Raw genomic sequence first — 144,179 nt, 5'->3', positions numbered from 1 at the left:
GGATTTAACATAATGCATAATATTTGAGTAATAAAATTTCTAGATTATGCGCTAATGGATATGTCAAGGTTGAGTTCTTTCAAAATATAAAACAAGTTCTTATGAATAGTTATTGCATTTCTTTTTTAATGAATTAGCGACATAATTATTGTAGTATTCACCTTATCTTAGTGTTGGAGAAAGGGCCCGTGTTTAACGGAGAAATTAGTAATGTTCATATTTGTATAAATTATAAAATAATGTGGTGTAATGTTGCCTTTTAAAGAAACCTTTATTTTTTTTCAAATGGGTATCAAAAATATTTTAAATTTATTCTAGTTTTCGATTATCGTCTAGCTACAGTTGATTCTATGAGTGATTTGTATAAATATGGTTATGTAAACAGCCTTGACTGACTTCTACCTATTCTTCTTACATTGGCTAACCTTGAGTTGACTTAGCCTTGGCCTACTGTATTCCGCATCTTACGAGGGTACCATCTTCGAGATGAACTTTGGCGGTCAAAATAGGAAAGTGCTATGCTAAATGAGTATTTACACATGCTTCTAGAAGAATGTTCTAATATTTTAACAGTTTGGTTTCATTATTACAAGAGCCTGCAGCTTAACATCTATCTTATATGTTCGGATGTATAAAGATGGAAATTTCTATAGATTTATTTGTTTCGCTTGGTGGCAACCATGCCTTTTTTATCAAGTTCCGAAAATAAAGTAATAAATTTAAAAAAATTACGTCGCATTTTTTCGAGTGCTAAGGAGACAAGATCTTTTTATGGATTTGGTACACTGATATTTTACAATCTGGATTAAAACATAATACTTTTTACCCCACAGGAACATATCTACACACGAACAAAGCCGCGGGCAGGAGCTAGTTTTTACAATAATACAGCTGTTGTTTAATATCTATATACAAAGAAATTCGTTACACACGCTTTGCTTTGACAGCCATTGTGTAATAGGTCATCGAACCTGTTTCTTTTAGCTTGTTTGAAATACCTACAGAACATCCTGTCTACAAAAAAATATAATTATTTATATTTAGCTTAGCAACAACGCCGATGGCATTTAAAAAGTATAGTAAGTACTTAGATAAAATATTACGTTGGTGTAAAAATCTTGAAGCGTTTAAAGAATTTTTCTTCTATGGTTAATTACAATTTCACGGCAATTCGTTGCTGTTTCAAATACCTGTAAAGCGGTTTGAACCGGTTCAGTAGTAAAGAAAATTTTGTATGTGAGTGCTAAGTAAGTCGTTTCGACTCATTTCGTCATTTTCTAGTGGTCATAGAATTTAACCGTCTGTCTTGAAGGTTAACCTGATCCGTGACATTTGTTTTATTTTTATTCATCTTGCTTCTATTTTTTATTATTCTGTTCATGATCTTTTCGAGTAATTCGTGTTTTTTTCTTCATTTTAGTTTAGATGAAATTCGTCTGCAAGGCGTTAACGTCATTGGATATAAAAAATAAAAATATTCTCAATTTTTTGTCTAAAAAATGTCTTAGCTTAGGTTTTTCAAAGTCCTTTCAATCAGTTACTTTCTCTTTGCTGTCGCAAATAAAAAGTTGATTATTATGACCTCTGTTAAGATAAAAATAACTATGATTTGAATTGAAATAAATTTAGTTAGTAACAATAAATCCATTATTAGTTCAAGAGTTAGTAGTATTTAAATAGCTCTACAAACATAGACGGGCTTAAATCCGTACTAGGCTGAAATATGAAAGTTTGAATAATATTCGGAACATAGAAAAGGCTTGTTGATATAACATACATTAAGCCTACATTATACAATTAATATTATAATGTATCTCATCGCTGAAACAATGTTTGTTAATTTCGAATCTCGGATCATTGGCTTAATTCAATCGGCCGCTTATCTTCACCGGCACGAAAGGTAAACAGACGGGAAAGGAACTTTAGACCCACAAAACAGATAATTACGAAGCTCATTGAGAATCTTAATATACATTAATGAAGGTTTCTGTATTTCAAAAACAATTATTTATAAATCCGTGTGGCAGCTTTTTACAATGTATACTTTTTTATTTGTACATTTTTAAAGTCACGAGTTTGACTTTTTGAGAGTGCTTCTTAAAATATATTCGTTTTGTCTATGTTTGGTGCAGATTCTGCAAAAACTCTTTTAGAAATATTGCCGTCAATATTACATTGCTCGTACGTTTGTTAAAAAATACATTGGCATTATTATCTACATATTTAATGTATCTCATTACATAATATATATGGACTCGTAGCAAAAAGTTTCTGAAATAATTCTTAGAGGCACTGCTACTGAATCGATAAACTTCTCTTTATTGCTTGAATTCTATTTATATTTTTTGAGTTAAAGCCACGAGAGAATAGAACCCTATGATTACTTTTTTCGTAGAAAGACGATATGTAACATTTTATTCAGACTTCAGTGTAAATGTTTAATTCATGAGAATGTAAAACTGCGCAAGTGATTTTATTTAAAAAACTTTTCTATCGAGTTTGTCATTTACTTAACTATAAATCAAATCATTGATTTATTTAGATCGAATAAACTCTGCTACTGTGGTTGCTATCAATGTAATATAATCTCCCAAGTACATCGTTATTTTTAGATCTTTCTGTATATACCAAGAATAAAAAGCAGATCGCATTATTTATTCACGAAACCACTGACACAAAGAAAACTTAAACATGTTGTCATTCTCAGCTCCTAAAACCTAAACAAAAATTTCTTTTTATTTTTGTAAAAAAGAAACACAAATTGTATTCCTAGAAAGTAGTTACTAGTTGATCATGAGACCTTTCATAATAAAATAATCATCATTGGAAAATGTACGATTAGTGCCAAGTTATCTTACTCATTTCAATTATTTAGTCATAGACATTCGACGAATATACCAATCTTACCTTGCCAAATATAATCGAGAGTAAAAGCCCAATATAATTATATATTATACTTGTATCTGTCTACATTGAAGCAAGTGAATTTTTGTCACAATAACAATATAAAAATGTCTTTAGATTGTTGTTTTTTTAACCTTTACGAAAACAAAGAGTATTATTGCGATTGCTGCAACACAGCAACAGACATTTAAAGACCGATATGTATACGATGACGTATTATTATTCATTTTTACACAGGTTAGGACTCAAGGTATAAGCTCTTCCTTATTCCGAGAATACGACAGCCCTGTAATATGACAGTAATGGGTCCAATATATTTTGACAATTTTTTTTCCTAAATAGTTTTATCAATTAATTTAAAAATAATTCTTATTTTAATTAATTTTAATTTAGTTTGGGTGTCAATTATTCTATTTAAGTGTAAATTTAGAAGTATATAAGTATGTTTATCAGTTATTTGGTTACCATAGTACAAGCTCTACTTTGTTTGGAATCAAATAACCCTGTGTGAGTTTTCCAACAATATTTATTTATATTTCTCAATTGATAGCTACAATAAGTTGGAAGTCTCCATTCATAAAAATACGCTTTTAATGAAACAGTTTTTAGGTATGTGCGATCAGTAAATATACTACTATCAGTAATGTAATTAATTGCAGTACCAGCATACTATCGAAACATTCGCTTGTGAAACAAAGAAAATACCAAAGTAGGAATGTATTGTTACCAAAATACGATCAATTAGATGAATGATAAAATATTTGGCAATGTGGTCGCCTCAAGACATGAGAGTGGAGTTTAGCCAAAAGTGCTTAGTAATAAATTCGTCTTCCTGTTATGTCGAACCGATATAGTGTAATCTGTATCACTTGGAAGAGAATGAAAGCAACCTTTGATCTTAGAACAACGATAGAATAGACTATGTGGCACGAAATGATAATGAGGCGTAGTAGCATTTGGCAGATATGTATGTGCAATTGTACATACCTATTTGAATTCAGATATAAATAAGTATTATCTAATATTAGTTTCCTTTTCATTTGTCATATCGTTTGTGACTAAGTATTACTACATTGCTGAATCACAATTAAATTAATACTATCCACAGTTACTTTACAAAGCCAATAATACAGTAAATTTTTCTAGAACTAGCACTTGAAGACTATTTTTAAACTATTACTGTCCCACTGTTGAGAAATGGATTTTTCCCGTAATGAGGGACGGGTTAGGCCTTAAAAACTATAAGTAGTAAATTATTGCATAACAAAAGAACTACCTGAACTAAAGTTTCAACACAATTCTAAGCAAAACTGTGTAGTAGTTTAGAAAGAGTGACTTGGAGAACAACACGTTGTAATAAACAAAGTGTTCACAACTCTGCGTTAATTCTGAGCCCTTATTTAGGGCCAGGTCGCTACATTAACGTCACCTACGCAACTTTATGTACAAATATAGTCCCTACTTGGTTCTTTAAGACTATGCATCTAAACAGAATTCGTGGGTCGTACCGGTATAAGTTTTCCTAATAAATTTTGTTATTTAGTAGTCGGAAACGATGGAAAATATATAAAAAAACATAGATTTTTTTTGCTAATACGTAGATAAAGACGGCCTGTTAAATTTTAACTCTAAAAATAACAAGCATGGGATAAAAATTCGCAGCTTGTGCCACTGGATGTATTAACGTGTTAAAAGTAAATCGAAATAAAATATGTATTGTCGATGAATTAGTTACATGTGTTTGATTACGAACGAAATCACAATCATACAATATGCAAGAGATACGATTTAAAACGAGAAAAGTTTTACTAGCAATTTTCAGCATCGGGACATTTCCCGTAAACCATACCATTAGTGAAGGGGTCGAACTAACTTCGATAGAATATTTACAATGGATCATTAGGCACTCCGAGCTACTGATTACTTGATGTTTGATTAAAGATTAGTAACGCTTGTGAAACTCTATATTGTTAATACATAAGTTTGAATTACGAGTGTATTTGGGACGTGGAACAAATTGAGGGTACGGACAATTTAAATTGGTGTTGAATTGTTTAAAACATTTGTATAGGATATAATGTAGGTCGTGTATTGAATGTAATGGAAACGATACGATTGGATCATGGTGACGCAAACGTATCTCTGAAATATAGACTAGGTAGTTTATAAAATAAAAATTTAAACTGTTGAATGTCTTTGGAAATGATATTTTTATATAAGTTTATATGCTTAAGGGGTAATTTGTGTTTCTATAAATAGGTAGATTAATTATTGTGGTGAGACTATGGTGTTAGTATACTTATTCAATGGAATACAAGAATATGCGAATCGAAATAAATAGAAACTCTAAGCTAAAATGTCGTAAATACATAGTAAAGTTAATGAGAAAAATACTTATACGAAATAATATCAAAGGTATGATATTTCGTATAGTGTAATGTGTTATTGTGATATATGATAATTACATGCTCTAAATGCCGAATAAATGTGAGAACTAAAGATTTTATTTATGTTATGCTTTGCCTAATGTACATTTAGTTGAGCGTATCATTATACAAAGAAGTAAATAATGGAATGCCAATTTTACGGTAATTAATTGCAAAATGAATTTGCTTTGCATTTTTTTGTTACTGCATAAAATTAAGACGTACTTTAAATTATTATTGAATTGTTTAAAATACACAGATTATATCGGCAAAGTCTAGATAAACGGTCAGGTGCGTAGTACACGTAACCGGCAGTCCTGTATGACAATATGTATGGATGTGATTAGCCGTGTACTGACTGACCGAGCAGCCTCGCGAGGCAATATCTACGTCTCTTTTCTTTCAGATCGAAACAAGCAGGACCGAGATATTGCCTGGCGAGGCTGCTTGGTCAGTCAGTACGCGGCTATTGACTCAAGAGAAGTTTGTAAGGATCGTACCAACTGGCGTTATTTGGTCTCTGCCTACCTCTATGGGAAAAAGTCGCGATGTTATGTATGTAAATATGTTTAAAGTAAATATGTGTGGTGTTGATCGTTGTTGACATATAGAGTAATCTTGAAACCGATACACGGTTTTATTTATTCACTGCGATTGTAAAGCTAACGGGTCATTAACTGAAAAGCATATAAACTTATCTTTTGTACAAAGAAGCGTTGATTATACTTGTTATGTATATAAAAATATATTTAAAATAAGCAGTTTTATTCTGATATATCAACTCATGTAATGTACTCAGTATGTCTTTGTTTTTCTCGACAAATACACATACAATGCCCAAACGAAAAAAAGAAACTATTATACCTCAACGACAAGACATAAAAAAGACATTTTTAAGAATAGAAGGCATTGTAGTTAAACTTTACAATGCAGTGCAACTTAATTCACTTATTTTGCATCTGCAATTGCATATTCATACATGTTGACCGTGACTTTCGACATTAAGAACTGAAACACAATTTTTATTCGTACTCGCGTCACGTTATTCTTTCATTAACAATAATTTACATGGCAGACCAATTACTTTGGTCGTGAGTGTATGACATGATGTTAGCATACAATTATCAAACTCGGTCAGTATAAACACATTACGTCATGTTCATATATTTAATTTTATTTATTACACACAGTATCGCGGTTTTCATAATGGGTGTTATGAAAAGCACTTGAAACCTTAATTTCTATTTTTGTATACTAAATATTCACTTTTTTGTTATTTATAAACGGTTATTATAAACCTAAAGCAGCTGTTAGCGACCAGTTACTGAAACTAAAGTAAATATGACTCTAACGCAACTAGATTTCTGATTAACATAAAGCACGTAAATATTTTTTTAATTTTGGGTTTTTGCAGTGACTATGTGACTTACACCAAATATTTAAATGTTTATATGCAAACATACACAATAACAAGCCTTTTTCCCTTAGTGGTAACGCCATTATTATTTTTTTCAAAGGTAAAAATTATCTATCGTTTTAAAAACCCCTTCAAATCATTCGTTATGTATTCTGCATTGACGCCTTGATGATAAGTATTTTTTAAAGGTAGTCAATGTAGTCATACATAATCTATAGAAAATTAATCAAAGTACTTCAACACATGACAGGTTGTTTTAATGTGATAGTTAAGGTCGTATGGCGTTTGTGAGGTTAAGGACGTTATGCAATGCCTCACGTAATGCATCTACTATGCACTGCTGAGACCTTCGCTGTTTATCTTAAGTACTTGTACTTAGTTTATCTTATTTTTGTTTGAATTTGCTACTAAATTGTGAATCTATTATTAACGCTTACTAATTTTGTTACTGAAGATTCTGCAATCTTACGTAGTGGCGAGTTGACGACTTAGAAAATCTAGTTCCAAAAAATAGAGTAAATGTCTATGAAGGCGGTTAATATAATATTAAATTTAAAAAAACAGAGGTAGTGATTATACGGACGGTTACAGTACTTGCTACTCGCACACAAAAAAATGGGAACGAAATGCATTTTACAAATACTGACTGCACAATGCATATAAAATATTTCTTAATTCAAAGTAATTGTTTACTCGTTATAATTACAAAATATATTTAGGGTAAGTAAAAATCTAGATTTATTTAAATAAGAATTACTGCAATACATTTTTTTCCAAGTACTTGTATGTGCAAATGAATTCTTGGAATACAACTGCAACTTGAACGACTGCCTCTGTGGCGCGGCCGATACGACAAAATGCTATTGAATATATTTATTCTTACTGAAGAGAAGGCCGAAATTTGGGACGGGACTATGACTGTAAATATTCATATACTTGCCTACACTTCAGGCATAACATGATTTATTTATGTATGTATAGTACAGCTAAAATGCTTCTGCAAACACATTAGGTACTAAAGGTGTTTCTAATTGTCATTGTATTATTAGTTTCTCATACAACCATTCATACACATGTAGACAAGAGAAATCGACAGCGATCGGCTTTGATTAAACTGTAACACCGTCTGTCTGTCTGTAAAGACAATAGTGTGATATTAATCTAGATCTAAAACAAGTCTAATCTAGATAAAAGAGTCAAGATCGACAGGATATATCTTAATTAGTACCGGAAAACAAATAGACAATTAAGTATATTGCTCTAAGCGAATTGAGATGGACAGTAATGTATGCAAAGATATATAGACGGCTATTGGTAGTTGTTTTAAATGATAATTACTTTGTCAATAATTGCTTAATATGAGCGAATAGTGTAGTGTAATCAACTGCGGATCACAAGGCCTTAGGTATGATTCCTAGGTCTGGAAATGTACTGTTGGTATTTTCTAATTTAAGTAGCCGGAGTTCGATAACATGCCTGGTAAATAGCAATAAAAATGGGAATGACATGAATGGCGAAATATGGGAGTATTTCGTACACCTCTGTCTACACCTTCGAGTATAACAGGCGTGATATTATGTATATAGGAATATAACCTTCGCCAAAATAAGAGATCGGTGCAAGCGCCTTTTTTTGTCCCAAGTAAGGAACAAAACTGGATTTTATGCATTCGTTTTTTAAGACAAAATGAAATCCACTGCTAAGATCTCTTATAATCGTGTTTAGGTATTTCGTAACGATTATAAAAATTGTCGACTGCTGTCGATTTTTATTTATAATGTTTAAATAATAAGCTTAGTGAAAAACCAGAAGAATGATGCTTGGGTCAACGTTAGCGGTCAAATGTGCATCCGCAGCGGGTTTTTACGACATTTTTCAATTGTGATAAATGAGATGACGCTTTTTTCGACCAGACTGACCATTATATGCCTGAATGTTTAAATAAATGAACATCTATCACTTTAGATTTTAACACATTATTAGATGAGATTATTGTTAGATCTTCGTGAGAGTGACTTTATGAACTATAATTATTATGTCTTATGAACGTGTTAAATATGACGCCGAAGATTTCTTTGTCCCAAAAATTTGCTATTTTATCAAATTAACAAGTCCCATCTTAACATGGATCACATGGATGTTTTCTAAATATAGCGATGATAAAAACGAGTCAGGAAAAAGTAATTAAATATGTTTGTGAGTAATAAAGACGAATGTTTATATACGATATATACATGTTAAGGAGCCGGCCGAAAGTTCATTGTCCTGAATCGAAAGAAGCCATGTTTGAAACATTCACACGATTGAATTTGAACACTCTTTGTGGATTGCTTTAAATATCTTATACATTTTTCATATTTATATCTTATTATTATTTTAAAAATACTTATTAAAAGCTAATTTAAACTATATACACAAAAGAAAAACACAAAATGAAATATGTAGATTGATATTTTTTATTTATTTTATGGCTCTTTTAAACACAATGATAATAGTTTTAGTTCTTTGTACATTTTAGGCGTAGAATCATCTTATGTTTTGGAATAAGTCATTAACCTACTGTATTCATTATCTTGTACTATATTTCTGTAAGCACTTAATATATTCGTATCAGGTTAACATAGTGCAGAGCCTATTATGGCTATAACTGTAAATTAAGGATAAGCCCTGTACTCAAACGCGTCGTTTGTAGTATAATGAGCGGATATTATGCTTTAAAATGAATTCTTATTTATTATCTACTGCCAATGAACACCAATATCTATTGCTTGAGGTAAAATGATTTAAAAACTGCTGTATTCCCACGTATTAGTTACTGATACGGAATTAATATGATCGACTGACTCATTGTTGTGTATATTGTCACGAACTCACACCAACTCGTAATTGAAAGTCATGATCGATGCGCTTAAATCGTTTATTTTTAGAACGCATATTGATTTCAAACGTTAACAGATGAACTCATGAAGCAAACGTAAATAATGTCAAGAACAACAAACAAATCGATTTTACCTTGAAAATATCACCCGTGAATGAGGAATATGCGTTAGCAAACGTTTCCAAACCGGTGTAGAATTGCAACAGCCATGTTCAGAAATAAATAATAATAATTTACATTGAAATTTACCTTGTTGTATCACTATTTTTAGAAGCTATGATTCCGATAAACATAAACATTTATTACACTACACATATTTTATAAGATTCAAACACAAAACACGTACTTCTAAGTCAATAGACAACTCATAAATGAATACAGAACTCATGTATATCTTCACACAAAGCGGATTAAGCTGCTGCCGGTAAAAAAACTACCATACGTCACACAAACTGGTTATAACGACGTGTCGTTACGGACGATAATTCCATGTTTCTTTGTTTTGAAACCAACTTTGTGAGTCAGCACTATATTAGAAGGAAATCATTATTATGCATCTTATAAACATATTTTTTGCACGAATAAGGAACACAGCCACTAACCGAAGTCGGAGCCAGCGAAGGTAGTATTCCCGGCGCTACGGTCGTGCACGTGCTTATCTCATTTCACTGTCACTTTTAACGGGAGCACTATTCTTTATGTTGTGCGGTCCAACTGTTCGTGCGGCGTTTGCGCGTCGTCAATGTTGGCGCGCGGAGCTCGGCGCCCAGCGCTCGCGCATGCAACCAAAGGTTTCGACATCAGCGAGAGGGGAAGCCGACCGGTGGCATTCTACCTCTCCTTCCCACATATGGAGACGTCTGTGAGCGCGCGAGACGCTGCATCGGCTGCAGAAATGCCTCGCAGCCGCAACTGGACGACCTTCGAGACCTACCATTATTGCTAATAAGCTCGTCTTTTGCAATCGTTTGCCATGATTTTTCATTTCGGTTTACTTTAAGATGAAATATTTATGAGGGACGCAGCTGGCTCATATTCGGGTCAGACTACCCTTCAGTATAGATGCCATTAATAAAGGATTATCGCTCTAATATTAATTTAATCCCAAACCCATTTCCGTGATATAATAGCAAACCATTCAATGTCTTGTTTGAAGATAACAGAATTAGGATTCGTTTTAATTCAGGGGATAAAACCGTTTCTTTGCACGAGATTTAACACTTTGAATAGGTAAATAGATAACAAGTGCGATGAACAGGTAGGTATATTTCTGACAATGTTGGTAAATTTGCTTTTAATGAGTATATTACGTACCAACCATGAACTAAGCAATAATTCAAATTGCTGACCAATGCTGCGTATACATTTCCGCTGTGATTTTTATCCACAAAATCTAATAACACGTTTTAAAACTACACTGATTATTCATATGTAAATTCAAGAAGTATACATACATATCTCAACTAGACTTCCAATTTAAAATCCTTTTATCGTACCATAAGATGTTTTTTAAACCAGTACATGATCTACGTCTATTTGCTAAACGTCCGTACACTAACAATATTAATTTAAAACTTCCACTTTTTTATATAGATTGCGAGTATTCAGTATATGAGTTCAAGTAAAAGAGGGCACCCAGAAGCACCATATGGCGTTCAGTACACGCATAATACAAAAGGTACCTGTTTGCAAACAGTGAAAAATGTTATCAACTTGGTCATTGTCGTTTACATAAGACGAACCGGCTTCAATTGAGGTTATGTCTTCGATTATAAGTACATTAGCGATATGCACACGCATGCATGAAAACCAGACTTATGTAAATATGGTAACCACAAAGAATATTACCACATTGAAGATCATCAAGAAAAAAATATATTAGATACCTATGTACTCTCATTTAAGATCCACGTCATAAAAAAGATACCAAACTTTACCAAAGGCTAGGCGATATAAGATTGTTAAAACTCTCTTTTAGCTAAGAGTTCTTCATCTTCTCTGGAGCTTTACTTGGAAATCCTTGTAAATACAAGTTTTCTACCATAATCGACCTGCCAAGACTGCCATCCTGCAGTTTTCATTATAACAGAGCTAAACTCAAACTTGATGGTTTGGCCATGCAGTGGTCTTTTTAGTCTGTTCCAATAAGGAACCTTTCCAGTGCCTTGGTTTTTAAAAATACAAGAGCCTCGTCTTCGTCCAGAATCCGGCCACATCCGTTTATCTCAACGCTATATCCTACTCCGCTCCCTAAATGTAGTTCTTGCGTCTCTGCACTCCATAAATATAAGTTTACGATTGTGAAAACCTCGTATAAATTGGTACATTATGGAGATTAAGTGACTTAGACCAGATAAACTGGTTACCCACTCGTACTAAGGTCGTGTGAAGGGATATGGCAGAGGCAAACTATGCTTGCATCCGTTCCTTTATAGCATTGTAAAAAGATATGCCTTCACTGCCTAATATCATTGAAGGGCTCTTCAAAGGGCTTGCTTTTCACAAATTGCCGTCGAAGTTTAGATGAAACTGCAGTCTGTTAAGAATTTTCTTAAATCTTAAAATGGGACCGTATCTTGAAATAATTTTAAACCAAGTTTTTTACTATCAACACACCATATTTTTATTAAGATAAAGATGGCATAGCGAGCTAAAAATAGATTGTCAACTATCTCAGACATTAACAGTAATTAGGTTAAGTAGAGAAAATAATAATATTAGCTTCTCACAAGACCCAAAATAACTAGAAATATTTGTGTAATACAAAATTCCTTCAGGTAATAACAGGCCTACTAAAATATGTATATTTATTTATACATAACATACAACAAGTTGATATTACTTTCAAAGATCTCGCGAGTTTTATAACATATCGGACCATGGTTGGGTAACACGGCAGGCCTTGAACAGATTTAAACAGTAACAAGCTAATAGTGGGTTATTATACGGCGTAGTATGTAGGCATGTATAGTTTGGTCAACCAATGTTCATTCATAAAGCGTTTCAGCAATCGATCTATTAATACGAAATGCTTTTCATATTTGGACAACCGTTTTGTTCATTGGCGATATTCCAACTCCGGGATTTTCTATTAATTGCGTACAAATATAAGTATAAATATTTCAAATACTGACTTATTAGTATGGAAACTTAAATAAATATCCTGTACGGCATAGCGTTTGTTTCTATAAATTTTGATTGACCTAATTTTAGTCATATCTATTTTATTAATGAAACTAAAAAAAAGTGAGATAATGAGATAAAGACTATGATCAAAATTGCTATGCCAATATTGCCAAAGCCCTCTAGTTCGTTGTGTCACTAAGTACCATATGCGGCAAGTCCGATACATAAAAACAAAAGCCAATATTACCGGCAAGGACAGTTACGGTAACGACTTCTTGCTCCAACCAGAAGTGTGTCAAAACGACCCAAAAACGTAAAAATGTAACTCAAGTAAACGATATCTTACATCATCCAAAGGTATTCTTCGTTGCTCTTGCTTGTTTGCCTCTGCAGACCCCCGAACTGGTTACCTGCAATGACAAATTTGAAGTTATATCATGTAAAAAATGTTCTTACAATGAACAGTTGGCCCAGATTACTTAACCACTGATAGTGCTATGTTGGGACTCTGATAGCAGAGTTATTAGTGCGCAATAACGGTTAATTAGTAGCGCTATCTATGGAATAATGTGTTTTAAATTCTGCTTTTAAAACTTGAAATGAATACACGAATAATTGACTCGTGTTTACATTATATTAAAATGCAAATAGTCTTTAGTTATTCTTAATTTAAATTCTCAATTGAGTACGTTTGTAATTAAGTATACGAAAACGCAAAACTTGTAAACATAATTTAATTGATTTCAAGTGAAGTACACGACTGAACGACTTAACGGAATGATTGCTGTGCAAGTAATTGCTTAATGCATTGCGCAGCGTGAAATACTCGGCAAAAAACAGTAACGGGAATGTCTTGAATGTTTACACACAATGGATTTCGTACTACAACGAGTGAGTGAGACAACACTATTGTCTAATTCACGGGACAATTCGGGACTAGCTACCTGACCGGGGCCACGTAGTCAGTTCTCTAAACATTATGCTCGAATAGACTGTCCCAGATTGTCCCCTGTTTTGAATGTTTATGCAAATGTATTAAATTCATTTCCTATATTATAACGAACTGATGATAACTCCGGCTGTACAAACGTGGAACAATGAGCCGGTAGTTTTGAAATAACTTTTACGGAGTCTCATGGTCGATGTTGTTAAAAACCTGATGCTTATGGACGGGGAAGTACATTGACTTGTTATGATAATATCGATGATGTTGATCATAAAGTACTGAAAACACTGATACATTGCCAATTGCACTAATTTATCGGTGAACGATTAGTGAGATTAGGCAATAATGCGGTGTGTTCATGCAAAGGGAACAGTTTCGATACAAGCTGAAAATACTACACGAACTATTGACGCAGGTCAATTCATAGAAAGCATTCGATGTGGCAACTGAATAAGCCATAGTATATAGCCCTTCTGAATAGGCATAGGATTGAATCACTCTGTCACAATCTTGGGTGTGAAATACGACTCTACAAATCTATACCTTCGTACTACCTAATATTATAAATGCGAAATATTGTCCGTCTATTCAGAGTGTTACCACGCCAGTCGACAGTAAAAATCTATTATGAAGATTGTTGAACACCTATGGTCGTGCTACAGGCAATTGTTTTTACAAAAAATTATACCGAACGGGTTAAAAAGGGACATTACTTTTAACATCGAGCGGAACCGCGTGGGTCTGCTAGTATTGACGCAATTCATTAATCTTGTATGTGTTTTTTTCTAGCATTTTCTATTGACCAAAATTGTGAGCGCGTATTGCAGTAAGGTGTATTCAATGCCAGATGTTATAAATACGTTGGGTTCCAGAAACATCGCGACGTAAAAACTGTACGGTATACTAAAAACTCTTCATTGGCTCTTTCACACTGTTATTTTTGTACGCTTGATCTATTGTGGAATAGAACTTGTTTGTTTATTTTGATATTAGCTCACGACTCTCGTGGCACATTAGTTATGACCTCAGTAGAAACATGGCATTGAATTTTTATGATTATTCGTTTAAGTTACACTTTATCAATGTTTATTTCGGTTAACTGCGTAGTTAAATTGGTGATTGATACAACTGCTAAAGGAAATAGTTTGAATATTCCTGCTTACAACTCGGCATTGAATCATAAGGATATGTCTGAATTTTATTCGATTCGGACTCGTGCCAAGGTCTGACTTTAAACAATTTTAAGCCGCAGTTAGGTATAAAGATGCTTGTAGTCAATTATAATTTTGCCTGTTAACCTCTCGATACACTATGAACTTGCAGAATTTGCCAGTTTTTATAAACAAGCGATTAAATACAGATAAACTCATTAGTTTCGAACCAAGAAAACATTAACGAAACGGGTTCATACGCGGAAACAAACTATTTTGTGGTTGCCTGAATATAAAGTATTTGAATATATTACGTCATTGGCAACTGGTCTTGACAAAGAACATCTATTGCATTCGCAAGTCATTTATCTAAAATAATTTAGAAAAGCTATACATAGTATAAAAGGTCTTATGTACATGTTGAATAATGACTAAATTGGTTTAAAATTGAGGCTCGTATATGAAAATCGGTGTGACATTGGCTCGAAGGCGTGCCAAGGTTTGATGTATGGAATACCATGATGACGTCACAACACATGACATTACCACACGCTTACAATACAAGGATAAAAATAACAAGGTTTTTGTAACATATTGCTCTTTGTTTGACGCATGTTTTTGTTTTCAAACGGATTAACTTTGAGTTCGGAGCAACTGAATTTTAATATAACTACTTATCCCCAGCTCATTGTTGAAACTGCTGAAAACATAATGACTCGTCAGCCCTAGAAAAATATGACTTACTCTATCTTTTATTGGGGTCCAAAATAACCCAAAAGATTATATTTGTTAAAAAAAATCAAGTTAAGTATCATCGACATTGCTGTTTAAAATAATGCAGTTAACGAGATTTTAATGCATAATTCGTGTAACTAAATAATGTGTTCATTGAATAATTGATTAGTAACTACTATATTACTTTACCTACTTAAATATGAGCAAAGCAATTTAAAATGTTAAAAATGCATAGTTCTACTAAGCATTTTTAACTTAAGTATTTACAGATTCATGTAAAAAAATCTACTTGCGATGCCTTGAGTACCAAGTCTTTACTTAACAGGTTTCAAAACCTGATTCTTTAACTCTGCATTCATAATATTTCAAGGCTTAACTACAATTAACGGCAAGACAATAACAATAAATAATAATTTATTATCTTAATTAGATAACAATGGGTTTTCTTTTACCATAATTCCTTGGTATGTCTAGGCTGTTTGAGCTCTACGTTCAAATCTACATAAAGTTGTCAAACCGGCCGACCGGTTTACATTCTCTTCCATATTAACCTTACTTTTATATGCATCATGCATAGACGTGACGCGCGTCAGATGCGGGGGCTTGTCGACACACATCACAAAACATGCCTTTTATAATCACATTTTCGAGAATCCAAACATCTGCTAATGAATAATAAGTAAAAAAATGAATGTTAATATAAAGCTTTGTTTTTGTGTTTTCAGCATTTATTTTGTTCTCGATTTACTAAATTATAAAGTCGACACGTGTCAATTATTATTATTGTCTATCTGTTTTATTTCTTAAATTAATTTTATGTAATATTATGTTATTTCTTACCTTGCTGACTGTTTTGAGAACTTGTAGAACTCACACTGGTTTCACTTTCGGTACGATTTCTTGTTGTAAACAAACTCCACGGATTGTAGATAGAGCCCTGAGATGTATTTCGAGTTTTAGACGAGTCTTTGTTAGCTGAATCCATGTTTAAATTCGATTTTAAACGAAGAGAGAATATTTAATATTAAAATACTAGTTTTAGTGATAATGTGTTAAATGTTGTAGCGCGCGCGCAGACCGATAATACAATATGATATGACACGGTAACAAACTAAACAGAGAACGCGGAGCCGGCGCAACGCCCAACTTTGTTTTGGTCCGATCGTTCACGAACGTCGCCGGAAACACCCGACTCTATATTTGTTGTGTTATGGTGAACTTTGTTCAATAAATATAATCGAGTAAATTACTGTTCGTGCAGCACAAATTACTTGTGCGTCATCGCTATATTCAATGTTTGTATCAATTATTTATGTTTTTGTATATACCTAGTTAGACTAAACGTTTAATATGATAATATGAAGTATCAAAAAAATTATAGCAACAATTCCCTACTCGTTGGCACTAGTCTGCAGATACAGTTTAACGACATTAATGATAATGTTAAGAAACTTTTTACAAAAATATAGATAACCTCAATCTTAAAATAAAAAAAAATGAATAAACACTAAAAATTAAAACCATCAAACTTGGACGTCAAACTTTAGTAATCAAATCATTGCAGTTATATCAATACTTGAGTATAATATAATATTAATTTTATAAAAATATATCACAATGAAGATACCATACTTAGTGAGTTTGAATGCGCGGGAGGCTTATGCCACGTCTACTGTGATGAAGACGTCGACTGGGGAGGCTACTCGGAAGATACTAGCCGAGGACTTCGAATGGGATGATGATGTGACACCAGCGCCTCTCACGTACTTCGCTGCCTTGGCTTTATCGAGGATATTCCATAGGTTGAACCCCCTCAAGCTTGTCCTTCAGAAAGACATAGATATGCTCATGGATCTGTTCCCAGCTGATATTCCTCTGAAGTACAGTGTTCCTTATATTAAGGTGGGTTCTGGAACAAAGCAAAAAAAAAGCTAGAAATAGGTTGCTTTATCATTACATTTTAAAACTTTTGTCTGGTCATCTAAAGAAAGTTCATTTAATTTATATTTGTCTAAGTATCTATTGAACCTACTTCTTCGTGTTACTATTAAGCTATGAAGAATATTGGAGAAGAATAAAAAAATATAATTTTAGTTCCAAAAAGTAATTTGTAACTCTAAAGTAAGTAGTTGCAATCTCATTTTGTAGGATGAACAATATTGGAAGAGGTCTTTCTACACAAAGTTCCCATCTAGGAAAGAGATGGGAGTAAGCTATTGGAAAGGCAAGTTTCTATCAGCGACGCTCCAGGATTACTTGGAGTTTTGTAATCCTGATGTTTTTAGAGAAGACCAAGCCGTGGAACTGGCTGTCTTGGTAAATATAAAATATGATCATCATTATCTCTATCATTGTGAGCCTATATCGTTCCACTGCTGGACAAAAACCTCCCCTATAGCTTTCTTGCTTAAATATTTCTGACTTCGTGTATATTTTTTGTAAGACTTAAAAAAAATAACGTTGATATATGTAAATTTCTTTTATCTGTAAAGGTGAGCCCGTATATTTATGAATTGGGTCTCAATCAAATGCAAATGGTACGGCAGCCTACACCGCCTGTACCCACACCAGACATCGTACAAGACACTTGCGAATTTAGTGTCCCGAAACTTTACGACCACTTACCCTTAGAACCAGTGCTGACCAGATTGTACAACCTTCAAGAAATATCACTGGTATTTGGCGTAAACAACTTAGCGGATAAGTACTTGACTCGATATTTCGAATTCACTATGGCTGATTGCGAGTCGCTTTGCAAAGGGCTAGAACATTTGGCTCATTTGAGAGTATTTCGCATCAATAGAAGCAACCTGGATTGCTCTAAAGTCAAGCTTATTCTGCAAAATCTTGTGAAGAAAGAGTGCATTGAAGAGTTAGATTTTAATCATTGCAAGATTGGCAATTATGGAATGAAGGCTCTTGGTGGTTTTATTTCTATTCATAACAATGTCAAAGTTGTGAGGATAGCAAATAATAGGTTCAAAGAAGTAGGAATACAGGGCATTGCATACGCTTTACAAATGAAACCAGCTGCGCCTATCGAACTATTGGGTATGTTATCCCCTGATACTTACTATTACTTACGACACTTACGTCGTACGAGAATATAATGTTGAAACAATAAATTATCCATCAAATAAATGTTACAGATTTCAGTTTAAATCCGATGTCTTTAGAGTGTGCAACTATGTTCGCGGCTGCCTTCGTCAGATGCAAGGAGAAGCCACAAACTTTGATCGTTAATTCCTGCGGTTTCAGCGGAGCATCCGCGGAGAAGGTACGCTTATCTTTTCTTTATTACTATTTAATAACAGTATGCCTTTGATATCGAGTTATCGTTGTTACGGCAGATAAAGGCAACGATATGAATGCTATCGTTTTTATTTTATTATGCGTATTAAAAGTAGCTGCATAATTGATACAGTATCGACGCGTAAAGAAATTTCGGATTTTATGAGTGCGGCACCTGACTTTTTATTGCTTGTTTAGATGGCGGGGATCCTAAGCTTGAACCGAGGTTTGACGAGATTAGATATGGCTGCTAACGATCTGTCAGGGGAAGCCGAGGAGACCCTCATTCGTGCACTTGAACAGAATAGGAAGGTGCAAACTATTGATTTACGGAGGACTAGTACGTAACTACCATTATTTTTACTATATAGCTACGAATGGATATTTTCTCAAGATTTTTTTAGAGTGTGGTCATACGAACTTATTAGCACCAGGTTGAAAACATTCTAACAAGTTTCCATGTCACCATTTTATTCCTAGCCACTAAATTCAACAACTAACTCCTATGCCTAATTCACCACCAATCACCAAGTTTGCTTGCAGACAACATAAACTATTGACTGCATTGTAAATTCAAACTCTATCAAAACCGTTACAACAAAGCAAGAGGTGGCAGTTGTATCAAAACCGCTTAAATAAAGCAGCACTCATCAAAAAGAGTAGAACATTTCCTAACACATCTTTATATTTGTTTAGATATCTCAGATGCGGCTAGAGCGAAAGTGGATGAGCTTTTACTGCGCAACAAGAACTTGATAGGCCAAGAGATGGAGCCGAGCGATGAGATACCTCCTCTGTACCTCAACGAACCAGAATACCTCATCTGGGAGTATAATCCTAATAACCCAGATTATATCAAAGGAAGATATCCAGAAAGGAAGCCCGAAGTCTAGACGTTTTGTAAATATTATATTTTTAGTTTAGTTTTTTTACTTATGTATTTTATAATTTGTGTTGTATAATATATGCTGCTGCGTGTGATTGTATGAGTAATAGCTGTCATGAAGGACTTATGAAGTCAAAATAAACAATGTAACTGTGACGTCCATACATCAATTTTCAATTCACGGCAGCCTGATTCGTTTCATAATAAACTTCAGTTGGATTGTTGTTTTTTTATTTTATTTCATCATCTGGTAAGGTTCAACCTAGTCTTGTTGTATAAAGTTGCCTGAAAGGCCTTTGACATGGCTTAACGACTTCATCTTAATTTACAACAATCAGGTCCGATTCGTCTGGCAACTTTGAGATTGCCGAAAACACAAAGAGTCACTATTAAAGAAAAAATAAAAAAGAACCAGGACAAATTTTAGCGTGCCCTCCGAAGCACGGAGACGTTTAGTTCAAATACCACTTAGCGGCAACCCATCTATGGAATGACGGCGCCAAGGGTTGCTAGTGAACCCATAGACTGTTTACCGACCGGTGGTTACCACAACTGGCTATGAGCGCCTCCAACATTTTACATATTATAAGTCAATCAGCAATAATTATTTGTTTGTCTAGATATTTATTAGTTATCGGCGATATAATGAATGGATTCCTAAAATGTAGTAAAAATAATCAGCATAATACCAGTATTATGTTCAGTTTGTTTTGTTTTTTATTTTATATCTCTACAATTACTATTAACTGGAACTTGACCTCTATATGACCCTGATAACATTCGGCACTATCTCATACCTACTTCTTTAGATAAATAAGTTTGTAATACCTAATAATGCCAATTTACTAAATGTTGATTTTATAGAGGCTGTAAATCACACGACAAATTCGCAATAACTTTAGTTTTATGCTCTATTTTTTATCCTTATTATGTCATTTTTATTAATTTGCCTTTATTATGATTGATTAAAATGATTTTCAAATGGTGTAAATATGTCATTTAAATTTATTAGGCCTTTTGCGAAACAATTCGTCTTACGCTGGGAGCAATTTACTTTAAAAGAAGTAAATCTGTACTATCTATACTAATATTATAAAGCTGAAGAGTTTGTTTGTTTGTTTGTTTGAACGCGCTAATCTCGGGAACTACTGGTCCGATTTGAAAAATTATTTCAGTGTTAGATAGCCCATTTATCGAGGATATAGGCTATATATCATCACGCTACGACCAATAGGAGCAGAAAAACAGTGAAAAATGTTATAAAAACGGGGAAAATTATGATTATCTTAAGTGATGCAAGCGAAGTTGCGCGGGTCAGCTAGTCAACAATATGTATCGTTTTCATAGTTTTATTTAGATCCTTCGATCGACCACGGGAAACACATTTCTTCGTTATTCTATACAAAGGCATTAAAATATGATTATTTATTATTACACTTTTGCATTAAACTGAACTAACCAGCGTTTGACAGCATTGGGAACTTTCTAATAGCGGTCTTCTAATCAACAAATACCTTTTCACTTCCCTCCAGGTCCAGTACAAAAGGCAGTCGATTCCACGCAGTGCCACCTACCGCCAGGTCATTGTTTCTCGTTAACTTGTAAACTATGTTATAAGTTTGACCTAAAGCTCATTTATGTGTGCAATGTTTGCGAAATCACCTCCAACGGCTTCAACATCGTTACCAACAATTGTTCTCTCTGATTGTATCGTTTGTTATGTACTAGTTTATTTTATATGCTACTGTTTTGTTAGAATTCTCGAATATAAAAAATAATAGCAAAACTTGATCTCTTATGTGATAAAACACGTATTTTTCTGTGTCGAATCGAAACTTTTATTTGTTACATAGAAGTATTCAGATGAAAATATTAAACGTATGATTTTTGTCTTCATTACAGGGTAGGTATTATAGACTTGACCTATGTTTAAGATCAATAATTGAACGAGCTTCCTAATCAATGGGTTCAAAAATAAACATTTCTTATTCTTCGTTTCATAGAATATATACACATCTTTCTAAATTAAGACACTGAAAGCTCTAATAAAGCTATCATCATTCCCCCTTAGTCCAATTGGCACCAATTAATGTTAGCGATCAAGTTTCGTACAGCTTCGTTCAAAACAATCATCGTCTGGCCTCTGCTGTTCAATCCTTCACAAATATGTTCCCATCGGCTAACGGAAAACCGACCACGCTTCTGAAAGGAAACCCTAAATCCATTGAAGAACACTCTAGATCTAGACAATAGAGCAGCTAGCTATTATACGTCCAGTGATTGGCTTTCCCCTATATGGGACCGTAGATTAAAATCTTTTCAAAGTTCCAGAACGTTTCCAGAACGACCTTTTAACCATAAAATGTATGGCCGTTTAGTCTTGAGCATTACTACCTTCTCCCTGTTTTTGTTTTAGTGCATTTCGATACAATGAGCTTGGGTTGTATAATAATAATTGAAAAGAGAGGAGAGCAATAGCTGGAGCAAGCAATCTTTAGTTCTTGCTGTGTACTCGTATACGGAAATAGGCGTATTTTTAGTCAAAAACAAGAAAAAATCATTTTCTGGATCGCAGGTACGTAATTTGTAGATCTCTCTGAATAGAGACACTGCTTGATTAAGTCTTCTTCTTCTTCTTATCGTATGATTAGTGGTCAATCTAGTGTCAAAGTTGTTCAAGCCGCCCGAAGGCCTTTGACGTGGCTTTTCGACTGTTATCTTGATGAAGTAAAACGCTGTATGATTACGGAGCATAGGATACTGTTAACCGTGATTCTGTGGTCTTCATAAAGACCCATCCTCGAGAACGTTACTGTACAGCTATGAGAGAAGGCTTAATATCTATTATAGAATATCTAATGAGGACATACTGAAAGTATGAATCCTTGGCCTAAAAGCCACTTGTCCAATTATATTTAATCAACCCATTGTTCTCGAGTACTATTGTATTAGGCTTTGTAACATGCAATATTGTTTATCATTATGTAAGTCGTCTTCTTTTTTTAATTACTAGTTGTTACTTGTTTAAATTGAAATAAAGAGACCGTTGTCAGCCTGCGACCATGACCTTTCAAGTTACTTTAACTTAAAAGTTAAAGTACTCTGTGAGGGTAACATGCGCCGAAACGTCGAGCGAACGTATTTTTTTTTATATAAAAGGAAAATGGCCAATAAAACCCTTAATTTTAATATAATCGTAGTCACTTTTTGTGGCCTGTTGAAGGATGAGTTGTTGCATTAGGTATCCTATAAAATGGTTTTATGCTCTATGTTGTGTACGCCTCATAAGCCTGAGATCCACACAACTAAGCAATGTGGTTATGTTTAACCTTCTATTGCAGTAATAAAAACATTTAATGCTCTAAAAATACATATATTTTTTTATTTCCGCAGCTGCTGCGCAAAGGTGAGTGAGGTTATTGCCATTTCCGAAGCACTTAGAAAAAGCAGTGCAATTAAAAATGACATGACAATAATTGCAAAAAAAAACCTTTGTAAAAAAATTAGCCTTTGTAACGAAACGAACCAGTGTATCGTGAAATTAATAGCATTTAAAAACAAAGAACACCAGTTTCGCGTATAAAAATATATTTTTAATTCTAATTTGGCTTTTTTTTAATCATCATCATTGCCTATAACAAGGATTTTGAACCAGCCAGTAGCTGCTGGTGTGTAAATTTTTTTTACATATGTTTTTTTTTTATATTTATCTTTTCAGTCTTACAAAAATAGTGGATTATTCTTACCGGTTTTACTCGTAATCTTAGACGTGACAAAATTAAAGTTAACTTTACTTCTGGCTTCAATTTTAGTTGACACGCAAATTAACTTAACTTTTAAGCTTACGGTTTTAACTTAAATTGACTTGCGTAACGTGAATATTATTTACTAAGTAAATGGCAGTAAAATTTATTCGCAATCTCAATTCTATAAATACAATATCAGTTATGGGTATATATTTATATTATTAGCTTATTCCACAGTTTAATTTAAGTAAATGTATCGATTTCTATTGCATTATCAAAAAATAACGGCCCACACTTTGTGTGGTAGGCTCAAGACTTGATTCTTACCCTTCCTCATTCGGGGAGATCCTGTCCAGAAATGGGATAGTCATGGGTTAAAAAATCTTTACGGATTACTAAAACACGTTTTTGGCATCGATTTAAACTGCAATGGCTAGCAACCGGTGCGTAATACTGTTCAATATGTATTCGGACGTAATGGTTCGAGTTATTAAAGTAACTTAGAGAGTATGCCCTACTATTACAAATGGGATTGAAAAACATTTTATCGAATATAAAGTATGATTTGACAAGCTGACTTTCCTATATCTTTATAAGGATTTATATTAGTATTGGAACTTTGCCCAAATTGAATAGCGAGATGCAAGCCCGTCACCCACGCTCAGCATCACGGTTGTCTGAGCGATGTGACATCCATCTCTTTGCAGACTCATACGAATGGGATTTCATTCCATGCTTCACTTGTTGCGGTATATTTACTTATTGATATTGACTGTTTTTGCCTCAAAGGTGATAGTGTTCCAGCGAATTTTATTATTTTCATAATATTTACTTGCATTGAGTCATAAGTTTAATAACATAAAAACATTCTTGCGAAATTCACTAGTAGCTAAGGCGCTTAACACACTGCCCCGCACCACGCAGCGTAGCGCGTCAATGCGTGTTCGAACGTTGCATGTAAGTATCTCCGTTGGTATGGAAAACACGCACAGTCTAACACACAGAAAATGCATCCACGCGCGTTCATGCGGATCACGCGCATACACGCGGAGAAACATGCACCCCCGCGCGTAGGTGCGGGGCGAGACGCAAGGTATGGCACACCGAATCCCGCAGTGCCGCGCGTGATTTTTATCAAGACTATCGTGATGCTCAGTACTGCACGACCACCACAGAGAACGGCGAATAAATGAGAGCCGCCGTGCGTGAATCTACAAAACACACCTACGCGCGTGAGTGCGCAAAAAACCCGCACGATGATGCAGATCTGCACTCCCGCAGGAACGCGCGTAGGTGCGTCGACACGCAATATGCAGCATGATGCGGGGCAGTGTGTTAATCGCCTAAGTTTTTTTGCATACATTTATAGCTCCCCGGTTTTGAAGTACATTTAGCGGCAGTTTATCTATTGAATAGGGGGCTAGTAGTTTAACACATCGCACTGTGGAAGCAAAGGCTCGTTTTGTCTTGAAAATTTCTCAGACATCAAACCATAGCTTAACTTAGACTTAGCTACAACACATGAGTACATATGTGGCTACAATCACATCGCAATTGCTAGATTTTTACTGCGTAACTTAGACTGTCAGCTTAAAAAAAATCATATTCTATCTCCAGCTAGCTTTCAAAACTGTATCTGGCATACTATTGTGAGCCCCCAGCTAAAGTAATTTTACAAAACTGCGTATAAAATAAAATAAAAAGGTACCAACAAGTCTGTGATAGTGTAAAGCCAACAGATAGTGTGGGAATATGAGAGCCGAGATAACCTCCAGTTGTTTTGTGTTGTGTTATCAGCTATTAAATTATTATTACTTGAAATGATAAGTGTATTTGTGGCACGTGGTCTCGCCAGTTATTCATAGCTCATTTGTACTTAGGAGGTTATTTTCATTTTAATCATGAAGTATTTGATGTGTAGGTTACAAGCCATAGAAACGGCTATCATCGTTTGAGTGAAAATACAATTCATATACTTTTATTTTAACCTTATTCCAAGGGTTTGTAAATATTTATCTAAAAAGAGAATAAAAAATCACAATTTCTTGCTTCCACAAAAACTATTTACAAATAAAATAGGATTATATACCTAGTTACTCAAAAATTATTCCGCGGAGAGCGCAACAAACAGACAGTTTAACTAAAGCTTAAGTTTACGGTTCATGCTTAATACATAGTTTGTTACTGTAGGTACATATAAAGAAATTATCAGTTGCAATACAGCAATAAAACATTTCTGAACTCTGCAAGGTCAATAATAACACGACTACTCATGCCGTTTAATTAGAAAATTAGTTTCAGTTTCAGATCTCATAAATAAGTGTAATTAATGTATCTTAGAGCACTCATAATAGATTAATTGCTGCTATAAATATACATTTGCAACCAATAAAGATAATAGTTATGGCTTAGAACAATCTAGAATGAACAAGTAAGGCAACAAAGATAGAAAGCAATTACTGAGAGAGAAAAATATCCACTCTCACTGGATTTAGATCTATTCTAATATTATACAGCTGATGAATTTGTTTGTTTGTTTGAACGCGCTAATCTACTAGGGAACTACTGTGTTGAGTAAACCATTTATCGAGGAAGGTTTTAGACCATGTAACATCACGCTACGGCTATTAGGAGCGGAGTAGCAACGAAAAATGTTACAAAAACGGGAAAAATTATGACCTATTTATGTGACGCAAGCAAAGTTGCGTGGGTCAGCTAGTGTTATTATAAGGTAGGAAAAAGATTTAAAATTATTTATTTTTAATAATTTGCTGTGTTTAAAATCACCCTTGTTTTGTTACAGAGAAGCGTGCAAGTCGGTTTTAATTTACACAAAATTCAACATGTGTGCCAGTCCCATGTCTGAAGAGGAAATTGCTATTTCCTTTCATAAATCAATTTAGGCTGTGCCAGTCATGAACCGAGTATACTAATATCAATATTATACCTAGCAAACTAACTCTATTTATTACTCTGTATCCAAACCAGGAACTACTAAAGTAAGCGCTAATCTATGGAACTAATATGTTTCTAAAATTCACATGTTCACAAAATCTCACTAATATCTGTTTAAATCCTAAAGTTTTTTGGGCGTATGAATGCATAAGATAGTTATTACTTTTATTAATAACTTTTAAACTCTCGCATTGCATGTTTAATATATAATAGGATACGGGAATTAACGCGAACACGCATTTTACCTTCAAATGTCTAACTTTTCGGCGCAGGTTGCATTTTTATTAATGTCTAGCCTTTCTTATCTTATTACCTTTTCATATTGTACTTGTTTCGGGAGTACATACCTATTATTATACTAAAATTGGAACGATACCTTTTTACATTAAGAAATCTATCCCCATGGACGAAATTTCGAACAGTTATTTATAAAGTATGAAAAAGTAAAAGATAGCAGCTAAAACGTAGTTCAAGTGAGCATTGTTCTATTAGAAAATCGATTGAAAAAGTGGCTATCTGACACGGCTATCTATCGTCGAGGGGCATTGAGTGCCGCTTTGTGGCGGCTGCCCGAGATCACTGCCACTAATAATACCACTGACCCCCGCCTGATGGCATTATGAATTTTTATTTTGATTGATATGTGACGCGTGTGAGCATCTGTGATCGATTTTTGATGTTTTAGTTTAAAGGTCAATCAAACTAAAGTATGATTATTGACTAACTTTAATTTTTCAATTCAATTTCTATGATGCAATTAAGCAGGTTTTTTCCGATATCTTGCTTTTTAGCAATCAACATTATTTGAACGTTCACCTAAAGTATGTTTTTAACATTTTAAATAACTAGATTAACACAGTGCAAAGAGAAGTAGTAATCGTAGAGCAAAAGCCAGTAAACCTGATCAAAAGTTTGCCGTATTTATCAATCAATCTTTTGTCAGACAAACCTGCATCGGCTTTCAATAATATTAAACAAAATCTGCTCTTGCAATAACACAAAACCGATAGCTATAGTTAAGCCGTATCATGTGAAACAAAAACAGCTGAAATCAATACTTTCACGTGATTAGTCGATTCGTACAGTTGAAACAAGGCTTGTTGTGCCGCTTAATCAGTGTAATCGATTGATCTCTAATTAAGCGGCGCGTTCCCCATGTTAGTCCCTTTCTAAATCAAAGACTGGTGTATTTTTAGACTGCTTTTTGCAAACAAATAAATAAAACTCTAAATGATAAACTGGTTTACCAGAATTGAATGACTAATCAAGAGGTTTCTTATGAATGTTTTATCGGAATTCTGTACTGTAGGACTTAAAAACAAATGTAGCAGATAGTGAACAACATTCATTCATAATACGCCTAATTTCCATGTAAAAATAGGAAAATCAATCTAAAGTTACAAAAGGATTTCATCCCTGCCTGCATTCTTCTTCTCCAGAACAGAAGAGCGATACTCTATCAGAAATTTTATATGAAAATCTGATCAGCGACTCTAGCGGGCGCCGAAGGAACTACTGTTGCAGTACATTTTAAATACTCGATACTCGATAGCATCGACTATAGAAAATTGCGCTTCTGACTTATTGCAACTGATATTGTTGTAGAAATCATCAGTATGCTTGCTTATCTTGAGGGATAAATGTGAACAATAAGACGGACTTTTCTGCCCCTACCTGTAGCAAAGTTAAGGATAATGTTTGATAAGTGTAAACATAGAGTTTTATCAGTACTCGTATCTTTATCTCTCGCCGTCTAATCTTCACGTCTGTCTGTCGTACAATAGCCACTTACCTAATACTGATTAGAGATAAGCTTTGTTTTTGTGTAAGTAGGGCGAATAGTGACTGTTGGCTATCAATATAATTTATACATAAACTCTTTGATCGCGATCACAAGGTTGTAAACGTGACTTTGTCTTCGAGATGATATGGAAACTGGGTGAACAACGTGAGTTTCATGTTGCTATTTGTAATGCGATTTCGTTTGGTGTTTTTATATCATTATACCTACATATATACATGAATTAAAAGACCTAGCCCTGAAATTATGCGTTAAGTTTGCACAATCAAATTTAATATCACCTTGTTTTATACATACATTAAATCACGCCTCTTTCTGGAATAAGCCGAGACATAAGAATACCTTGTACTGATACTGTCAAAAATATAATAGCAGTGATGCACAACATAAACCCTAAACAAACAATAATACTTTGCAATATAATATAATTGATCGACTATATAAAAAAACTAGCAGCCAACCTTCTGGGTAGATATGATATTTATAACTTTTTATTACTTGAAGAGGGCTTCGTACACAACGAGTGAGCGATTATGTAGTCCACAATAATAATTAAAAGCATAAAAATTATGGCGTAATGCTAGGTAAGTTTCTATTCTATAAATAGTCAAAAGTTATTGTGTAGCGTGACTTATGATCTTCATAAAAGTACCCAAGTCTATTTTTACTTACTTTTACACGTAACAAAGTTTGTTCATAAGTGTTCTATTTTTGTCCCCACAAAGAAAACTAGTGTAAGTACCTACTGTAACAAGTTTGGATTCACCTAATCCCTTTTATCACGCGACTCTGGAAACGTTAGGCTTTCGCTTTAATTCAAAATCTTGGTTCTATAGACATAGCAAAGATTACTATATTAAGGTATTAAGGAAAGTACAACAAAGCGTTTATTCGCGTTGTTCGACGTACATATGAGTGTGTACGTAACGTGTTATTAAAAATTCTGTGCGATGGCTCCAAACTTCGAACAAGAAAATATGAAAACGCTTATAACCGCATCGCTATAGTCCAACAACTTAGTATAGAGCCGTGTCTACTAAGTTCGTAGGAAGCGGAGGTTACGTAAATTAAGAATTTAGAACTTTATTCATCCGCAAACATAATTGCTATAGTTACTATTTTATATACATCAAAATTTCTATTATATTGTAGTTACATCGTGAATTCTAAGGCTCTTTACCAAGTTATCAGACTATAGGAAGATTTGAAAGCATGTATATGCAAATATGAGGTGCTTCGTTCAATGTTACGCTCTCGACCTTTTTCTCTTGTTTAGTGGCTACGTTAAGATGTCAGCTCTAGGAAAGTTTCAAATGATATGAAACTTTCCTGGAGCTAACAGAGGTGTCAGTAGCTGGAAATTCCTAGCATAGCTATGTGCTAAGATTGTTTTAAAAGGTAATTTGATCGCTTCACGAGATATTTTAGTCTCATGTTAAACTGTTCATTAAAACTATCTTAGCTTCACGTCACGGCCGCAAACTGCGTTCTGAAGCATCATGATCAGTATAAAACCGATAGATAACCACATCAAACATTGTTTTAGATAGTTATCCGTTTGATTTCCTATTATGCAGCCTTAAATGTAAATTAAGCGGGCTTCATTACAGTTTCCTACCTAACAGTACCCTTAAGCAAGTATTTTGTATGTAAATACTCGAATTTTAAATTACTTAAAGCCGAAGTCCTTTGTCACTGGTAAATAACGTATTATATTCTTCAAATAAAATTTCCAAATGGCAAGTAATCCATCCAATACGAGTAATTCATTGTATTTTAGGTTATGTGGAGCGCGAGCCAGCTGCGCCTATTCTTATATTACGAGCAATGTTCGACGGTAGCGATTCAATGCTCCTGAGATTTAATCGCCTCTGATTGCGCGAGTGTAACAATCAACTCGTGCTTAGGCATCCGATTTTATGAATAGAATTTTCTGTGTCACATCTACAAGATTTTTAATATATTTTATATGAATTTGATGTGTCATGAGATCTACGTGACGTAATTCCTTATTGGTTTCGTAAGAACTTGTAAGTATAGCAATTCTACCGAATTGTGCGAACAAAATTTTGTAATTGAGTAACTTTACGATATCGATTGATACAACATTGTAAAGTATGGGGTGAAATTGTACAAAAGGGTTAAAATCTATGTGGTTTTTCATAAAACGCACCTGCGTCGCGGTGCCTGTTGGCAACTTCCTGGTGAATCCATCCAATTTTTTGGTACAATTTATTTTATTTTCTTTTTCAAATGTTTGTAGTCATACTTCAAATTCGATAGCAACTACTCTGTTTGGTTAACTTTGCACCTCTTTCTATTTTACATCTACCAGTACATTTTGTAGAAAAATAATGCAAACACGTCCATTTAAACAATAATAATTTATACTAATAATCAAACATCGTTTGTTAAAATACACCAGTCTTTCATTAGTACAAAATTGAACCAATAGTTTAGTAAAATTGTTAATGTTTTGATAAATTTGCATTGTGAATAATCAGCCGAACATGTTCATATTTCTGAACACGTTTAAAACTACGTTAAATAGAGCTCTATGCAGTTGGAAAATGAGGGTATTTGATATAATAATGTGGGTATCAACTCATTCATGCAAAACATGTTCGAGAGTGGTTAGTCCAACGTATTTATACTATATAGTTATAGTTTTGCATAAATAGATTAATCGACTTGGTATTACATAGATCTTACAACTTTTTACGGCAGAGAGACTGAGCTGCGAGACTTGGGGTTTTTTAAAGGATGTTTTTGATGGCATTTACTATATCCTGTTATAGTTTTGGATAAAATAGATACCTACAGAGTACAGTATGTGTTGAAGTTAATGCTATACTATGAAAATAAAATTTTGATAAGGATTTGTGTAAATTAAGGAAGCACCCGACTGACTGTCTGAATGCATACGTATTATTTTGTTAGACAAGATATGAGACATAATAATAGTATTGAAACAGCTCAGAGAACAAATCTTCAGGCTCATTGCTAAGGATTCTCTCAGATTAAGATTGACGTACTCGAAAACTTAATAATGATAGTTGGGAACTGAAAACTTACCGACTCACAACTTATTAATATTTCTCAACGAATTCCGACATGAATTAATTTATAATGACGATTGGAAAGTTTTTGATAGACAATAACAGGGAGCCTTCGCCACTGATAGGCAGACATTGGTTTGATGCTCTATTACTTGGAACTATTGTACTAAATTTAACGAGCTGTTTTTTAAATGAAATTCGTGCCATAGCCCACGCAATTATAAAGATTACTTGCATTATGGATTTCACGTTACACAGTACCCCAGTAAAGCCCGAAGGCTTTGTTAAGAGTGTGTTTAATCTATGAAAGATTGAACTAAGGATTGCCAATGGCAAGCCGGTGGCATTGGCCACTGGGCTATCGCTATCCCCTTTAAAGGAAAAATAAACTGCTCTGTAATTAAAGCCCGGGTCTCCACCAGACGATTTTTTGCTTGTTTGATTAATTAGCGTAATTATCCAGGGAACCATAGGGGATATATCTTTTAATTGTTATGGGGGTAGAGGAAGATTCCCCTTGAAAGCTATTAGGAAGTTGTAGGTATTTTATTAAACTATTATGTTTCCGACCCAACTTAGTATTTTATGTCGTAAACTTTAATCGTAAACAATGGCTGTTTTGCGTCTTACCTTGCGGGAAATTCATTTCGTTTAGTGAAAAAAAGTAATTAATCTAGACAGGTATCTTGATTCTGATGCTGGTCAAAAACCTTTGCGATCGAGGTAATTGATTAATTAACGTGCTCTAGATAATATTCTGTGAATAACAGTTTCCAAAGATAATAGAAACCGTTTTTGAAACGAATTAATTCAAACACAGTTTGTGATACCTAATTAGGTATCTCTTTAAAGTCGTAACGCTGTCTAAAATCCGTCGACTAAACAGCCTGGCGGCCGAAAATTATGCCTCGCCTTTGTGAGAATTCTACTAACTACCAAGAACATTTACATAAAATAACTATTTGATATGATTATAATCTTAGTGTGCCGATGTTTATCAGAATTACGAGGTACCTTACCTACCCTCTCTCAACACTTTATTTACTCGCGAATATTTAAATAAATTGTAAAGGTTCTCTTTTTCAATATTTCGTTTTATTGCGATAAGCACTGCATGCGAGGCCGATGTCCTCATTGACATTGGCACAAACCCGCGGCGTATTGTTCGAATTTTAATAAAGTCAAAATGTTCTTTCATTACAATTCCACAGTTAAATAATAAGAAAGGAATTAATTTTACCTTAATCTAAATATTTGCCACAGCCAATGAACAGCTATTCTAATAAATTATTGAGGGCCGAAAGATTCCATTAAAATCTTATTTTATAAAATTTCGTCCGTTCACCCTCTCACTCGACAGCCGGTATTTTCCTCTTTTGTAGGCTCTGAAAAAGTTCATTTCGCTTTGTTTTTATTAGGTTTTTATTATATCGACTACAAACAAAAGCTAACATCTGTGTTGTTCGTTGTTTGGAATATTAACACAAAAAGCTTTACGCAAAACGCCTAAAATATTTGCTCTCGCAGCATGCCAATAATTTTAATTGGCATTTCTGATACTAATTAACAATTGTTTGCTGATATAACTCAATATTTATTGTTATAGAATATCGTCATGAAACAAACGGCAATCTACAGTATTAATAACTACTTTAAAAGCTAATCAAAAAAATACAATGGTCGTGATTGCTTACTAGAGCGTGTCAGAGCCATTTTGTTACGGAGAGAAAATTTTAATTAATTCACATAAACCTCCCGAAATGTTATAACACCAAAACTTATAATCGTGACTGACTTAACTTTGGCTAACAGAAGCTTAAGCCACCAGCAACGACTTAGGGAACACTTTGAACAACTTTGTCAAAAAATCTTTCAGCCTATTAAAGTATCAACGTGTTTTGGGCGGTCGAAAGTTGCTGAAACTCGGAGGCTCGTGATCAGTTTGTCCTTGAATGTATTTTAGTACCTGGTGTGCATTGCAGCTGTGACGTAATATGACGTTATTATGAAACTGGAAGGCTGGTGCTTCTCAAAGATGTACTAAAGATGTAGAGTAACGACTATACGTTTTAACGTCGAAGATTCCTTATACATATATTGACTATACACAATGTTACAGAAACCATGCAAGGATAATTCAATATCTTATTCATAAAGATGCTGATTTTAGAAGTGTATTAATAAGAAACCATTTTGTTTTCTTAGTCTGTGTGAGTGTTTTACAACAAAGCAAAATACACTGCCCTTCCAAAAATAAATTATATACCTAAGGCACAATTTTTTCTAATCACAATTTGCAAGTGCTTAGCGGTCATGAATATGAATATCTTGGAAAACATAAATATTGATCTTAAAAACTTCTCGGAAAGTCATCACAACTTCTCCTTGTATAATGAGCAACATTTTTATAAAATTATATTCACGTGCTGAAGAGTGTAATTGCAAATCAAAAGTTATAATAACTTCATATTGACTTGACAACTTTGTTACAGCACCGTTTTCATTGCGAAGATTTTAATACATTTATGTAACGCGATAACATCTCTATTAAAAGCGAAACGTGAGGGGATTTGGGAAAAATAAATACAAATTTGTATAATGTAAACTAATCGTGTATGTAATATGTGGGTGTTAATGTATCTATAAAGTATGTTTTTTACAAGTATATAAGTATGTTTATCAGTTATTTGCTTACCATAGTACAAGCTCTGCTTAGTTTGGAATCAAATGACCGTGTGTGAGTTGTCCAATAATATTTATTTTTTTATGTATTTAGTTTAGACTCGCCTTTTTCCATTTCATTTCTCAGTACACGTGCTCTTATTTATTATTTAAATATTCTTTTTTTAAGATAATGTTTTCTATTCTTTGATTCGGCCTTCAATCTTTGAGCCGGCGGTTATTGGAAAGTCTTTCACATGGGAAATCAATTCACACTTGGCTTGCCTCTTCGACGTTCTATTCCACCGCGTCAATCATCAACAAAGCTTTATCCAGCATTAACATTGTTCTAGAATATTCTATTGTGGAGAACCACTTACGACATAGCAACGAAATATACAGGTGGAATGAAACGAATATAATAGCTGTCAGAAGTAACATGTGAAATATCACGGCGCTCGCACTCTCAGTGGTTGTAATCTATTCAATCGGTAATAGTTCTTTATTGTGTATACATTTTCACCCTCTATCATACTGAGTGATAGCCGCACTACATTGCTACATTTATCTTAGCCATAATGACGTGGTCTATTATTTTTTTGCTGACAGGTATGAATAAATGGTGCGTTGAGTCTGTCTGCTCCCTGCGATCCAAGATAGATAGTGTCATCAAACTGTCTGGAGTGAAAAATAAACTTTCATTAAGGTGTGAATTACACTATTTTACGTCTTAAAATACTTATCTTTATTGTATACGAAATCTATTGCATATAAATTTACGTTAAAGTTAGTTTACTTCGGTATTTAACACTTTAATGTTCTCTTTAAAAGAATGATTAGATCTTTAATTTACTAATACGATGTTTAGGGATTTTTAAGTATTTCGTCACTGGTCATAGAACCCTAAAGCACATTCGTAAAGTTTGTAATTGCCTTTTAAAAAGTATAAGTTTCCATTCAATCGTTAACTCAGAAATTTAAAAAAAATCTTTTAATGGCGTGCTTTAAGTTTAATCTTTTCATTGAATATAAACTTATAAATAAAATATGTATCTGCAAAAACAAACGCTCAATAATCCACTTGAAACGACCGTATTATCTTAACGGGGTTTCATCTGTCACCGGTTACAGTCGCGATCGAAACGTGGATTCATCAAGACTAACAGACGTGCATTCATCAATATGATTGACATTCGATTTAAGTAAACCTTACCTTTAAATTCAATGTTTCTGTCATTATATGCAGTATGCTGACGAAATGATGACTCTTCGGCTTACGGATAAGTGCCGGATTGCCAATCCATGAGTTAAAGTGACCATCTAATATATAAAATTCTCGCGTCACAGTTTTCGTTACCATACTCCTCCGAAACGGCTTGACCGATTCTCATGAAATTTTGTGAGCATATTGAGTAGGTCTGAGAATCGGCCAACATCTTTTTTATATGGCAGAACAACGTCTGCCGGGTCAGCTAGTTGCTGTATAAAAACAATAGTCAAAGTCCTTAAGATAAAGCATACAATAGATTATAATAATCATTATTTTTGGTAATCTATGATTTTATTTTAATTAAGTCGTTTCACACTTCACAGTAATAGGCATTCGCACAAACTCTCACGTTTAATAGAAACAGGATCCACCAGTGTTAAGGAATGATGAAAACATCATAAACAAACGAATATTATTGGGCATATAACTTTATTTGAAAAGATGATCCCGCCAGACGTTTAGAGATATCACACAATTTGGCTATAAAAAGGTGGAAACGCTTCTATAACAAGATCGAAGTCTACTTGCAATGATAATATAACTTACAGCATACTTAGGTACATACATAATATCACCCCTGTTTTACCAGACGGTGTAGGCAGAGGAATAAAAAATATATGTTTCGCTGTAAACAATGTTAGTGTCATGTAATATGGGTCGAGTCAAGTGGTCGATGGTTCGAACCCATTAATGACATTCCGAAGTTATGTGAATATTAGAAATAATTATCACTTACTCTAACAGGAAACAACATTTTTTGAGGGCATGCAAGGTCAACCTGCACTTGACCAGCGCAGTGGACTCAAGGCTTACCCCTCCCACGTTCGGAAGGAGACCCTTGCCCAGTAGGACAGGAATGATGTAAATACTTCGACCGAATCGAATTCGAATCGAACCCGAGACCTCATGATACACTAGCAACTGCGCCATAAAGGCAGTCGACATAATACCGATGATTTTCAAACCAATACGCTTGCATTGAATGAACCGCTACCGATATTGCGACCTTTTGTTACCCAAGTTTGTATTGCTTTGCACAACTATAGATTATTTTCAATCTTCAGAAGTACGATGGGTTAAAGATTGTCTATAGCGCATTGTAGTTTCATTTGTAAGCCTTTTGTATGGGGTTGTGCAGTTCCAAGTGCAAACGGAAAGCGGGAATAATATGCGGGAGCAATGACATACGTATGTCAAACTAAATAAATATGTACTTTCGTAAAGAACACGTGTCTTTCGTCCTTATTGCGAAGGTCCCTTTTAGATAAAGTATAGGTATTTCAGTTGAATATTAAATGAAAATAAATTATATCTAGCAATTTGATTGATATGAAGTATAAAATATAAGCTTCAATATCATACCGAAAATGTAGGTACTTAGGTACTATCTTCTACTAGATAGGAGTCTTGTCTATAATAACAATATATTTCTTAGATAACTTCCAAAACACTGAGTGCCTCACACTCTAGTATTCAAATCAGTTTCATCATTGAATTTACGTAGCACCATTATCGTAATTTTACCTCCTTTGAATCAGATCGACAGTAAAGAGTACCTATACATTTTATTACCATTGCTAATCAAAGGGAAATACAGCCAAGATATTTATCGTAAGTATCAAGACTTTACGCTCTTTATCACGGCAATAAGGTTTTCTCATTTTCCGTTAGTACCAAGTACGTATTCCCAACCAATAATGCTGACGACACCCTCGTTTAGTACTTGACAGTAAAAAGGTACTCTAAGTCAAACCAAGGTCTAGAATAAATATACCTTATTTGACGGTGCGTATCGCAATGGCTGTATTTGCGACGTGAAAACATTCTTGAAGGAAGTACGAGTAAAAGCTGGGACACGCAACAGACTACTCTACGCTAGATTTTAGTTTTACATAGGTAATAGAAACAAAAAGTGCTAGTATTCTAAAAGGTTAATTGTTTTTTGCCGACTGTATATTATCAATTTGAAATCAAAAAATTTTTATTAACCTAGAAAAATAGCGACAGGTTTCTTTAGAAACATACCCATCCAAAAATAAAATTCAGTCCTACGAAGCAATTTTTAAATAACCGTCCATAACATCTTGCGAATGAAGGGGGTGTATCTGTCAAAGTAAACACATTCCATTTACTTGTACAATTTGTTGCTTGTAACATATTCAATGTTCACAATTCATGCAAGTTACGGTCACAGTCGCAGAGCTGATCCCCGAAGTAATAAAACGAACGCAACTATGTACCCTGTATTTTACGCGACGCACGAGCCGGTTTTTTTGCTGATACGCTAAGATACTACGGCCATAGGGAATTTATACAGCAAGATGGTAAAAGATACGATTATTGTTGAAAAAGGCAACGTTGAGGGCGTGACAATTTTTAGTAGGTATCGTATGGTGTCAATAGCAGGACGCTAGACTCTCTCGGAACCATAATTTAATTATTTTGCACAGCGCTCTTCGTTATGGCATGAGACTATATCCAGATGTTTGGAAATATTTGTAAAATACATGATGTTAACGTACCAATGGACAGTCAAGCGATAGCTCTCATTAAAATATCAATCGTCATCAATTATCAATCCTCCTTACCACTGTTGTGGTTCAAAACTTACCGATATAATCAATAATATTATAAAATCATGTAAAATTCCTTGTCTAAAATGGACTGATCCTATTTAGCATTACGATTAAAGAATTTTATTCTTCTTAATCTAATCTTAGTCATAGCCGATTAGCTTAACGAAGCTGTTTTAAGGCTACTCTCATTATTTGCATTAAAAAATGTGTGATATTCCACAACAGTATTCAAAATAAAAGCCATCTTAATGTTACTCTATCCACACTGTAACCGATGTCGAAGACTCTCGCAGTGAAAAAGGTTTGTCCCCAGACGACAGTCAATTGTACGGCTGGTTTACGTAGAATGCCGACTTTAAGCACTAAACATTTATCGACTGTTGAAAAAGTAAGTAAGACGTTCTTTGTTTTTGTGATAATTTACTTTTTATTAAGCAATTTAAAAGGTATTTTGGACTGTCAAAACTTAGTACATTAAACAGCTGGTAGGTAGTTTAAGATTGTAAAAAGGTCTGTCCAAGTTTTGTCATTATTCTCGTTAATGTTTGTGAGGACAGTTCAGTTATGTGTGCATTATAAAATATTGTTTTAACTCGTTACGCTTCGAGTATTCACTCTGAAGTCTGAACCAGTATTCTTTGTTAACATAACCCTAAATACTTTTAAACTCATAAATGGATAAAGTTATTAAAACGTAAAGCAGCTGAATAAACTAATCAAATCTTCAATAAGATCATGTTAGTAAAGTTCGTAAATCTCCCATTAACTTGTCCTAATTTTTACATTATTGATCGGTGAAGAAGCCGCCCTAATCTCACATATTTGCTCACAAAACACAATGCAAGATTAAAGCGGTTCTTTGATGGTGTACCCGCTTCCGCTCTTTAATTAAACCGAACTGTTGTAGCGCAATGCACACATGACTTACTTTTAATCTAAATCTATGTTTTCACAATAGTAGGTATGGAGTGTATGAAAACATAATTTTCCTTTAGCCGTAATATGTATAGCTAATCCATTTTCTGATCTTAATCTATACTTCTATAGTTATATTATAAAGCTGAAGAGTTTGTTTGTTTGTTTGTTTGAACGCGCTAATCTCAAGATCTACTGGTCCGATTTGAAAAAATCTTTCAGTGTTAGATAGCCCATTTATCGAGGAAGGCTATAGGCTATATAACATCACGCTAGAGCCATAAGGAGCGGAGTAGCAACGAAAAATTTTACAAAAACGGGGAAAATTATGACCCATTCTCTCTTATATGGCGCAAGCGAAGTTGCGCGGGTCAGTTAGTTCATAATAAAATGTACCTGTGCGCATACTTAAAATGAAGACATTTTACGGTTATCAAAGTTACCACTACCATAAGTGCAGTTACAGGAAAACTATCTCATTAATGAAGCAAGCTTGGGTACAATCACACAGATACTCTTACACTCTTTAGTCTATTTCTAGATGCTATAAAGATACAAAGTACATAACAATCGAAGCAAAATTACTAAATATAACTGAGCTGAAGGAAATGATATTAAGCTGTAGGATTTTGTAGCAAATGTCGCTAGTCACTCAAGGGCTCTCAACTACCGGAGATGACACTGTCAATATTATGCTTCCTACTTTCGTATCAAACATATTTCTTAAATAAGTAGGAACAAGTTGGGTAAACTGGGAAATGCCCAAAATATCAAATGTTCACATTACGACAATATAGTACCTAAGCTTGAAAATTGTTTTCTGGTTAATTTAACATCTTTGTAAAAACGATACTAGTCGTAGAAAATAGAAATGTAATTTTCTTTTGAATATCTGGTATTTAATACCAGTAACTAAGAATATCTTAGTTACTGGTATTAAATACCAGTAACTAAGATATTCTATTAGCAATAGATACCTTTTGGATGAGTTTACCAAAAGCTCACCGTAACGTTTTCGTTTATTGTTTTTCTTTAGCGTTGAACATTTTGCTTGTGGCGAAAAATAATAGAGGCGAAGTAGAGACATGGTTATTTCCTGCGAAGAGTGCGGTGTGGTAACGGTATTTTATTCGAAAAATAGGTAAGAAAGTATTTTTTCATTCATACATTTTCGGATAGGTATGAAAGTGGGACATCGGGAGTTTTCGCGAGCTTCATTGTTGTGCCAAGTGTCGTGGTGTCGAGCGTTTATTCTCTAAAGTGTATGCGTTGGGAATTTTCTTGATGTTGTTCGAATACATTAGAATGTTTACTTTATCCCGTTGCTGTGATAAAATCTGAGAGATTTTTTTAATAACCCATTTCTGTCCCACTACAGGGCAAGGTTCTCCTCGCAAACGAGGAGGAGGGGTTAGGCCTTGAGTCCACCACGCTGGCCAAGTGCGGGTTGGGGACTTTGCATGCTCTCAATAAATGTATTAAACAAAGTTTTTGGCGTGCAAGGTTTCCTCACGATGTTTTCCGTCACCGTTAGAGCAAGTGATAATTATTTCTAATACACACATAACTTCGAAAAGTCATTGGTGTGTTGCCTTGGGTTCGAACCTACAACCACTTGCGTGGGAGGAACTTTGATTTCTTAATTAATCTTTTTTTATATGACCATATTATCAAGCGATCGATGGAATCTATTTTAAGTCTAGTACAAATTGAACTATAAATGAAATAATTTTCTTCGAAGACTCTTGAATTCAAGCAGAATTACCGCAGCTATTACGATTTGATTGCTTGCGAATTCTAGATAAATGCTAACACACACTGAATAATGCGAACTCGTTGAATATAGACATTAGTTTTCTTTGTTATAAATAACGACATTGTAAATCTGGTGAAGAAATTGACTTACGATCGTTACAATTTCATCTACAAACGCATTACATATTTAAAAAAAAAACACGAAACCATAAATTATTCTGTTTAGTCTTATAATATTATCAAATCTTTCAACGGTTTCAAGCTAGTAAATATGGAAGCGAAACAAGGGATTGACGAAATTACCGGTTCTGCCGTGTCTAGACGATTTAAATCACATCACAATACCTCAAATACCTAGCATCCGTCACATCGAGGCAATTTCGTATTCCACACATACGCGAACACGGAACGGATAGTGCATTTCCTCGCCAAGAAAACCTTCATTTAGGAATAAAATATTGCGTTAATTTTACCTACATGTAAAGATGATAATCCAAGTGATATCGAAAAGCATGGTTCATTCTTAAAACCGAGATTTGTGCAAACATACAAAAAGTACAGATACAGATTTAAAATATGTTTTGTACCTATCAGATAAAAGTATATCGGTCTAAATTATAGAATTGGACCCACGACACATGGTAGGCTAACGCAGTTGTTAATATAATCATGACCTCAACGAATATGCCACACGCATACTTTAGAATGATGTAGGCTTACAAAAAATAGACTGATATAAAAAATAAACTGTAAATCATTGCTATCTCCTCGCCTTTACACTTTAAAATATTTTTGTAGGCACCGCGTAATATTATAATGTATTGAATTATTCAAAGCTATCTTGAATTTTTATCGTCTTATTAAGATGCCCTTGTCAGCTAGTGAGGTTAACTGGAAATTGCCCAACCAAGGGATATTATTATTGACGGTGCGTCGCGTGGCGTCGATCAATCTTCTTGAAATATTAACTACGTTTGAACTTGGCTACTTCGCACTTGCGGTTTGATTGTCAACTCCAATTTGTATTGTTTGTTACGTTAAACAAGGTGAACAGATGGTTGGAACAACAAAGATTGTGATATGGTTTAACTATATAATGGCGGTATTTAAACGTGTCACACGTCACATCAATATGAAGTGATGCATGGCGGTACTTTAACCGCAGATATAATCAATTTTGTAAAAGATGTTCTTTCTAACCCCCTACACAAATAAAATAATAAACACAGAAACTTCAATTGTTTTCACGATTTCAAAACAAACTTACGTTTTTATACTGTGCTACACGGTATTTCTGCTTCATGCGGAAGATGTTATGAATATTTTAGACAATAGTTACTTATGTGCATATTCCCTTAGGCCTTAGACTTACAATTATCATGAAACTTTACTGTTTATTTTTATCTTATTTTAGTTTTCTCTTACTATTTATAGAGACCGCTAGATCATTTATAAGATTTAAGACTTGTCTTTATTGACAGCGTTACATACTATTTCATTATGATTTATTAAAAATAGACAACCGTGAAAGTTATATGGATAATTTTTTGTAGAAACAAATAAATAAAATATTAAAGCCCAGTTGTATCACTTCCAAATAACAGATTCTATCAAATATTTCACCAGATATGAAATTTTGTTTTCATGCTTTTACTGTCACTTTACCTTGCAGAGAGGTTATCTGACGATTCTTAAACTGTAATAACTGGCCGTAACTCTTTATTCTGGAACATAAAATAATTACATATGAATCAAAGTGGAGGTTTTAAAAATCTAATGGAAAATATACATATATACATACATAACGTCCGAAGGAATGTCAGTGAATGTACTTTCAGGTCTCGACGCCAACACAAAGCTTGTGGCCTTGCAATTGTACTAGGGTTAGTGATGTGCAACCACGTTGTCGATTAATTAATTTAAAATTCCGAAATGTGTTTGAATCATTTCACATAGTTTGTTACAAGCGTAATATTTTGGTGTCTATAATATTAACACTGAATTATGGTCACATTCACAACTTCTAAATAAGAAACAGATAGCGTATCAGGAAGAATTTTGACAGTTATTTTCATGCTGACATGCATTTGTTATCAGTAAAACTGGCACTGAATTATAATTACTTAAAACCTTTAACTTTACGAACGGTGTTTCGTGAGTAATTTATATAGCATGTAAAATTTTATGATTTTAGAAGTAAAAACAGATAAAGGTAGCTGGAATGGAACATCAAGATTCTTTAAGATATCTTTTTGTATTATTAAACAAAATTAAACCGATATGCACTCCCGTCACTAGAGCTCGAACATACGCCGCGGCTGTGTTGTGACGTGGGCGGTTGGCACGTTTGTTCCAGTCCCTAACTACCAGACTAGCACTATACAGGCGTCTGGTGCAGGCTTGAAACGAACACCACTATTTTATGCCTACGCATTACCTCGTGGGAATGAAAAGGTGACATACAACCAAAAACAATGAGAGACATTTCTAAAGAAATGCAACCGCAGCTGCGCAGTTTTCGGGTGAAACTTGCTGTGACAGTCTTATGAATGCTCTTGCATTTTAGCTTCCCATTTTGCGTTTTTCAAGGTTATTTTGCCACTTTTTGTTTATATGTGTCATGGTTTTGGTAGTTAATCTTCTTTCTATTTTGGAATAGTTATCGATAGAATTTCCAAAAAATCCTATTGATTTGTTAAAACTAGTACTACCTATAGGAACAATAAACAGATTGCATAAATTCAAACGTGTATCGTTCCGGCCGTATAGGCTCACAAACCAACCACCGTGAAAATGTACCCTTAATCAATTTATGGTTTGTAAACAAACCAGAAACGTGTGTGTTTAACATGTTTTACAAAATTACTTGGTGTCCGCGGCGGCTCGAGTAACCCACAATGATTAATGGCGTCCTAACTGCGCTTACATCGCGATTTTGCACATAAAATTGTAAGGAAATTGCGAACAAATTGAACAATATTTGGCTAAGCCCTCGTAAGCAATCTTGGTAACGTTCTGCGAACGAATCTACTTAGTAATGTAATACAGTACTTACATTTGTTTTGAAACCTTCATTATGGTACTTCTCAGGAGGTTTTTGTAACAGATTTCAGATGTTTGTATTAAGTAATTCGTCATCTGAAGTATGTGTGTGAGTAAGACATAATAAATTACTGCAAAACATATATTAAGTTATGAGGAATTTGTGTTGAAACCAACTCAGACAAGAGCCATAACTTAGACAATTCGCCTGCTGCCGCCTGGCCCTTATAATTCATCACGTTTGCAAATGACAGACAGTATTTCGCCCAATCTATCACTGATTTTAATGAAATTTCACGGGAAATGCTCTCAAAGGTGGACTGCAGTCCCGCCAAACTTTTGAAATCGTTAGCAATTTATCCCTCGTATAACTTTTAACTAACTGTAACGAAATTGGGAAAAATATGTAACTGGAGTTTGTTTGTTGGGATGAGGCGGGGACACGTGAGTAGAACGTGCAATAGAACACCAAAACCGGTGGATTGTCATGACAGATAATAAATAGTACAAGTGAATACTGATATTATTTTGTTCGATATAAAATGTATTATTCATTTTTATCACATGCTTAGATAGAAATGGGAGTTACAGATTTAAAAGCTTAAGTATCGCTAAAGTTAATAAAATCCTCTGTACTCATAAAAAAAGGCTTCCGATCGCTACAAAATATATTTTAGTACATAAAAAACCCCAAAAAATTGTCTCTACTCGATACACGTTTCCGTTACTGTGTCATTTGAAGGGCTAGACGAACATCGCAAAGCCAGCAAATCAAAATTGATTTATTCCCAGGTAGGCACTGTCGCCGCGGGGTATACTCAGTGGGAGGTACAACCGTTTCAAGGAACAGAATATTACCTTCTAATTCATTGTATCAGTCAACAAAATGTACTGTTATACATCTCCTGGTTCATATGTTTTACAAGTAATTAGCTGGGTGGGTGTTAATTATTGTAGAAAATGTATAGTCTACGTATTCAATGATCTGTTAGCTTTTACCTGCTGTTGCATGTGCGAGGTTTATTTTGTGAAAAGAAGAACTCAGTATGTCTTTTTTGGGCTCTTTGTTTGTCACCATCTACTTGAAAGACTTCATGCGTTCACTATACATCTATAAACCCTCGAATCCTTATAATATTATAAGGTTTTAACCTATTTGCTAGATAAAATTGCAGCAAATGTATAAAAACAATAGTCAAAATTATGTCTAATAAGCTTCTAATCTTATACATATACAGAAGTGAAATCCGGTCTAAGTATTATAATAATACTACAAGTATTATAATAATAAATAAGCAGTATATAGCAGCAGTAATAAAAAACAAACTACTGTGGAAATATGCCTAGCGAATAATTGCTCAAACAATAACATTTAGAACATAAGTACTTATTATTATTAATTTTAAGCATTTCCTTTCTCTCGGCCTGGAGCTGTGAAGTGTAGTTATTTATAACAAAGCCTCCCAAGATTATGTTCAAAGATAAAAGTAGTCATTCTGCTTATATTTATTATATAATTCAGCGAATAACAATGAAATAGGTCAGACGTATACAATAAGCGTTGCTTTCAGTGACCATTTTACAAATTGAATTGAAAACAAAATGACTCGTCTAGAAAATTGAGTTACCGTGAGGAAATATTATAAGAAAATGAAAGTGAAGCAAACACTTCTTTGAAAACGAGCTTTATTTGTAAAACCTTTTAAGAATTAGGTTAAAATGTGTGCTGCCGAATATCAGATAACAACTAATAAATAAGATCTAAAACTTCTATTCATCTATAAAATCTAAATTATAAGTGCAACCACATGGTATCTTCTGTCGAACTAATTATATGACGTACCTAATTATAATCTTGTTAAAATACCAACACAAACGTCAGGAATACTTACTGTAAAATTACTTCAATTACTTACCTAGTTTTTCTTATCAAGAAGGTAAACTAAAGTTACTCAATACAATTAACTACCAAAGTACCGAAATACCTAAAACGAAGTCTATTTCAATAAAATCTTATTGATGTCAAGTTCCTTCCAATGATTGTCTCGCTCACTAAACGTCTAAAGTCCGCTAATTACTGTAATTAAGAACCATAATATCCAGATTGCGAACCGTTTCATTTCATACAAATTCCATGCCGGCACAAGTTAAGACACCCTTGTTAGTTTCAAGTGATTCGAATTGGGTCGATAGGGTTTACAATATGGCCTTGGCCTCCAGTAAAAGACAATGGTGTGATGTGCAAACGTACATCTAGAATCTCTCCCGCCAACGTTTGGTTTACATTTACCAGCCTAAAACGGTGTAAACAAACAACGTATTGCCTCCCCAAGAACCCAGTTTCAACTGAGTAACTAATCGTATATCGTCTTCAACTTAGTTCAATATCAGTTTATTAATATTGGATCTAGAACTAATATCATTACGTAAAGGTCTCTGTTAGAGGAATAGATACATTTCAAATTAACTTTTTATTGTTTTGATACTCAGTCCCGTCTCTGTATATTGTTTTATCGAAAAAGAAAGTATTCACTAGGAAAGTTTGAAGAAAGTCCGCTACAAAAGTTACGAGGGTGTGAAAGTTTTGAGGATAAAGCGACCCTTTGGCTATAAAATAAATATGACTTGAAAAATGTGTCGTTATAATTTGTTGCGCAATCTTTGATCCCGAGGAAGGGTGGGCCATCGCCAGCGTGAAAGAAAGACGAAAGTTGAAAAGTTAGTAGGTGGAGTTATGACAAAAGAAATTATGAGTTTTGCGGCGGTGAAATGTGGCAATATACGATCTTACCATATAGTTTATATACTAACTATAACTATAATTTCTTAATGTATTTAGGTACTTACCTGCTTAAGGTTTCAATGTTTACGTTCAGTGTGCGTTAATCTGTGTTTACAGCAAACAGGTGCGTGACAGATTTTACATACGAACGGTTTTGTCATTAACAGTACACGGGGCATATTCATTGAAGTATGGGATGCGTACGATCCAATTAACCCCGCCCCAAATCACACTTGCCATTATACTACATGAATCACGATTCTCATTAGAAAGGTCTGATTAATCTTTGCTCTGAACATTTGTCGTTTTTAGACCAACAAATTGAAAAAAAAAACAGAAAAGTGACGTTTCCCAGAATCCCTTTCAGTAATGGAATAACGCGAAAAAAGGAACCTTATTGTGAAAAAAGCAACGTGAGCTTGTATTTATTTAATGTAAGTAAAATTCTTGACCTCCTAATGTAATTTGTTCAAATATTAAGAGGGTTTTTATGTAGAAACCTTTAGAGTATTTATAAATAGAAATAAGTGGTGATTATAAGACTCTTGTGACATACGATTCTAATTGGTGGCTAAGTGAGTGGGATAATTGTACTTTAGAAACAGAAATTACGCCTACGAGTCAACGCTACAGTTGCTCTGACTGTGTTTTTGTATTACAATATTCTTTAGAAAAACATAATACAGAAATAAAAAAATAGTGTAGATACTTAAAAGGTGTTTGATCCAGAAGCACACTTAGGTATGCTAATAATACGATGTTAATTTGTATTCGGGGTTACCGTTTATTAATATTAAAAAGAAAGTATTTTGTTTCACAAACTTTATTCTTATTTTGTACAGTATAATCAATGCTTATAATTAACAACTCTTCTTAACTTTACTATGATATTTACAATTTTAACTCAATTTGTAACAACCTTGAGCTTATTCTATTTTATATTATTGTATCCATATATTTTGTACCTAACTATCATTCTAAAAGTATCAAGAAGTTAAAAGATTTGGCTTCGTGAAGGAAGAATTCGATTATATCAGAGACAGTTTGACTTTTCATCTGTAACTAGTCGTTGCTAAAGTATAATTACATGTTCAGAAAGTTTTAAAACATTCAATCCACATTTTTATTCCTATTGATAACAAGCATATATCTATCACATCTAAGTATCATGCTGCAATATATTGCAATAACATCTTAATTGACATTATCAAATATTTGGCACAAATAATTTGTCTAATACAAATATAATGTGAAGGAAATACGGATCGACTCTGCTTTTGATGGTTACGGAAAGATGATTGCAATTGAAGGGATGAATGTCGAAACAAAATTCAGATGAAAGGAAAACAAATCAACAAACTCTGGAAGTTTCTCGCAATTTACAATATACAACCGAGATTTGTTCACTGTGTAAGATGATTAAACCTGTGAAATAATGACAAATATAACTTCTTATACAGTTTCTGAGAGCTAGAGTAGACTACTAGCTTTATCTAACTCATATAATAATAATCTCTACAGAAAGCCACTCAAATAATCCGGCCACAATGTTCGGTGATTTAGGGCATCTTACAGTACAGCTGGCAATTTGTCATCACAGCGATTATTTCTGTGTGTGGCGTAAAGCGGCACCAAGTCATTCTAAGGGCAAAGGGCTCGACGCTATATATTATTGGTAGGGCGTGGTATATGGGTCCTTGTTCCTTTCTTAAGAACTTTTTCAGTGACAAATAATGTAACGGAAAAAGTAATAAAACGTTAAGAAAAATGAGTCGCATCCACAAATTTTTCGCATATTAGAACAGCACAACATTTCATGCCAATAACTACAAAAAACTGAAATACTATTCACACATTCCAGTTAGTCATTTTCGTCAAATACTCATGTATTTTCATATTACAAAACATACTTAAACCTAAGTAACTTCCATACGTATTAACGCGCGATTCCGTAGGCCACCAGCATGCACACTAAGAATGAAAGCAAACAGTGCCAAGGCCTTCACTTCAAGAGTAGAACTGTAGCTCATATAAATATAACGTGTGATGTTACTAAAGCCACAGTCACGGTAAACATGACTGCTTCTATCTCAAAGCAGTAGGTGCCGTCTGTTTAATCAAAAAGAGGCTCATTCAAACTTCTCGCTATCAGTCATAGCCCGAGGCGACTGCGGCTACATTGTGCGTCTCATACACAACTTCACAAACAACTGCTTATCTATATTTTATTCATTATTCATTTCCAACGACGTCTATCACACTAGAAACTGTATTTATAAATATCATTCCATATTCACCAGTCACTAACTAGCCCCTAGTGTGATCAGAACAGAAGACATCTTTATTACAGAAATGTATTTAGGTATTATATCGAGGTGCAGCGGCGCACTATAGTTTGGCACAATTTTTATTTATTGACACGTAATTATTCGTTGGCAGAAGACTTTGTTCCAAGTAATCCTAGATTTGCGTTGCCTCTAAATGGGTGGTTTGAGAGGCGTGTTACCGACGTGAAGGTTGTTGAGCTGTGGCAGCAAGATGGCCGCCGTTGATATAGCGGTGACGAGCACGAACACCGCCAGCAGAGCGCGGTCCGCCACCACCGCCACCTGAGAAATATATCCGTTCAAATATACGAACATCACATAAAATGTCCCTGAAAAATGGAACTAATATAAGAGTAAGGGAACTTCTAAATTATTGTTCAACCTTACAGAGGGTAGTTTTCCTGTAAGACATTTTTCAATTTCCTATTGAATTCCTTTTCCTTGTGGTCGTTATTTTCATAATAATAATAAGTCACTCGCAAATTATAAAGGTAGAATTGTTCATTTAGAAACGGCGAAGTTTCAAACAAAATGAAACAGATAAGACTGTAAGCTTGGTTGTAAATCCTATTAGAGCGAAGCATCACAACAAATGCCACGGAATATTTAAGTATCAAAAGTAAACGGGCGATTGGAATTAGATTACATTTTGTGCTTTTCAAAGACTTAAAATTATTGATGACTTTGACCATTTACTAATTTATAAATATCACGAAATTAGACATATTCCGTGGAAAAAATATTAATCGTAACGTCTTTTGTTAAGTTTTACATAAATATTATAAATTCTGATTCTTACGATAATACTTCAGAAACACGATACAAATACATTTTAGAAAATTCACCTTAAAATGTTACTTAATCTATGAATAAAACGCAATACACAACGCAAGAACGAAATTGTATATTCCGAGAACGTTCTAAGAAAACATATTTAATATTGAATACAAACACTAAAGCATGTGCTGCTCTATTCGCATGTAAATCCGCCAACATATTAAAGGCACGCAACAAATAACGCTCAGTTATCCCCCAGCTATGCTCGCGAGAGGGGACCGTGTCGACTATTATTAAAATATGAATATGTATTTTTGGTATTTCAATATTAGATTTATAAATGTAATATGACAAGTAAAGTATTATTTGAATTGGATGGAAGCAGGTGGTTAATCCAGTCTGTTGAGCAATTGCAAATATTAATAAAGAAAAGTTGTTCATCTGTCTAATTTTGTAGAGATAAAACGCGCTAGACTAGTAACTTGTACAAAATTGAACATAAGTAATGTTCGGAAACTTAAATTATCTTCACCTGAATAGTCACAATGAACTATCAAAAAAATTTATGAAGTTAATTAAACCAGATCACAGGTATAGTTTAACAAAGCAGTGGCTTTGATAACAGTGCATGTATTTCCTGAGTTGCAAATATCCTCGCTATTATCCAACAAACATCTCTCCAATTGCTCAATCATCAGCCATATTAGTACAATAAATACTAATATCAATAATGGTCTATGAAATGACGTACAATCATAATAAATCGTGTCTGCGATATCTTTACCCAGTGAGCAGAACAAACGCGATATCAACCTAATATGAGGCTCGTATTGAAATTATCATCATATTCTATAAACGAGGTAATATTTCCAGTGCCTATTCCTTTATATGTTTTCTTATTTGTTATGACAATCAAAAGAAAATATGAGACGATTATTGATAACATAAATTACTTTGAATATACTGTATGAAAGTCTATGTTCCAAGTTTATTTATTACTAGATTGAACTTGAATCAGCATCGGCTATTCTGATACTACTTTATGTTTTCGTACTTCAATATAATAGGTTCTGCTGTTTATCCCTGTCTAAAGTATCAATATGGTAGGGTCATTGTAAAGTTTTTTTTTTCAAAATAATTCCCAATCCATACTTAATATTATAAATGCGAAAGTAACTCTGTCTGTCTGTCTCTCTGTCTGTCTGTCTGTCTGTCTGCTACTCAATCACGTCTAAACTACTGAACCAATTTGCATGAAATTTGCCATGGAGATATTTTGATACCCGAGAAAGGACATAGGCTACTTTTTACCCCGGGAAAATGACGCATTTCCCGGGAAAATTCAGAAAATTCAACGAAGTCGCGAAATATCAATATTATAATGACATTGAATTAACAAAATTCCGTTGCCATGGCAACTGTTTTAATGGCGGATATGCCTTAGCGCGACTTCGTTGTACTAAGAGATATAAATAATTTTGAGAATATTTTTCGTGAAAAAAAAAGCATATTTTATATCATCACGCTACGACCAATGGGAGCAGAGTACCTAACAGTAAAAAGTGTTACAAAAACATGGAAAATTCTGACCCATTCTCTCTTATGTGACGCAAGCGAAGTTGCGCGGGTCAGCTAGTAAAATATAAAAACTGGCTACTAAAAACTAATTAGCAATGCTGTGACTAAAAACGTAAAAATATTTTCAATTATTGTAAATTGTGCTTGCTTTAATAAAAAATATATGTTATTATTGTTTATTGAACTTTGTCGTAGATACTTTCCGACGTTTGTTCTTTAAAAATAATTTATTTCTACCAAACAATCATGCTAAACAAAAAATATATCAAATCCCATTATATTAGACATAGTTAAGTTTGAAAACACTCACTAAAATTAAGTAGTTACGTAGTTAAATCCAGTCTATATCCACATACTCGGTGTAAATTAAATCATGTCACGTCAAGGGTTTCATCAAACATTGGACTTTGCAATAACTTTCGATTCGTCAACATTAGTCTATTGGGAAAGTATATTAAATTATGTTAAAACGTTCGCGCACTTAAAACTTCTAACGTTATGGCGTTACGCACGATTCTGCGACATTCCGAGGAAAAATACGCGATTGATATTTTGCACGCAATTTGCCATTCAGATTTTTATGGTAATACGAAAATGAATGAAAATATTGAATGTATGGAAATTGGTAAACTTCTAGGTACGAAGATTTGCGACTGACGCAACCTCGTACCTTCCATTCAAAGCTTTTATAATAACTTCAGAGAATAACGATTAAAATCTCCATTTATTTGTATTAGGCACTGCTTTCATGTGTTTCAATTAAAACGCTCTCAGTAAAAAAATATAATTAATATGTGTTTGTTTTTCTCAATGTTTCATCCCCGTAGTCGGATTGGGTTCTATATTTTTTATATAACACAAAAAGAGATCATATACCACGTACTGTGTAACGGTGTATTATATTAAAAGATGGTATGTGTCTTTTGACCTTTAACTGAATCAGTGTATCACTGAACATAGTATGTTGCATCCCACGCCATCACATTATGAACATGTTTCGCAAAATGTCATCTGTTTCTGAACTTCTACAACGTTGTCCAAGTGAAACAGGCATGGCATCCGCAAATACGACAGTGCCCATTGTTGGAGCAACTATTTAAACTATTACACATTCGCGTAGACATGTACTACCAACTGTCACTTCGTACATTCTTGATAATAATATCTATTACGTATTAAGGTAGCAGCACACACAGATAATAAGAAGCAGATGAAAGTTTGTTGTATTTTTCCTCGGTTGCAAATAGGCTTCAATCTAATATTGGCTTAAGGTAGATCTAAGTCTCCGCTACATAGGTTCAAATGCTAAACCAGAAAACGCCTGCAGTAGTGCAATTCTCTGCCATTATCGACTATCGACAACCGGATAGCTATCGACAATTATTTTATGAAAACTTGATCAGCGCCCGTATCCGATGACTGAGGAACCAATCTTAAATGTCAAATCCTCGGTACTTAACGCTAAACCGTCAAAGAGCAGATGACAAAGTGAGGCGATCACAATATTACGTTAATGATAAAAGTGCGTTGCAGTATGACATTTCACGTAAAGAATAACAAATGGCTAAAGGAGATGCGGTGATGATCCATTTACGCATTATATTGTGTGCTACGACCCTTAAAGTAATATATTCGTGTAATTTAATATCGTTATTGCTGGAATATGTGTTGGCTTCTCCGCTGTATGGTCCATAGAGATATCAAAAGCATTTACTTGTACGGTGATAAATCTATGTGCGCATTATGCCCAGGTCTTTCAAGCTAGGACGTTAGGCCGCCCTATTTACTTAGCGCCTATTATGTTAACCAAATTAGTTAGGTTAGTTTAGGTTTGTACTATGATGTGTTGATTAACTTTACCTGAGAAGGTAATTGAAATGGTAAAACTAGGTGACTGAATAACTTATGTGTTTGTCATAAAGCATTTAACCTTTATTCTCGCCTGTGATAAAGATAGTACAGATTCTACCAAGACATGAATAGCAAATTAGTTATCGCCGAATAATCAAATAATGGTGTTGACCGTAAGATAAATTTGCTATTATTGGCCTAAACGTCAAGAAAATAAAACAATATGATCTTTATAATTTGCGTCATGAAAGTTGAGAAATTATAATACATCTATGGTTGCATTATAAAACGAATTTGTATGGTATAACTTTTTCCTGAATAATAAACTAAGTTATCTCTACAAAGAGAGATCACGTTCATTCAGTATTGTTTAAACCGACACCACTAATAGGCAAAATTGCCACACGACCGACACAAAGCGAAATATCTCTACCAAAATATATTTAATTTGTTGCGTACGAATAATATATGTGGACATTTTATGAAGCTTATGGTGAATTTCATTGTATTTTATTTTATGAGATATAGAGCTATCTTGATTTTACGAATTATATTTTCATTTAGAGATAGCTAACAGATAGAGAGATAAAGAAATATTTGACATTAATGTTGAATGTATGTTGATAAATCACTAACGGTTAACGGTAAAACGTGATTAGCTACACGCTAGCTACCAGAACATGGCCAATATATATCATTGTCCCCTAATACATGGGATATTCAATGTAAACGAGGATACGCCAATGTATTTCATTCATCTATGATTTCACCTTGAGATATAAGCTTGATATTTATGTACTTACATACAATAACGTAGACAAACATGACGTTTATTAAACCAGTAGGTGGAAATGCATACATATTTTTCACTAGCTGACCCGTGCGGCTCCGATCGCGTGAATTTCGTACTGTTGCTTATTCGTTTGAGCACGCGAATTGCGAAGCACTCGATACACATAAAAATGCTAACAACTCTTTTGTCATCTAATGGTTATATACGAAAGGGACCCGAAGGGCACACAATGTGACACAGGCTCAGGCAGGCCTGATTTCCTGTGGTTACCTTCTTTTCCGCTCTCGTCTGTATCCGTACCAGTTTACAGTGTAAAATATAATACCTTATTATAGACTGACCATTGCTTACCCGTCTGGATTCAGAATATTATAATAGGTACAGACAGACCTATCTGCGCCGGAGCTCTTCACACGCGTAATAATGTTTACTTGCGATGATACGTCCGAAACCGCGTAACCCGTAATTATTTTTTATATATCATCCGTTGTTTATTTTTTAAAACTTACCACGTAGTCTGTTTCATAGCTATACAATTTATTTCCTTAATGCAACTAATTAATTTGGTTATGTGTTTCGAACAACAACGACATCTGTTAGTTGCGGCGAACAACAAACGAAATTACTCGGTTGCCATCTAGGATATCCCGACCGCACCGGACCCACGTAAACCAACATTTTTGTGTAATATATCATACAACATTTATGTTTAAAAATCTTATAAATGTATAGCATGTTTCAAAGGTATTTTTTTACAATAAAGCCATCAAAACAAATTAATTAGAAAAAACATGCTTTGTTGCGAGCTATAACGCCATCTATTGGTTGGTGCGAACAACAGGTATCGATACGGCAGGCGCCGCGTTAACTTTATGCGAATGTTGTGAAATGGATTGTAACGCCATCTATGGCCTCTATAGGGAAACGCAGGTTCAAACGATTTCTACGTATATTTTTCAATTTTCTAAATTTTTTTGAAATTTTATGCTATAAAAAGTATCCTAGAAACTGCTCCACTACTTAATCTATGCATATACCAAATTTCAGTGCATTCTATCCGGTAGTTTTTACGTGATAGCGTCACATACAGACGGAGGACAGACAGACAGACAGACAGAAAAGAAAATTATAAATTGCAGATTCGGTATCAGTATCCGTTACTAAACATCCCCCATTGGTTTTTTTTTAAATATATTCAATGTACAGAATTGACCTCTCTACAGATTTATTATAAGTATAGATTAAATTTTGTAACATTAAATAATATGTTTGGGTTTAAAATAAACAAGGTGATATTTACTGTTTTCAAAATATCCCTCCGTTTCCAAGTTAAACCGATTTCAAGATCAGAATAGATTCCGATACTACAATCCTCTTAAGTCGTTGGAATGGTCTCGATCTTCGAAAGCTCTGCATTTTGGATCGAAGCTGAAGAAATAAACTATTCTATGGAATTTAAAACATTTTAATATATTCGTCTAGGTTGTTTGAACATAAATTCAATTTCAACATAATCTTAGTTTTAAGCTATAACAACGAACCTAATTTATGACGTGTCTTCATAACCATATCTCGCAATCCCGATAGGTTATTGAAACCGACAGTCAGTAGCTACGAATCAAATGTAATCGGTGTTAACTTTGACAATCGCTTATTGAATGTATCAGAGAAGGCCGACAACAAAAACCGACTAGCTGTCGACAAATTTTATAAAATAATAACTGTACCTCGATTCTCTAGTACTATCGACTACCGACAACCGGCTAGCTATCGACATTTGACATTTAGAATGTACTGCCAAAATGTTTCCTACGACACCCGTCAGAGGCGCTGATCAGATTTTCATACAAAATTTCTCGATGACAGTTCGGTTGTCGGTAGTCGATAGTAGTAGAGAATCGGGGCACTGATCAGCGTTTCTAGCGGGCGCTTTAGGAACTATTTTTAAGGACATTTTAAACGTCAAACTCTCAATACCTGATAGAACCGACTGTAGAAAATTGCGCTATTTCAGTAATTAGCAATTATAATAAAGTAAAGTATTAATTAACTTTAATAATTTCGATTATTCCATAGTTCCATACATTAAAGTTTGTACTTAATTGCCAATCTGATGCAGAATGTGCAAAAAGTTACAATTTATTACTAGTAAAAAAGTTTATTTCCCATTCGTTCTGCAAGCCGAAAATGTAATAAAATAATTGGCAATATAAATCATATTATTTAAATGGCGTTGCATTATTTCACTTCAGAAATTCACGACTATTAAAAATAAGTTGGAATCACGAACTCGCATTAATTATAACGGTTTTATGAATGTATAAAATCACTATCAAATCACCTGAGAGGCTATCAGTTAATCGCAATAAATATTTATTCGAGAAAAGAAGAAATGTCTCAACTGTATCAAGGTTTCAATGTTAGAGTCAGCTTCCAGTCTCGTCGGATGCAACTGAAAGTATTTTACATGGAGCCCATATCTACAGCCCAGTTATCTTACTCGATATCCTTCGGTAAGACTGGATGTCAGACTTTCAAGCTCCTAACTTCTAGTAATGACTGTCTTCGAAAATGACAACACAATATAACATGCCTTCCAAAACACAGAGGAGCCCGATTTGCATAATATGGTTACCAATCCGATGACCAACTTCAGCAAGCGTAGCTTAACCTGAGCGGTGCGATTGTTGCGATTTAGCCACGAGCTCTTCTAGTTCAAAAAGCCAATAACAGTGGGTAATTCATATAGTAACATCATGTAACTGACACAATAATTCTCGCCCATGATCCTGTAGAGGTGAAACAACGTAAACGGAACGTAACCACAACACAGGGGGATACAAAACTATGTAACTAGTAATTTTGGTTCGCTTTCATTTCACCTGCCGTGCGGTATACTGGCTACTGTTAAAACCGACTGGAACTAATAATTTTGTGGTTTACACCTTCGGAACAAGTGTATGATGATAACATTTTGGGTTTACTATTCGATAACCACTAGGCTCAACACTGTTTTTTCTCAAAATGATGGACCTTAGGTCAAATCAGCAATGTATATATTAGAGGCTAGTTCTCAACTGAGATACACAATACGCATGCTGTTTTTTTAGAAAAATGATTTAATTATATTGTAGTAGCAATTAATGAACTACGTATTTGTTTAATAATTAGCCCCGCAGTTTCTTTTGACTTCGGCGGTAATACTATTATATATTTTCAAAATCAAGTTAGCCTATTCAAACAAAGAAACGAAAAGTTCATCACTTCGTCAACTTTATCATGTTAGTATAGATGTGACATAACTGTATCATCTATGTGTACGAACACCTGATAAAGCTTCAAATTGAATTTCAATTTTAATTGATGTGAAATTATAATATTGTATAAGACATTTGCATGCCAACAATGGTGCGGCATGTTGATACTTTAATTGATAAAACAACTATTTTATAAGAATATTTTCTGTAAACCACACATGTTAAAGCAAATAAATATATCTTTATCTGCAACGAGTGAAAGTTCCAACTGTCATAAGGCTCAGTGAATTCATGTCCTATTTTAATTAATTAAAATTACAAACGTTTCCATCGTATTCATTCGAGCTGTCTAACTTAGACGCTTTAGTGCTATTGGATGAATTACTATCTCAATTTTGATGTCATATAGTTTTGCATTAATGAGAGATTGAGAATATATTATTGCAGTAGATTTTAAATGTTGGTAGATATGTATGTACGTAACTAAAGAATTGATGTGTATCCAATTAATTGTACGCAATATAAATTGAATGCAAATCGTTGTTAGCTCAGATAATTGGAACAATGGAAACAAATAAAATACAAATACATAACATACAGACGCAGACAGAATTAAATAGCAATGTTTATGTTTTCCCAACAATACCTATGGTCTTCATATAAAAATTATCAAGATTTGGTTTCCGAAAATTCGTAGCTTTAGTAGATTAGTAGTAGCAGTACCACTAAAAGAAAAATATCTTAACCTTTGTGAATTTAATAAAAATATAATACAATTGTAATTTGTTTTTTTGTTTGTTTGGTTAAACAAGCTAATATCAAGAACTACTGGTGCGATTTAAAAACATAAACGGGGAAAATTATGACCTTTCTCTTTTATTTGACGCAAGAGAAGTTACACAGGTCAGGTAGTCAACATATGAAATTCAAAAGAAAGCTGTACTAATTCGTTGTTTTTTCCTCACCTGTTTCCACTCAAGGTTAGCCCGCTCGGTTCGTTCGTTGGCGGCGACCCTCTGCTCGTGTCTGGCGGCGGCCTCGCGCAGCGTGCACCCACAGCACGTGCACCGCGAACAGGCGCTCCCGCACACCGCCTCGCCGCCCGCGACCGCGCCGCCACCGCCCGCGTTCATCGTGCCCGAGTTTGTGGTGGTGCCACCTGCTAACAATGAGAAAGTAATTTATTGGTAAAGCGTAAAGCAGGATCCTAAGCTGCTAGAGTTGTATTAGGTATGTACAGCTTCGGAAATGTTTTGCAGCTTTTCTCTATTGTTATATTACCTTTTCCTATTTCTACGTGTATCAGAAGTCGTCTCACTTTCTCGTCTAATAACATCTTGAAAATACGATCAAACGAACTTGTTCTTTTGTCGTTATGCTTAACATCAGAAGTCTAAAGCAAAAGTTTTGATTATGCTATATTATGAATGAAATAGCTGAATACTTATATCCCAACTTCATCCGCTTTCAATTATCGTCTATTAATATAGGTAAAACCAGTTGAATTAAAAGCACGAAAGCCAACCATCTGATGGCAGCGGTTTAGTGAGGCGTTTTACGAGAGGTTTAATTCAGGCTTTGCCGTTGCATGTCTCTTAACACGGCTCATTTGAGCTGACGACACAAAGAGCTCAACTTAACAGACTAGTACCGACGTGATAAAACTAGAACGATGTTAATACACCGTTTTACTGTTTCCTAAACATGAACATAAACATTCACGAATGAGGTCACTTTGCTAGCAAATGAATCACAAAATAAGTATAAAGTTTTACAGTTTAATATAAAAAGTTTGTATGTTAGGTACAAATGCCATTATTTTTATTAGACGGCTCCTTATAGTAGAAATTCGTTTAAAGTTGGTCAACTTACTCTTATTAAATACACCCAGAGAAATTTGCTCTGTATTTCATAGTTTGGTGAATTTACCTTGTGTATAATAGTTTTGTGGAAATTCATAACGAGGTACAAGTAGGAGCAGAGTAAGTATTTAGTCCTTTCCTTGCCTAAAAATATCTGATATACCTACACAAGATCAGAAAAGTATCCTAATTTTCCACGCGGATAGCTTGCGAAACCCGATACAATCATGTTCAGTGGTTAGGATGCCCACTCCAACCTTTATAAAGGACATTATTAGTAAAAGCCTAACCTTCAGGTATCTTAGGCCTAATACACACCGCAGTCTAATTATTCAAGGAGCCACAGGTAAATGTATTTGTAGGTAACATCTCAGTAGGAACATAAATCTACTGTCCAATGTCCCGTGGTTGCGGCGAAGTCCGCCCACAATCATTTGTTGTACTTGTCAATTGGCGAGGGTTATATTAGCCCGACGATTACGGGATGACGTGGTGATTTATAGACTCACGGCTGCTCTAGACATTAATTAATACGCGTATACCTATTTGACAGAATGCTGGCTATAAAAGCTGAACAATGATTTATTAGAATTTATGAAATATTATTTAGATCGAATATTGACATTTATGAGAAGCAAATCTATACTAATATTATAAAGCTGAAGAGTTTGTTTGTTTGTTCGAACGCGCTAATCTCAGGAACTACTGTCCGATTTGAAAATTTATTTATCGTTAAATAGCCCATTTATCGAGGAAGGCTATAGGCTATATATCATCACGCTGCGACCAATAGGAGCAGAGTACCTACCAGTAAAAAATGTTACAAAAACAGGGAAAAATGTTACCCATTCTCTCTTATGTAACACAAGCGAAGTTGCGCGGGTCAGCTAGTTTATGAAATATAACATTTAGATCGAATATTGACACATGATGTTGTCGTTTACGTGAAAGTAAGTGCTTTAGCATGACATTTGTGTGTCAACTCTCGTGAGGCGCAAGAATTTTATTTTGCGTTTATCAGCTTTTTACGACTCATCTCGTCTGTTTATTACTCTCACACCTGTGTAATTGAACCTAAAAATCGTAAAATTTAGTATCTGAATAAATGTTATGTCAAGGTCGAATACCTGTACGCAATATTGTAATCAATCGTATACTGTCAAACCCTTTTTTGATAAAGTAAAAATAATTGAGAATGTAATATCTAATTGATGTTATTGATGAATTGCCTTTCGCAGGTGTAGTTTGTTTTTGTAAATTACTTTTTGTTTGACCAAATTCTAGATGGCCTTATTTTTTGTAACAAGCTTCGTGAAAAGTTATCAATAATCCGCCTCTGTGGTGTCTGAGGTAGAGTTTTTTAACGTTAAAATAGTGGGAAGACTTTCTACTTCGTCTAGGTTCATTTATCTCAGCGATGCTGTCTTCCTGTCAGATACAAGTCCCTCTGCGTTATCATCATTCAAAGATATAATCTTAATTTTATATTACTAAATAAAAAAAAACATGCTTACAAAAAAAGTACACATTTCGCTTCATAAAAAAGTGATTTAAAAGTAATGATAATTAATTAATCATTTATACAGGTAAAAGCTATACCGTATGAATAGAAATCAATTAGGCTTCCGAAAACACGTTCTCTCAAATAGTTATTCAGTCTCAGATTAACTGAAAAACATTGCTCAAAGTCTAGTATAAAAACGTAGCGGGTCTTGAAAAATATCCTCAGTCTATCCTGAGGTTTAGCTGCGATTGAGTTTTAGCGATAAAACCTAGTACCAATTTATTATATGATAGGCATGTAGCTAAGTGCCCGCAGCCCATTAATCGAGACCTATTGGCAGTTTCGTTAATTTCACGGAGGTAGTTTGTTAGGAAACGCCGTACAAGTTTTAGTTTATTTCGAACGCCCTGAAAGAGTAATAGCCACGCTCCAGTTTCTAGACAAGTGTTTCTGACATTTTTGTTTATTTACCAGCTTTAAACAAACAGTAAGTGCACTTATGCCCGGTTCCTGAGTACATAAGGCGGTAGTTTATCTATTCAATACCGTTTTTTTAACGCTATTGAATAGATAAACTACCGCTAAATGCACCTTATAAACCGGGGGCTAATAAGTGTGGCATTAGTGCCGTGGGATTTATTAATATAGAACTGTAGCGCGATTCTGTACAGTCGGTACTATCGAGTACCGAGAGTTTGACATCAATGAATGAGCTGTCATAAAAGTGCTGCAAAAAAGTTCCTACGGTGCCTGGTAGACACGCTGATCAGATTTTTATACATTTTCTGTTACTAATCTATACTAATATTATAAAGCAAAAGAGTTTGTCTGAACGCGCTAATCCCAGAAACTACTGTTTCGAATTGAAACTTATTATTGTGTTGAATAGACCATTTATCAAGGAAGGCTTTAGGCTATATAACATCACGCTACGGTCGTATAAATATGATTTTTAGCATTACTACGTTCGTTGTTACAAAGTAATACGTTTCAAGATAAGTCCACAGACAAATAAAGCGCGGGAGTTAGTTTTATTCTCCGCGGCGATTATTATAACGTTTTTACTCGCATTAGTGTATGAGATCCTAAGGGGACAGTAACCCAAGATAAAAGTTTGTGCTCAGATAAATTATGCCTCAAGAAAAAATATTCCATATGAAATATATTCCATTCCTATGGGACAGATAAAATATTGTTTTAGTATTACATTGAATCTGTCGCCGAAACATGGATATTTAATAAATCTGATGTCAGATCAACAGTATGACTATTTTATTCGTAAAAGTTATTAATACTAAATTGACAAATATAGTATTTTTGGGATATTTGACCCTCGCTGGAATAATTATTGAATTAAGTACACATGTATATGATAGACATTTTGTTGTAAAGAAAGGTATATATCACACACTCTATATCAATGGAGAACAGTTTGGAATTAATAAAACAGAATAGCAAACCCCGCACCCAAGATAAAACCAAAAGATTGTTTAACTAATGTAAAGCAATAAAGTTATATTAGATTATAATGTTTAAACCTCGAACCGTTTACGAAACATGAAACAATACTTATAAGTAACAGCTGGTGGTAATATTAAGTAGATTGAACTAAGAACAAGAAGAAAAACATTTACACGTGCGAATATTAATACACGAACGGAAGCAATTCTGTTTGGATTATGTAGCGCGTGGCACGTGGCGTGTGCGAACTAAGGAAATGAATATACCGCGGAACGTGTGCTTCATAACTATTACTTATATCAACAACGGGCTTTAAGGGCGAAGAAAAGTTTCTTTATGTTACCGGCATTTAATTGAATTTTAAATGATATAGCAAAATTTAAAAAATAAATTCGTGTATACATGTTTTAGAGACAATTGTATTTGTCACATCAACTATTTGTCGATATTACGATGTTAAAATCTTAAGGGATCATTAACTTATGAGTATACAGATATACGTCCTATTAAAAGTAAGAATAGAAAGGCTGGACTCGGGAATTTATCAAACACTTAATCTCATGACAAATTATACTACTTCTACTAAAGAACAAGTGTAATGCCTGGTTCTCAATATTTCAGTAGGCATATCTTCATACCAAAGTACAAACTTAGCATTTTGCATAGAATATCATTATGTGGTTTCTTCATTCTTACCGAGATGATTGTGGTTGTGACGCGCAAAGCGTGGTGAAGCGGGCGTGAGCTGGGCTCCGTCGCAGCGCACCTCGGCTTTCAACCGGGAGCCTGTTCGGGGGTTCACTTGCACCCCTCCTGCTGTCACCGTGCCGCCGTCACCCTGGGAACAACAGACATGTTGAAAAATGTCATTGCAATAACTTAATATGCAAATAAAAAACACTTGAAGCGAGACGATAGACGCTATGAAGTAAAAAGAGCTAAAATTCTCTCATTTACTGCCTTTTTTAGAACATTCTCAGAAAATACCAACTGCAAAAACGCTATTTTGGGTCGTGAGCGCGTCACATATTATGATACCCACTGCATAACAGTGCGGGTCAGCGGCGTAGTAAAACGATGTCAGACGCCTAACATTTCCCGCGCTTACCATTCTCACGGCCCGTAAGCGCTGTAATAAAACCAGCCGCAGACACCACGTAGCTACATTCGTAGCCTTTATGCGTAGCTTGATCTCGTATCTTGGACGTAGCAAATGTAGAACGGAGGAGCATATTATGTTTTTGTAATATTTACAAAAACGTGTAAACATAAAAGTATGTCACAGTCTCGTGGCCGGTTCTTGCTTTTGCTAGGTAGTATTGTTATTTATAAAAAGCAATCAATAACATAGAATTTCCATAATAATAATTCTTCGCACCAAAATGAGAAATCGTTTATATCCGTCTGCGAGAAAAGGGTTATGTTGTTGATCGTATTTTTAATGAAAGCGGAAATTCGAAGAGTATTCGTGCAAAAAGAAATGCTACGTTTTAATATAAAAATAATTTGAATGTAAAAAAATAATTTGAATAGCTCATAACCAAGTGGCTACCGCACAGATTAATTAACCGCTTTCCTCTTGAAAAAATTGCCGGCTGTCTACGACCTCGCCTATTTTATAATTTTAAATCTACCATTCCTTATTTCTTTTACATTTTTCTCCTTTTTGTAATCTTCAATTTAAACTCGGCTGGCAGCGGTATTTGAAATATTACATTTATAGCAATTTATTTTAACTCAAACTAGGAAAAATGGAAACTAATTATATACAAAAATGTTATGGCTAATAGACGAATTAAGTTTCTCCGGTCAGAGAAATAATCACCCATTATTATCGACCGAATTATCGAATCTACCGATATTTTTATACAGAATCAAAGCTAACCTTCATAGGATGTAACACTTTTCTAAGAATTACTTTATTCGTTAAGAGGCACCTACTCCCGTCATAACGTGAACCAAGTATTTCGCAGAAAACTTACAAAACAAAAGAATTGTGTTGAATCAACGTTAATATTAAAGTGCTGTTGGAGTATTTGCTCAGACTATTGTTGAAATGATTCTAGATTATTGTTTCCAAGTATTTTGATTTTGATCGAATATTTCTTGACTGTTTCAACACCAGTAACTACCAATTGACGAGCGTATTACTCAAAAAAAATAGAAGACCTAGAATAACACATAGGCTACTTTTTATCCCGGAGTTTCCGAGGGATCGCGATATACCCGGGAAGGGTTTCCACGCTTACAAAGTCGTGGGCGGCCTCTAGTCTTTTAATAAAATAACATATTTTTTTCGACTCTGAATTACAACTAAAGATTTGTAAGTTACAAGAGATCTTGTGTATTTTCTTACCCATCAGATAAACAGCGATACACAATCGGACAATCTCTATTCGGAAATTTCCTCTTAATGATATTAGTATACTGTCACATCAACAGGAAAATGGATTACAATGAGTAGGTATGAGTAAAAGTATTAAAATCTATATGTCTGTGTATAGATTTCAATACTTTCACATTTCAATCCGCATTTTCCGCGAGTCAATAGAACAAATATTTCATTACAAATTAGACGTAAAAGTAAATTTACAACTTTAGATTTTTTATTAGGATTTTAAAAGCGATAGGTGTGTTTTGTTTTTGAGTACGAAATGTACAAACAGTCATTTAATACATGCTCTGTGCCGCGATTAATGTTCTACCTGGTTATTCTAGTTTATAACAAACGTTATTATTCAAAGGCCGATTAAATAACAGTAAGTTTTTGCTTTTTCAACGTACAATTTTATCCGATTATAATAAAGCTATTATGAAAACGTCGATCGTTAAATAAACACCTGCCTCATTATATTTGCACAAATTATATTTATAAGACCCTAAAGGTTTATGGAAATTTATGTATCTCATTAACATACTTTGCGTTCGTGTAATATAATTTAAAATCACATAAGCATTTGTATATTCGAAGCTTATATAAACGAGAAAATCGGCTTTGACACCAGACTTATGAAAAACTTTTAATGGTCAGGAGTTCGCGACAGAAAATTAGCCAATCAAAGTCCAAACTTCAAGATGATTTATTTTTAATTTCAAGTTTTGAACTCATTTCCATAATTTTACCACAACATTATAATTGGCTTATTTATTTTCTTAATACGTCGTTAATCATGGGTTCTATTTCAATTATAGCAGGTGACACATTTAATACCAAACTATAAATTACAAAAGTTAGCTTTTTCTAAGTTCCGATTTAACCTTCAATAATTTATCGTATATAAATCTGTCTAACTTTCAAAATTATAAATTAGGCAATCAGTAATTGGTTGGAACGCAATTTCAATAATTAATTATCCTGAATACGTTGCTAGTATAACCTTTAGAAATCCTTGAAGTTGGAGATCAAATTTTTTTTTTTTTGTTGTCCCCACGAGGGTAAAACCGCCCCGTGAGGGAGTTTATTGCGATCAGACGCGAATAAACACTTCTGCTATTTGATACAGAGGAGATCAAATGTTTGAGAATAGATTGTCACAACACATTTCTAGGCATCAGAGTTGAAAAGAGAACTTAGTCAAACCGTGAGATAACTCTCAAGGGACAATTGTTGCGTGAAATATATCATATCTAGGCGGTATTGTGGTCCCGAGAGATCGTTTACAATAGTGATACACGATGTGGAAAATGTATGTAAAGGATCGACGCTAAAGGCCCCCGCTAGGGATTAGTACGACAAAATAGGTATTTTTTGCACTCGCTACCCAACTAATGCGTGTCAGATCTCATGTCGCAACTTAAAGTTTGACAAGCTTATTTAATATATTGTTTGTAGAATACAAGTCGCGCCATCGCAGTCTTGTAAAATATGCCTTGAACAAAATTTTAAAAACTCGGCAGCCAAATACAAAATTGCCAAAAGATCACGTAAACGTTTGCTTTTTTGTGGAACTGTTCTTTAAGTTATGCAAAGCCCTTAACCTGCTGGCTTGGCTAGCGTGGTCGAATAGGATGAATCCTATTCTGAGGGTGAAAAAGTGATAGGATGATTTTAAATGTGAAATGTCAACAAGTTCTAAGAGTTATAATAAATATTGTTACCTTTGGTGCGTCAGTATCGAAGTTGATGAAGAGCAGGCGCGCGAGGCGCTGCAGCACGAGCTCGCGCAACATCGCCGGCACCGGCTGCCCTCTCACTCCTCTATGAGCAACACCACACGTTCACACAACACGTACATTTAGCATTCAATACACCAATAAAACTCAGCGTAAATAATCAAATATTGCTTAATATTGAAGCTTTGGTGCATAATGCTTTTGAACGTACGAAATTCTTTAGCCTTCTGCTTGGTCTAAATGTTTGCGCGAACAAAGTGCATTCCAAATTGCTTTATACAAGACTGACACGGTATTTAGAAAACAATGACATTCTTTGCTATTCGTATTCTTATTTTATTACTAGACAATATTCTAGAAGCAAGTAGCCTTAACATACTATTTGTTTTTCAAATATCGAAAAAGAAGAATAAAATAGCAATATTGTCAGTTTATTCTACCTTAAAAGATAAAATGGTCTTGAAACTTCTAAATCGATTATATTTTTGAAATGCTATTATCAAAAGGCCAAAAACATCTCAACATTCTTAATATTTTATTTTTGAAATAAAACAAGCAACGTCTAGTTTGAAGTAAATATTTAATTTTAGCAGCGGCGCCACTTACAACGAGGTGCTTTAATTAATTGATTCGCTTAATGGACACTCGGTGCAAATGCGAAATTTTTCATTTTCAAATTGATATTGTGGCTGTTTTGCAAATTAATAACATTACTCATCATCGGATAATATTGCATTAACTGCCACAAGTCAAATAGATTTAAACTTATTATCGCATTTCATTTTACTAGTAATTAATTGGCATGCCTATTGCTTTATAATAAACTGCACAAACAATTACTTATCATAAATTATGGAATAATGTAGTTATAAATTATTTGTTTAATTAACAACAACAATGAGTTTCAAACGAAAAACATTTTTAAACGAATTACAATCACGTTTTTAGCATCTAATTGTTTGTTATTGACTACATATTCTTCAAAATAAAGTTGTTGAGGAGTAACTTTGCCATAGTAGATTACAAAAGAGTAACTGCAAGGTAAATCATAGTTTACTCTTATAAATACCAAAATATTTAAAGAAAGGGATGAATAAAACTCGCCTGTAAGATATGTTGAGCGTGACGACTGACAGTGACGCCGAGAATGACACTAGACACGTACTTACTCCATAATATAAACCTGCGAACAAACGAACATATGAATAAATGTTCTATAACACGTCTGCGAGAATGCGTGAACGATTGTATTCAGATTTGTCTGACATGTAAGCTCTAGAATTAGGCTTCATAAAAAACAAATGAAGAGTAGGAGTGAGTATTCTTATTACAAGTATTCCCACGCAAAGGGCTCCGTACCATATTTATAAAACGGCAAAAAATCCAATTTGTTGTATGGGGGTCTAGCTTAAATATTTACTTGATTCTATTTTTATTTGTATTTGTTTTTATAACAGCATCAGAAAAACTTAATCCGTCAAAATTTCAACTGTGAAACTATCACGGTTCTTGAGATATACCTGGTGATAGACAGGCACATAGCGAAGTATCAGTAATAGGGTTCTATTTTTACCTCACGGTATATAATAATGATTCCAGAAAGAAAATAATGATTCCAGCCAATTGTCGATCTAATAACGAAATAATCATTCAATGAGTTTTCCTAAGAGCTAACAAACAGTAAAATATATTTAGGTCTTCACTAGGCACTCGTTGCTTTTAATTGTTTTCTGTTTACTTAACCAACTTTGAAGGCAAGACTACTTGTTATTTCTTAAATTACTACCTACTTTAAACAATTAATTGGTACAAGGTTTTCGATAATTGCTAACAAACAGTGCGACGAAATCTTAACTTCATAACAGTTACTATAGTCTTCAGTAGCGCGAATCTATACCAATATCAACTATCGACAACCGGCTAGCTGTCGAAAATTTTTGTAAAAAATCTGATCAGCGCTTCTGGCGGGTGCCGTAAGAACGACTTTTGCAGCACATTTAAAATGTCAACCTCTCGAAACTCGATATTAGTCTGTAGAAAATCGCGTTACAGCAAAAGAACAAAAGCCTGCGACCACGGCTACTGTAAACTGCGCCGGGACATCAGGCATTCCAAGGAAAAGCGTGTTCGCGTTAATTCCCATATTCTATTATATAATAAAATATAAAGATAAGTACTTACTAATTAAGGGTGTTTTTTCCGTAGGTGGTAGCGTGTCTCGTATAGTCATCAAGAAGACAGTCATAGACAGAAGTGCACTTATGCCGAGCGTCACCTTTTCACCTGACTCCGACGGCACGTAGAACACGAGGAGCGCTAGCGGAAAATAAAAAACTAGTTAATTTAGTCCACACTAGCTTTTGCCTGGGGCTCTGCCCGTTTCATCACCTATAGTGGTGAACATGGCCCTATGATCTTTCCGGAGATAGCACTGCCAAATTTTATTAAACTTGGTTTAAATTTTAATGTAAAAATGAAACAATTCCTCGACTTTCTACCACCATCGACATTCCACCACTGGTAAGCTAGTGAAAAATTTTGTATTGAAACTTCTAACGGATGCCGTAGGAACTAATTTACATTTTATAATGTGACACATTCGATATTCGATAGAACACTGTTCATGACACGTTCATTATGCCGTCATCGTCACATGCACTACTTACGTCTTTTGTTTTTATTTTACGCTTTTCTCCCAGCAGTTTATTTTAGGCAAGCGAAGTTCAACCGTACAAACACATTTTCATATTATATAATATTAGTAAGAATCCGTGCTAAAGTGCTCATACAATGTGGCATCTGAATGTATAATAACAATTAAGGTACACAAAGGCTGAATACATCTCGTAAATGTGATCGTATTAAAGTAAGCATCTTATTTGTGTATGCTTATTGTGTTAAAGCGTCTGATTATCTTGGATATATGCCCGCGCATTATGTCCATCATCATCTTTATATAATATTTATATTACTCTATATAATGTTATGTTAATAAAGCGTCGTTGAGATATCTGAAAGCCTCCCAACAGTGGATGGTAATAATATTATGGCTATCACAAAAAATCTTATAGTTAATGTTAGAGGTTAAATGGGGCTCACTAATCTCCTAAATCTAGGACTTTTTGTACATTTGTTGGCACAATCATAGTTTTAGTTAAATTTATAAGTCCTTAGATAAGTATAACGAACAAGCGTTTAAAACAAATGTTAATACGTACTTATAAATTCCTAATGGTATACAAGTTGTCTATACTCATTTGCTAAAGCGATCTAAGTTTTATTGTGAGAAAAGATTATTGGTATAGGCTCTCTATATCGGTAATTCTTTCCAGCAGCAATCTGGACCGTTGAAGTATGGCTTCAGTTATTCTAAACTTACCTATCCCATTGATGAGTAAACACGGCAGAATAAGATTGAAGACATAAAACATGGGTCTTCTCCTCAACTTGATGATGTATGTGATGTCAGGATAGGGCTCCACGCAGCAGGAGTAGTACTGGTCGTGGCGGATCGCCTCGAAGCTCACCAGGTCGAACTCGCCGTTCGTCTGGTAATTCGTTGTGTCACCTTCGTCGAATTGTTTCTTCAAATCCAACTAGAAAAAAATACAATATAAATAAAACAATAAAACTTTTACTTCCCCTACGCTGGATGGGTCGCGTACAACAGTCTAGCGTAACGTCTCGTCGGTGACTTATTACATAGAAAATCTTCCGCGCACGTCAGCGTTGCAGTGTCTCATACGGCCGACGTACGAGATGTCGGAGAAGTCGGCATTTTTCATTATCATAGTATAGCTCTGTTTGATGAAGAACTAGCTATTTGGCCGAATGCGTGCCTTTACTCGCTTGTAATAATTATTATCACAGAAGAACCTAGATAATGTATTCGGCATTTAGTGAAATATTTTTTCAGACTCGTTAAGTTACTTAGCGTGTTCGAACAAACAATATATTCAGTTTATTATATTAGTATAGATTACATTACTACACACTGCTGTTTTCAAGACGATCCTCATAAATATAATCTAATATGAAAATGTATTGTATTTTGAATAATAGTAAATAACGATCTCAAACATAAGTAATGAGATTTTTATGTAAGGTCGTGTAATAATTTGAAAAGGATTGCGATTTTCTTTATGAAGAAAGCTGGAGTATGTAGTAAAAATGCTTCTTAGAACCTCGTGAATAGTTGGATCGAAGACAGTGAATGAAAGCCGATTTTAAAACGAGATAGGATCACAATTTAAAAGTCAAATAACATGAACCTGTGAGGCTTCAAATTTTCGTACAATAGGTAGACATTTTTATGGCTTTAAATCGTTTTTCACGTCAAATTTCGTCATAAAATTGATCCGATATCTAATAATGTTACTCATTTTATGTTTATAGTGTGAACATTTTCAAGAATTAACATTGTTAGTGAAGTGTGTAATGTTAGCGAGCCGTCACCTTTAATCTTCATAAAGTAGGTTAAGCCAAGTTGAAAGTCAAATTTTGAGATGCTTTTTGATCTCGTTTATGTTCGTAATTTGTAAGATAAATGCCAAGTGCTTATAAATAGGAGTTAAATTGTATGAGAATAGCTAAAGGATAAATAAATAATGATTTTCCAGATCAATTTACCGTCTTATCTGCTACTGTTAGTTTATTTTGGAAAATAATAGACACCAGTCGAGACCTACCTTTAGGTAGACTGAAAGGTTGAAAGGATTTTTTTATTTTCTATAAAAAAATGTAATATTAATCAATGTCATACGCTCCATTCCAGAATCGCGCGTAGATTAATGCACACGCATTCATAAAACTCAGGTATGTCATATAAAATTCTTAGCGATTTTACCCTTTGCCCTTTAAATTGAAATATGCGAGGGAGTCCACATATGTCACGCAGAATACATTCACTAGAGATGCCGGCGAAGGTTTGTGAACCATAAAAACGTTTATGAAACGTGTAACGGGACTGGGAGCAAGACTTTAAAACTGCACACGTTTATCTCACGGAAGTCCCTAATGCCTTGTTCCGGTTTGGTTTAATGCTGTTAGATTAAAGTCACGACTTAATGTAGAGCATTAAATTATTGATTTATTTGCTGTATGAAGTTATAGCAAAAGTTACAGATAGGACAATGTGAGTACCTGATTGACATCAGCGTTGAGTTGCGCGACATTTCCCGGGCACAGAATTCTGGTCAACTAAGCCCCACCTACGCCTATTTTTATAAAACACTAGCTGACCCGCGCAACTTCGCTTGCGTCACATAAGAGAGAATGGGTGAGAATTTTCCACGTTTTTTTAACACTTTTTTACTGTTACTCTGCTCCTATTGGTCGTAGCGTGATGATATAAAATATGCTTTTATTTCACGAAAAATATTCTTAAAATTATTTATATCTCTTAATATAACAAAGTCGCGCTAAGGCATAATAATATCCGCCATTAAAGCAGTTGCCATGACAACGGAATTTTGTTAATTTAATGTCATTACTGTCACCTGATTTTTCCCGGGAAATGCGTCATTTTCCCGGGGTAAAAAGTAGCCTATGTCCTTTTTCGGGTATCAAAATATCTCCATACCAAATTTCATGCAAATTGGTTCAGTAGTTTAGGCGTGATTGAGTAGCAGACAGACAGACAGACAGACAGACAGAGTTACTTTCGCATTTATATATTAGTATGGATGTTTACAAAATAATATATTGGAGAAGGTAGTTCCTTTATATTGCAGATAATTTTATCTCGGATCTGTTACACGGAGTCTAGCTTCTATTATATTCAACGGATCAAAGATGGTCGTGATTCAAACTTATTTTATCAGCTTTTACTGCGAGTGAGGCATCAAACCGAACGAAACATAAAACTTTGGTATCAAAATAACTATATTTTAAGCAATTCATTATAAAACTCGTAAAATAAAAAAAATATATAGAAAATCCATCTTTTTATTTATACTAGTAATAAAATCGGCTTAAAGAAATTTTGTTTTAAAACCAATATACGATAAGCTGGGATTCGGAATAAAAGTATTAAAAGCATATTAATGTACTCATCTCGTTTCACATTACTGTTATGCTTTCGTTTGAGCATAACAGAAATAAAGCATAACTTAATTACTGTGTATAATAAAGAGTGTGTACTTTTTGGTTTTTAAATGTTGAATACCTGTGAAAAATGTAGTAGGTAATATGCGGGCAGCGGCTCCATTGTATTCAAAGGGCTCTCTTCGCCGCGCCTCGGGCTTTCAGATTAAGTACAATGACATTCTTTGTAATTTTTGCAGTAAACGCCCTTCACGTAAGACTTTTTCTAACCACAAAAAAGAATCGTAAACCCGCTGACATCGGCGTAAATTACCGAATTGCTATTTTCATTTGAAATCTGTTCGCTTCACAAAATATTCCGTCCTTCGAGACCGTAAATTAAAATGCGATGGCTAAAGTTTGCCTGAGGTCATCCTCGTGTTGATTCGATTTACTTTCGCTTTTCTTAACGTCTTTATACTTATTTTGAGCACGGGATATAATTATATTGTATGGTTTTAATTTGTTTACAGTTTCGTAAATTTATCTTTGTATTTTGGTAAACAAAGAAATATTTATTGCTAAAGCGCATTAACATTACAAGACTCAACTAAATGCGACCATGAAAACTGGTTCACAAACATCCGGTTATATGCATTTTCCACCCTTAATGAAATCTAACAAACGATAAATATTACAAACGACTTCAAACGAATTCTTTTCGAAACGCCTTAAATAAACAATGTTGAATACATAATAAATAGAGTTAGGCTCCGAATTTGCGTTGGGAGAAGTTTCTGAAACCCTCTAGATACAGGGGTGTCTACATTTCAAATGAGTTACTAATTCGCCGACACTCATAACTTTGTACAAAGTTTTGGGTAATATATAATTTTACACGTTTGGAAATAACTGGCAACAATGCTTTCGAATTGATTTGAACGTTCGTCTAATGATACAGACGCTGTTCCAATAACATCGGAATAATTTTCCCGAAGTATGTAGTTTGTCTGATTAAAAAGCGTGAAAGTCAAAGTTTTTATCGACGTTGAAAGTACAAACTTGATCTTAAACCAAAAGTTTAAAACTGAATAGATGTAATCACGGTTTTAGACACATAAAACTAAGGATTAAAATAAAGATATCCAGCTTGAAATAGTTCGAAGAAATTGTAACACTCAGTGCTAGTAATCAAACGATCGCAAATGATTTCAATCTCCTTCATCCACTCACAAGAGATAAGACTAAAGAACAGTTCAATGTTTAAAAGATTTTAAACAAATTCTTCTTCTCAAATAAAAGAAATAACAAAACAGTCTACTGGTCATGTTAGCGGTACTCTTTGAATAGAACATATTATTATATTATCATATTATGTTTACCGCACAAAAGGTACACGAGCACGACACCTTTGCGCATGAATTGAGTCTAATATTTTTATCGACACGAATGGGCAGTTGCATCGAGGCGCTATGTAGCATGAAATCAGTTGTGAAAAAACTTAATGTACACGTGTTTTTCATACACAAACAGAACTTAATATGTTTTCTTAACTTAACTTTTGGACTTTAATGTTGATAAGTGTAGTATTCATATTTTGATTATATAAACCTAAGAATGAGCAGGAGTACTGTCTTGTTCATAGACGTTGTGATTACTCCAATTAATTCCAGAGTGTTTTGTCATTTTCAATCAATTTTGAAACTACTTATCAGTGAAAAATAATAAAATATATAATCAGAGCTTGGCGTGCAACTTTATTAATAAGACAAAAGGTAGATATCAATAATTATTTTATTTGTGTAAATGCTGTTGTTGGTCGTCCTCCATATTTTACATATAAACTATACCCTTTTGTGACTTAAACACTTGCCAAAAACACAAGCAGTAAATATCATTGCTGTTTATTTTTCTAGCAATATTTATTAAACAGCATGAAACAATCGTTTACGCATACTAACAACGCAAGGAGGAAAGGAAGCACTAAATAAGTGCTTACTGCGCAAATGGCTGCAAAAGAAAAACAAGTTTTCATGCAGTTAATATATAGTTATTACTTTAAACGCAACATGCCAACATACTGTTTCCTGTTATGTTATGTTCATGAAGCAAATAGTTTGTAAAGATCGCTGAAATAAATTATCATTTTTTCGTCTGATATTTGAAAAATATTAAGTAAACGGAACTATTGACAGAAAAATAGCTTTGTTTTTGAGTCCGAAAAATAAAACGTAACTACAAGTTATTATTTTTAACGTAATTTTTCTGTAAGCGGCGACCGTCGTAAAATACTTAATCTTGCTTTATTTTATTTTTATAAATGAATCAATTGTACCAAATTATTTATTCTTTCTTCTGTATTTAAAATGTTGCTACTTTTTTATTACAATTGTTATGAATGTAAATATTAATCATAAAGACTGAATAATAAGACGCAATTTAGTTTAAAAAACTTTACATATCAAAAGTAGGTCAGCTCTGTAATTTTTAAGAACAAGTTCTTGTTGGTAAATAATTAGGTATATTTTTTATTGTCACAATTTGTTTTTCAACTTTCGCTGTTCTAAAACTATGAGATCTTATGAAAAATATTGTAGTATGTACTATTTTTTTAATGATTTTTATATCGAAAAGGTAAGCAGTACCTGAAATATAACTGTGTAGTTGGTTTGAACCAGACTTAAAAACAAGAAAATGTATGCCAAATTGCCAATCAGTGACTTATTTTTTTTTATAACGAGCAAAATTTCAACAAACAATTCCCTAGAATTTAAAACCCGAACAATTATATATTCAAAAATAAAAACCTTTGTTCTCCAAGACTACAATTTTTACAATTATTTTAAACAAGTGTCGCAGAAAACCGAGCCGTTGTTTAATTTCGGAGCCACCATTACTGCAGCGTAGTAAATTTACATTTGTACTATTGTACTAGCCTTTACAAATAATGAGGGTATTTCTTTTGTTGTACAAAAAACCAACATATTTATTGTAAAGCGAACGTCGTATTTTCGCTAGAATTGAAGAAGCTCATTACGTCTTTTGTCTACAGCTCATTGTCTATTCGGGACATATTTCTGCTGTAAAAATGTTCATGAATTTAGTGAAGTAATCATTGATTTATTGAAGAAAAAAGGGTTACAATTCTTGTGCATACCGGTAAGGAAATACATTTCCAAAGTGATAAACTTCTTCTGTAGGTGTCACTTTAAAAGAGGTCCTATGTGTTATAGGTACTAGGCGTCTATGTACATACGTTTGTTGTCACAACAGAACGCTACATGCAATGATCTCAAGGGTGCGATGAATATGACACGCATATTTACAGTCCTTTTCCTTTTCATCTCGCAGGGGCCACTCACGACATTATCACAAAGTACATGTACGTCGTTCCAGGGTGAACCCTTTCGGTGTTTCAATTTTCCTGCACTGTAAGGTATTTTTGTCAATCTCCTAAGTCATGCTTTCCACGTGTCCAAGAAAATACCTATTTGCTAAGTAAAAATAGAAGTTACTAGGGTGCTCGTTGCCTAGGTCGGCTTAACAATAAAAATATAAAGTTCTTTTCCTCATATAACGTATAGCGTTTGAGGTGTGTTTGTTTGATATCCAATTTCTTCAGAATGGTCTCTACGCGGATGATTAGAAAACTTTGAGCAAACTCGCGTTACGCGAAAGGATAAAAGTACCTGCATTCTTTTTATTGTTTACTTAGGCATCAGTAATTTTCGCTAAGATATTAAATGATTCTAGGAAAAAGGTACTGTTTTGAGAAATATAATCCTTCTGGATGACGTAAAGCAAATATAACTTTCACTTTAATGTTTCTTTGCCGTAGTTAAAACGTTAAACGAGTACTTAATCCAAAAATGGCGGAACGAATTGGATTATATATGTATGAATGCTTTCATTAATCAAGATAGGATTAAAGGGATTGAACATTAAATTTAAATAAACAAATCATCTCAAAAGCGTAAACATGGGAAGAAAGGGAGTTATAATTGTATTCAATTCGGGAGAACTCGGTCAATAAAGGTAGCATTTATAATTTAAAGCGGATTCCTCAGGTTCTGTCTTATCGAGTTAGTTCCGTTTTGCGAACGTCCTCTCGCTTCAGATATCGCCGGCATAATTGTATTATTTTCATATGTCATCCTCCTTTGCTAGGGAATATTCGTGTATTGAAAAACTTATTATACAGGAGACTGATTCTAATTCTTTTACGAAGAAAACTTTTATGCTGTGTACACACACAGCATAAAACTTTTCTATTTTTTCTAAAAAGCACTAACATAGTGCTTTTTATATGTTTTTAGAATATTCTACTAAACATGACTGTGCACAATTAAATCACGTCGAAGTTTAAGTATAGATTTATTTAAACATGCAGTGCTTTCCACGATAATACGGTAGAGGGCTTGAAAAAATACGCCCGTAACTATAGGCATTGTCGTTAATGATCGCCAAAATTCTGTGTGTTTTTGATAAAACTCATGATGTAATAGTTGGCGTCAAGGCTCAATTTGTAATGTAATTATTACCTAACTCGGCGAACAACTCCGGACTTCTCTTAATAGAATTTCCAGTAACTACAAAGCTTAGAAACCAATTTGAAACAAACTAATAGACTATAACCAGAATATTGTTTATTTCTTCAGACAGTGAATATGAAATGAAACTGGATACTTTGTTAAGTAATTTGGTGCCAGTAGTCAGCTATTGTTTTGTATTTATTGTGACAGTGAAATTAGAACCGTAAATAAAATTCAGCCTTGTTTACGGTAGCATAATAAGAATATCGCCAGTTAACAAAGAATTATGTCAACCTCTCGAATTGTTTCGCATTCGAAACTTAGTAAGGCTCTCTTTCCTCCTACGCCGAACCCTTGGCGTACACAAGCCGAGCAGGCCATCAGTTGCATATAAAAAATCTGCCGCGCATTTCAGCATTGCGTCATTATTAGCAACCACCCACGCCCCAACATTAGTGGAACGAAAGAAATCCATACGTAGTGTCCATATTTTTTTGTTTAATAGTCCACTTTAAACATGTATTAACCCGTATTTGTCCCAAAGCTGGTCAAGGGTCTCCAGCCCAACGAAGGGAGGGGTACATTACCTTAGATCAGTGGTTCCCAACTAGTGGTCCGCGGCCCACCAGTGGTTCGTGGAAGTCAAAATATGGTGCGCGAATGATTTTAGAATTTTAAATTTTCAGGATGATTATTACACTTTATTTTTAATATACTTACATAGTAGTCCCTACTAACAAGAATAATATAAAAGTGGTCCCGGGTCCCTAAGAAAAGGTTGGGAAACCCTGCCTTAAATAAATAATTTATCAATAACTTAAAAAACAATAAGTTTGTAAGTCATAACAGTCGTCTGTAACTCACCTGAAAACCGTCATAAGTCCAAGACGCCCACTTCATGGTGCACAACTGGACGTCGAACGGGAACTGTTCCACGTTGATATCGCAGACAGACACGTAGATGCCGTGACTGAGCCACGTCACTTCACCCGTGTGTTTCACTATCACGTTTGTGTTGATCACCGCGGAACGGTAGTTGGGGTCTGCGCTGTAACAAACATCTATGTTTAGTACCTATAACCTTAAGGCTCCTAGTATTGAATACATTTTGCTTATTTAAAAAAATATCAAAGAATAAATCTCAAAGAAATAATTTATCTTGTTTTATTGCCCTAACGTTTTGGTGTGACTGACGAAAAATGGTCTTAGATCAATAAAAAATTCACAATTTTGATATCAATGAATACGCATATTCATATTATCATATATTATATCAAAATTAGCGTATTCATTGGTATCCATACCAATATATCCATATAGCAATAAAGAACTGTAGACAAATGCAATGTTTACAGTTTTTTATTCGTTTCAAACGCTTCCTAATAAATAATAAAATTATTAACATTATAACCTCAGCAGTCTTGCAAATTTAAGTCTTGATAAGTCATCAAAATTAACGCTGGTAATAATAATACGAGTATAGCTTTATGTTATGCTGATAACGTTTTTTTAATACTTGTACGCTAATTATAGTTCCTTAGTTACGAAGTTATGAAGTGTGAAAATCAGTTACTGCTGTTAAATTGGACATTCTATAATCATGTATATAAGCTCCTATTATGGATTTCGATTTCCTCAAATTGTTAAGAACTCAGAGAACTATTAACCGTCATCATGGATTTTAAATTTGGTAAGAAAAAATATACAAATATAGTATTTAATCTGCTTACTATTACGAGAAGGCCGTTGGAAAGATGCTATTTCTAAAATACCACAATAATAAAAGTACATACAATGTTTGCCTTAACACAATAAGATAATTTCTCATTTACTTTTGTGTAACTTGACATCTGCTTTAGAGCAGCAAGCACGACATTGTTTAAACAACAATAACCCACCAGATTTCTCAGGACTATGCCTTTTCTTAACTGTCACTTTCGTTTCATACATTCATTCCCCATAGGGGTAGGCCGAGAACTAAAGATCGCAAGAGCTTGGTACGATCCTTACAAACTTCCCTTGCCTCTTGCCTCCTTCACATGCATACATCTTGTCATACAAGAATTACTGCTTTGCAAGTACTAAGCACCTGACTTTGATCTGTATATGTCTTTCATATCATGTGGCACCCCCTCCCGGCGCGGCGGCGTTTCCATTTACATGAGCACACTGTGGAGGAACGAGGTGATCGTGTTCCTCCAACACAAAGGGAGGATCCTCCGACCAAGCGAGGTGATCATTCCTGGTGGGCCTAGGCTGCCCGACCGTTGTAGTCGGGAACTTGTATATTATAGTCAATTGCAGTGCAAACTTCGATAGCGCGATTCAGGACTTGTGACGTCAGTCACACTGCGCTTGGTGGTTGGTTGTGCGCTCGTCCCAGTAGAAGTCGCTGTATGTAGCGATCTGCTACAAATTTTCTAATTTTCTCATATATATTTTCATTTTTGTTTCAGTTTCACCAATACTTATAATTATGACCGTACTTATCTGCGGTGCACAAGCAAACGTATTACGAAATCCATGCATATGCGACCCTCCGGTCAGTGGTTGGGAACTATGCGGCTCCGATGGGAAAACATACCACAGTGTGTGTGAGATCCGATGCGAGATATATTTAACAGGGAAACAGATAAGAGTGGTCAACGATGCCGCGTGCGAAACTCCTCCTCCTCTGTCAGATTCCAACTATTCGGATTCATATTATCACTAATTTTTATGTGAAAAATGTCGCTGTACAATCAGTATGGACTTTCGCGGTGGATTGCTAATATTCTTAAGATTACGACTTGAACCAGAGAAAATTTATGGGTTTTTTTTGGATTATTGAATTTGACGTGTTCGTCTTACACTTTTTAATAATAAAATAATGCGATAATATATTAACTTAGTAGCCGTCTGTTATTTTAATTTCATTAATAAACCAAGGAAAATGCTAGCAAAGCATTGCACCAATTATTTAAGGGTTAGTAATCAATTGATATTATTTACCTAGACTAATGTATTAAGTATAACTTAATTATGTGCATTTAAATATACTGGCAGTTATTCTTAACTAATGGAGCTTCGCTTTTGTTTACATTACGAAAAACAGTCAAGACGAGCCTTATACACAAACAATGACCACTTAAGATAATACAAATTCAACTGGAAAGGGCTCCAGGCACGACAAGAAATAACATCCGGGACCCAAAAGACATCCCTAATGCATTACCTTCGTTCGAGAGTAAAAACACGAATACCACATAATATAATATATTTATACCTTTATAGGATAGAGAAGTGCTTAGAAGAAATTACGTTTCGATGATATCGAGATCCTGTCAAATATTTGACGTTTGGACGATGACAAAAGACAGAGGCAGGCTGCAATTTTCCACACATAAAACTGTTATCTTGTTTACTTAATGAATTACCATTCCTGAGTGATTCATGCAATAACATTCTGTCGTAAACTTCGCATTGAAATAGCTTTGAAATTACTATTGTAAAACCATTTGAAAAAAAATCATATGTGAATTGCAGAAGTTTATCCACTCACGGAACAGCTATCGTGCACAATGGTCATCATGCCGCGAACAAAGTTTGTTTTTTGTGTGTCCATTTCAGTTTGGGTGCATTTACTTTTTGCTTTCATTCCAGAGAAATGGTCATATGAAATATGACAATAGCAAGAAGCAAATCTAATAAAACTCAGTTTCAAGTTATTACGGCTTCTTTTATGATTTTTCATTAATTGCTCATTAAAAATGTAGTTAGTAGTTATGTATAGCAGGAGAATATGTTTTGAGTTGTTGATAAATATATTTCTACATACAAAAATGTTGAAATCTACGCATCGTGTCATGTACATTTATGTAACCTCAATTCAACTTAACATATACACGACGCTTTTTGCTGTGTCAACAATTTTACCATGATACTACACAATATGTTGTACAAGTAACCGAGAACGTGAGATGTGAGTATTGATCGGAAAAAATCCAAGATAGGTAATTTAATTATAGCGAAAATGTCTTCAACTTTTGATCCTATTGTCTGCTGCATATTTTACCAGACATATGTATACGAATAATTTAATTCTTTAAGATGTAACTTATATTATTAGCATGATAATAACGTAACAGTACATAGTTTTATAGTTAGGTAGAATGTTAATATTAACTTTAAAAACAATCCACGACTTCTTCCATTGCTCGCCACTTCACGTGTGTCTGATCCAAAGGGAATCAGTGTTTCGGCTCTACAATGTATATCTTAACAATCCCCGAAAACTACATTCAAGTTAATAATGTTCGATGAACAAATCAACTCATAAACATGTTAATAAGAGCGATAGAGAGTGATGAAACGTAAAACGTTTAAACCATTATGCAAATGTAATTTAAAACGCTAACTGCTAAAACGATTTGGACAAATGAACCTTTTGGATCTGTGCCTAGAGGATTCGTTAGGCATACTTCAATGTTTATGTACGTCGAATATATTTAGTTTATTATATAAAACTGATGCCGCAAGGTGTGAAACAAACTCACAATTCAACCTATTTTACTAAGAAAACATTAAAATGATTAGCTAAGAAAATACGAAACAGATTTTTATTTTTATAACACATACATTTCTGTTACCTAAGATACAACCAAAAGCACAAAAAAAGCAATACACTTTACACTTTAACTTAATTTCTACTTAGCGCTTTTGTTTACAAACATACATTTTAAAACGTAAGAATATATTGGTATCTGTACTATTTTTTAACACAGTCTCTGTGAATTTTGATACACAATTTAATACCATTCCCAACCTATAAAACACACAAACATAATTATAACAATGAGGATACGAAATATCCTTTCATGAAATATCAAACGTCGGCTTGGTAAGTCAGAAGCTGGCATATGATTACATACAATTGTATTACAAGTATCCCTCCAGCCATACAATCTCCGCAATTAGGTCACTCTATACGAGGGATAAGAACTGAGGTCAGAAAGGACTTAAGTCAACGAAGCGTGATGCATCCAAAATCTCAAAAACTTTGTTCATCAACTTTGAGTACTAATATTTATTTATATTTGTACAACTCTCCTGCTAAGATTTTTGTTGTACGATTTCAAATACAACAAAGACAACGGCATAACCAGTAAGGCTACTCTTCACAGCAGGGACTATCGAGTATTGAGCATTTGACAAATTAATTCCTACGATAGCCACCAAGGGCGCTGATCAAGTATCGGAAAGTACATTTTTTTGTCAAATTCTCGATACCGATTGTAGAGAATGGCGCCACGTATCAGAAACAACAGTTAGTGGATAACATAAATGAAAAAAAAATAGGTCTTCAAATCAAACCTACGATCTGTTGAAGTAGCAACTCGGTGATTAAACAGTGCAACTACAAAACAATTAGTCAATATTTCACCAGTTTTGATATTAATTTATTCTATGAATTATTAAATACACTACATGCATATTAACGCTCGATTATAGCACTCAAACACGAAAATGATTGCACTAGGAAATAAGTTTGATTGATAGCACTATTAAAATTTTGTTTTGAATATACAAGTTCCTGTATTTTGATGCAGTACTTCATCTTTTTGAAGAAATTGATTTCAAAGACTGTACAACGACGGCAGTAATAATTAATCGACTTACTTGAACATTAACAATCACTTTACAATAATTATAAATGCGACAATTGTAAAGCTAAATACAAGTTTAGGATAAGAAATACGAAATACTTTCCCTTAACTTTAGTTAAACGTGGTGATCTCGGAGACAATTGTACAGCGGGCATAAAGCATTTAGAAATAACGATGTCAAATGATTAAAATATAACTGATATTAATACCGGTTTCGTTGTTGTTATTCTATAGAGAAAGGGTCGGCGGAGATGCCTTGAGGCTCGACGGCGACTCTCAGATCTTTACTTGTAGGTAGATAAAATACTCTTTTGTTCATTCAGCTAATAAATTGTGAGAGACTGACTGAAGATATCTCTTCTAGTATTATATTAAATACTATTTTAGTAAAGAATTAATATTAATTACATTATTCGAAACAGAATTTGTTGTTAATTGTATTGACGTCAACAAGTTGTTTTGACGTCTTTATTAGAGCTTTTCGCAAGAACTGTTCGGTAATATTTTGAAGACTTACTTGCTAACTTATATGAAAAATAGTCAAAGTTTTACATGTTAAACAACCTATCAATTTTATAATTTCGTATAAAAATAGTTAAACAGTGTCTAAGCTCTCTCTCTCTGTTGTCTTTTGTTCTCACAAAATTTAAAGTAGAATAAAAGGCCTCCAAGCAGTGACTAGCAAAAATACCAATCAACTATTTTTATAAGGCTCTAGATTTTGTAAGTAAACTCTCTCTTTTTCAAACGGAGCTTAGGACTAAAATGCTTTCAATCTTAAAAACTTAAGTAAGCCGTCGTATACACAAAAACCTTAGCTAAAGTACCACCTTATTTCACAGACAAAATTAGTTACGACCTAAAAACCTTTTGTAATTACTACGGCATGACGATGCTCAACTAAATAATGATAGCGGTACAAGACAAATATATAACATTATTTAATATTTGTTCCACAGTCTGTTGACGAGACAACAACAAACAAAAAACGATCAATTTCAATATACCTCAATTCACGAACTCAAAGATTTATTTATAGCACAACTGAGCAATATATCAAAGTTAATAAAACAAGGTGAAATCAATCTCAGTGCGGCATCGGTCCGCAGGATAAGTTTCAGGTGTAGTCTTGACACGTAATAAATTCTACTGACAGTTCAATTTCACTAAATTCAGTTCGCCTAATGTTTATTTGGCAAGTAACAGAAGTGCAAATGTTCCCCTAGTTGTAATGGCTCATTTCCATTATGCATACCCCCGTCACGTTTTAGGCCGTATGCCTACGTTTCATTGCGAATAGTGCAGCGACAGACGGAGCGGTGTTCAAAGCGTTTTAAAACATTTTTCTTTCTGACATTAAAGGATTAAATTAGTTTTAATTATTTTTACGATTTTCGGACATCTGTCATGCTTAAAAAAATATATTCTGAAGACTAATAAAAGTTCAAAGCATTCTTCAAAGTCATATCTGATTTTGACCTACCTACGCTTTATCCGATACTACTTTGAATTTTGTAATACGAGTAGGTAGGTGTAGTAGTAGGAACTTGTGTTGTGTTCGAGATTACGGAATATTCCGACTAGAAGCACTAATTTTCATAAATGTAGAACCGTTTTAATATGTATAATGTTGAATGTGAACTATACACTCATATCTAGTCGGAACATTCATTTATTTACGCTTTAGTTCGTGCTATTTGTTTATTACATACGTATCTCACAGCCGAAGGCAAAGTCAGATTTTGAGCGTATTTAAATTTAGTCAACACAAGTTTAGAATTACAAGTTGGTTTGAATAAACATTCCGCTCAACGCTCCGCCTGTCTGCATGTACAGTCTTACCGTAGTGTTTTGCAATTGAAACGACTAATATAAACGCGCCATTTGCCGACTCATTCAATACAAGCTGACGAATACTAAGAGGCTGTTTAACAGCTAAGATTTTTCCCAAATCTAATTTAATTTTGCGGTGAACAACATTACGTATTCTTCACAAGAATTAGAGTAAAGCTTACTTATTTTTTTGTTCAATGTAAAATGTTTTTCTTTACTTCAAAGTATACAAGAAAATTAAATATATTTTATGTAAGCATAATACCTCTCATTCATGATATTCGTGTTTGAAAGACGGAATTAGCGGTTAACCTTGCCTTACCTTCCGGAAATATTACCAATTAATTGGTACCACAGCGATAAAAGTAATTTTACAAATGATGTAGTCATTCGCGAATAGGCCACACCCAATAACATCTACACTTGTGTGTGTATTGACATTCTATACCTACCTTGTCTTATGGTATGTGTGGTCATTAATCTTCTATAACCTAATGTTCCTAATGTTTGTCAAATCAAAACAAATCAAATCATTTATTCACTTAGGTCAAATATTGACACTTATGATAGTCGTTACAATTACTGAATCTACCACTAGCTCGGAAAGGGGGTAGAGCCTTATGAGAAGAGCTAGCGAGAAACTCACGGCCACTCTTTTCATTGTCATTGGAGCATATTTCTCCTAAATCATACTTTTGGCTCAAAGTAAGCAGATCTTTCTTATAAAAGTCTCGTAAACGTGGCACCTAGTGCTTGTAACTTTCAGCCAAGCCAAGTAGCCACGGGTGGCCTGAACAACTACATGAAGTAGACAACTCTACAAGCATAAATCAAACACGAACACGGAAAACAAACAACTCGTTTAAAACGTACAAAATAAAAATTGTTTCATATTAAATCATTTGCGGGAGTACAAGGCAGAACGTAAATGCGCCATTAATTGTATAAATATGAACGATTTATCCCGAATCCCGCTGTCATATGTTGTTCTGAATCTGTCGGCTGTTACCCCGCGATACGTAATGATCCATGATTCGCGGCACGAGAAAGAGAAGTTAATTCCTCGCGCGTCATTACCAAGGATATAATTTTCTTTTAGTTTCACTTCGCGCAGTTACCTTGATAGTTGGTTAGAAGTTTATAAGTTGCGATGACGTAGGCTTTATCGCGCTCGGGTAACTTTCACTTGGTTTTGTCAGACTAATCAAGTCTTTCCGGGATAATTATGAAGAAGAGGTTGCGTAACGACTCACAACGTGACATCACGGTTTTTATCCATTTGATGGTTTGACCAAACTGCTAAGCTAGCCTTCGACTGTAAGGACCAGATACTTGAACATTTAAGAAGGAATTTTGTTTAGTATTTATTTAATTGCTAATTTAACATTGACACTCATATATAAGTTTTGCGGGATGAGTGAGGCCTCGAGTCCACCAGACTAGCCAAACGCGGGTTGGGGAATAATAAGTAATTAGATACTAAATTTAATTTGTGGGGCAATGGCAAGTTGTCATGACGCCATGCCTGAACATTGCGTACGGGAGTCATAAATAAATTATAGTCCCATACCAACGAGTATTAGTGTTAAAAAAAAGTTGTTTCATTTATATGCCTAATAAGCCAAATAAAGTATAAACTTTTCTTTTCAAGACTACAATGTCTGTATTAAGCAAATCATTGTTCATAATATGCTTTATTCAATCCGAACCTAAATACTGTCGTATTTATCAGCAAAATATTGCCACAGGGACTTCCTCAAGCTGATACGGAGATGTTTAACTTGAAATTACTTGAATACAGCGTCCCTAATTACTTAATTACCCGTTAAATTGTTTCGTAAACGCGAAGTAATATATACCGTTAATATGGTTATTATATCATGAAATATGCTTGAGAACGAAAGTAGAATGATAATAAGAAAACATTTTTTAAATGATCGTGGGAAGTGGCTTTTGTATTTTCCTTGGCCAATTTGAACAAGACCGGATATTGTATATATTAATTTATTACACAAAGAATAAACTACAAGTGTCGCAATTTTTAACAACGATCAAGATAAAAAAGTTACTATGAATGTTTATGTATAAATAAAAAAAAACCGTCTGACCTATCGCTTGTTTCGTTAGCAGAGGTGCGATTTTCCACTATCAACTTTCGAATAGCTGTCAAAAGTGCATAAAAAAATTACCAACGCCTCTAGCGTATTCCGAACGAACAATTTTTTTTTTTCAAGTAAAATTTTAACTGTCAAACTATAAGATAGCGTACGAAATCTCGCTATAGTTAACAAAACAAAGACTTGCAACACAAAACTGCGTACAAGTCACTTTTCAATATCACTCACGGACCATTTCACTAACAGATATATGGGGAAATAGCCCCATTGTTTTTATGTACTGTTTTTGAAACAAATACAGGTATTTTTATAGAGATTGCATTTTTAAACTTCCCATACCTATAAAATAAGTAACTGAAAAAGAATATGTGCTATCGCTTTTTATACTTACAATTTTCACAGTAATATCAAAAATGTATTAGCACCACAAGTTTGTTGGTTAATTTCCTTAAAAGTAAAAAGTGTTTGACTGTAGTTTGTCCTCACTTCTTACACAAAACGGGAAATAATTACATTGCTTGCTACAAGCGGATTGAAAGTAGTCTAGCACAGCCATAACTACAGTCATCAATGAATAAAAAAGAAAATTGCTGACATATTGCGGAATTTCTCATCCACTGCTACTTAACATAAAGAGGAAGAGTAAACAATGTCATTAAAAGTGGTAATGTATTTATACATATTGCGAATACGTCTTAACGACTACATAAAGATGTTCGCATTACTGAGATTAGGCTTAATGTGTCTTACGAGACGCAAACAGGTCGCGATTTATAAAACAGAAGCTATCCATCGAAGGCTTTACTGTTATCGATTGAACCGTTCGTTGATACGAAACCTATCATGGATTTAATGGACACATTCGTTTTAAAATAAATCTTGACTAAGAATAGATCACTGGGTTAGTTTTTATCAGAGCCGAGTGCATCACTCACAGACTCAATTTATATCGTCCAATCATTCACATTCCACTCAAATACAAGTATATGACACGTTAATTTTCAATGAACAATAATATAGTATTATAATCGAGTACATCTATACTAATATCTATACTATACTAATATTATAAAGCTGAAGAGTTTGTTTGTTTGTTTGAACGCGCTAATCTCAGGAACTATTGGTCTGATTTGAAAGATTCTTTCACTGTTAGATAGCCCATTTATCGAGGAAGGCTATAGGCTATATATCATCACGCTACAACCAATAGGAGCAGAGTATGAGTAAAAAGTGTTACAAAAACGGAGAAAATTGGGATCCATTCTCTCTTATGTGTCTCAAGCGAAGTTGCGCGGGTCAGCTAGTATATACATACCCACTACAACTCCTGCTTAACACATATACTCAAAAATGTAGTCTATAAACGGGACGATCTAAAACTACGAAAATATTTGCCATGCTCTTGTGCATTTTTAAAGGTTTTTTGCCTCTTAGCGCGAAATTCAAACAATTTCAAGAAAATTTACTTAATGGTTTGTAACTTACTTGTTATAAAGTATAATGTCTGGTTTCCAAACCCTTTCATAGGGTATTCTTATGACGCCGATGCCGTCGAAGTCACTCGTGTTCCATCGCAAATGATAATCTGTCCAGATCTGTGTGATCCAACAGTTTGTTGTCAGCAACTGATCTTTTTCCTCCTGTAACAAAAAAAAACAACCATCTAAGATAACAATTTTAAAAAACTCGCTTGAATAAAGTCCTGAAGTGCATGATGAAAAATGAAAAACATTATGGAAAATAGGCTTAACGGAACACACAACGACCTTACACTAAAGTGGCGATTAAAATCATTGCAAGAACTGCCTACGATACCAATAAAATGCATTACAAATCATTATAAAAAACGTACAAATAATCTTATTCTGTGGCTACATTACGATCGAAAAGTCTACCTGCGCAATCTATAGATACCATAATTGTGTAACAAATTCGAGGAACATACACGTCCCAAGGTAATGATGCAATTCAATATATTCTTTGTTAGAAACAATACTGCTTTTCCGTAAAAGAAGAACGTCACAAAAAATACACTCGCAACACAAAAACAATTGAAAAGTATGTCGACTGTTACTCTTTCCTCGCGAGAAAACTTTTAAAAGCAATTCAAGTTAACTAGAATAAGTTCTGCAAATGATCAGCGCTTTAAGAAAAATGTTTAACACATTTTCTTACAGCAGCAAGAAATAAATAACTTATGTCTAAATAAATTATCTGTTCTGACACTATGGCTTTCGGTGGAGCAATAATTTAAAGTAATTATTTACAAAACGATGCTATTACTCTTTGTTTTTGTTCTGTGAAGTGTTCTAGCAACTATTTATTGGGCGTTTTTATGTATTTCTTACGCGTGGTGAAATTCTTGCAGTTGTATTGTTTGACCTATTTGTTAAATTAACCTGAATACATTCGTGACTTTGACAGAAACCTAATATTGAGACATAGACTGTTGATACAGACTGTGCTCTGTGATGTTGTGATATACACTGTTCATTATCTCTATTATTTAACCTGTAAATATAATTTGATTGAGCTTTGATCAATTCAGTTGAAGTCATTCTTGGTCATCGTTGCGTTATAAATAAACGATTAGTATATCTGTCAGTTTTTTTTACTTTGGATACATAAAAATAAATCTAAAAATGCTTTTGTTAGATAAATACTTTATTATCACTGTTACTAACCTCACTCTTATTAGCCTCAAGTTTTGTCAAAGCTGTTATTGTGTCGCCTATTACCTTAGTTTGCCATCTTCACAAATATAATAGCAATGCTGACGTATAGACAGCTTACTCGTGAATTGGCTGTGTAACAACAGTATACATTTTCATTGTTGGGGCAGCTGTTAAGATTTTTAATCTGCAGATACCGATTGGTATACCGACGTCCCAGTTTAAGATTAAAGAGGATAGGTTCTCATCACAGTGAGTAGAGAGTGACTGGTAGTTTATTAAATTATAATATAAAATTTACGAAACTAGCTTCGCTTGCCTCTTACATTGCTATAATTGGAATATATCTACTAAAGTTTATAAATACATGTACCTAACGTACCCAGCTTTAAAAAAGTAAGGTTGAAGATGTACCTATTTAAAGTTGTCTACAAGATATTCATGATAACAAAACGAATTTAAGACTAAATCGAATGTCAAGTAACGTCGTAAAAAAATGTTCTAAATTGCAAATTTAGGTGTAGATCGTTTTACCGCTATGAGGCCCATACGGTATCAAATTAGATTGCTAACAAGCTACGCCTAACGTTGCCAGAGGCTTCGCGTTTCCTTGTCAATACTTAATAACTTCTAAATATAAATACTTGCTTTTGCCGACGATGTTACAGGAAATTTCAGTATTTCGAATTTCTTGTCACATTTATCGCTTGTACTATCAGAACTCATTAACTTACTTGAATAATATGATATCGCAACACTACTCAGGTATTTTCCACTCACCTCTAAATTATACGTGACCTTTTCAAAAGTCATCACAAACAAGATCCGTCACATCCTTCCTCAAGCCCTTTCATTTACATTTTTAAATTAATCTTAGTAATTAATAGCTCAAATTGTAATCTACGGAAAGGACACAAAGAAACTCAAGGTGAATACCACACAATGGTTACGGTCGCCATGATATATTATTTTTTGCCCCACAGGTTTGTAACCCCTGGCCTTTTCCGTCACATGCACCCGCGTCAAAAGAGCGAGCGATAAAGTCATAATATTTGTTACATGCCCAAGATTACCTCACTTGGAATGACGCGTGATAAATATGTGTATTAAGGGCTGAATGAATGCTTTTTGTCAGCCAGCTTTTACAAACTGCTGTACTACCGACAACGGATTTCCTCGGAAATCTCTTTTATGTTAGCTAATGTTGGTACACGTAACATACGGGTTTCATCAAGATGTTTATACCTAAAGTATTTTGAACGACGAAAATTTGCTCTTACTTAGATTAACAAAAAACACATTTTGTACCAAAATACGAAACTTTCGTAAGATCACCTGTCTGTTTGTCTATCACGGCGGTTAAAATAAATTACGTTGTACACATGTGGAAGAAGCATGATGTCTGTAGGGAGCGTAGCATGTGACGTTTCGCAATGTAGCCAAGTCCCTAGTGGGTAAGTTATTTTGTATGAAATAAATACGGCAAATTGTTTGAAAACGTTTCTACTAGTCTACCGAGAGTCGCTTATTGCATAAGCAATTAAATTTTAAATAAAAACCTATTCCTAATTGTTACCTGAACCAGACACTGAACATTGATCAGGTATTTCATGTTCACTTATCGGCGTTCGACGTATAAAACCGACTAAAAACAAGGCTTATTATAAAAAATCTGTGTATACAAGGGCCGAATTTCGACCGCTAGTTATTACATCTACGCGTATTAGTCAAGACCGCCCCAGGCTTTAATAAATATAAGGCTCTGCCAAAAAATGAAATAAATTATTCTATGTATAAATTAAAATAACGAGAACATTCATAATTGCGTTATGAAAATTTATTTGCATAATTAAATGGTTGTCGTCAAGCGCCTACCTGCGGGTAAACCGAAAACGAGCAATGATTCTTCATTACTTTGCATAGTCTTCAGGATTGGTGCGCCCATTAATACAAATACACCAACATTTCCCGCAGATCTGCGATTAAAAGCAGTCTTCAATTCAAAGAAGTTGAGATATAATGCTGCTATAATCTTTTAAAACTTTGCATGTCGACACAGACACCTTATAAATTGTATAGAATCGAAGTTTCTGGTAAGCTTTGGTGAAGAAATTGAATCTAACAATATCATAAAACTTGAAACATAATGACGTACTCAAACTCCTATTTCTGTTACTCTTCGTTTTCAATAAAAACGTCTCAAAGAAACCGAAGTCAGCGGCATAAAGCACTAACAAATAAACAACTCAAAACACAGTGTTGTTACACAATAGACGATCGGTATCAAATATTTTACAATAAGAGAGAAATAACGAGCCCTTTGAGAAAAAATGTGCATAAATGAGAAAGAAAAATAGAACATTCATAACCAATACAATACATTCTACATAAGTATATATTGGGTTTCTCCTCATGAATCACAAATTCACAATACTATAATTTGAGATTTTCGCGTAAACGAGCACCCCGCAGCTTTATCGAGCCGACCAAATCGAATTACGGTGCGTACATTTTTACGAGGAAAAAGTGTATGTATTATACGTAATGTACCTCCGCTTATACCGCTTAAAGCAACATTAAAACTCAAACCAAACTAAAATGTTCTCAAAGGAGTGTAAACTTAACAAACACTTGAAACATTGAATACATTTCGTAGACTGTTTCTTAATGTGCAGCAGTAAGGCCGCTATAAACTCTACAAGAGTTATTTTGTTCAGGCTTTTCACCTCGCAACTTGAACTTAGTTTTGTACATAAAACTGACGGTGTTACGCGCAGACTTATGAAATGGAATGTCATCTTTAGAATTTTACGGCAGGATATGATGTTGGAAGGTATATGTATGTCGCTCCGAAGTTGTTCTATTCGGCAAAAGTAATGGGCTATTAATAAGTTATATTTGGAAATAAAACAGCTCACTAGTTTAGCACTCCCTAATTTGAGGACTATAACAAAATGTATATTCTATATTTTTACGAAATTGTATGATGACCTTTCCTCGCGCTTATGTTTGATGCACTCGATCATAAATTTTGTGCGGGAAGATGCACATATTTTATATTCTCCATACAAAATAGTGCAATAAAATACAGTATCTGTGACTTATAGACAGATCGCAGCAGTATTTTATACAATAACTCAACATGTCGAATAAATCATGGCGGCCTTTCGCGGTTTAGCCGCTGTCGACTGTCCAGCCATAAGCTAGCCAGTACAATGATATACAACTTGTATCCTTCCTGAAAAAAAAATCTGACCAGATTAAGCCATTTTTGATTTAGCCGGTATGTGTATCACGAATCCCGCATTGCCGCTTTATGAGTTACTATCTACTATTCTTTTACTATCTATGATATTCAAAATTTCATTTATTCCCACCAAGAATAAGCAGGCACAAGTTGTAAATGAAAGTATAGAAATGTATGGCAAGATTTAACTTAAATTATTTGTCATTATATCTCATTTACTCAAGATATAACAAATTAGGAATATATTTTATGATTTTACAAGGAAAGTTCTGGATAAGTTACGGATAAAAACCAATAATATCACACGTGACTCGACAGACTGAAAGTATCTACCAAACATGACACGACGATATTAAAATTGTCAGCGAATGACACTACGGCAAGGAAAAACGATCAAAGCGAGTCGTTAACAATAAAAATGTAAAATATCTTACGTTCTTATGTCTTTATTATATTAGATAGATAAGCATAAGCTAAGTAGCTGAAAATTTTGTTAATTAAACGAATCTCAGAAAACCTTTGTGGTCCAATCGCAAAAACACATCACACGCGTCCTCACACGAATTAATGCTTTGGTCTGCTTATAATCATTTACTGGAATGATAATTCAATGATCTTCAGTTTTAAAAATATAAATATTGCATTAGTCAGCACATTGTCATATGTCAGTCGTCTACATTTCATAACGTTAAGAAATGCTAGCGCACATGCTATGAAAAACAGTGAATGTTGTACTGCGTATAATACAGCTATTTATAGCCACAAATGGGCTTCTATAATAGCATCAAACAGGCTTTTACTTCACAATGTGGACGAAGAGAACTCTAAACGGTATAATGAATAAATTAATTGAATGAAACCGAATATGTGCTGAAAGAAATGGGAACAATAAAATGTATGGGCGGATGAATGCATGCATTGTTGCAGCCACAGACCTATTGTATCAGTTTTCGAGATAGCGAATTCATAATGAGACTATTCCTAACTAGTTTTTGCCCACAGCTTCCAACGCAAGCGCATTCATATTTAATTTATTGCGAAACTTTTAATGCCTAGATGACGCTGTTTTAATGAAAAATATTATCACGAAAATGGGTTAGTTCTGCCATATTTCATTTTTAATCTTTGGTCTTAGGTATTTAACGTCCAGATTTATTATAAATTATAACGAGATAAAAACTCTAATCATGGTTGTTTAAGTGTTAAATAAGAATCTGTGTCATAGTCTAACAACTTAGCAGAAAGCCTCGTATGCATTTTTACGGCTGGTGGAGGTATACAAAATTCAGGATTAATAACATTAACGACGACGATTGTAGGCTTATGACCATTATTTATATAGCTACTTTATTATGTAAATACACAGCATTATTTGTTAAAATCTAGATAATAGCATGCCGAGGCTGTCTGCTAAGTTGACGGACTACAATGATTTTATAGCTGTAGTGTACTATGCTCTTACCACCCAACTCAATTAATTATACTTAAGCATAATAAGCATCTTTCATTTATAATGCTCATCTCGAGGCATTCACGCAAATGATGATACTAATCGTATGGTAAAACCAATTTGAATCAGTAACAACTCAATCTGCCTTCATGTAGATGACATGTCATGTTTCTCCCATAACATAATGTGACCTACTTGACTCCTAACGAGCGTGGGAAATCACATCTGGCGTTTGTCAACTTTCGTATGTACTTTTTGTTTGGCAAAAACGGAATCTTGAGTATTTCCTAGTAAAATAAAGGACACGGAACAAATCAAGTAAGAAAAATAGATTTTTGCATATAAGGATTATATAAGGGAAGAGTAAATTAGGTATGTGCATTAATTTCTTTCTCTTCATTTTAGTTTTGGATGAGCTGTACGAATACTTGGTTGATTTGGTATTTTTACTAATAGCTCTTAAAATCATAGATTATATACGAAACATTTTTACCAAGACTAAATCAAAATTGATAATCTGTGAAGTTAATCAGAATAATATTAACTGACTATAGGAAAATCGATACTAATTCTTTTGTAGACTCTATTCTAAAACGAATTTTTACACAATAGACATATTTTTTCATTTGCACAGATTAAATAAAATCTCTACCTAAAAAATCAAAGAATAAGAAAATACGTTACAAAACACAGAAAACGGTCCACTTCCATTCGATTCTACTTCTAAAACAATCGAATTTTGCGGGGGCGAGTCGTCACAGCGGCTGACCGTTACCTGTCACACTGCGAAACAGCCTCTGTCCCGTTTAAATGTAAGATAAACAACGTAATAAATGGACTGACGAAGGGTTAATTAAAAAATAATAACTGCGAATAAAAACAGATGAATGATGTCTGCAGTTGTAATAAAAGATTACTCACAGTTTAATGTAGGCTATCATGTCAAAGTGAACTTGAAACAGATTTAAAATTTGTTCTATTTATTTTGCGCTGCAATTTAATGTTTTACGTGACAAGATTTAGTTATGATTTTGCAAAACGTTTGTCTTTCAAATTGTAACATGATTACGAACTCGGTAGGTTTAACTTAAATAACTTTTGCATCTGCTAGGGCTAAAAAAAAATCCGAATGACTTACCCACGGTTTTTGAGGTAGTTAGTTTTTTAGCGATTTTTTATATGAGTTTAAACGCTATTGAATAGATAAACTACCGCTACACGTATTCAGAAACCAGGGGTTAATCTTTTTCATTTATATTTTTTTCTGAGTTTTGTTTCTTGGATACTACAGTATAAGAAACAAGCATGCATTGACGATATAACCGTTTAGTTATAACTCATTTCTCCAGTAAGTGGTGGTATGTTCATATCAATACATTATGCATGAAGAGATCTAAGAAATCCATTTCATGTTCCCGCGATCACAGTCCCCGTGGAAGCACGTTAAAATCACAACTTTGCGAACTCTTGAGCCTTTTGGCACGGCACTCTATTTTGAATTTCAATGCTTCTAATGTCTTCCCATAAAAGTATTATGTACTTTAGAATATTATAAACACGCTTTTATTTACAGTGGACTTTGAAATTCATGACTTGAAATAATTTTCCATAGCTCTCTGGTAAAACCTTGCTATAAATGATATAATTTTGCAAATCCTGAAATCAAATAAAAAGAATCCTCGTAATAACCTGCATTTTTTTCAGTTTCATAATATTAGCTAGCTATATCTATACAATACTTGTAAACACAGTAGTTACAGATTTGTTTGTTTATAAGAACCATACCGAAATCGCCTCCTAAATAACATTTACTTGGCATTTTTGGGCAACACCTGTGCGTTACGGCGAAAACAAACCATAAGATTTCCATCAAGGAAATCGATGGACGTCGTTACACCGAAACTTTTTGAACAATGATGATGGTTCCACAAATACGATTTTATTGTTTTCCTTCAAGAGTACTCATATTCTGTACTAGAGAGAATTTCAAATAGCGTCTATGCCTAGTATTGCTCATCAGCCGGTAAGCGATCAGTGCGTAAAGCAACCTTAGAGCGGACATAGAAGAGTAGCCGCAGATCCGTAAAAGTAAATCATGGTCGTTAAGTAATTTCAAAGGCTTGCTGGCGACTAAAACCACTTTTATATTAAGTTGACAATTGATTAAAGTTCCTATTAATGAAAAAACCAGATATGCCTATTATTCTTTTTATAAATTAACACCGCTAGTCACCCAGTTTTGGTCCAGACGATACCAACTTATTCATCTATCAGCAACAAAGTAATACTTTCAAGTAGACGTTGACATTAATCCCCTTTTGTCTAAAGGATTTTCGGATCTTTGAAGTGGCTACAGTACTTTATAATTCACTAGGAAGGAAAGATTAACCGGTTCAGTGGTTCGAAATAAAAAAAATATTAAACCCATATCCTGGAAAGGAACACCGCCGGAGTTTACCGCAAATTAAAACCAACTTTTGCGAGGAATGAGCACAGAAAATTAAAACGAGTTTGAAAGGTTATTTTCGACGGTACGGTTATAAAAATGTTCGTTAGTATCAAGTAAGTGTACGCTTATATAGCCAGCTGTAGCGCTTATTTTATTATGTGAAAACTCCCGTATACGTAAAGTGGTGACGTAGTACGAAAGTAAGTTGATATATTTGATATTAAAATTGATTTTGTTAGTAGCAGTCGACAATAAGTTTCTTCTCTGTAAAGGGATCGCTTATTTGAATAATGTTAAGCAATATTTTATCTTACGATCGGATTAAACTAGTGTGAATGTGACTTTCAGATATAAAAGCAATAACAAAATATTTTTTCAAAGTCCAAATCTTCAAATATAATTTGGTAAAAAAATGTGACTTGAATATTTATTACTTTCCATCGAGAAAATTCGATAACATTTTACACATCTCGGGAATGGACCCAATGTCACTTATCAAAACGTCACGAATGTCAGTTCAATGATATTGATATTATGAAATTAATGGAATTTATTTGTTGCTTTAGCAATTATAGTCGTCATATAATATAGCAGTGTAGATCGCGCCGTTTATGAATTCTCAGAATGGCCGACTTCGACAGTTATTAGAAATTAATAACGGGATAATTAAATTATTTCTTCAATTAGAAATATTCATTACTGAAACCAAGTTGGCGTATGAGAAATCAAGTTGTTTTATGTATCTTAGTTACTTATAATATTACAGAAATACATAATATTACGTTTTTCGTCTACAATTTTTTCTCATGGAGTTAAGGAAAGGGCAGTAACCATTGTACCACTTACGGCGGTCACTACCTTAAGCACTTCTTAAGTCTGTGGTACAGACTTAACAGAGAGTTAGCTGCATATCCTATCACATATATTAATAAGAACTCCAAAAAACATCCATGTGTTAGTTAAATGACCGGAAGAATAATAATAATTTTCAAAAGGGCACTTCAAGGCGTAGGCTCCCAAATAGGCTACCTACGTTTATAAAATTCCTTAATGCTTTTTTTTAAACTACGTAAATTACAGCAGAATCAGCTAGTTTTCATAAAATTCTAATCTTAAATCAATCTGAAAATAAAACTTTTCATATTGAACACTTAAAATCCGTAGAGCACATCAATCATGACTGCATAAGTTCTATCTGTTATTCAACCGAGCAAACGACTAATGGATAAAACGGCACCGTTGCCAAACACTCTATATCTCAATATTTTACAATACATGACATACTCGCATTTTTCAATTGAATAACTTGACGTTTGAAAAGAGGAAGATAAAACGTAAAAGTTTCTAAAACTGACCCAAAAAGTGAGTGCTTTGCTTTCTTCTTTGCGATATTTCATAAGCCAAGAATAGTTCCTTAGTTTTTCAATTTAAAAATAGGTACTACATGCTTTCCTAAGATTTTACTATGTGATTCTTTACAGACGCATCAAATGAGGTCAAATTACGTGTTTTGGCAGGTATTCTCTTTTGCAAACACATTTAATAACTAGCTTTTAGGCTTAAGTGGCGTCACAAAACAATATTCAAATAAATCACTTTGTACCATCAAATACTTTCACTATAAAAATAATGGAGGTGTGTGAACTTGGCCCTCTAAAAGCTTTTTTATTTTCTTAACTTTATTTTCTCTTATTAATTCCTAATCTGGAGGTTATCTCGGCAGAAGTAAATTGTTGAGAACAGCGGGAACATTAATCGTTGGTTTTCACGGACCATTGCCACGATTTACTGTTTTCTTACGCACATAGAATATTATCTTAAGGAATCTTTAATCGGAAGCACTCACTCGATAAGTTCATGCTCTTGTTTTAATATTGGTTTCCCCGCTAACTTAACCGACGGTTATTTTAGTCTGCGCGACCGGAAATGCGGTTTCAACTTGATTTGAAATTGGACAAAAATAGAATATGAGCTAGTATAGCTTGCACACCCGAAATAGACAGGCGTTGCAACACGGATGCACGTCACGACTTCTGTTATGCTTAGGTAAATATCATTATCGAAGAAACGGAAACAGTTGCTATGATTCTGTGTACAATTGACCATAAAATGAGGAGCTAGATAGAGTAGTTCACTGTGGTATTGACACTTATATTGATGAAATTGAACTCATCGACAAAACAGGGATATATTAACGTATTTGCAGTAATTTCCAACATAATTATAAATCTAATAGCTTCAAAAAGAAAGTTTAAATGCAGAAAAACTGAAGTGAACGAGGAAACAGCACATTTAATTTCAATTACATTCGTTCTGAGATAATTTTCCACGCCGCATTCGTAGGTTTTCTGAGCAAATGAATTCAAATGAGCTCTCCACGTAGCTGAAGTAAGCTTACAAGTTGTTTACAAGCAGTTAATACAGTACAGTTTTCCCCGTATTTTATTTTCAAACACGAGATTTAGCTGAGTTATGTTTGAAATGCAAAGAAATAAAATTCCACGTTGTAAATTAAAATAACAAAACGAACCTTTTGTTTTTGTCCCTTAAACTGCGGCTCGGAATGTCGTGTAAAACAGAGGACAATAAGTATACAACGCTCTAAGTATTAAACGTATATTTTACTTCTTAATTTTCTGTTTGTTTTTTTGCTTGGTCTGACTACAACTTGCGCTAAAGCAGGTAACAAAAACTTTAGGTCAGATAGTGTTTTAATCTGCTTGTATTTTTTTTACAACGTGGAGCAAACAACTAACATAAAAGATTCATCTTCAAAAGAAAACATGAAGAAATTCTATAAGACAGATAAACTTGTAGGCGATGTTTTTGTCGAATCAATTAAGTAAACAAGCCTGTTAGGAGATTCTAATACGTAATCCAATGTTCAAGACCCGAAACTTTTGTAGGCTTCGACCACAAGAACATCAAACAACATTTTGCGGTTACTTTGGTGAGTGAAAAACTAGTTGTTTACCAAACAATGATCGGTCTTCTTACGACAACATACCTGTCGGCGAACGATAGAATATCGTCTGGTTTGTAATGGAAATGCCACCATTGTGACAAATCTCTAAGACGGCTGAAATCATTTCTATAAGCCTTTTTTGACGAGGGAATATGTCTGACCTCAAACGGACAGACGCTTAGCTTTCTGACATTTTCACGAACAAAGACCTTACGACGCAAATCAGCTTCTTGTGTAGGAAATATTAAAGATTTGAATTGAAAAGCACTTGGAAACTTGTAGAGCAATCTTTTATAAACGAAAAAGTTAGTTATGCAGATAGGCTCGATGTATATACATATTTCTAATACGTGAACATATCCTTAATTAGAGTAATCAATCTATAGCAAGATTATGTTGAAAACATGTAAACGTCAACTTTACACGAGGCGAATGCAAACACCACTTGTACGTATACAAACACTGTTGATATAATGTTTTAATAGTGTTGTACCAACGTAAGCGGCAAATGATTCCGTACTGAATTTACCCAAGGAATTAAATAAGGCAGACGGAAATTCGCGACTTCCCCCCAAACGTAGTTATTATCGTTTATGTTCAGGACTATTTGCTCATAATTCCCCCTGTGTTTTTACTGAGAACGAACGAGATGTTGCTTTACGTACATAAGTATGTATAAGAAGTACGCAAAATGTTATTCTCATGAAATTGGCGTATTACAAATTGGATATAATGTCACGGATATGTGCATTTGTATCAGATTTATGGTATTATTTTGTATAGAAAATACGAAACAATGTTTCATAAAGTATCCATAAGAAGTTTTTCCTTTGCTATTTCTTCTCCTATAAGGTTAAATACTGTTATCCTTTAATATATACTCATTAAAGAAGATAACAACTAATAAACCATGAAATCACAGTCTCAATCATAAAACCTTAAATACACAAAAGTAAGCAGCGGTAATTTGATTATAGAGTACACCGAACAGATACACTTTAAAGCTTTTATATATCCTTTATGCACCACCTGCACTTTATCTGGCGACGACAAGCTATAAGAAAGCTCTGTACATTATGATATACGGGGTCGATAACCGAGAGACGCATCATTAAAATTCTCTATTGTGTGCGTTGAACTTATTGTGTAATTTTGCACGTGTAATCGAGCGATGCCAACCCCTACTTTGTAAGCCCGAGTTACTTTCTCAGATACACGATCAAAATGTTAACAATAATTTAATTTATTCGCTCGTTTTTATAGAAAAAAAAATTGTTTTTATTTCTATCAAACAATACAAGTTTATGAATACAATATGATGTCTTTGTAATATAAAGTCCATATTTCATACTGAAATGGTTTTAAGTGGTAGACAAGAAAACTTGTTTTTTCTAAGTGATAATAAATGTATTTCCAAAGTAAGTTAAAGAGCAAGAACCTCCATAAGGAAAACGCCTTAAAATGTCTCAAGTAACTAAATTTTGGAAAGCTGTCTCTTTCAATTTAGGTTTATGGAAAATATAATATTATTTTTCTTTTTACATCCGGCATTAACATGGTTATTGAATATACATTATAATGAAGACGTTCAACAAAGAGTACTTAATGTACTTATACAGGACCTACCATTATTAATTAAATTGAGTAATGACGTTTTTGATCTAACGCTAACGATATTCAAGATCGTTTTCAAGCTGTTAATTGGATAAAATTCCATCAAGTGGCCGTTTTCGTCGACATTATGAGATATTTCAATAAAATGTATTAATCAGGAATCATTATGTTTCTCCTTCCCCTTCAGGCAGGTGAGATTAATTCGATCCGAAGTAAGAACAAATTAAAGTTGAGCAAAAAGTGTTTCTGTGTGATTGAAATCGGACGTAGCCGATGCGTGTGACTGTGATTAATAGAATTTCTTCTGTGACAGAGCAGCCCTTGCATTTGGCTGCCATTTCTCATTAAACTTTGTGAAGTTACATTATTTGGGTCAGCGTCATCATCATTTACAGCCTAAAGTCGCAGATGAGATTCTTTGCTCTTGCAATTTGTAACGGTTTGTTCTGTGTAAATCTCAAATCTTGAATGAAGTCTTTCTTTGATCATTTGTTAATTGCGGTAGAGTTGTGCGAAGACGAAATTAATCACGAACGTTTTGGGAACGGAATAAATATACAAAAGTTATATACCTACTACTAGATTATTTATATTATAAAACATTGTTGCTCTGTTTGATATGAAATACTAGAAGGGGCAATGTTCTCACTTGCAAATTAGTTTAGATATGAGTCGGGTCTACTGAATATTTCTCCGGCTAACCTCACTACAAAGTAATTCCTCAGTTTAACCTAACATCTGGCGCTATCGATACCATCTGAAGCACTTTGTTATATTTTCATTTGAGAAAAAACACGTAATCTTATTAGCAAGGCTTTTTGTTGTTCAGATTATATTTTAGCAAGACTAGGCTGAATTGATAAGATAAAACTGCGTAATCCATTATAATGTTGAAGATAACAGAATAAAAAGCATTTTTGCTCTAATTTTAGAAAGAAACACACGTAGTTCTGTGAAGAGTTACTGAGTTTTTAGGTTATTCTACAAAAGCTATTCAAAGCTTTAAATTATTATATTACTTATGTTTCCTTTGTTTTGCAAATGAATATCAATCAAATGTTTCTGTCTCCGGGACTAGTGCAGCCATAATTGGTATGTAGCCTGTACTAAAGATAAGGATTATCTATTATCAATTAGGCCGACAATAATATTTCTTAATATAAAATAATATATTATATTTTCATATATTAAGTATATTTTCTTCGTAAAAGAATTGACGCGAAGCCTACCTACAAAAACAGGTCAAAGTAGGTATTCCTCCAAAAGTTATGTTCACGCTAATTACAAAGTCTGTTCATGTGAAATGTTGACGACACAATTCATGGCCTCATATTTTTCTTGATTTAATTAGTTAAAGTTTTGCAGGAGTTTTAATTTACAGAGACCGCCTGAGTTTTATTGCTGCGGTGTGTGCCGATGTGAGCTTATAAGATAAGTTTTTAGAAGAAAAAATATTTTAATTAAACAAATATTTTCCCACAGCATTTTGTACGTGCTCATCAGAACTTTTAAGGTTCCCGTTTCCCCCAAATCACCTGTCATAAAGATAGTCAATTTCAATATAAAAGTTTGTGAGATATTGACAGATTTTTATCCTTATCTCCTTTATTGATATGGACATAATTTCGGACTTCCTTCATAAAAAATATATCTAATAAATATCTGTATGTGGCTCACGTATCGTCATGCTTTGATTTTCTTGTAATGTTCATATTGTTCATAGTAAATTGCCAGCTATAAGATATATTTTAAGCAAAATTATTATCAGTACGAGTTTAAAATATCAGCAGTCATTTATTGTGAAAAGAAATAGAACGGAGACGTTCAATGGTCGCCTCACGTTCAGTGGTCGTGACCAAAAACCTATGCACAATCTGAAAATCAACTCAAATTGACCAAATTCTACAAAATAACTACGTTATGAATAGAATTTTTCTGGTCAATTTAGTTAAATGCTCTTCGCCAACATTTCGTACCATTTTGAACCGAACAAACAATTTATATGGACCCTAATTGCTTTGTAGAATCAGTAAAATGGCTTTAGTATAGGCCTTATTACGTACATTACCTATTTCTCTAACATTTCCTTCATTATATTGAGGAACTGGAGATATATTAAGATTCTTGAAAAGTGCTTAGTAATTTTATACATACCAAACTTCACGAATAATTTGTAGAAGTGGGCTAGCGTAGGTGTCACAACAAAAATTAAAAATACATTTTTAATTATACTAACGACTGGCGCGTGATTAATTCTTGATCAATCTCCCACGCAGGCAGTAAACAAATTATTTCTGTAAATATACACGGGACGCTGAGTTATCGATACAGGAAACCGGTAAAGAGCAAATTATGTAGGTAATCCGATGATTATCGAGAAAATCCGACAAAGTGCGAAGACGTGGCCGTATTTTTAAATTTCTTGTTAAGGCTTAACCTTAAAATGGTGGAATAAAAGCCCTCCAAAAATATGAATTTCCCTATAGTTATAAGCTTATATGGAGTATAAGCCGACCAATAAATGCACAGCTATACTACACAAGCAAGCCTACGCGTGGCGCAGACTAGGAAAGCTCGGATTATAATGTTTTTCTCGGCTTGTGTACCGACCTTAATATACAATGTGCGGGATACAGCGGGTGTAATTTTCTTTAGTTTTAAAACAATAGCCTTTCTTCAACACTTTGTGCCACAACTGCTAAGTAAAAAGCGTAATTGTAGATTATACATTCTTTTCCGACAAGCAGCTTTAAGTTAAAATTATTTAAATCATATTTAAAGTAATGTTTTATTTAGTTATTCTTCTCGTCTTTAAATAACACAACTCACTCTACTAACATATAATCTGGCGATTCCCGGCTGTACGACATAAGGTTCGAGACTCCTAAGACCCTTTAACGGGAGAATTATTCAATTAAATTACCTAGTTAATGTGTAGGAAATGGTAATTTTCAAAGAGATGTTCGCACTTTAGCGCAATCCGGAACACTACACAGGATTCTACAAATTGCCTCATTTTTGGCCCCAATATTATGATTGTGAAATGAGTTTAACTGCTTATTACGTCTTTGCTGCTAAACGCTCTTAAGCCCTGCTAATAGGTTTTGGGATTAACATTAAGATTGCTTCATTTATGCATTTACCAACCGAGACTAACTGTTTTGTTAAATTGAAAAGGCAAGTCTTTCATTTAACTAACTACTATATAGTTTAACCTAAGGTTCGTTAAAAGAACAACACTTTGGAAATATGTTGATTTACAGATTTTTGGATTTACTGTTACTGTCTATCATCATTATTGTTTTTTTTTTTACACCTCAGCTTTAGTGTTACTAACTATTGTCAACGACGAACTTCTTGATACTCGTAGAAATTTAGATATCAACAGGAATAATTATGTATATCACTTTAAACAATAAGAGAGAATAGACCTTTGTCCATGCTCTACGTATCGGAAACTAAGAATGAATACTAACCACGTCAATAATATGGTGCAGTGACACCCCGAAGGTGACAAGGAGTGGAAGCGAGGAGTTCTCTACCGGCCTCACTGACGCGTCGTATTTCTGCATCAGGTGCCGCACCAGTCTGTACTCCTCATCACAACACCAGCCACCTGCAAACAAATAGAAAAAAAAACTATAGAAATGTGGTGAACCTAAACTCCACCTAAACTCCTTCTACTCTATGGTAGATGCCATATATTAATCATATAACGATTTGGCATTCTCTGTCAATAAATATATCAAACACGTAATGCTCGTATTTTATTAATACATAATATTGGCGACGAGGAAAAACTGAACCTAAATGGAAAAGCTACGTAAAAAACGGAGCACCCTACGTGGGATGCTCACCAGACTCGATACCTACATCGAGCAGAGGGCGACGATGTCTGACGAGGACATCACCGCTCGCTCCGCAGCCTTGAAGGACACCATAACAGCACTGCGAGAGTTACAAGAGAAGATAGAAAACAAAACCATAGATGATAACGATGAAACAGCGTATTTACACGAACAAAATTACGGCTACGAATTCGAAGAACTTCACACTATTTTAGTATCAAAACTATTAACAAAAAAAACCATTATTCAAGGTCAGCGACAGGAAGACCAACATAGAATATACCAATACCATAAGATTATACCAAAAATACAATTTAATCCTTTACATGAATCAGAAACGTTCAATAACTTTAAAAAACGTCTGGAAGTGTACTTTAGACTTAATGAAATTACTGAGCCCCACATGAAGACAAATATTCTTCTGTCTACATTATCACCAGAACTCCATGAAAAATTATGTGATTTAATAGCACCAGACGAACCATTGAATAAGACATTTAACGAAATTACTGAAACACTTGACGACTACTTAGACCCAAAACCTAGCAAATGGGTTCTACAACATAAATTTATATCGAGAACTCAAAAATCGGATGAAACAGTAGCGCAATACGCCGCAGATTTAAAAAAGCTCACTACCAACTGCGAATTTAAATGTCAACACTGCCAGAAAAACATTTCAGAAAGCTTTTTATCTCTTCAACTCATAAGAGGATTGAAAGATAGCGACGCACGTACAAAAATTTTACAAGACCGAACAGTATGTACATTTAAACACCTGACACAGATTGCAACATCTATTGAAATGAGTAAAGCAGAAAATACATCAATGCTTCCGAATGAACAACCAAGTAGTGACAATATCAATAAAATTTCCACTGATTCCTACAATAATTCAAAAAAATCTCCTTTTAGAGGAATCACACCAAGAGATTTAAAAGGGAAATGTTTCCGCTGTGGTTTAAATCACGAAACCAAGAAATGTAGCGCTATAAACATAACATGCTATAAATGCAAGAAGGTCGGACACTTAGCTAGTGTGTGTCTACAACGGCGCTCAGATGCGAAGCCCAGTAAGACTACACCGGATATAAATCAATTAAACGACTCAGCGATAAGCGATGATGATGAATGGAATGATATTAATGTTATATCTGGTGAAACATCCGAAAAATACATGATAACGGTACACATTGAACATGCTAAGATGAAAATGGAATTTGACACTGGAGCCACACTTACTTCTATGTCATTACGAGACTACAGAAAATTGAAAATCGGCAAAAGAATCTTTAAAACTAATATAAAACTCAAAACATATACCGGCGAAGTAATCGAACCTGCAGGTGTTGCATACGTTCAATGCAGATGCCAAGGAAAAGAATTCCACGGTAAATTATACCTCATCAACAACAACGTTGACCCCGTTTTTGGCCGGAGTTGGATGAAAGAACTCGAAACTCTAAATTTAGCAGATATAAAAACTTTACAGCAATCAGAAAATCTAGAATTAGACCAGCTTTTGGAACTTTACAAGACATCAGTATTTCGATCCGACTTAGGCGAAATACCCAATTACAGAGGACACCTAAATCTACAAGAAAACACAAGACCAATTTTTATCAAACCACGTAGAATACCGTACGCTTTAAAAACCAAAGTGGATGAAGAGATCGAGCGACTTTGCAAACAGGGTGTCATCACGAAAGTCGACCACTCTGATTGGGGTACTCCAGTGGTACCAGTTGTCAAACCGAATGGGAGTATCCGATTGTGCGCTGATTATAAAGTTACACTAAATAAAGTCATACAAGATGAACAATATCCAATACCTATGATAGAAGATATATTTGCAGAGATGAACGGAGGTAAACTATTCTGTACACTCGACATCACCCAGGCATATCTCAACATGACAATGGATGAAGAAAGCGCAATGCTACAAACACTAAGTACGCATCGAGGCACTTTTAAGGTGAACCGCCTAATGTTCGGCGTTAAGGTCGCGCCGAGCCTTTGGCAGAAATTTATGGATAAACTCCTTCAAGATCTCGAAGGTGTAAAATGTTTCTTTGATGACATCATCATTCAAGGCATCAACAAAGAACAATTACTACAGAGACTTAAGCTCGTGTTAGACAAACTAAAAGAAAGTAACCTACGAGTAAACAAAAATAAGTGCCACTTTTTCAAAACAAGCATCGACTATTTGGGACACACTATCGACAAGGAAGGTCTACACAAAAACAGAGAAAAGATTAACGCAATAATTAAAACAGAACGCCCAGTCAACACCGCAGAATTGAGGACATTTCTTGGAATGGCAAATTTTTACAACAAATTTATACCCAACCTATCATCGATCACGAATCCACTGAACAACTTACTCAAGAAAGAATCTAGTTTTCGATGGTCTACAGAATGCGAACAGAGCTTTATACACATTAAAAAAGAAATTCTAAGCGAAAGAGTACTTATACATTTTGATCCCAAGAGGCCCTTGGTTCTTGCAACAGACGCATCTCCACTGGGAATCGGAGCAGTACTATCACATAGACTCCCAGATGGATCAGAAAGACCGATAGCATTCGCTTCCAGAACACTATCGGATAGCGAGAAGAAGTACAGCCAAATTGACAAAGAAGCTACTGCCATATACTGGGGATTGAAGAAGTTCTTTTATTATTGTTACGGTAGAAAATTTATCCTAGTGACAGACCATAAACCACTGACAATAATTTTCCACCCACATCAAACGTTACCAGCAATGAGTACAATGCGATTATTCCACTACGCTCATTTCTTATCTGGATTTGACTACAACATTGAATACAGAACTTCGCCTAACAACTCAAATGCAGATTACCTATCCAGGTTCCCAGTAGAAAACACAAAGGCAAACAAAATGGACCAGAATTACAGCTTTCAACTTCAACAAATACATACCATTGATGTCAACCCAAATATCATAGCGAAAGAGACAAGTATTGATTCCGATTATACACCATTAGTACTCGCATTACAAACTGGCCGATCACTTAAAACGCTCGGTTACAATGATAATGAATTTACTTTACAAGATGGATGTATACTAAGAGGAACGCGAGTCTTAATCCCAAAAACATTACGCGAACGAGTGCTGGACGAACTACACCTCGGTCACCCGGGCATTGTGAAAATGAAGCTACTGGCCCGCAGTTTTGTATACTGGAAAGGAATTGACAATGATATCGAAACAAAAGTTAAGTCCTGTAGAACATGTAGATTACAACAAAATGAACCAGAGAAAGCACCACTACACCACTGGGAACACCCAAAGGGCCCCTGGCAAAGGCTTCATATTGATTTTGCCGGACCTGTTTACGGATACTATCTTTTAATAGTTGTAGACGCATTTTCGAAATGGACAGAGATTATACCTACTAAATCAACGACAAGCTCTTGGTGCATCCAAAAATTGAAAGAACTATTTTGCACCTATGGAACACCTCTACTCCTTGTCTCAGACAATGGCCGACAATTCGTATCGGGAGAGTTCGAAAAATTTCTAAAAGACTGTATGATTTCGCACAAAACCTCTGCTCCATACCACCCTGCAACCAATGGCCAAGCTGAACGATACGTACAAACAGTCAAGAGAATCTTACGAAGCTTAGAGGGAGAAAGGGGTAATCTTCAAGAGAAACTTGTTATGGTAAAAACTCGCCTCAGACGGACACCAAACTTGAATGGTCAGACACCTTATCAGTTAATGTTTGGAAGAGAAGTTCGAACAGCATTACACTGCATGTTTCTAAACACCCATAAGGAAATTACATCAAAACATCAAGAGATCAAGGTCAGACAGTTGGAAGTCGGCGAACGTGTACAGGCCCGTGACTACACGAGTGCTTCGCACCGTTGGCAGTTTGGTACTATCACAAGACGTCTAGGCCGACTTCATTACGAGATCCGCACCGACAACGGCGATGTCTGGCGCCGACACCTCAACCAGGTGTTGGCTGCATCTTATATTCAGAACAGCTAAGAGGTTAGGAGGGGAGAAATGTGGTGAACCTAAACTCCACCTAAACTCCTTCTACTCTATGGTAGATGCCATATATTAATCATATAACGATTTGGCATTCTCTGTCAATAAATATATCAAACACGTAATGCTCGTATTTTATTAATACATAATAAGAAACTTAATAACAATAATTTTGTACATATAAAATTATTATTTAATGTATTAATTTAATGTATAGTTTTAATTATTATTGTAGAAAATTTTATTATTACTTATGAATATATTCTCAAATAAAAATTAAAAAAGAAAAAAAATACAAATAAATTATAGTATAATGACCTTGATAATAATAAAAAAAGATAACCGCTATACTTTGTAAGAGTATATGGAAAAATGTTTGTTACTCTTCACCCTCAACCTGCCAAAAGGGTGTTTCTGGGCACTGGAAATTTGTAAGGAACAAAAATTACGTTTCAGGCCGAGAAATATATTCACACAAATGAACTTGCAGGCAGAGGCTGTTAAAATGGTCCTTTGGTGCACTTGGTCTTGTGATATCAGTATTCAGATCATACGGGAAAGTATGTATAGACAATAGCGTATCAAATGCATTCATATCACATAAAAGACTACGAGCCAACTGTCACATATCAGAAACCCAAATAAAACTCTGTCGGTCCGAGAATTGTAGTTAGGTCACAAATACACGAGCCGCATATGAATAGAGGCAAGAGGAAACGTCCATTCTGATCTTACTGATATTATGTACAACACAAATAAGGTACAATATATTATGTTTACTGAGCGCAGTTGTCAAAACATTGAGGGAAGACAGTAACCCTTATTGACTGTCATTGCAGTTCATTACGGCCGGATCCGACAGTTTTACGTGTCTCTGAGGCGCCGAGGGGCTTTTTGTGAAATATCACCCATCTGGGAGTTGACCGTTGCAGCGTAGCTTAACCTCGCCTACCGATCGATGTATCACCATGCCGCCTCTTGATTATAGTCCCTTCCTGACTGTAAAGTATGCCTTGATACTTTGTATTAAAAAGACGGATGACAGACAAGATTAGGGATCACTGAATTCCATTATTTTTTATGGAACGTAAACTCTGTACAATAATGATGGCCTTTTCTGAAACCTTAGTAACCTTAGTATTGTGCTCCCGTGTAATTTCCTTGTTGTTTACAGTTTAACGAAAAAGAAACCCAATTTTAATCGCAAGAAACAGTAAAGTTTTCAGTCTGCACTTTTTATTTACTACCGGTTCTCACAGTAAAATGTGAAAACGAGTTCTCCAAGTACAGCTGAAACTAATTAGCACCGCGATCATTGGCAATTTGTGTTCATTCCGAGTTTAATTCTTGGCGTTTATTCAATGAAAGATCACAGATATAATCACGGACCAACTGTGCTTCTAATTTATACTTAAGAGGTGGCAAAAGATTTTTGGGTTTTTAAATTCTATATACATAGGAATTGCAAATGAAAATGCGTAGCGAAGGTGTAATGGATGCGTATTTCCTCGCGTTCGCTTTAGCCCAGTCACGCCTTAAGTACCGCCTTGAATGACTAGCCTTATGATAAAATATTCCTATCGCCATATGCTTCTTCTAAATATAATACACATCATTAACAAACAATATTAGTATTATATGGACGTACGCCAAATATCTAATATTAATAGAGAGAAGAAAGATAATACTTATAGATAAAACGCAAGCAATATTGTAACACAACAATTCTTATACACATTATAATCCTATATTCAGGGTCAATGACACGGCTGACGGATACGGCCCTTTTGTTCCAAGTCACAGAAATAGTTGCGTTGCGATAATGTGATTGAATTAATCAGAAAAGATACAACATCTAATCTACTATAACAAAAATATTATCAAAGCTTTTCGCCGAATTAAGGAAGAATCAATCAGTAGGTACAACGTTTGGTTATCCCGAAAAATGTGTAAAGAGACGAAAATAGACTTCTTAAATGATTGAGTATGAAGCGAGTTCATCATTTCAGATTTAAATGATTGATGGACTAAAATCATAACGAATGGAATCAATGTAACTTGGCAAACGGCGTCGTGATAAAATCTTCATAAACTTCACTGTTACAAAGTTTCGACTTCTGTCCCCTTCAATGTCAAACTTTCAAATGCTTGACCACTGAGTGGCCTCTTCGCAGACAACTTGAATAACTCGTTTTCTAGAGACAAGATCTTCATTATATAATTATGAAGCGATTTACGGTAATCTGATTGGTCCAACGGGAGAGTTATGACATCCTAATTCCATTTGAAGAAATTTATATAAGGGTCTCTAGCAATGATTTACTAGCATTACGTTTTGTTTTACTCTTTTTCCGTGACATTTCCGCACAAGTAACATTGGCCGTGGTCGCACACTGATTTTAACTTCGACTTTAATAAAACCCATATCTTTATGGTGTTCAAAAACAATGTATTGATTGATAAGCTGTTTCATTTCCAAGTTAAACAAATTTTGTTTGTTTAAAGTCACAGCAACATTTCATATTGTAAACAAAATATTCTTCTCTTTAAATATCTACTTATTTTTAATTAGAGTGCTGTCAAATAACTCAATTTCAAAAAGTATATGCCACGAACAAGTTTATTTATAGATTAATTCCAATTTTGCGGTGCTGCCATGATACAATTTGTATGCGTGGGTTTCAGTATTGCTTCCCGTCGTCGGTTCTATAAATGGCACACAAGCAATCATGTCGCAGGGAATGCATTCTACAATATCGGTTACATTAGTTCCTACCCACGCTTGCTCTGCGACCTACGATTAGATCTCCATGTTATTTATTTTAAAATAACATATAATAAATGTCGTAACCGCATTTTAAAAGTTTCAGTATAGAATTTCTATAGCGTTGCGATTTTGTATCTTACATGTTTATCAAGGAATTTAACAAGACTATTCTTGTTCAATATAATTCTGTTTTACTTGCATTTACTTAGAACAAGAACTATAGTTTTTACGTACTTTTTTTTTGTTAGTGTCAAAATACAAACCGAATAGTAAATACAAGCTTATTTGTTTTGCAAAATAAATAAAAATATTACGTGCCTGAAAAACAAAGCTCGGTAACATTCCATGTTAGTAAAATATGCTAACAATATGGCTCCCTTAAGTAAGTAAGAGATTTACCTTTTCGTAGACAAGACTTATAGTAACGTTAAAAATATTCTCAAAAATGTTTGTAAAAAGGAAAACATCTATAGCGGTCCATACATTTTGAAGCATAAATAATAAGAGGAAGTAATTTATGACACACGGACGGACACCGAGGTCATTACACGAAAAGATATCCTTTTATACCAGGGAGTAAGAACTTCATACAGGTATTTTGCTTTTCTACCGAGTACAGCATTTTACTGCTTGTCATAAAACGTTGGCAGTTTATTAAACTTGATGTTGGAGGCTAATTGTTTCACTCCGAGACTAAGCTCTAAGCTAGAGGAAATACTGTAAGTAAATAATAAAGGAATTATGTTATAGACTAACCTTTACGAGTTATGCACAGAATTGACTCACATTTCCAGAATGTGGAAGAAAATTTACAAAAATATGTAAACTCACCAAAAGTAACTTTTATCTTTTAAAAATTAAAAATTGTATCCGCTATGCGTATAATTTTTTTTATTTTTTTTTGTCACATAAATAAACAAACTAAAGATTGCTTTACTCGTATCTTTAATACAACTCAATGATTTAATTTTAAAATCTTGTAAATCTTGTCTATTTCAGGGCTTTCAAATGTTTTGCAACAAATCTTGTAAAACAACATCTTGAATTCTCTTTTCCTTCATTCCACTATAACACACTCTGAATCAATTCTTCTACAAGTACTTACAACACGGTAGAAGAACTTAAAAATACCTATAAAATAGATTTTAAGTTATGACAGTCATGAATAGAGCGCATAAATAAATTACAAACTTGTATTGCAGATAACGAAGCCGTCAATGGCTTTTCATCCGACGCCTTCATACCATCTATTCCTGGCGAGTGTCGCGAGCTTTTAACAAAATATTAATACAGAGAAGTTATCTGATTCAGGTAGCAATCTGTATCAATTATAACTTACATTATTTATTTAAACGGCGTTATATTATCTGTTAGGATTCGCAAATTTTCTATTTCTGTACTCTTTGAAGGTTTAAATCTGAAGATAACGTTTTGGGGTTTTATATGGACTAATCCATGGCTCAAGGACTAGTGTTTACAGAAGCATTACTTTTGTCCAGATAAAAATATTTTTATACGAATATCTATTGAGTAATTTGGTCTACGCAATGTAAATAGCAATAGGCCCGATATAGCATTATATCATGAACATAAAATGCATTTTTTAAAGTTGTTTGGATAAATATGCAAAGAAGAAAATTCCTTTCGTAAAGAAACACGAACAAAAAATGTTTATATAATTAAAAATGTTTTTACCACACCTTTTTATTTCTAAAAAAAAATTTTTCAAACACAAATGTAGAAAATAATTTCACCTTTTTCACATGACACGGCACGTTTTCAATGCACGATCGCGTTTTTACGTGAACAAACCTAGTTCAATTGACACTATTCACCGCTTGCTTCTATCACTGACAATATTTGCACTGATTTTAATCCAACTTAAGGATGTTGGTTCGACTTCCAACCCCACTTGTTAAACTCACAAATGTTGGCGAGCCACGTTTGCGGTAGTAAAATATGTCGGTGATTTTATACGTTTTGATCTCCAAAATTAATCCTTTCGAATTGGAAAATCGAATTTTATACATATGAATTTCTTGGCTCCCTGATAACCTACGTTTCAGGCGCTCACCGGTCGGTACACGATCAGTGGTTTAAGGAACCGTTGGCGCGGTCATTCCATAGATGGATGACTGCATAGTGGTATTTAAACTGAAATAGTGACTTGGAGGGCACATAAATACTCGGGATTGATTGATGCCGGTTAAGAGAAGAGTCGTTAAGTCATCTCAAGGGTCTATCAGGCTGCTTAATAACTTTGACACTAGATTGACCACTAACCATAAGACAAAAATAATTTAAGGCGCTACTTTGAATGTTGGAGACTCCTTGGAACTTGCCAAACCTTCAACATATACGTTATGCTATAACTGATAAGTACAAGTGCTAGGCGTTCATCTGTACCCTGTTTGAGATAGACAAAGCCTTAACACGTTAACAGTCCAGTGAGCTCTATGTGGTATCACGACTGAGTTAGTTCGCACGTCTGTGACACCAGAGTAGGCCCAAATAAACCATCGTTACTATATAAATGTCTAGAGGCCGCCCGCGACTTTGTCCGTGTGGAAATCCTTCCCGTGTAAATCCCGATACCTCGAAACTCCGAGATAAAAAGTAGCCTATGTGTTATTCTGGGTCTTAAGCTACCTACATACTAAATTTCATCGTAATCGATTCAGTAGTATTTGCGTGAAACAGTAACAAAGATCCATACATACTCACATACTTTCGCATTTATAATATTAGTAGGATTTTTTTGCACAGACCTGTGAGTGTCAGATTTATCATTTACTGAAGCGCTACTCTACCACTACCGACGACTATCGACAACCAGCAACCGGGTGTTTCTCTACAGTCGGTTCTTTAAAGTATTGAAATTTTGACATTTAAAATGTATTGCAAAATAGTTCCTACGAGGCCCGTTAAGGGCAGCTTTCATACAAACTTTCTCTATAGCTAGCTGATTGGCATGATGGTGATAAAGAATCGAGCCACTGGTATTGTGAATAAAAAATATTATATTTGGAGATGCGACATTGTTAATTGGGACATGCAATTTTATCTCCTTATCGAGGTCATACCATCAACCAAGTGATACGTTCCTAGCCTTTCCGTCATTGTTACCTATCAATTCATCATTACAGACCGCACGGCAACAGTCTTTGATTTATTTATTTTGCCAGATAAATAATTACGCTGACGCGAGCTTATCCCGTGCCGCCGATAACTTTCGACGTTAATGTGTTAGTAAACTAACAAGATACAGAAAGTCGTATCATCAAAACATGATTTAAGATAATAAGTAACGGCTGTTCATTTATTTCCATAAAATTCAATCATTCGTTAATACACCCAACTGTTGCCGAATTCAATTTCAATCATAGCATGTTTATTCTCGAACAATGAATTTCACTCGAGGGGTATTGTGATTTTCATTGCAATATTGTACAATGCTTTTCATATAAGTACTTAATCAATAATTATTTATTGATTGCCCAGATTGACCCGAGACAGAGTCGGAATATAATTTCGTTTGTAAGTTTGTATATTCTCCGGAGTCACAAGAACAAGGCATACCCAACTAGCACACAAGCGCTATAACAAGCTGTACAATGGCCGGTTAAAGGATTTTTATAACGCCTTAGGCTCCTTAGTAAGAAGTATAGTGGTTCTATAAGCGGCTACAGATCTCTTGTAGCGTCAAATAGGCCCATACTGTCCAGCTTATAGCTCGACATTGGATCTACAGTGGTCGTAAATAGTAATTATAATAGTACGTAGTATAGTAGTAATACAGGAGCGCTAAAATAAGGTAAAGGTGGTATAATCGCGCTGCAAGAGCTTTTTCGAACGCTCGTGGCGCTAACCACCTCTGTACAACAGCTGGTGCTAGCTGTTGTACAGAGGTGGTTAGCGGCTGGCTACTGTGTAACGGTTATAAATGCTAACGCTCTAAATTAGTAATATAGTCGGTTTATTATGGTGTAAACTAAATATATTTTTTTAAAATGAATCATCAGTGACAAATGAGGAGACATTTTATTTTTACGGATTGGATTATTAAAATAACAAGTAGTCTATCGCTTTTATTTCTTTGTGTACGTGATATGAAAGTGCGAGTTCAAGTTTGCTGTCAATATATATGTATATTATCGTCAATATTTTCATGCGCCCTCAAAATATTCAGTTTTAAGTGCAAAAATTATATAGATATGTGGATTTGGAAATTGTATTTTGAACATAAATAAGACTTTGAGGGTTACAGATAATTTAATTAGGGTTATAGGTAATAAAAAATGATTTTAATTATGTTAACGTTACCAGGCTATAGATTTATATGATCTTCAAAAGATCGTAATAACCTCAAAAAATATGTTTACCAAATGCTATAATGGCGTCTCGATCAAGCAGCTCTCAGAGTTGGTTACATCTACTCTAGCGCCTTAAGCTGTACAAAGGCTCTAGTGTTTGCTGTTGTAGACCTCAAGGTTTTGCAGTTGTGGCATAGGAGTGCTTCAATATAACTGTTTTGGTCGCACACCAGCATTTTACTCGTACTTTTAGGGGTCAGTCGTTGAATATTAAAATAGTTGGAATTTTTTTTTATTTATTTATTTTATTTACTTTATTTATTTTATTTACTTTATTTATTTTATTTATTTTATTTATTTTATTTATTTTATTTATTTTATTTATTTTATTTATTTTATTTATTTTATTTATTTTATTTATTTTATTTATTTTATTTATTTTATTTATTTTATTTATTTTATTTATTTTATTTATTTTATTTATTTTATTTATTTTATTTATTTTATTTATTTTATTTATTTTATTTATTTTATTTATTTTATTTATTTTATTTATTTTATTTATTTTATTTATTTTATTTATTTTATTTATTTTATTTATTTTATTTATTTTATTTATTTTATTTATTTTATTTATTTTATTTATTTTATTTATTTTATTTATTTTATTTATTCTTTAAAAACAGTTGACAGACTGAACCACCACTGCACCTATGTAAATATATTATGATAATAATTTTAAGCTTTAGTATAAAGGTATATTACTCGGTTATAGCGCTTTAGGTGCTTAACATAATTCTGTAATCCCCATGGCTGTAAAAATGTTTCGAATGATACCTTATACATCTATTTGCCGTACAGAAGCCATATAAATATCTGATATAACGCTCAAGGCGCTATTAAAGACCTACGCAACTCTTTTATAGATGAGTAATACACTAGCCCTAAAAAAATCTGTTATAGAACCTAAGGCATTACAAAAAGCTTATTTACGCTCTTGAGCGCTATAAGCGCAACGCATAACTCCGTTTAAACTCCTTTATCTCCTAAAGTCCCCTTATACAGTTAACGGTGTTATAGAAGATTCCATTAACTCAGTTATACTTCCCTAGGCTGTCTAGCGATGCAATTACATGCTCATATATCACTATAAGTCATTAGTTTCCTACTAAACGGCTACTGTCCCGCCTAGCTGTTGAAGGGTTTTTTAAAAAGCTAGTATACAACTTATAGAGAATTGTACAGCATTTGAACGACTCTTATGCAACTATCAGGCTGTATAACGACTGTATAAGCAGCTTGTGTGCTAGTTGGGTAGTTTAGTCACTACTAGATACCCATCAGAGAGGTTATCTAATGAAATTTTGTCAAATGTTTTTACAAGTTTTCCGTCTCTTCAACTATTGGATAGGTTAACCGACACTTAGTCACAATCCGTGAAACTAATTTTAAGTAGCATGTTGTCTACTCAGAAAGTTAAGTGAAAGTTTTTAGATCGTTTTTAGGCTATACTTTTTTCTTCATCTCTGACATAAAAGTAACTCTCGCTAATAAATTCCGATGTTATGTTCTAATTCCTCAAAATGTATTGTTAAAATTAATTAAAGGTAACCTCCAACCCCGACTTCACCGATCGTAGCCTGATTGCTCTAAACTTAAACAGTCTATCTCGAGAATAGGCTAATATCACTCAGTACATTATCGGCTGCAAGCAAAACTTCTTCTCTGAACTTTACCACAGATTAACTATCTATTAATACAGTGGAAGTACAGTTAGGAGCGAACCTATGTAGGGATACACTTTTACAATTCAAGCGGAGTTTTATGTATGAAAAGAGATAATATAACTGTCGCTGTAACTTAGTTGTAATAATACAGATAATTTTAAAGTCCGCAAACTATATATTATAAAATGTATTATAAGTAGAGATGAAGCCCCATCGCCACCTATATTTATCTGTCTGATCAAGATGCGCGATGAACTCAAAATCTACTAAACGAATTGTTATATAGTTTCTATCATTGATGAAAATGAGATAATGTATACATATTTTTGGTCGTAACTGTATTAACTGCTATAATGTTCTCGCTCAAGTGTTTACAAAGTGATTTATTGAACAATTAAAGTTCACACGATGTTCAGTCGTTCGAATTAATTCTATTACTGCTATACTTACAAAGATATTTTAGTACCTCCTGTAATATATCCTACCTAGTTACTACATAATGGTACGATATTGATAGGGAGCAACACTACACGGAACTAAAAGATATAAATATAATAAAAAACTTAAAACAAACGTCACTTTATTAACAAAACATGACATACCTATTATCGAAATATAGTGATTTTCACACTTTCAAGAATATCACAAAAACTACTTATTAAATCTGAATCTAATTTAAATGAACCGAATGACAACCACATACAAATCACCATTAAAAAAGAATAATCTAACTCTTAAAAAAAAAACTTAAAAAAATATAAGGGTACAGGCAAATCGAGTACCCCCTCCCGTTTTATAGTCGATTAAAATATGGAGTCTCATTTTATTTAAGCCCAAGCCTCAAGAAAGGAAGTCCTACAATACCTTCCTTGATTGAACAAAAAGGTTACACTTCCTTTGATTTGTTGACCTAGGAACTGGCAATCAATCATTGTTCTTTCCTTTTACTCGATCAAAACAACGTGAGTGACTGTTTATTCCCAAATGTCTAAATACTAAACTGAATCTATACGAAAGAGGTTAGCACTGGATCCTTTTTATAACCGTGTAATTTAGGTCAAATAGGGTATTTGATTAACTAAATGAGTATTAAAACGACTGCTATAGCTAGGCATAATATAGGTACATGATAAATGCTTAGGTTATGTTAATTTTTATTTTAATTCTTGTTGATTTCAAATTACGACAAGCAGAAAAACACGTAATGAATACTTCATTTGATAACAACCAATCCATAGAGCATATTCGAATTTTTACTGCTATAGAGGTCCGAGTCACTGCATTTGACATTCGGACTAGTTTGAAAAAAAAGCATTTCATATGACATACGCTTGAGATGTTTCCTTTGAACTTGGTTCAATTTTCAAAATAGGACAAGAATTTCTAACAACCCAATATAAATGTAATCAGAGGTTAACTTTTAAGGGTTAATGAATTTTATTAAAGCACTTAGAAGAAGATTTATAGCAAAGATATTTAGCGAGTAGCGACTGTTTTAGTAAATTTCAAAGAATTTAAATCTTATATGACTTTAATACCTTTTACTACTCGTTCGTAAAATTGACTAATTTCTCTTCTATAGATCTCTGGTTTCGGTAATTTTATAGTAATAAATTAAATTGGGTACCCTATTATAGCAATTTCAGAGTTACTTAAAACTTAAAATGTAATTTAAAATTAGCTATAAAGCATTAATAATACAATTCGTTCGCTTTGAAGCTCAACATGCAGACATTTTAATTTACAGGCTGGTTGAAACCACGTAATATTATAAATTTAAAAGCCTTATATATATGAAGCCTTGTTTAAAAACAGCTAAATCGGACTCGAGTCCGTACGTCTGTCCGTACGTTTAAGTACGTACATAAAAAAATGTATGTATAAAAACCTCGTTCTCAAATTAATGAGAGCCGCGTTTGTTTGATTAACTCCAAATTCAGTACACATAAAAACTTTTTTTTATTTCGGCGATCAAATTAAAATAAAAGGAAGGCTAGAGGAGTTAATAAAAGTTGGAAGCGCCAAGCTCATGGAACTTTGCCTTCGAATACAGCTCTAGATTGCGCGCTCATTACTTATTCTGTTAGTTTTTGTCATTTATCAATCACATTCTCCAGTAAAAATAGTTTAATAAACGTAGACGATGTTCAACTAAGCGATCCAACCGGAATTCACGGAAAACATTGAAACTGATTTCCTGGAACTACGGTGAAACTAAGAATTTAGTAATTTTAATTTTATAGATATTCTCGACGGAGGACAATATTGGAATATTTATGCTCATGACTATTTGTACCTTTTCATTTTGAAACCTTTGACATTTACCAATGTAAAAGTATTAAATAACTTTCTGTTTATAAAATTACACGACCTCATTGTTGCACGAATCAAACACGAATGGACACTAACCGGGAATATCATTGGACAAGTCACACACGATCATATGATTCCAAACTAAGTAGAGCTTGTACTATGGAACGAAATAACTGACAAACATCCTTATAGGCTTCTAAATACATTCTTATATAGAAAAATTAACAACCGAGTTCAGAACAAATACTCGTACTCATCACACTTATATTTGTCCCGGGTGGTATTCGAACTAGTTATTGCAACGAGGTGACCACTTTAACCACTTGCGCCCAATGAGCAGTTAATCATAGAACTACGTCAAAAGAAAGGACGTATATTCATCCAAATCTGTTCAACAAATTTTAACCAAATCCGAGTAAAATAGTCGCAACAAAGAATATGCATTACATTGAAACGTCCCTAGTTTACAATAAAATGGCCACAAACGTTGGTCATGACCTAAAACGGACAGAAGAATAAATCGAACGCTGCGAAAACATCCGCTATGAAAAATAATACGATTGAGTGTTTGTCCGTAATGGACGTAAACACGATCAACTTACACGAAACAATAGAAGATTCTTCATTTACTTACAGGGTTTGTATTACACTAAATTATACCTACTACCTTAATGTATGTATAGTAATAAAAACAAAGACGTGCGAATAACGGTTGAAATTAGCTACCATCACTCTTAAGTCCTAGACTAACCTTCCAAAATTCATATGATAAATCACTAGTCTAGCAAATAATGTCAATACTCTAACTGCCTAATACAAATACAACACAAATAAAAATTTCGCTATTTCGATTTTAAGACTCCAGGTATAAACTGTAATTTCTAGATAAACCTAAACCGTATTCTTCACTTTCATCTTTTACACGTAGGTACCAAACTTACTTTAAAACTATTTTTTTGAGTTTCGTCACTTACACTAAGAAATATACGATTAAGTTCACTCGTGAACGTTTTTACTCCAGAACACAGTCAGGAAATCAAGCTAGTCTTAAAAACAAAACAAACAGGTGTCAGTTCTTTCCAAAAACATTATTTTAAATTACCCCAATCCATCTTTTCAAGTACCTTTGGTGCTGTGCAACCCCTGTATAAACTAAATAACATTATCACTAACACAATTCCACAGGGCCTTCTACGAGAGCTGTACAAAAAGAGGCTGTACATAAAACACTGTTTTGTTTCCTTTTTGTGATGCATTGCTGCGTCTAACTGCCACTACAATATATTGTAGCGTTAAACTGTACCTAGACTGGGCTTCAGCGGACTTGAACATACTTTAGTAGCATACTTACGTGTGTACTTGTATACGAATTTCTTTAGTACTAACTTTTGCCGATATTCAGGTTTCTTATTACATATGGTTTTGACGATACCTTAGATATAAATATTGAAATCTGCAGTTGAATAACGAAATACAGAAAAAAAATCTGTAAATGTAAAATATTATAATATTTCACAACTATATGTATATCACTTTAATAAATACAAAAATGCTTTAATCACAATATTGTAAATCAAGTATCAAGAAAGTTTTCAACTTTGACGTGAACTAGCTCAAAAGTAGGACTAAGAATGTCACTACTATCAAACTGGAATGTCTAACTTGGCAACGATAAACAGAGTTACACAACGCTTTTAAACACTTCTCTGAAAATGAAGACATTTATAATATGCATGATGTCTCAAGAAACCTTATCCGAGGAAACATATCTACGCTAATTTCAGTTGTAACACAATCCTACCTAAAATGTATGGGAACAATTAATCTGTGAGATGGTTATTTAAAGAACTTCATCACGGGAAACGAGAAACCGGTGAACAATGGAACAAGAGTTGAGTTAAACAAATGAACCTGTGAGTGACATGCAACGCTGATTTATGAGTTAACTGAACGTAAACATGGGAACTCTATTTCTCTAACTCTATTGCTGTTGTGTTTAATACCTGTACCCGGTAGCGCAATTCTGTGTAATATGTACTGTCGAGTATCGAGAATTTGACATTTAGAACGTACTGGCAAAATTGTTCCTACGCCGCCCGTTAGAGGCGCTGATCCCCTTTTCATACAAAATTTCTCGATGACAAGCCGGTTGTCGGTAGTCAATAGTAGTAGAGAATCGAGCTACAGTATATGTCTCACAGAAACAGGTTAAAAGTTAATTGCTATTGACTAAGTATTAGCGTTCGTCGTTCGTGACATCGATCGTCGTCGATCGTTTTGACACACACACATACATATATATTATATGAAGTTCAGATGTTATAGCGTCGAATTCTCCACGGTTACTCTGTAACCACAGACGATTGTACCACTTCGTGTTCCAACCTTTTCAAATTCCACGGCTTTTCTAATTACAATTGTGATTTGGGTTTTTGAGACCGGTACGACGTTTTAAACAACGTTATGTATGTAAACTTTATATTCAGCTCTCGGTCTTTTAACAAAACGCTCTTCTACAATCCAAAACAGGAACTCAACACTTGATATTATTTGTTACTTCATCGTGGAAGTACGAAACTCCAAAAGAAGGAAGTTCGAAACAAAAAGATAACGGGTAATTAAATGGAGTTGTTATCGACACAATTATTTTACAACACCGACTGTTTCCATTTGTGGGTGAATGGTTTACTCCTGAATTCAATTAGCGACGGGAATATCTTAAGGAGCGAACTGAGAAGTTTTAAAACGCTTTTCGCTTTTGATTAATGTTGTGTTCGCAAAGTTCGACGACGGTTAGCGAAAATTTTTGGCGAAATTACAATGAATTACTGTTTCGCTGCAGTACTGTTCGTGGTTGTTTAAAAATAAAACTTTTGGTCTGGTTTCATTGTTAACTGTTGGAACTTTTTTGAATGTACTGCCACTTGCACTGTGGCGCAGTCTGAAGGAATTTGACTGCTGATCACGAGGTGTCAAGTTCGATTCCCAGGCAAAGTAGTCCTTATTGTTATTCTCAAATTTTTAAAGTATTTCTTAATACTAGCCTGGAATTTAGTTACATGCCCGTTAAATGGCAATGGTGTTACATGGAACTAACATTATTAATTCTTATGCCCACCTTTGGGTATAACAACAATGATATTATATAATTATGTATACATTGTCAGAATATGAGCAAAAAAACAGAAACATTTCCCTTATTTTCCCTGACACACATGATTGAATGCATCTATACGTAGGTTGAATGCCAAGACATTGAGGCAATTATCCAACGTTTGTCCATGAAGCTATTGGCAATCGATCCGTCAATACGAATCATACCATTTACGTCTAATAGGGTCAGGCAGATGTCTACGCTTTAAGAGAGAAGCCATACACTATGTTAAGTTTTAAGAATGTAATTATTAAGTTTCAGAGTCAATAACGTTATTACTTAAAAAAAAATCGCTTTTTTAGGTACTAAAAAAAACTCACATGCTTATTGTATATCTCAGTCGACAACTAGTAAACGTCAATTTCATAGTTACAATGCAGTACTTCGCACCTTTGACATAATATATTACTCACCATCATTGTAGAAAAGAAGCAATGTACAGAATATTGCCTATCAAACGATTGTCAACCGAGATACACAGGTATAATAATATACTTTTACAATTAAGTTTCGCATCGTATATTTATGAAGGAATTATTTCGAACTGAAAAGTAAGCTAAAATGAAAATTAAAAGTAGTTTAAGAAAATATGTGTCAGATATCCGTTTCGCTGTACAGTTCAATATAATGTTTATAGCCAATAAATCCTTTATGACCACACTAACAGTATTAATGCATTACGGGCCAACTATATCTAGTTAATAGATAACCGGCTAGCCATCGAGAAATTTCACACGAAAATCTGTTATCTGTACCGCGATTTGCTACCACTATCGACTACCGACAACCGGCTAGCTATCGATAAAAAATGTATGACAATCGGTTCAGCGCCTCAAGCGGACTACGTAGAAACTATTTTAGTAGAACATTTAAAATTTTAAGCTCTCGATACTCGTACCAATTATAGAGAATCGCGCTACTGTTTAGCGCCTCTACCGGGCTCCGTAAAAACTATTTTTGGCAATACATTTTAAATGTCAAACTTACGACGGTAATTCTCTACAGTCGAATTGTGCTGCAGAGTTAATATCTTAATGCAGGAATTTAATTTAGTCTAAAACCAATTTTATAGTTTAACATCCGCAGTGGTTGGGCTAACGAGCAAATATTTGAGAGTCACAAAAAGTTATTTCTGGTTTGTTTATGTTATAAATGTGATTGTTTGTCCTACTTTTACTTGGAAACCGCTGAACTGATTAAGGCAAAGTTTAACAGAATGATCCATTATAATATAAACACATTACTTAATAATTTTCACGAGTTGTGCTACAGGAGTAAGTTAGTACTATATCTTCTTTTATTAATATCATAAATGCGACAGTTTTTAAGTTCGGATGGATGTATATTTGGTACTCTTTCACAAAGACACTACCGGCTTGATTTTAATGATATTTAATACACATTAGCACACACATAGAATACTTTTTATGCGGACGAAAAAACAATACTGTATCAAAGTAGTCTCAACAAAATGAAATAATTTTCGCTCAATATTTTTTTATAACACAGTACTACTGGATCTATGAATATGGAAATCATTTTTAATAAATGAAAGGTAATCGCTTGGTAAGTTGATCGAACTCATAACGGTATGAATAGCTCCTACCGTCCTGCAGACCAGCTATTTTACTATCCATTTAACTTTCGTCATGAACCCTCTCTTATCGTAACCGAATCTATTGATTAATGTGCAATATTTTTAATTTGCTTTAAATGGATTGTTGTTATAGGTTTTCACTTGTGAACTAAACTAGTTTAAAGTAATTAGATATTAATAGCTCTTCTGAACGTGCAAACTATTTAGTGTGTATATTTTGGCTATAAGTAGAGTTTCCTAACCTTCATTTATTTCTAGCTCTACTGGAGCTTTTGGTAAATGAATAATAATTTTATAAACGCAACAACAATTTTTTGAATAAATTAATTAACAGTTTTTTATTGTTTTTACACTGTTCGATTCACTATTGCATGAACATAAATAATGATATCTGACTTATGTCTGGTTTCTGAGTGCATTTGGCGGTCGTTTATCTTACTCAATAGAGATTTTTTATATGAGTTTAAACGCTATTGAATAGATAAACTACGGCTAAATGTACCTCAGAAATCGAGGGTTAATATAACTTCAAAACTCCACCCCTGACCCACAATTGGAAGTGAAACGAGTATCAAATACGGAACAATGACTATAGCCACAAGTTTATATACTCTCTTAGGCAAAATATGACAACACGTGCTCGAGCTGAAGGCGGTTGACTGATGCGGAGTACCAAAGCCTCGTGGAACGTGACAAGGGTACACTACACAATACTCATGTAGATTTATTGAAAAAAATATTATCCAAGTTTGAGCTGCGAGCTTCATACCAGATTATTTATTCAGGAACTTTGATTGATAAATATACAGATACATTCCACTTGCTTCTTTTTAGAGTAAATGAACATTCTTTGCCTACGTGTTTTGTGATTATGACAAAGTATCGTATCAAATTGTCCGACTATAGATAGAAATTAGTGTAAGAAGCGCAATTTGTCCGATATCGTACCTATAGGTATTAACTATTTGAAATATGAAATCTGAAATCGAATTATCAATTTTTGTCCCATACCTAATTAATATGTAATTAAAAGTAAAGAAAAACCAATAAAAAGTCAATATCCCCAAATTATAATAACTAAAACTTTACTTAACTTGCGTTTAATGGTTAAAGTTTTTACGTCAAACAATTTCACAAATGAACGCCTGTCACACACACCAGACACAATCTTGTAGAAGTTTCAAGATTTTAAGCACATAATTAATAATACATCTTCAAAATTGTCTGGCTTTATAATTTATAATGAGTATAATATCTAGGCGTCAGAACTGTGAAGCCTTTGTCAACATTTTGCACTATAGTTATTACTCAACAAATTCGAATAATATATTTGGAGCATGAATTCGAAGATTTTTTATAGCCGGCTTTTTTTTGCGCTGTCAACTTTGGGTGCGTTTGCCCATGTAGCATTTAGGTCACTAGTTTTGCCATATTTTTCACAACGGGATTTAACTAAATCAATATGTTATCAAGTCGAGTCTACAGATCAATATGTTCACAATACGTAGCTCAAAAGATATTTCCAAAAATATTACGCGAGGACTATTTTTCGGCGACAAATTGTATAAAAAGTAGGCTATAATTTGCGTCGCTAACATATATTTCTCTAAAATCATACTGTAATCAGGAGTTCTTTTGAAAAATTGGTAGTTATAGCAATCCCTTGGGACGGGTCGTTATACGAGCGAGCGAGCGAGTTTCTACATCGAGAATTTTTCACAATATATGTGCTCATACTCATCCACGTGAATTTTTAATGAATATTTTTAACATGTAATAATTTATGTATGTTTCAAAACCTACATTAGTTTCCACTTCTTTTAAACATGAAAAAAAAAACATGCTGTAATGCGAAATAACGAAAACGTACCTACCTTTTCGCGTAAATGCTATCTAAGCCAATTATCAATGATCGGAGTATGAATTGTTTCTAAAACTCATTTAATATGTATGAAGTGAACAACACAAGTAATCAGATAGGAAGGACTAAATTCGATGTAAATGAGTGCCTGAAGTTCGTGCCTCGTCCACACAACTTTCTCAAAATTCTCGCACTTTTTATACTCAATGGTGTTTAACGACTTACGGTTAAATGATCAAACTGTAGTTAAGAGGAACAGAGACTTAAAAACTGTTGCTAAAATGTAAGTACGGTGGAACTCAAAGAATGACAAAATTCTAAATGACCTAATTTTGTTCAGATACCTATCTACCATACTTTCATATGCATGCGTTAAGTACAGATGAACTTGTCTTTATTTCACTACAAGAAAACACTTAATACAAGTTTACACAGGCATATATATAATCACGCCATTTTGTCATAGGGAGACCAGAGAACACCGCTTGGTAAGATCTTTACAAACCTCCCTTGCATCATTCACATCCATGCACCTTTATTTGTTCAAATATAATTAACCTAGGTTTCGGCATTCCTGAATAAGTAACAATTAGCTTTTCTGGCGTAATTTTGACACTGGTTTTCATATATTTGTCGTCACTATTAAAGAGATAAGACAACGAACGCTTAATCATAAGCTGTGAAACTAACCCCCAGTGTCTTCGAGATAAACTTATTATGATGAAAGTCCCATTACTCTGCCCACATGAAAGAAAGAGATATATTTCGATACACGTACTACACAAGTACACAGGATACATCATATTTAATTAATATAAATGAGAGTCTGTTTGTCCTTTGCCCTCGGGACTTTTGCATTTTTCCAGAAAGTATTTATGTGTTAATCCAAGGACACACTCTCACAAATACTGTGCCATCATCAACGCAATACACTCTTATTACGCACGTACCTTGTACCTATAGTGTAGCTTTGCCTTAACGCCAAACACGTTAAACTCATTACAAATAAATTAGTAAAATAAACCTATATTTAGGTCGATTTCGAGCTCTAAATCCTAGAGATCATATACTTATTAAACTTCAACTTTAAAAATATCACAACCTCAAAGACCTGTATATAGACATACGCCTACTTATCTCTCAATATTTCCTTTGATATCGTGTGACATAATAGGTACCGGATTTATTCCATTCTCTTCAAAAACTCTAAAGTATAAGTTATAAGTAGAAATCTTCACTTTTTCATGACACTAACTCTTCCAGACATTAATGGGATAGTTTATAAAAAATACTAAGAATAAAGCTTTAAACAAATAATGAATTCGGTGATCAGAAAATCAAACGGAACTAGTCGATCTGCGTCCGTTCATACGATCGCGATATGGCATCGTTTGTGTTGAAAATTGCGTAGGTTCACGAGTTAATGGTACGCCCACGTTAAAACAGCTTGCAACATAACCTATTTATTTAAGCCTGAAGTGTAATGAACACCGCAATCAAAGTTGTTACGAGTTTGTATTGAAAAAATCATAAATATCTGGGTTTAGAATGTAATGTCCAATTGCATTGATAAGCTAAGCTTAGCCACATTGATCGTTAGCTAACTGGCTACATAAATAGGCTTAGAAGGCTTCCGTTTTATGTATTTTCCGTAAAAACAGTGGTCAATTTCACGATTTTGGTAGACATAAATAGAAAACAACTAAACTATGATTGAATAGATTTAGATTATTGCAAAATTATTCTATATTCTTATATAATACATATTATAATGCAAAGTTTAATACTGGCATCTACGATAATAACATCTTTACGAAGGCAATGTTGACCAACTCTACTCATGCATTAAAATTCTATGTTCATTGTTCGAAACTAGATCAAGACGAATATTAAACTGGTTCTTAAAACCTTGTGCTATTAAAGTCAGAGGGTTGATGACGAAACACTCGCAAATTCGATTACAAAAAAATTAAACAAATGCAAGAAAGAATGTATAACATTTGTGTAATTCAAATGTTATGACACTTCTCAAAGGGACGTTTCACAGGTTACTTCATACATTTACTGCAACTTTATCCATCGGATAAGTTATCCAGCACTTGTGTAGCCGTGAAACTGTCCCTTAATCTAATTGGCAAATGCTCAATACTCCACACAAATGTGACACAATAACCTCGACACGACAGTACGTCTACGAACTCGCTTTAAGTTACGTTACACTTTCGTACTACACTGGCATTTAAAATTACTAAAAAATATAGTAATCTTATATGTAAAAATTAATCGCCAAATGTGTTGCGAAACGCAAAAGTCAGGAACGGCTTAACCAATTCGACTTAGTGTTTTTTTAAAATGGTCTTTAAAACACCGATTTTTGTGGACAGAACAAATAAAAAAATTAATAAAATTCGGAGCTTAGCTGCTTATAATAGCATAATTAATTTTAAATACAAATTCGACTACTCGTTTCTTTCAAACCTTCTATTATCGAATACGTACTAGACGTACGGTTAGGCACTCACAATAGATACATACTTATCCCACGCATGTATTCCTCACGTATCAAACAGAATCCTAAACAATACCTAGATATTAGGGATAAGTAAACATTTCATTGGATTTAAATGAATCTAGGCGGCAGATATCGTGTATTTATTGATCCCGTCTCAATCAATGCTTACACAGACTGAAATAATATTGGAGGTGTATAAAGAGAATATTTAACTTGTTTGAGAGTATAGATTACTCTCAAATTATATTACTGGCTTTAATCAGAATTGTTACGAAGTTTATACAGATAATATATTAATGTAGATGAAACAAAAGAAGCTTGCATGGTCCACAGCAAGTGAAATTATTAGGTCTTTATTCGGATAAGAGGTAATTTTTTTATTTACGTTGATGTTATAGACAGTTAGGTATCTTTAGACAATAGAATTCAATTTAATTGCGGATATTTTAAACAAGTGGAACGTAAATCGTTTACATGTCTCAATCTTTTAATTAAGTCTTTTTTCTTTAAGAGCATCGATCACGTTCTTATGGCATATGATAGTAATGGTTAAAATGTATATTTGTATAATGATCATCAGAGTATTTCAATTATAACTTTTTTCATAATCTAAGTAACACGCAAACGCGAGTCTATCTTTCTCTAAAATTCTATATTATTTAGTAATAAAGCCTCCACAGCGGGTTGTGGTCTAGACGGCCTATTGTTGATAAAACACACAATGACAATATAAATACAGTAATACTTTGCAACAAAGAGATAAGAAACGCGAGACCATTACCGAATTACTATCCTTGACTCCCACTAAAGTCATATTATGAGCTTTTTATTTCATATATTTCGTGTCAATTATGTTGTGTTGTGATTCTGTGGGCTGTTGGGCACGTAAAATTGTTGAGATATGAGTAGGTTAGTTATGTTAAAGACAAAGGTTTGTACCACTTTGATACTGGGATGATTACAAGTTATGCCCTATAGTTAAATCGAAGAAACAAAGAATACCCATTTTTGCTATATAATTGTTACATTATAGTGGTTAAATTACGTTTTAGGGTCAATTTGCTATCAATGAGTTTTCAGTAATCTATTTCGACTAAACTAGAAAGTATTCAAGTCCGTTCTTAGTCCGTCCGCTAATCCATAGGTGTAACATAGACGACCACCATAGTCATTAGAAATATGATCTATTTCTCCCTCGATTATAATATTTAACTCCTATACATTTTCATACAAAATAATTACGCAATTTACCCATGTAAGCGCTATAGTAAGAAAGACAGAAGTATGAGAGATTTTAAATCTGCAAGGGCAAAAGTGGAATTTATATAGGTACTATAGATATTTCAGTTTCTGACCACCCTTATCCTATGTGGTGGAATAAGTATTTTTCTTATATAGCAACCGTAACCACTATGTGGTCAAACGGGGCTCGACCACTCTTATTTTTAGAAAAGACACGCCACTATTGGCTTACTCTTGTCACGAGTTTCTTATTAGCTCTGCTAATAATGCTACCCCTCTTTCCGAGCAAGTGGTAGATTCAGTAATTGTGACTAACATAAGTGTCAACATTTGACCTAAATGAATAAATAACATGATTTTGATTTTGAAATGTGGAATTGTAATGCTTTTAACACCGGAGGTAAGCTAAAAATACAATACACTCTGTTCCAAATTTAGTTTAGCAAAAAGGATGGTAGGGTTCTAATTAGTAATTTAGGTAGTGGTTGTGTGTTTGTAGCAGGCATGACACTTGCCACTTGAAATGAGTGTAATTAAGTATTAACTTGTCGCTCCTACACCGCGAGTAACATGCTAAAGTGAAATTATTTCGTTGCGTATATAAGTTTAGCTTAAACTAATAAAGCTAATCTCTTTTGTGATTGATTACTCATGTTTGTAAATCTATACCCTTTTGAACGTATTTCTCTTCGAAATTAAGAATAGGCGTTTCACCTGGTGATCCGATGCGGTTTTTAAAACAATATAGAGGTATGGCAGTAATAACGCATGAATCATTGCTATATCAGTATCGTACTTTACCTAAGCTTTTATAACTTTTTGCTGCGGTCAATGTTCGTTGATAACTTAATTATGATCGTACATAAGATAATTCAGCCGTATGAAGTCAACTTAAAACTATTTACACACTCACCTTTAATTAAAAAGGTTACGACAACACATATCAAGTGTCGCACAAATAGCGAAGGTGTCATGTTGTTCTCTGCTTTCATTTAACGTAACTTTAAACACTTATACTCCTACACCAATTTTACTACACACGCACATCGTTCAAATAATTAAAAATAAATAACGAATCAATATTATTATGTTTATATCATGATAAAATAATAACTGAGGCAGTAAAAAGGTTGTTTTAAGTAATAAAGTATTTATAACGTTCGTAAAAATGTGATTAACGACGCGAGGGAAAGTTGCGTGTGTGTGGCTGTCGCGGCGACATCGCGATGTGGCGGCGGCGGGCGCGGCGGCGGACGTAGCACTGAAACTTGCTACGAAGCCTACGGGGCTACGGAGCTACGACGCGCGCTACGGTGGGGAGATACCGTTTGAGCCTCACTACCGATGGTATTATCGATAAATGATAGGTTATTTCGCAACATAAACATCCTCAAGCTCTGTTTAATATAGTAGTATTGGTAAATTTCCGTATAGGAAATATTTACCAATATTGTGACGACGTCTCTACGGGTATATTAGAAATCATTATTGGTCTGCAATAAAACGACTTGTTTTTTCCCTATTTACTCATCGAACATTAAACCAAAATAAATTTAGACAGTGTATAAAATGTATTGATGATGTAAAACTTTAACAGCGGGCTTTTAGCGTTCAAATTGTTTTAGGATACATAACAAACAACTAAAAGGGCTACTAGAGAACTAAGTAAACTCACTGACAGATAACATCGGGCCTATGTCAACTAAAACTGTAATCTAATAAATTAGTTGCGTGTTGAAGATAAATCTACCGATGTAAAATAATTAGAACTTTATCATGTTATATTTAAATGTCATTATCTAGCTGCTAGTATGTCTAGCTAATTTTAAATTTTAGTTACTTCAACTATAGAACAATTTAGACTACTTTTGAACCTTTATAATTATAAAATCCAATTTTCCCAAAACCGTACTAATGGACGATTATTAACTATTACTTTTGACTTTTTACTTATGACCGCTATCACTATGTAGTCACCAGTAACAAATCCTTAATTTATGAGTCATTAAATTATAAAATAAAATACTACGTATTTCAAATAATGTTCAGCACTTACAAGTCTAATTACCGAATTCACTAGTTCTAAATAAATATCGGTTAGCTGGACTTATGACAGATATTTACCGTCACTTTATCTGTCGAACAGCATACACATCGTGTGCAAGTGTGTTTAAATTCTCTCATCAAATTCTAATGTATATCTGTACGTACTTTAGTGTGACGACTTCGTGACTATCCATACTAATATTATAAATGCGAAAGTAACTCTGTCTGTTACTCAATCACGCCTAAACTACTGAACCAATTTGCATGAAATTTGGTATGGAGATATTATGATACCCGAGAAAGGACATAGGCTACTTTTTCCCCGGAAAGATGACGCATTCCCATGGGAACATTGAGGTAGCGGACGAAGTCGCGGGTAAAAGCTTGTAGTCTATAAAGTCAATATGTTTTACAAATACAATATTTTAAACTACATCTGTACTTTATGTTTTGATTTTACGATAAAGTTCACTGAAGTAATAAAGTCAAGTTTGCTGATATTACTGCTAGTTGCGCACAATCTTTAATGATCAGTGATCGCGAGCATTGCAATTTGCTCTGCAAAACTATTTGTAGTTGTATGAGATTAAAATAGAATTATTATTATTATTTACCTTGCATGCCTAAAATTTGTTTAATACATTTATTGAGGGCATGCAATGTCTAACCTAACCCAACCCGCACTTGGCCAGCGTGGTGGACTCAAGGCCTAACCCCTCCCTCATTACGGGAGGAGACCCTTGCCCAGCAGTGGGACATTAATAGGTTAAATTTATTTTTTATTTTATGAGATTATTACGTTACCAAGTTGTAATGATATTAAAACTATACGCTTATGCATATTTATTGTTTATAGTAAAAGACGAGTTTTCGTTAGAATATTATGAATCCGAAACTCCTATAAGTTGTTATCAATTAAAACTACTTTTACTACAGTTACTGACAAAATTATAAAATTACGATAATTAAGGTATACCTAACTAAAAACAAAAAAGATACAAATCGTAAAACTAGTTCAAAATTCAAGGTACTTCTAATATTATACACAATACCTTCCTTGCATTGAATAATACAAAGAATTGAATACCACTTCAAGACAAACGACCGTATGCAAATCTGTAAGAATGAGGCGATTAAACAGTCTTAAACCGGCGTGCATTGAGCACATGATAGTAGACGGCAATTAACCGCGGTAGAAGTCGAACGGCAAACCGCCCACTTAGCGATTTGCCGGCCACCGCGTCCTTACACCGGTCTTAACGGCTTACCTGATACGGGTAATTGTAACCCATGGAGGTAGGAAACGAGCCTTAATACGCAGGGCTTTTTGAAAAGGTTGCAGCTTTCTTAGGTTGGTATAGGATTAACAAAGACATGCATTATTCAGCACTTGCAAAACCTTTCGGAAAAGATGTATCTATTCCTTGAAACTTACACCTCATACTTATTTCTATTCTGCATTCGAACAAATCGTTTTATTCCATCGTTTTATTAACTTTTAGCTCGTAAAAAAGCAGAGATAAATGGGGTGTATTAAATTAATTAATGATGCTAGAAAATTCTGTGGCATATTTACATATTTCTGAAATATTTTTTCGTAATACGTAAAAAGAAAAGAATAGTCGGCTCTTAGCAGAGAAATAAAAAATAAGTAAGTACTATCTGGTCTAGTATTCAATTGGACGTAATTCGTGCGGTGTTTGTAAATAATAATCATTTCAGTTTGGCACGAAAGTCATAATAACAAGCATTCAGCCAACAACCGCATGCTTCTATAACATTTCATATCGTGCTATGGAATACATTTCGCTTCTGATACCTAATGATTACGATTCATTGTCTCCAAACAAAATTAAGGGTGATTGTGTACGGTGAAAATGCAGCAGTGGTGTTAAAACTATGCATCTTTGCTCAAAATGATTATAACATTATACATAATCGTAAATTTAACAATAGTAAGTACGACTCATTTATATCTACAACCAACGATAAATTTGGAAAGCTTAAACTGTTATCGAAGAAAGTAATCACACGATTTTTAAAACATAAATGACAAATCAAAACGTAGATTAAGATAAGTAACAAGAAATAATAGATTCTACTGTAGTAGACATTAAGCAAATCGTAGTCAGTCAAGCTACAAACGTTACAAGTTTGTTTATCCAACGTTTTTCTTTTACAAATACAAAGCTTCATGCAAACGTTACAAAGTTTCAAACACAAAAGCAAGCTGTAATAACATTTGCGTTTCAAATATACGCTAAACACTAATGTAGACTCACCTGAAATAGCAGCTGACTTGAAGCAGTTAACTGAAAATAGTTCGCCCTCCGACCTTTGGGGCATCCGTTCCCACCAATGAGAAATACACTGCAATTTGAAACTTGCATTTGACATCTACAGATATTTCTAGAAGAATTCGAAAATATATGAAGAACTCACAGTAATTTCTAATAAAAAAAAGGTTAGCCAATATTTTTTCTCGGAAGAAGGCTTTCTTAAGCCGTGAAATTAAGAGTATAGTATCAACTGCACTTTGATAAACTACGAATTTATTAATACTGTGATTCGGATGGAATTTTATAAATAAAATAATTTTAAAGTACCTAAATATATTGGTTAATTCCATAGCTATAACGAAAAATAAAACATTTTATTTGTAGCTCTACTACAAATAAAATGTTTTATTTTGAGAGAGAGCAAATATCACTCGTACTCAGTAAAAGTAAAACTATTATTTTATTATTTCTAAAGACAAGTCATAAATCCCGCAAACTAGATTGAAAACACTTTCATTTCATAATAATACTAGAATCGTGTGAAATCCTGTAATACATTTCACGATATAAATCTCCCAACGCGTCTTTAAGTTTGTTACCTACTTCTATCTTTTGTTCCCATTTGATACATATTAAACAAAAAAATTCTTATTTATTTTTGTGTCGTAATGGTCAGTCGAGTATCAAATACGTCTAGCAGCTTAACCAGTCATTCGTTTACTTATTGGTGAGTGCAACTGGTTCTAAGTAACTTGTGACAAAAATAACGCATTCTTTATGTACATAAAATAGTTTATAGTAGCAAAAAGTCGACAATACATGTCATACTTACGGGCGTGGTATTCAATGCACTTACTTTTTGCGGGAAACCCGTGTATGCCCGAGGGTCTACTAAATATCTCCTGAAATAGGGAAAATATAAGTATAAAGCACTTGACTTGAAAGGAATATTCGAGAGTGCGGGGGCGACACAGTGATTGTTATTGAGTTCACAACTAACGAACGGTGACATACTATAAGTTATTTTACTTCTATTGTAACGAGGCTATAGATGTATACAAATACATTAAATAAATTACTTTTTGATCTAGTTTTTCGATTTTTTTCTTCATCGCAGGATCTACTTTTATAACAAAGATGAGTAATAAAACTTTCAGGCTTTTTAATATATTCATTGCTGCTTCGGGCTATTAGAAAAATATAAAGATGCTAACTAAACGTTAATACAATAAGTAGACAAAGAACCCTTTCTGGGGGTAATAACCTACGCGGTTTAGTACCCACCACTCCCATTTTCGGTAATCCGAGACCCTTTTACTATTTATTTTGGAAAGTAATGCAAAATGAAATGTAGAATTGAATTCTATTAGTTCATTTCGAGTCTTTTGTAAAATACAGAATAATAATTATCAATTATTATTGTTCAATAGTTATTCTGTAGTCTTCGTGTCAACGATAAACGTCAATACCTTAACAAACTTGAACATCGGAACTCGTTAAGCTTTATACACTGTCTGCAATACTAATAAAAGCAAATGTATATAGAAATGCGATACGTCAAACAAACTGTTCTATGAAAATAAAGCCATCCAATTAAAGGAGGAAGTTTCGAATTGCACAACATAGCAATAAAGTACACTGTTCCGTGACCTCCGACCTTTGTTCACCTTGACATTTCGACCAGGATCTCGTTATTTCCCGAGTGTTATATTTGAATTTCTCACTAAAATATTTTTAATAATCATTCCTCTGTGTCTTGTGTTTAATGTACAAAGTAATGAATAACTTTTGGCGACGTTTTAAAGAATATTTACCCGTCAACTTGAAGGCAGGTGCCGACCCACTGTTTTGCATGTCATAAGGATAATGTACTTATTTACATTTCATAAATTCCTGCCTCATAATGTGACCGTTTTATTAAGAGAGTAAAAAATGAGTTCGTTTTTCCTGATTTCTTTAGGTCGAGGCAAATTTTTAAGACTAGTTACCCTGGTTTTGGAAAATTAGTATCTGAAGTAAGTACATAAAAAAAATGCTGAAAAATCTTTTGGGAGATATTTGACAGTTAATAATAATAATATTTTTCTATATGATAATGGAGAATGTTAACAAATTTGGATTATTAGCTCTCCATATTCTCTGTTAAAAATAAAAAATACTAGTGAAAGAATTACTTTGATACGTCAATTAGTTTCCGATTTATAAGTAAAACAAGATGTAACCGCGCGAACCGTTGTGACGTCATTGTACATTACGCTAAGTCTGGCTCACATAGTCTTTTTTAATAATATTTACTATTATTACACTTTAAATGTAATAAGCAGACGAAAACACAACAAAATACTGCATAAGCTATTACATCTACGGCTGTAGACTTGATATTAAGCGGGACACGGCCCGCGCGGCATGGTGTACTATGACGTCACGCTGTTAGCGGGACTCGATATTTTTTGAAACTTTGAATGCTTGTAAAATCAAAACTACTTGGTATTTTTGACTAAAACAAAAACTAGTTTTCATGTACATGTACAGGCTTTACTGAGTCAAAATTTCAAGCGATTTGGCATACCTAGTAACATTCTCCATTATGTCACCTTTGTAGAAGCTCTCTCAACTCGTTCGATTTAACTTTCGTGCAGCTAAAACTATTCTAAACGCCGAGTAAGATAATTGCTCAGAACATTTTATGTGGTTTTAAACTTAGCTAACATTTGCCATTGTATTTCTCTTGCGGTGTAACACGTTAGTGCAAATTCTAAACTTTATTTTAATTAGACTTCGTTTCAAAGGAACCAGGGCTAAAATGAAATTATTTAGGTTGGCCTAAAATGCCTAACATCGTTTTGGCCAACATGTTGTATGCTGGCTAACGTCTTATTGCATAACAACAAATAAAAGGAATGCAATTTATAACCTCCACTTTTTCTTACTCCATGGCATTCTAAATGGAAAGACAATAACAATGAGTTCATACTGAAATGAATGAATGTGAATGAAGCAAAGGAAGTTTGTAAGGATCGTACCAAGTAGCGCTTTGGTCTTTGCCTACCCCTTTGGAAAGAAGGCGTGATTCTATTTATGTATGTATTCATATTGAAATAGATGTATACCTAGCTGGATATAAGTGAAATAAAACTTATGTCGTAACTATAATATACATGTGTAGGTATGTAACTCGGAAAGAGATAGATTAAGGGCGGTGAAAGGTATTTAATCAAATGCAAACTTTTTGTATGACATACTGTGAAAGATGTAAAAATAATCTACACAAACTGCAGTAATAAATCATGCTCAACGTGTCAGCGATCGTCTTCGCGGTTTTGCATCTCCACGAGTGCATAAAGACGTTCACACTAGTGATAATTACTTCCAGATAGTTACACTATGTTCTTGGGTCGGAATGTATGTAGGTATATATATTATATTTATTAACATTTAAAAACTGACAATTTACCATTAAAATCACTGCTTTTGCTGTGGAATTTGCTTAGAAGCTAGAAATCAAATTACGTAAGAAAAGAGAAAATAGTTTTAATTTAATTTTATAAAGTCAACTTTTAAAATAGCTACAGTTTTTAATAAAGCTCACTAAATCCACTTCGAGTGTAAACTTACAAGTCAGTCTTATAATAGCTGGCCTTAATAGTTTCATAGCAAAACACAACAAAACAATTGAGACCCCAGACCGAAATAGTAATAAATACATTATCCTCAAAGTTACAATCCAATAAACAGCTCCTAAATATCAGGAAATATTACTTATGTATCGTTGAAATTAGTTTTGGGTGGTAAAGCGTGACCAGCGTGACGGGAATTCGTGTATTTATTTGTCTGATCCCAAACCTTTGCTATAAACAATAGCTTAACCTTGGCCTACGTTCTCATTTATAAGCACTTCGTCTCAACCGCTTATTCATAATTACTAATATTCAATGAATATTCCATCTCTTTCACTTAATAGGTACTTAGTTTCTAGACAATTACTTATTTACCTAATATTAAGTCACGAAGTCGAATAACGCGTTTCAAATTTAGACTAAACTATTAGTACTTAACACGTGCTCCAGAGGGCCCAAAACGTAAAGAACATATAAACAGTAGTAAATTCTAAATCTCGACATTTTGGCCATACTACATTGGCCTCGGCCTAGAAGCTTAGTAGCTCTTGGTCTATAGATGTAATCCCACTTCATAAAACACGGCAGCCTGCTTCAGTCATAACTCCAGTGAGTAGGAACCTTAGGAAATAAATCCAGACTGTCCATCACACTGAACAAAAAGAAAACCTTTGTACAACATCAGTGCCAGTAGTAAAAATATAATGGACTAGCTGACCCGCGCAACTTCGCTTGCGTCACATAAGAGAGAATTGGTCATAATTTTCCCCGTTTGTGTAACATTTTTACTGACACTCTGCTCCTATTGGGCGTAGCGTGATGATGTATCGCCTATAGCCTTCCTCGATAAATGGGCTGTCTAAAACTGAAATATTTTTTCAAATCGGACCAGTACTTCTTATGATTAGCGCGTTTAAACAAACAAACAAACTCTTCAGCTTTTTATATTAATATAGATTTACGTAAGTGACGTGTACTAACAATATAGGTATATACCCATCTGGATTGCGAAAGGTAAATTGTATGTAACATATACGTGTAAAATTCCTTAGCAACTGAGTTATATTGTGTGACCGGATTATAAAAACATCTGCCGATACATCTCATGGTTCAGATATTGATATTACATGGAGATATTACGTGAGTTGTATAGAGTTTTGTATAAGTATATACATATAGCAATTATGTACAGGAAGATTTATAATTTTATCTCACTTGAATTTCAATCTATATAGGTATCTAGGTATCTATCTTGACAAGACAACTCCCGCACTTAAAAATAGCTCTTGTGTTTTACAAACGTACAAACAACGGATACACATAGTACAACCAGACCCGAAACAATTGGAAACGAACCCACGACCTCCCGACACAATAGTAGCGGCGTCGTGATCTAACCTGCGCCACGGAGGCAGTCATTAATATGTGTAATGTTGGTTACGGTACATTTAATGTTTAAGCGTTTCTCCGTCTTACAAAAAGTACTGCACCGTTTCGAATAAGAAAATACACAAAGCTGATAATACTTTCATCGAACTAGCTTTGAATATCTACCACACTCACATTTACCTGCAAGTATCTTCAAATCCGTTCAGAAACTGGCCACGTACCTATAAATAATGCATTCCATATTTCATATCGTATTTTTCCTAGAAATTCGAGGTACAAATTCAAAACGCCTGTAACGTATCCGTGCATAGATTTGTTTGTTCATTGTCGTGAAAAGCGGGTTATAATGAAACATGTGGGCGCCGGCGTGTTCCCTGTACCGTGCCGCCCATTCAAGTGGAAAACCGATCAATTAACAAAGGCCTAACCGCGATCGAACTTGATACTCTTTAAAACGATACGCTTGTTTTGAAAGTGCTCTGACGCTATCATCTTTTTATGATTCAAGAATGTCAAATACTATTACCAGGTAGTCCAGCGAAAATGCCAACTTTTTGCTTTTTTATTTTGAAGTGAGCTGAAAAGAAACCTGTGTTATGTGTATTTTTCTTTTAACTATTGGTATGTACTGTCCTTTAACTAAGAGTTAAACTGTTCAACCTATGCTCTAGTATACACGTACTAAAAACAGCTGTTTAACTTTTTTATAAGCCCAATTCACTCAATAATCTCTTATTGAAAATGTAGACATATAGGCAATAAAAACTACTTGGTTTCAATTGTTTTAAAGTATAGAAAGCAAAAGGTTTGTGTTATAAAGAAAGGTTTAAAAGAAAATAACGTACCGACGCTGAGTATAAAAGAAGCGCAATTACTGGTTACTTCAGGTGAAAGAATTTTAAAAAGATATTTGCATTAATATTCTTTGCGCAATTTATTTTGTAAGAAAGTTCATCATAAATTAATAAGAACGCTTTGAAAATGCAATTTCTGCTCGATCAGGCAGAAACACTTTAATTAATCCCTTTAAAGGAAAATGCGGAATGTAGCGAAAACAATCGGCTGCTAGTTAATTTAATTTATAGTGTAGCTTTGTGTACATAAATTGTATTGTCCAATTTGGCGGACCATCAACATGTTTTTGTTTTGTATGAACTCTTTGTTTGAATAGTAGAAACTTGTCATAACTGTATCTGAATAAACCAATAATAATAATGAGACAACAACAACAACAGAAGACATAAAGACCCAGGTCTAGTTTCGCTGCTCATGGATAAGTGTCAAATAAACCTGATAGATAAATGAACAACAAATATATGAAAAATTCTGGCAATATTCCACTGCCATCAGCTAACCGATACCTATTTATAATGGTAAAACATAAATCATATAAATACATGTCCGAAATAAAAAGGTCGTTCACAGTAGTCCTTGTTGACGTTGCTCATTTCCATTAAAATCATTAATAACTTCAATAATGAGTAATAATGACTTTATACCTACATAGATACTAGGCATGTGTTAATTACGAAACATGACAAACAATTAATATTAATTACAGCGGTGAATGCGGTACGTGGAAACATCAGATGGCACGTACTTGTCTATAGTAATTGTCATTCACTAATTATACAATAATTATTAAGTAATCATTAATGGGTTTTGAAGACAGTAGCTTTGACGTGGCTTAGAGGTGGTATCGACTGACATTGGATCTGAAATTACGATATAGATGTTAAGTTAAAGTAATTGTATGATGTCATCTATCTTAAGACAACATTGATAATATTATATGACTGGGATTGGAGACGTCTATAACGCAATAGAAAAGTTTCAGCTTTGAGGCACGCACAGCACAAGTAAAGTTTATGTTTTGGGTCCTTAGTCTGTATTAGCATACATATATACATACATACTCATTTTTCCAATAGGAATAGGCAAAGACCAAAGAACGCTACTTAGTACGATCATTACAAACTTCCTTTACTCACTCACATCCATACATCTTGTCATAAAGGACCGCCGGTTACGAGTACTTCGCATAGTAAAATATGTAAACGTATACGATTACTTTTAAAAACATACTATTTGTTAGAATATTTTTAAAAGTAACAACACAAGGATAATTTAAAATTTGGTGCCTGTCTTTAAATAGAACACCTCAAAGTCAAACAACTTTAAAACCTTATTTTCAAGAGACATTTAAATTACGTCACGTTTTTAATCTTGAATATTTGTGGGCCGAACATAATCTTCAATTAGCGCAATGGTTTCACCACCTCAGGCAAAATCCGTCCGGATTAAAAATACATTGAGTTAGATCAGGTCACTGGCTATCTGTTGACTTTTGGCTTAAAGGCTCTGCATTCACAATTTATCAAAGTCTACTGATCTCACCAATTTGTTTCGTACAAGAGAAATGGCTTTAACATTGCAAAAATGTCTTTTTAATTTTATTCTATATCGTTACGCAGGTAGGTTTACAAAAAAATCAATTTAAAATTTGCGACGAAATTTGGGAATACATGATAGGTTTTAAATTTATCGCTTTGCAGATTTGTTTTGCTTCTAAAATGTAAAGTGATTACGTTTATAAAAAAAATGTTAATATTAATTATGTCAACTTATATCGCAAACATAATCGTAGCACAAACTAGGACTCTACATTGTTGTGTCAACGGTGTTTGGTTCGTAGACGTTAATACTAAGTAAATACATACGAGTACATTACATACATATAAAGTTTTCAAACTAAAACCACCAATGCGGTGTTCTAGAATGTCCTACTGTGGTCTCAATCTAATTTTTTTTTAATTCTAAATTGTTGATCCAAGATTTGAAAAATCTAGTACCAATATGATACACGATAATATTATAGTAATCAATTAATTGCCGTAATAGCATATTGGTTATGTTCTAACGAACAGTATATGAACCGTACAAATTATGTTCGTGTATAAATCATTACGACTCCAGGCATACATTGACAATAAGAGAAACACGACACAATTCGTTCTCTCCAATCCGTAGCACCTGTGACCAAAACACGATTGTAATCAAGCAATAAACTTCGCGAAACGGAGTACAAATGACGTATATCAATTTAGTATTATTAATAACTGTGAGTTTTTAAAATTATAAACACGTGCTTACAGAATTGTATACTTTTCAATTATTTGATAATTGAAATCACATCGGATATGAATCCAAGTCGCTAAATAATGTAAATAACTTTAAACAAACACATATAAAAAAAATTAGTTCAATTTAGCTTGTATAGTCTTTCTTTATAGTAGGTACTGGACATCTAAAGAAGAAGTCTAGAAGATAAATCCACTTACGTATTACAATTTAAGAACAGTAAACTTAATCTCTTAATCTCACTAGCACAAAACAATTTGTATTATCCGCGACTCGACGACAAACTAAAGAAAATCTTGCCAAAAGTATTAAAATTGTTATGCTATTTGACTAATCCTGTAATGTTTTCGGTCAGCTTTTATACTGCAAGAAACAATATGACATCATAATCGGTGTTCTTTGCATTCACTGCACAGAGTAATTTCTTTATACGCAATTTAACTAAATATTTTTTGAAGTAGGTTATTAATAGGTTTTAATGGTAAATACTTTTGATTAAGTATTAAAACATTAATGTAATGCGTTAATGTAACTTTAATGTTGGGAATGAAAATTAAACGTTTTATTCTTGTACAAAATGTAAAGCCTTCTAAATATCCTGAAGAGAGCGTAGAGTAGGTATTGGTTCTCATTTCAAGTACAAGAGTAATGTTAAGGCGCGTATGTTCACCCCAAAATCTCAGGTTTTTTTTCTCTTGCTCGAAAAGTCTTCCCACTCCTGTAAATAAATTACCTTCTCATACAGGACTGGGTCTTGGAAATCACACTTCATGACATTTTTCGAAACGTCCGCTGCTGGTCATAAAATATTTAATATTATAATGTGAATAATACGTTAGTAGGTACTTAAGTAGTAAATATAAAAGTAAATTGCAAAGAATTATAATATCGTAGAGAATTTTATGGGGTATGTATGTCACACTAAAATTCTTCATGAATAAAAGGAAAGGGATTTTCAGCGGGCCGAGGAGACGCCATTGTGTGGAGAGGGCTTCATATACACACAATAATAATGTTTAAGTATGAGTAGATTCGTGACGGACCGACTTTTTGTACGATCGTGTGAACGGATTACAAAATCCCATCTACCAATCCCTCGTCCGGGTCAAATTCGCCCAAGGCACGTTTTGTTACCCGTCTATATTAAATGTATTAACGCATATTTGCCTAAAATCTTTATCCAATACCGTTAATGAAGACCGTTGTTGTCAGGTACTATAACAGCAAGAATACCAACTGTAGATTCTGTAGATATTTTCTCGGTTGTAAACTCTGAAATCTGGAGAGTATGATTATTTTTAGCTTTTGATTTTTAAGCTTAAATACTTTAAGAAGGCACCGGACTCTAACATATAGTTATCATGTTAATTTAAGTTAAAGTTTCGTCTACAAAACGTCGTCGTTTCGGTTAGAATAATCGGAACGAAATTGAAATATGAGATTTATTATAGAAGTGATTCTATTGAGCGAGACGCAGAACGCCAGCTCAATTGAAGCAATCACAAGAGAATGATTTAAAGGCGGATTATGGGAAAGTTGTCCGGCAAAGTTTTGGCGGCGAGGATCAGCCTTGAGAAAGGGTACAGTGCCGTGAGGAGACTCTGCAAGTTCAGCCGATACGAAGATAACTAGTCTAACTACCCACTTCGGTGTTTCGATGAAAGTTATCCACGTTAATATTAATAGCTACACATTAGAAGTGCTGCACTCTACTAAAGTTGTTTTCTGAGGTAAAATAAGATACAGTTTGAAGACATCTCAGTTTTGTTTTCTTATTCCAAAGTGTTGTATCACTGATTCATTTAAGTGTTTTCTCCGAGACTTTGTGTAGGGTGAACAAATGTTTGAGTTTATTAATAGTTGCATAATAAGTGTGCTAGTTTTCTTAAACTTAAATTATAATTTTGAAACAAAGTCCCGTCTAATTAATTTTGTTTTGAAATACAAAAG

General features: G+C 34.0%; 2 protein-coding genes across 4 annotated transcripts; one reads left to right on the top strand and one right to left on the bottom strand.

Annotated features, from left to right (window-relative positions):
• Positions 1–17,111: 17,111 nt before the first annotated feature.
• Positions 17,112–19,984, top strand: LOC142976513 (dynein regulatory complex subunit 5-like). 2 transcript variants are annotated; one of them, XM_076120038.1, is made up of 6 exons: positions 17,112–17,485; positions 17,732–17,899; positions 18,076–18,634; positions 18,760–18,860; positions 19,073–19,214; positions 19,571–19,984. In XM_076120038.1, the coding sequence occupies exons 1-6, from the start codon at positions 17,201–17,203 to the stop codon at positions 19,765–19,767; spliced, it is 1,452 nt and encodes a 483-aa protein (XP_075976153.1). In that variant the 5' UTR covers positions 17,112–17,200; the 3' UTR covers positions 19,768–19,984. The 2 variants fall into 2 exon arrangements, with proteins under 2 accessions (XP_075976153.1, XP_075976080.1); XM_076119965.1 differs by having other exon boundaries at positions 18,733–18,860.
• Positions 19,985–47,145: 27,161 nt separating this feature from the next.
• LOC142975487 (neuronal acetylcholine receptor subunit alpha-10-like) lies at positions 47,146–131,014 on the bottom strand. Of its 2 annotated transcripts, none has more exons than XM_076118345.1 (11): positions 130,671–131,014; positions 103,870–104,009; positions 87,482–87,636; positions 77,266–77,449; positions 69,225–69,441; positions 68,027–68,161; positions 66,950–67,028; positions 65,831–65,930; positions 62,429–62,570; positions 57,871–58,067; positions 47,146–48,931 (listed from the first exon to the last, which is right to left on the bottom strand). In XM_076118345.1, the coding sequence occupies exons 1-11, from the start codon at positions 130,747–130,749 to the stop codon at positions 48,800–48,802; spliced, it is 1,560 nt and encodes a 519-aa protein (XP_075974460.1). In that variant the 5' UTR covers positions 130,750–131,014; the 3' UTR covers positions 47,146–48,799. The 2 variants fall into 2 exon arrangements, with proteins under 2 accessions (XP_075974460.1, XP_075974467.1); XM_076118352.1 differs by having other exon boundaries at positions 57,871–58,064.
• Between the last annotated feature and the right edge of the window lie 13,165 nt (positions 131,015–144,179).

Source organism: Anticarsia gemmatalis, chromosome 1, assembly GCF_050436995.1.
Source record: "Anticarsia gemmatalis isolate Benzon Research Colony breed Stoneville strain chromosome 1, ilAntGemm2 primary, whole genome shotgun sequence".
Taxonomy (NCBI): Eukaryota; Metazoa; Arthropoda; class Insecta; order Lepidoptera; family Erebidae; genus Anticarsia; species Anticarsia gemmatalis.
The sequence above is the reverse complement of the archived record's forward strand: the minus strand, read 5'-3'. Positions and strand labels throughout refer to the sequence as shown.

Bases quoted from the DNA above. Each gene is read 5' to 3' on its own strand.
- LOC142976513 (XM_076119965.1), top strand. From the start codon at position 17,201: ATGAAGATACCATACTTAGTGAGTTTGAATGCGCGGGAGGCTTATGCC. The intron at 18,635-18,732 runs GTATGTTATCCC...TAAATGTTACAG, and splicing joins TGCGCCTATCGAACTATTGG to ATTTCAGTTTAAATCCGATG. The intron at 19,215-19,570 runs GTACGTAACTAC...ATATTTGTTTAG, and splicing joins TATTGATTTACGGAGGACTA to ATATCTCAGATGCGGCTAGA.
- LOC142975487 (XM_076118345.1), bottom strand. From the start codon at position 130,749: ATGAAAGCAGAGAACAACATGACACCTTCGCTATTTGTGCGACACTTG. The intron at 68,162-69,224 runs GTAAGTTTAGAA...ATTTTCCGCTAG, and splicing joins TTTACTCATCAATGGGATAG to CGCTCCTCGTGTTCTACGTG. The intron at 62,571-65,830 runs GTAACAATATTT...TGTTGTTCCCAG, and splicing joins TCGATACTGACGCACCAAAG to GGTGACGGCGGCACGGTGAC.